Source organism: Artibeus jamaicensis, unplaced genomic scaffold, assembly GCF_021234435.1.
Source record: "Artibeus jamaicensis isolate MK-2021 breed Jamaican fruit bat unplaced genomic scaffold, CSHL_Jam_final contig_332, whole genome shotgun sequence".
NCBI classification, from domain to species: domain Eukaryota; kingdom Metazoa; phylum Chordata; class Mammalia; order Chiroptera; family Phyllostomidae; genus Artibeus; species Artibeus jamaicensis.
This window is the reverse complement of record NW_026521788.1, coordinates 13,173,697-13,317,875: the sequence shown is the minus strand read 5'-3', so window position 1 is coordinate 13,317,875 and position 144,179 is coordinate 13,173,697. Positions and strand designations below refer to the sequence as shown.

Below are 144,179 nucleotides of genomic sequence, written 5' to 3'. Positions count from 1 at the left end.
GATGCCCGCTTGGACCCCTCACAAATTGTGTGACCTCAGGCAAGTACTCAGTCTCTTTGAGCCTCAGTTTCCTTGTTTGTGGAATGTGAGTTGTCACGTGTTTTACAGGGTAGGGGGGGTTACCCATAATGTGTATAAGTGGCCAAGTATAGTAACATTGTTTAAGAAATCCCTCATTTAAACTTTTCCTGAATTTTCTTTTCTAAAACATTTTATTTTAAAATTACAATTGATGTACAATATTGTATTAGTTTCAGATGTATCACCCCATGATTAGACAATTATATAGTTTATCAAGTGATCACTCAATAACTCCAGCACCTGAATCTTCTTAATCATTTCTCATTTGTTTTCAAATTGAAACCTACAGAGTCCAGCATAAGTAATGCTTGCATGAGTGTGGTTGGTAGAATAATAATATGGGTGTGATAATTTACAGTTTTAATGTGATCATTTCACCTAAAATGTCATATGGTGTGTTTGAGTGTGATGTTGTTATGTTACAGAGTTACATGCTTATGATTTTGTAATTAAAAAGGGGCATTTATCTGGCTGGACCCTGCCTAGAGCCTTCAATGTGGTACTTGATGGGAAACATAAATCTAAGTTGTTGAGACAATAACTGGCTTCTGCTGCTTTTAGTAACTGCATCCTCAGGATGCGTAGGCATTGTGAATGCTGAGGATGCGGGCTTGGAAGCGTGGTGTATGGTTAGTAGTTCGGAACGCGAGGCCATGGCTAAGATAAGTGATGGCGGGGAACCTCGCATAACAATTTCAAAGCATAGGCTGTCGTTTACCAAACTTACCTGCTCTGCCATAATCAGCATTCTAAATGTTTTCTTGTGGTTATGGGGACAAAGGACTGGTTTGCCGCCTTGCTAGATTTTGATTCTGTGTCTGCATGGGACAGAAAGGAGGATTGTCTCACACAACACCTGCTTCCCGAAGTGCCAGTCACCCTGTAACTCAGCAGACAGGGTGAGATTTTTGTTTTCCTTTATAAGCTTTCGTTATGCAAACTTATATACAATTCTAAGTGTGTACAAGACACAGTACTACATTAGAAAGGGGTCAGTAAGCTCTAATGTAGAAGACATTTCATGCTATGGGTCGGAGTGGGCTTGTTCCATGAAACATGAGAAGCACGGACAGGAAACTGTACAAGGGTCCAGCAGCAGGTCCACAGGACCTTCATGCACAAACTCAGCAAAAACAACAGTCTTTCCTTTGGAAGGTTGTACGTTTTTGGAGAAATGGCTCCTTGGTTTACGGGCCTCCCCCTTGGGTTCACCTCCTAAGTAATGAGTCTGTGAGGCAGGAGAAGGGCACCATAAAGTCACAGCTCATCTTCCCCCAGCCCACATTTTGTTTTCATTGAGCCCCTATTTTGTTCTAATCCATGTGCTACATGCTGGAAATAATAATTCTTCCTAAACGGAGGGCACAGACTTTTATTTAACTGGAAGTTGTGTTCTCCAACCTACCCACGTATCTTCTCAGCTAACCTTGACTCCAAATAACGTGTAGCTGGTTTCAGATGTCACACCTGTACCTCAGTGGATAACAAACTGCCAGCAATGAGTTTATGCAGAGGGGTGTGCATTGCAGTCCAGGAAGATATTTAAAAGATTTTGGCAAATGCTTTTGAGAACTGAAAGAGGTCCGGAGATTTTTCTATTTCTCCTCCGCTCACCAGCCCCAAACCTGCGATGGCACTTGTTTGGATGCATGAGTTCTGCAGATAAGCACCAAACACCCTCAGTCCCACTCCTCACTGCACAGAAGGATGAGGTTTGGGCCGCACTGCTGTGCTGGGGCTTCCTGTTGAAGCCTGGCAGGCCTGGGGCCCAGCAGTGCTCTGGAAAATTGGTCCGGCTTTGTAAGAGTGCACTGCAGCTGTCGTTCATGGAGCGGGGCGGGGAGCTGGGCGGGGAGCTTGGCGGGGAGAAGGCTGAAAACATTTTGATTATTTGGGTTCTAGAATATTTCTTCAGGTGAAGTGCCCATAACTGAGTAATTTCAGTCCTTCTTAGAGACAATGTCCAATCTCCCATCGGGGGCAGGATTGTGGTAGCGGGGAATCTCAGCCTTCAGGAGACTTAGGAGTGAATGATTAAGAGATGTTTGTTTGTGGGTAGAAAAATAGTTCATTTTAGGCTCAAAATATTTACTTAAAACTTTTGAGGCATGGTTGTAGATGGCTTGGGAAGGCTAAGCCCAGACAGGTGTTGACACACAAAGCGAGCCCAGGAGGTAGAGTCGAAGACAAAAGCAGTGGAGGGGTCCACTCAGGGCTGGGGCGCCCGCCCCTCCGGAGGAGCAGCTTTTCCTCTCATCCTCCGGATCACTCACGTCTCTCACCTGCGCATGGGCTGCAGGGAAGCAGCCATCTTTCTGCTCCTGCTGCTTCATCGTGCCAATCACTGTTTTATCCAGTGTCGGGCAGCTTGCTGGGCTCCTGCTTGACCTTCGTCCAGTCCTGAGACAGTGCAGCGGCTGAGGCTTCGGAGCCGAACAGACCTCCCTTCAAATCTCTGGTCATCCCTGGTGTGTGATCTTGTGTTGTGTTACTTAACCTCTCAGGAAATAGGAGTGTTAATAACTTGCCTCATACGGTTTTATGAGATTAAAATCAAAGCATGTATAGGCCCATCTTTCCAACTAAGAGAATAAAAGTGTAATAACTCACCTCATAAGGTTTTACGAGATTAAAATCAAACCACACATAGGCCTTTCTTAACTGTAGTAATGAATGCAACCCTTTCCACGCCCTGGAAAGCAGGTATTACTGTGGTTTTCCAGGTGAGGTAGCAGGTGGTGGTAAGTGCCTGGGCCAACCTACAGAGTTAATGCCAGCCAGGACTGGGATCTAAAACCAGCCCCATCTGGCCCCCAAATCTCCATTCTCACCCCACTCCACCGACCGTGTGTGACAGAGTGTAAGTGTTTATTTTCAGTCAAAGTCCACTTTGTCAAGTGCTGCGCCTCGTGCGTCTGCCTGGCCAAGTTCTTGGGTTTTCGCTTGCCACCTCCTTTATTCCAGACTCTCTGGTCTTTCCCTGGCTTGAATCAAAGTAGCTGGGAGTGATGACAGGAGAATATCTCCAAATCGCCCTACCTTACGAAACTCAGAATCCAATTCGTCAGAGATTTTGAAACATTGCCGAGGCATTTGTGGTAGTAGCTCTGAAGAAGAGCAAGTGTGTGACCTCAGACGAGTTGCTATACTTCCCTGGGCCTCATTGATCAGTGAGAACTTTACAAAATCACAAATATCTTTTCCGGTGCCCACATATCTGTGATAGTGTGGACCTTTCACTACTGTTGTTTTTCTTACTTGGAAAGAGAAAAAATTCCTTGAAATCCCATTTGAATCAGTGAACAAGGTCCAACAATCATGTCTGGCAATCATTTAAGTATAAAGCCATGTGCTGTTTATTATGATTCTCATTCAAGCTTTCTCTCTTACAAGGCTCATATCGTCAATGAATTAATTTCTCAGATGTGCATTAAATTTCCTTTCTCACATAACTGAGCTTCAGAGCCTTAATTAGTTTGGAACACGCAACTCGAACTCAAATTTTAGAAATGTACGAAACATACAAAATCCGTTTACTATTAAATATGCTCAGCTTTTCTTTAGCTTGTGAATAACTCAGGTTTCAGGAGTTTTCATCTCCTGCCCTGCTAGACCGGCATCCACTTCTGGAGTCTTAAGGGGGCAAATCTCCGTTATGTCATAGAAATGGTGACCCTCCCCACAGGACACTCCTGTCCTGAAACCTCGAGAGCTGGTGCCATATATTTATTGCTGCCTTCTGACAACTTGACTTGGTTTCCTAATCACAAGAAGAAAAAAAAAAACAACAAAACCAGAAGTGAAAACACCAACAAGATATAATTACCATATGATTTCTCAAGTTTCTAAAAGATAAGTCTATTGAATATAACTCTTCAAATGGGCAAGAGACATTTGTCCATGTGCACACAAATTAAAAGCTCCTGACTCTGGGATTTTAGTTTTAAAATATTTGCTTGGAAAAGTATACTTAATATACAGGGGTGAGCAGAGGTAGGTTAAATTACCAGCCATCATTACCTAAAGGATAAATACTAAATAAGGATACAAAATGACAACAATAAGAAGATAAATAATACAAATAAATAATATACAAATAAATGAATAATACAAGAATAAATTCTTTGGCATACTCACAACTGTAAGCCTTTTACCCACTGCTGTATCTGCTGTTCTTGTTGTAACTGTCATTTGAAAAAAAATGAACTTTCAGTCTTCCAAGAAAGCTTCTATTGTACATGCACTTATTGTGAGGCACTAGGATCCAGGATGGGTAAGGCCATCCCACTTTCTAGGGAGACAGCAACTTCCTAGAGGCTGGTACTGCCATAATACAGCGCAGCGAGCTGCAATACATTACAGACAAGTGAGCACTGAATTTTACCAGATAAAGTCAGGATGGCACAGAGGAGGTAACATCGGGTTTCCAAGGATAAGTAGGAATGCAACAGCTTTGCCTGTTTAAGTGCTTAAAAAGAACCTGAAAAGAATGATTCATTCACAGGGTATCATCTAGGATGTAATAGACTAAATGGTAATGCATAATAGTCACCCTCTCTTATTAGATGTTTACTTGCTAGTTGCATGTATGAGCTCATTTAATTCTCACACTACCCTAAGACATAGGTGCTATGGTCATCACCCCATTTTACAGACATGCTGAGGCACAGAGAGTTAGTGTAACTTGTCCCAAGTTCTCGAAGCAAGTGGCAGATCTGAATCAAACCCCATCAGTCTAAATCCAGACCCATCTCTCAACCACCGTGTCCTGACAGCACTCTTGTTATTTTTCTGTCCAGCTAATGTTGAGATCAAGGGGAGAAACTTGTCAGTCATATGGATAGATAATGAACCAATAATAAACAAGAATAAAACTGCTGGTAGTAAAAGCTAATAAAAAATAGATTTAAAAACTGCACTTTCAGCTAATCTGGTTGCTAGAGAATAACCCCCTAGTAGGGGTTTGTGAAGGTTCCGCTGACAAAGAGCAGATTGTTTTGATGTGAATAATTTAACGACTGCTGTTGTAAAGATATTCTGGCAACCTCAGAGTCTTCAGGCGCAGAGAGGAAGTGCAGTACTGTCCATCCCGCTGTTCCACCAGCAGCTCACTTTTGCAGGAAGGAGCCGGGACCAAAGAAAAACAGTGGCCATTGATCATTACATGTGGATATTTTCATTTCAGCACAGTCAGTTTCCATTGTAATGCAGGTCTTTTCACATGTGACTTTCTGTGAGAAAACATTAATAAATCCTTGTAGTTGGGCATTTGGGGACTGGAGTCTCAGGTTAGAATCTAGGCTCCAGCATAGAGTGCTGAGCAGGCTGGGCAGCTGCTCCCTATACTGATTGTGCATAACAGGGCCTGGCATATACTTGACCTTCAACAAAGGGTCATTATGGTAATTTATATAAGTGACCTGTTAAGCAACAGTGGACAGATTTCAATTATATCTCATTTTTTTAATGTGTGTCTCAAGACAACTCTGCCAATATTATCCTGACCATTAGATATTGATGGAAACAAGAAGTAGGATTAGCACATTCTTGTCGAAAAAAGAAAATATTATTTGAAATGTGACTCGTGTTTAAGAATATAAATTTGAATCCAATGAAAAGCATTTTTCTTTTGATTGAAAAAGAGACTTCACAATTTTGTCTTAACCAAGAATCCACGCCTAAAACATAAAATGAAAGAGTAGAAGTTGAGAGAAATTGAGAAAGGGGTGATGTCTTAGTACAAATAATTAGTAGGAGTAATTTTATATAATAGAGGGGTGTGGGTTTTTTGGTGTGTTTGTTTTGCATTGTTTTGTTTTTGCCCAGGCCCCAAACCATTTGGTCAATGCACTAGTGTCAGGGGTCAGAGTTGACTGGAGATACCCTGTTTTTCACAAAAACATGTTTGTAAAGGTTTTAATGAAGAGCCTATAAGCTGCCCTAAATGGTGTTGCTCAGTTGGTTGAGTGTTGTCCCACAAAGTAAAGGTCGCTGGTTCGATTCCAGGTTAGGGCACATGCCTGGGTTGTGGGCTGGGTCCCTGGTTGGGGCATGTGTGAGAGACAACCTACTGATGTCGCTCTCGTACATCAATGTCAATGATGTTTCTCTCTCTATATTTCTCCCTCCTTTTTCTTCTCTCTAAAAATACGTAAATAAAATCTTAAAAAAAAAAAGAGCCTACACACTGATATCAGACTAAAGAACAGAGAATTCAATAAAGTTCAATTCCAGAGAGCAAGGGTTACACCTGCTCTCTAGTTGTCTGACTCACTTGGTGGGGTAACCATTCCATAGACAGTGAACAGGTCAGTTTGAGTTAGATCACTTGGAATCTCGATGGAAACAAAAGAAAATAATAAAGAGAAGTTTTAAAAACTTGGTAAGAGAATATTCATTCTGTTCCTAGTACAGCATTCTATAAAATAATGAATTGATTCTCAGTGTCTTCTGGAAATAGGAGGGGGGGTGGTAAAAGCTAGGTCGAGGCATACACATGGGAGAGGGAAGTATTTGCAATCATCTGAAATTTCAACATGAAATATGTTTGGGCTGAAACAACCTATGATGTGTTATTACAGAAGTTGGAGGTGAAATTATTTTAGCTATGGTTTTTGAATACTGCATTCAAGGTAAGACCATGGTCTTGAGATAGTCACACTATATACGTTCTACTATACTTTCAAAAGTGTCCTAACCCATTGAAATTTATTTACCCATATTCTTTCGGACTATAAGACGCACCTACTCTCCCCTCCCCAAAATTTGGGAGGAATACTGGTTGTTAGTGCTGCTATCGAGTTCTGTTTACATTTACGTTGGTGAAGTATTATGTTATTTATGTTATTGAATATTTTACCACATTTTTTGCTTCAAAAATGTTTTCCCTATTTTCCTCTAAAACCTAGGTGTGTCTTATGGTCTGAAAAATGTGGTATGTTTTTGGTGCACATTTTATCCAATAACAGTTTTTCCCTAAAAAAATTGCTGTTTTTAAATGGTTTTCCCCCAAAAGAATGTCCCAGCAATTCCAAATAAAAAACACTCTTTTAGTGAGCTTCTAGCTAATGTAAATCAAAGTATTGTGATACTCCTAAATGTAAGACACAGTAGAATCTGAGTGTTGGTAATCTTGTGATGACACCAATCTGTGTCCCTCCAGTGATTTACATCCGAAAACATCTAATATCAAGGGGAGGAGCCAAACAGGGATCAACACATTTCTGGTTCTCATGAGCATTTTGAATGAGATAAGAACATGTTCTTTCACAAAAGAATACATTTATTACAAATGACCAGGCTATAATCAGTTGTTAAATGGTTACTTTGACAGATATAAAATCACTATACATTCCTTTTAAATTTATGGGGAGGAAGAGGACTAGTAGTTACAGGACCACTGTCTTTTATTTTCTAAAATTATATAAGCAACATTCTTTTAAATGAAAATGTGAGTGATGGAAAAAGCAAAAGAAAAAAATCACTCAGACTTGACTGTTATGACCACCTTTTACATTTGTAGGTACTTTAGTTTTCTTTTTTAAATATTTCAATTGTGAAGTCTGACATACATATAGAAAAACACATAGAACTTCTATTTACAGTTTAACACATAGTTAAGAAGCGATTGTCAGACTTACGGCCAAGATGGAGGTGTAGGTAGACACACTGTGCCTCCTTGCACAACCGAAAGAAGGACAACAACAATTTGAAAACAAAAACAACAACTAGAATTGGCAGAAAATTGAACTGTATGGAAGTCCAACAACCAAGGAGTTGGACACATTCTCCTCAAAGAAGACACATTCATCCAGACCAGCAGGAGGGGCAGAGATGGGCAGCTGGGCAGAGAGGACTCTTGGCAAAGTGGCGGCTGGCCGACCCAGCGAGGAGGTAGATTGTGGAGCAGGGTGCAATGCACGAAGCAGCTGGAGGACCAGGCGGTCCATACTTTTGTGTGCAGGTAAACCAGGCGAAAATGGGTAGCAGGACAGACTGTGCAACCCAGGGCCCCAGTGCAGGGAAATAAAGCCTCAAACCTCTGACTGCAAATACCTGTGGAGGTTGAGGCAGAAGGAGAAACTCCCAGCCTCAGGAGAGTTTGTTGGAGAGACCCACAGGGTCCTAGAATGTACACAAGCCCACACACCCAGGAATCAGCACCAGAAGGGCCCACTTTGCTTTTTGGAAGCAGGGAAAGTGACTGAAATCTGGCAGAGAGTGGAGCAAGTATTGTTTCCTCTCAGACCCCTTCCCCACATACAGTGTCACAACTGAGCCACTGGGTTGCCCCGCCCTGGTGAACACCTAAGGCTCCACCCCTCATATGTAACAGGTGTACTGAGGCAAAAAAAAAAAGGCCCAAATGAAAAAACAGATCAAAGCTCCAGAAAAATTAAAACTAAGTGACGTAGAGATAGCCAACCTATTAGATGCAAAGTTCAAAACATTGGTAATCAGGATGCTCAGAAAATTGATTGAATTTGGTCTCAAATTACATGAGAAAATGAAGGCTATGCTAAGTGAAATAAAGGAAAATGCACAGGGAACCAATAGGGATGGGAAGGAAACCTGAACTCAAATCAATGGTGTGGACCAGAAGGAAGAAAGAAACATCCAATCAGAAAAAAAATGAAGAAACAAGAATTCAAAAAAATGAGAAGAGGCTTAGGAACCTCCAGGACATCTTTAAATGTTCCAACATCCAAATTGTAGGGGTACAAGAAGGGGAAGAGGGAGAGTAACAAGTGGAAAAGTTATTTGAACAAATAATAAAGGGGAACTTCCCCAGTCTGGCAAAGGTAATAGAATTCCAGGAAGTCCAGGAAGTTTAGAGAGTCCCAAAGAATTTGGACCAAGGAGGAATACACCAAGGCACATCATAATTACATTACTCAAGATAACAATTAAACAGAGAACCCCAGAATCACCAAGAGAAAAGGAGGCAGTTGCCTACAAAGGAGTTCCCATAAGACTGTCAGCTGATTTCTCAAAAGAAACCTTACAGGCAAGAAGGGGCTGGAAAGAATTATTCCAAGTTATGAAAGGCAAGGACCTATATCCAAGATTGCTCTATCCAGCAAAGCTATAATTAAGAATGTAAGGACAGATAAAATGCTTCTCAGGTAAGGTCAAGTTAAAGGAGTTCATTATCACCAAGCTCTTATTATCTGAAATGTTAAAGGGATTTATCTAAAAAGGAGATAAGAAATAAATACTGTAAAATGACAGCAAACTCACAATTATTAACAATATCTAAAACAAACAAACAAAGACACTAAGCACACAACTAGAACAGGAACAGAACTATAGAAATGGAGATCACATGGAGGGTTAGCAACAGGAGAGTGGGATGAGGAGAGAAGGGGAAAAGGTACAGAGAATAAGTAGCATAGATGGTAGGTAGAAAATAGACAGGGGGAGGGTAAGAATAGTACGGGGAATATAGAAGCCAAAAAACTTATATGCATGACCCATGGACATGAACTAAAGCGGAGGAAGGTGTGTGGGAGGGGGTGTGCAAGGTGAAGGGAGTGAAGGGGGGGAAATGGGACAACTGCAACAGCATAATTAATAAAATATATTAAAAAAACAAAACAAAAAAAAGAAGTGATTGTCAGTGTAACCACATCCAGGACAAGAAATGAAATGTTGCCTGAAGCCCCTCAAGTCCACCTCCCCTTCTCTTACTCTCACTAAAGTGACCACTCTCCTGAATTTATGGCAGCCAGGGACCCACTTTTCTTGATATATTTACCACTACACTGTTGCCACCTGTACATCCTCCACTAAACCATGCACTTTTTAAATTAAACTTTTAATCATCATTCACATACAACTGTGTGTTGCAGGTGTGATTCAACCTTCATGTGCCTTCTGAAGCAATCATCAAAATAAATCTAGTAACTGTTCAGTTACTGTGCATAGTTATTACAAAAATGTGACTATATGCCTTCTGCATTATGTCCCTATGACATATTTCATAACTGGAAGTTTGTACTTTTTTCCCATTAATTTTCACTTGAGGATATGTTTATTGATTTGAGAGAGAGAGGGAGAGAAAGAGAGAACAACTGCTTTCTGGACATGCCCCAACTGGGGATCCGCCACATTGTCCTTTTGGCGCGCGCTCCAACCAACTGAGCAACCTGGTCAGGGCGGAAGTTTGTGCTTGTTAATCCCCTTCCCCTTTCCTGCCCATCTCCCCATATTCCTCATCAGTTTGTTCTATGTATCTGTTAGTTTTTTTCTTAGACTACTCACTTTTAACTCTGTCTCTCTACTTTACATGAGTATACTTACACTTTGTGTTTTCTTTTACATGTTGCTTTTGAAAAATTTAATATCATGCTTGTAAAAATCAGCTCTGTTTTTTTGTGGAGCTGTAGCTTAATTTTTATTATTGTAAAAAAATCCATCATATGAATATATCTATTATCTATCTATCATCTCTTTACTAATGAGCATTTGGGTTGAAGATATTATGGATGGCATTTGGATATGTGTCCTGGGTGTGGATATTCATACATTTCCTCAGGGTATATACCCAAGATTGTAATGGGTGGTCAGAGGTATTGGTTTTATTCATCTTTAAATGTTTTAACAATTTTCTAAATAGCCCTTCTATTATTTCACAGTTATAATAATCATCCTTTTATTGGACAAAAAAAATCTTCCTTTTGTGACTGAACTTTATAGCCTGGTCTCTTATAATAAACTCACTCCTCTGTTTTCTAATTTGTTCATGAAAGCAATAAAAATCTTAAAACTTTTGAATTTATAACAGGCATACAATTTCATGAGTTGTAGTCTCTTCTATAGACAGAGAAGTTTTATTTGTTGTCATGGTAGATATTGAAGGAAATATATTTAAAATAATTTTTAGGCAATTTTTTATTGCATTATATTGAACATGCTAAGGTAAGTTTAAGGTGTATGACATTGATTTGATACATTTATATTATATGACTGCCACACAAACATTCCCTAATGCCTCTATCTGATCACGTAATTCTCATTTCTTCTAGAGTTGGGAACAACTAAAATCTAGTTTCTTAGCAAGTTTAATGTTTATATTAGTTTTTTTCTATAATCACTGTACTATATATTAGATCTCCAGCACTTATTTATTACTAGTTATAAGTATGTACATTAAACATCTCTCCCATCTCCCCACCCCTAAGAATAATTGTTTTAAAAAGTGCTGTGAATGTTGACCCTGCTAGGGAAATCCTAGAATCTGGTTTAATTCTTCTGTTAAAGGTACAGATTTTAGCTATGTGGATTTGTGATGAAATGAAAGTGTCATATTTTCCAAAGTCCTCTTCAATATCTCCTTCCTGACTTCTCTGAGAAGTAGTTGTAGAGTTTCTCTATGTAGACTTCCTGCCCTTCAACTGTATACACTACCTCACTATCCAATAAAACCTTTTAATGTGCTTTGACCCAGGAACAAAAGTTGCTAAGAGACCACCTGTGCTGAATATACTTTGTTCTAGCCAAAGCAGACAGACAGAAAAACCCAGAGCAGAGTCATTTGCCACCACCTGGGATTAAGTCAGGTAAGAAATGGGTTTCTATTCTTCAATCCTTACCAATGATCTGGCCTTTCCCTCATTTACTGTTTGAGCCTCTCTCTTACTGTCATTGAAGAAAATTGAAGGTACCCCTCAGAGCACAAAGGAAACACCATTTGGAGGCTGAGGTTATAGGAGAGAGAGAAAGTCATTTTGAAAACCCACGTATTATTCCTACCCCTTGTTTCTGTAACATAGGCAAAAGGAATTGTTGAATGTAAGGGATATTCTAGGTGTTTTCTTTGCTGGTGATTGCTGTGTAATTTGGGACACAAGTCCTTCCTTTGGAATGGGGCTGGTTATTACAGAAATTAATCAAGATTGCTCCAAGTAGGAGAAAATTACACTTGCATAGATCATATATATCTCCCTCTCTCTCTGTCTCTTCTCTTTCAACTCAACCGCCTTTTGGGGTTTTGAGTGACAATAGCACTACCCCAGTCTTTCCACGTTTTTTTAAAAGTACTGGTGCCCTTTATAAATCGAATGTATATAAGGGACTTGGATGTAAGTAAGCACTTGAAAATTGCTTATTTGACCTTGCATTCCTGAAAAAGGAGTTCAAAATGGTTCTAAACTTTCTACCTAACTGACATTTGGTAATTATGTTCTGACAGTATGCTAAACCAACCACAGCTTAGTACTTTTATAAATTCCATTATACTTTTTAATATTCCAGCTATTTTAAAGCTGTTTAATTAACATTGAAATGTGAAAGAAATTGATTGATACCTTATTCAAAGACCAGAATATGAGAGAGGATCTTGAGGAAAAGTCAATAGAATTTTTTTAAAAAAACCTTTTGTTGTTTAATTGTTTTATACTTAAAAAAAATTTTTTCCTGCCTTGTTTCATGTTTTCAAATTTTTGTTTCCTGACAATACTTTATGGGTTGGAACAATGATAATTTCACTGATTCCACTGTAAAATAGTGTCAATGACTTAATATCTAAGACTTCCTAAATACTGATAATACAAAAAGAGACAAGTTATTCTGATAGTTCCTGGAGCTGTTTCTTTTCTTTAAAAACTACTTTTCAATTACAGTTCACATATAATATTATATTAGTTTCGGTGCACAGCAGTGATTAGACATTTCCGTACCTTACAAAGTAATTGAACTATGTCTTTGAGAAAGAAGGCAGGTTTGGCGCACAGAAAAATCTATAACTGTGACATAAAGAGGTCAAAATGAGTGGATGAAAAATATTTTAATTCATTAAAGGATAAAACATGTTAGTTTATTGGTTGATAACACGTGTCAAGCGTTGCCTTAAAGGTGTTTCCTCATCAGTATTTCTTCACAGTGCAAATGTTAGATTGAGTTAAACAACCAGAACTGTGTGTTCATTTGAGGGTACTTCTCTCTTTTTCTCTCTAGGAAGCAGGCGCATTCTGGATATGACGTGTAAAAACTGGATATTAATTTCTACTACTACACCCACAAGTCTGGAAGATGAAATTGTGGGAAGACTTCTAAAAATTTTGTTTGTTATCTTTGTTGACTTATTGTCTATTATATATGTTGTTGTAACTTCTTAGGAAGTTGACTTCCCTTATTTTGCAAGTAAATTTCATATTAAATGCCTGTGGATAAAAATGTGCAGTTTAATGTATTGAGTGATTTCAATTTGATGACATCTCCAGTTGTTCTAGAAACTAACAGAACATTACAATAAAAACAATATTGTGTATTATTTAGTCCTTTATGGTTTATAAAACATTTCCATAAATTGAAGTAGAATTCCCCCCCCAAATCTACACTATTGAGTCGTAAAATTTTATGATATGTTAAAAAGATTTTATTTATTTATTTTAGAGAGATGGGAAGGGAGGGAGGAAAAAAGAGAGAGGAATATCAGTGTGTGAAAGATACACCAATTCATTGCCTCTCGCATGCCCCGACGGGTACCAGGCCTGCAACCCAGGCATGTGTACGGACCAGGAATTAATCCTGTTATGTTTGGCTTCACAGGCCAGCACTCAATCCACTGAGCCACACCAGCCAGGGCAAATTTTCTGATATTTTTTAACATGATTGCTATTTGGTAAATTGACTAAAATTTGTAGGTGTAGTATGAATAAAGTTGATTTTTTTAAGGATCCATACCTATGTGAAATTTTATATGGTTCTGTTTTTAACCCATGTGGGTTAACATACAATAATAATCTTTTCATACAATATACCAGTAATTTATACTTATTTTCTTGTAAACACATTCATCTCTGTGTAGGTAGCAATATGTCATTAATGCAAGGCTCACAGTGATCCTAGGAGAAAGGGGTTTGTTACCTTTATTTTATAGACAAAGGAACTGAATCCTGGAAGAATTGGGCTATTAGGCTTGAGACCATACCTAGGAAGTGACATACTGGGTCTTGGGCCTTCTAATCCACAATGTCATGTTGTCTCCAAAGGTAAATAGTAAGTGTGTGTAAAAACCAGTCTGCAGAGCTCAACTTTTTTTTAACTGTAATGTTTTATTCAAGACCCTGTGGCTGCATTTTAGTACAGCCCCCCTTTAGCCCCCCTTTTCCTGTGGGAGGTTCGTCCCAAGACCCTCCGTGGGTGCTTGAAACCAAAGATAACACTAAACTCAACATACACAGTATTTTGTAATACACGCAAACATACCCGTTATAAAGCGTAACTTAGAAATTAGGCACAGTACGTGATGAACACAATAACTAATAACAACATAGAAAGATTATCATAATATACTGTAATAAAAGTTATGCAAAGGTGGTCTCTCTCTCAAAATAGCTTATTGTACCACACCCCCCTTTTCACTTAAAGGAAACGTTTTAAGTGAAAACTTCTCTTTGGAATATTTGTATCACCAGCATCGTTGTCCTTGTATTTTGGAGCCATTATTAAGTAAAATGAGGGTCACCTGAACCCACGCACTGTGATGCCCCCACAGTCAGTGTGAGTACCGAGACAGCTGCCAGTGACTAATGGGCAGAGAGCACACACGGTGTGGATGTGCTGGGCAAAGGGGTGATTCGCGTCCCAGGCAGGGCCGCCCGCGAGTTCATCCTGCTCTCTGGAGCAGTGTGCAATCTAACCCTGTCGAATTCTTCATTTCTGGAATTGTCACTTTGGTATTTTTGGACCATGGTAAGTAGACCCCTTGTAATTAAAACAGTAGAAAGGGAAACCATGGATAAGGGGAGAATACAGTATTGCTCCTATTTATTTTCTTATTCCACATTTTAAAGTATTTTATAATAAGCAAGATTGTTTACCCTTTTCTCATATCAAATTTTTAAAAAATCATTTGTTTATTTATTTATTTTTAGAGAGAGGGGAAGAGAGGGAGAGAGGAAGAGAAACATTGTTTTTTTTTAAAGATTTTTTTATTTATATTTAGAGAGAGAGGAAGGGAAGGAGAGAAACATCAACGTGTGGTTGCCTCTTGTGTGCCCCCAAGTGGGGATTTGGCCTGCAGCCCAGGCATGTGTCCTGACTGGAAATCGCAGCCTGCACTCCATCCACTGAGGTACGCCAGCCAGGGCTGGAACATTGATTTTTGAGAGAAACATCAGTTGGTTGCCTCTTTCTCATGCCCGGCTGGGGACGGAACCCACAACCCAGGCATGTGCCCTGACAGGGAGATGAACCTGTGACCTTACATTTTGCAGAACACTCAGCCAACTGAGCCACGCTGGTCGGGGCCTCATATCCAATTGGACAATGCATTCTCTTTCCCTGTTTTCTCGATTCCTCATTTTCTGACAGTGTTAAAATATAACAATTGAACTTCTGCTTTTTAAGCTTTTAAAAAACGTTTCTCTCTGTCCTGTAGACTTTCTGACTTTCTACATTGGATACACATGCTTCCCAAAACTCTGGTCTCTTCCATGTGATGACCATCTCAGATTTTGCCCAATCATGAAAACAAGTTTCATAAGATACCCAATGGAGTGTGAAAAGAACCTGGGACCTTTGAGACTGACCACTTAACTGACTCGTACTGAACCTTTCCGGTTTTGCATATTTAACTGTAAGCCAAATAGAATCAAACTACTTGAGCATTTGCTGTAACAGAAAATCCTATTTTTTCTGCACTATGTTTTCAGACCCTTCCTTTTCAATATACGGGCATCTCCTGCTCATGTGATGTATTTCTCCCCAACTACCTCTATCTGGGATTTGTCAGAGCCTGTTATCAGGTTACTGAGAAGGGAGTGAAGCCACTCCCGTCTTCAGGCAATTGCTTCTTTTTCCTGCGTGCTTCCAGACAGTAGGCGACATTGTGAGACGTATCAACTCTGAAGACACACTGCCTGGGTCCAAATCTGGCTTCACCTCCTACAGTTTAATACCGTGATGCTTTTCCTTCCTTACCTACAAATAAGTGCTTATGTTGTAGGTATGGAGAGAGGGTAAAATGAGATGATTTGTGTACAGTGCCTAGCAGAGTTCTTGGCACCTGGAAAACCTGCAGCCCGTGGTGGATTGGTGTTACCAGCATCATCGGGTGGAGGCGGGGGTGTTGTGGTTGTCTTCCAGCAGAGTGTTAGGGAGCCTCAATCACACTGCTTGTTCTACAGCCCCCCATTCCCTTAGAATGACCTCACATGATCCTGTCCAACTGGCCCCAGATGTGGCTCTATTTAACCGGACCCTGGCATCGTTCTGTGAGAGGTGCCTAAACTAGATGACCATGCAAAACGTTTTGTTTTGCTATTTTGAAATGTGTTGATGACAGCTAGATATCATTGCCTACTTGAAACAATAAAGGTTACTTGATAAGCATCCTTTTTCAATAAGTAACAAGAGTCTTAACATTCAAGTATTGTGGCTTTGTCACTGAAAATGGGTCCATTTTCTATGGTACATTTTATAGTGGACTACTACTCAGCTGTAAAAAAGAAAGAAATCTTATACTGTGTGGCAGCATGGATGACCTAGGGAGCATTATGCTAAGTGAAATAAGCCAGTCAGAAAAAGGCTAGTACCATATGATTTCTCTCATGCGTGGAACCTAATGGACAAAATAAACAAAATGGAAACAGACTGACAGCTGTCAGAGGAGAGGGAGGTTGTGGGGCTGGGTACAAAAGGTGAAGGGATTAAGAAAAAGCAAAAGCCCTGGCTCAGTTGGTTGGAGCATCTTCCCATAAACCAGAGGGTCATGGGTTTGATTCCGGTCAGAGCACATGCCAAGGTTGTGGGTTTGGGTTTTGGTTGGGGCACGTGTGAACGTGTGAGAGGTGGCTGTTAGATGTTTCTCTCTCTCTCTCTCTCTCTCTCTCTCTCTCAGTTTCTCCTCTCTATAGAATCAATAAACATGTCCTCAGGTGAGGTCAAAAAATAAAAGTAAAGCAAGAAAGAAAATAGGTGGCTTTTCCTTTATTCTTCTAAAATCTAGGTTCCTTTCCTTTTGCCAGGCTTGGTGCTGGGCAACCCGGTCCGAGTCGTGAACAAAACACAGTCTCTGCTCTTGTCCAGTTCATAGTCTAGTTGGGGAAATGAATGAATACCCAAATGGTTCAACTGCATTTGAGGAAGTTGTTGCAGGGGCATTCCTGGGACATTACAAGGGTACGGAGAAGAATATCCTAAGAGTAGCAGCAGTTCCTGTGAACCTGTTAGACACGCAGAATCCTAGTTCCCCCAAGACACACTGAATTCAGAAACTGCACTGTAATCAGATCCCCAGTGATTCCTATCCATGCCGCAGTCTGAGCAGCACCGTTGTGGACGGGAGCCCACTGGACTAAGTGTTCCTACAGTCTGGCTACTGAACAACTATGTGACCTCGGGGCAAGTTGCTTATTTAACTTCTCTGGGTCTCATACTCCTCCTGCGTTAAAACAAAATAGAACCAAGAAAAAAAAGTACAATGGCATCAATACTACTTGCTTTGTGTCTCACCTTGAAAGAGTGTAAATACTAAATGAACTTACATGAAACTTACATGAAAATGTATAACAGGAAGGAATTGCATAAATCTAAGCCAATGTTATACATGTGAAGAAGACAGAAGTAGCTCTGTGAGGTGAGGGACCTGTGACTACCTTCAGTAGAATTGGGAAAGGATTGTATTCATAAGTGGCAACAACATTCATGGCATGTCTGTATTACACGCAGCCTGGGTCAGGTGACATGTTCCCGGTTGGGTGGTTTTCTGTGGAGTTGTGTAGAACATAATGTCCACATACACTGTTATCATCCAGGATGAAACTGAACTAATGGTGTTTCTCAACTTCCCAACAGTACATATGTATTATCTAGCCATGCCTGAATTCAGGTATCTACAATCTGTTAATTTCATAGTTTCTGGATACCAACTTAGGTGGCCTTGCAGCCTTCCTCGTTCTGTGGTCCCTTGAAGAAATTATTCTGAATTTCAGGAGAGAAGTTGGAAAATGCCTGCTACAATCTTTGTTATTTATAGATGGCAATATCTCATTGGAGTGTACCCTGCTGAGTGTTTTGCATGTATTACATAATTTAATCTATGCTAATAAATCTATGAGTTATTTTCATTTTACAAATGAGGAGGTGTAGGCTCAGAGGAATTCAGTAAAATGCTCAGGTTCACACAGGCCATTCTAACTGCGGTAACCCAGTTAGGAAGTGAGAGAACCAAGACCCTCAACTCAAAACCATCTGCCTCAAGCGTCCTGCTCCTACCCATTCGGTTATTCTGCCTGACCATATCAAGCCTGAGAAGTTCATTACCACTGGCTCCTCATTTGAAAGGCAAGAGATTTACACTACAATGAAGCATCTTAATCCTATACTCCGGCATTCAATGAATAAAATAAAATCTAACTCTGGGGCATGATTGAGAAAAACTGCTTCGGTAGAAACTGGGATCAAGGTTTGAGAGAAGGTCTTAAAGGAGTGGTGTTAATGTGATCTGCAGGTCAGGTTGTTGTTCTGGGTTGCTCTCTATAACTGTTATTTGCTGACCTTATTGGGAGCAGTCCTACTAACTGAGCAAGCTGAGGGCATGTTGCCATGTAGGCTTTTCCGGGATCAGCAATGAGCCCAGACTTATTTATAAACCCACAGGAGAGGCACCTGAGCTCACGCTGCCATATGACTTGGGATCATGGTGACAGAAGATCAGTGCAAGAGCACAGGAAGTCCTTGGTGGCCAACTGGGTTTCCAGTCTGAGCCAGGTGCCCTTTCTGCCAGGAGCTGGCTACGGACTATTCTTTGGAGAGTCAATGTCCCTGGACTCCTATACAAGGTGTGATCTCCAGGTACAGAGACTGACCTTTTAGATGTTATTTATGAACTTGATTATGACTGGTACCATGGAGATCATTTGCTCAATAAATATTTATCATGCACTGACTACCTATCTGGTAATGTGGTAGGCACAGGGAAATACTGCAGTCCCTTGCCCTCATGGAGTTTGCTTTCTGATGGGTAAAACAGACAGCAAACTGATAAACACATAAGACTTTCAGAAAGTACTAGTGCCTTGGCAAAAGTAAAACACAGCGTTGAGAGGAGGGTGTCTATGGGGAAGAATGTTTTAGCTAAGAGGATCTAAGGAAAGTTTCCTGAGAAGATAGCACTGGAACAGAAGCTTCACTGATGAGGATCCAGTGAGGTGGAGACCTGAGAGAAGAGTGAGGACTTCAGGTGCAGGAAATAGCAGGTACCAAGGCCCTGAGGTAGGTAGAGCTCAGCAAAACATTAGGAAGCTCAGTGTGGCTGCAACTTAGTAAACACTGGAGTTAATTTTTCAGGATCGATAAAAGTCAGCTTCTATGTAACTTCTCTGACATTTGTCCCACAACCTGGGTGGTGAGGGAGACTTGGCCATGGCAGCATATGGAAAGAATGTGAGGACTTCTGGTTTTCTGTGTCCTTTGTGCCAGCACGCATCACAGAGTATGTTAAACAATGAACCCTTTCCCTGGGGGTGGCAGTTTTTCCACGGTTGTTCCAGGCTGAGCGTGTTGGGCCCCTTTGTCACAATGTCAGGCAACTCCATTACTCTACAAGTCAAATTAAAAATCTGTGTTTTTAGGACAGCTTTTTAAAAACCATAAGCAAAGCAAAAATGTTATGTGCTATAGCTTTTGTAACAGCTTTATTGAGATAGTTGTATACCATACAATTCATCTTTTTTACAGTGTGAAATTCAATTATTTTTAGTCTGTTGCTCAGACAATCAATTTAAGAACACTTCATCCCAGAAAGAAACCCCATATTCATGAGGGCCCCTGAGCAGTTACGCCCCACTTTCCCCCAACCTACCCTTCTTTAAAACCCTCACCTCTGCTATGCCGAGGCAACTCCTAATCTACTTTCTGCCTCTATGGATTTGCCTATTCTGGGTATTTCATATAAATAGAATTGTACTATATATATAGTTAAACTTCAGTTCTCACATGTCTTAGTTCTCAAACAAACTGGTTCTCGACCACTTTGTTCATAGGAAAAATGTCTTGGTTGTCTAACGAAACTTTGGTTCTCCATTCTCTACCCAGCAGCCGTTTCATGTTGGCATCTGTATGATCAGCCAGGCATCTCTTGGGTGATAAACAAAGGAGGTTCAGTTTTTGAACAACTCACTTCTCGGATAATTTTCCAGAGTGAATTAAGTGCAAGAACCAAGGCTCCACTGTACAACCTTTTGTATTTGGCTTGTTTATGGCCAAATAATATTCTATTGTATGGATGTACCACATTTTATTACCCATTCACCAGGTGGCAGACATTTGGATTGCTTCCACTTTTAATAATTATGAATAATGCTAATATGAACATTCAGGTACATGTTTTGTGTGTGTGTGTGACAGCACACATTTTTAGTTATGCTGTGTATTTACCTGTTAATGGAATTATTGGGTCACCTGGTAACTCTACTTTTAACCTTTTGAGGAACTGCGAATTATGTTACAAACTGGCTGCCTCACGTCTACAGTTTTTGAAAGGTTCTCTCTTTAAAATATTTTATTTATTTATTTTTTAGAGAGAGGGGAAGGGAAGGAGAAAGAGTGGGAGAGAAACATCAATGTGTGGTTGCCTCTCATGTGTCCCCCAATGGGGACTCGACCTGCCAGGCATGTGCCCTGACTGGGAATTGAACTGGTGATCCTTTGCTTCACAGGCCCGTGCTCAATCCACTGAGCTACACCAGCCAGGATGAAAAGTTCTCTCTCAGTCTCTAACAAAAAAGAACCTTTTTAAAAAAATTTTTTAAAGATTTTATTTATTTATTTTTAGAGGGGAAGGGAAGGAGAGAGGGAGAGAAATATCAATGTATGGTTGCCTCTCATGCGTCCCCTGCTGGGAACTGGCCTGCAACCCAGGCATGTGTGCTGACTGGGAATCAAACTGCTGTTGTTTGGTTTGCAGGCCCGCACTCAATCCACTGAGCTACACCAGCCAGAGCGAGAAAACCAAGATTTTTGTCACCATGATAATCTTCAGGATTTCAAATGTCAGTAGGCAGATTAAGAAATGAAGGTTGAAGATAAAATGATTGATTTGATTTGAATTTTCAAACCTTCATGCATTTTCTTTAAGTCTCCATGTTATCTAGCAATCACAGCCGATTATTTGGGTTCCTTGTTACCCCATTTTATGTCAAAAAGATAATTACATAAGAAATTCCTCACATTTCCTTCACCTTTGGGCAGATAAAAGCATCCACGTTGATGTGGGGTGCTTTTCCACGGAGATTGGAGAAGGATCTATTCAATTAGGATTCATTCATTGGATGCCTACTCTAAACCAGGCATATTTGAGGGGCTGGGCATTTCCTTGTTGTCTTCCGCTGCACGAGGTTCACTTTATCAGGTGTGTGGATGGAGGAGGCCTATATAGTACAAGCAATTCTCATAGCTCCTTCCATAAGCAGACCCTTTGCAGACTGAGTTTTTGGCACTTGTTATTCATTAGCTGCATACTTCTCCTTATAAAATATACTATCTGGGCCACACGTAGTGAGTAAAGTTTATTGCAGATTATAGTTTTCAGCATGACAGAACTTCCATTGGGTGTTTCTTGTTCTAGCCCACAGAAAAGTTTATTTCTTTGCTTGATTTATTTTGTGATATAGCATATCACTATTGGCTAAAGAACCCGTTGAAAAATAATCTTGGCCAGCCAAAGAAAAGTTGAACTAATAGCCTATCCAAGAATTACATCTAAGTCAGAATCCAACCCTTCAGTTCACTAAGACTGTTGTTGACAGAAGATAGACCCAAGTTGACACCGAGTAATTAAACTTAAGATTTGGTTAAAAGGCAAATTTTCAGGCTTGGTTGGTTGCTGGACTTTGTTGACTTCCTAGACTGGTTATCGTTCCTGCCTGCCACTGAAGAAACTCTTCTTGAATGAATTTCAAAAACTCAGATGCAGGTTTGGACAAGACGTCCTGAAAGGAAGTTATGTATGACAACCATTCATGATCATTGTGAATTCGTCAATAGATACAATTTTTCTCTCCTAACTATGTACGAGAGAGGGAGGATGGGAGTCCTTATTAGGGTTCTTGGTCTACTTGTGAGAGCAAGCACATGTAGAGTATTGTGTGTTAGCCTATTTCAACTGGTTCAATTCACTGAGTCTTCACAACCACCATATGAGATAGGTATTATTGTCTCCCATTTTTATAGATGAGGAACTAGACACAGAGATGATAAGGCAAATTTACATTTTGCCTCATCAAGTTTACAAAGCTAATTGGTAAATTAAATTTGGCTTCGGGGCTGTGTGCTCCAATCTTCCATTCCTGTTACCTCTTTTTTTTTCATCCTAATCTAAGGATGTTTATTGATTTTAGAGAAAGAGGAAGGGAGATAGATAGATAGATAGACAGATGGATAGATAGATAAACATTATGTGAGAGAGAAACATGGATCAGTTTGCCTCTCATAAGTGCCCTGACTGGGAATCAAACCTGCAACCTTTTGCTATATGGGATAACACTCCAACCAGCTGAGTCACCTGGCCAGGACTCCCTTTGCCTCTTATCATTCAACCTTTGGAATTTCTGTTTCTTCATCTGAAAATTAGAAGTTAAATGCTACATTCAGGGTGAGGTGTCCAATACCTGCTAATCTCCAATGCCTGTCTATTCTGTTTCTAAGACTGATTCAAATGCAACAGTCTCAAAAGAAGCCTTCATGACCATGTGAGGCTAAAGGAAATGATCAAGGCACATACTATCCTGGGAATGTTCAAACACCCAGAAGTAGCCTCTTTGAATTTTCAAGTACTTCTGGATGACCAGGTTCAATGGAAGAAAATGACCATAATTGTCATTGTACATGATGTTGAGAGTTAAATAAGCTTTCATTTGGTGGCTGCCACAATTCAATTGTTTGTATTGTGGGTCATACCACTCTAGATTTAGGAAATAATGATTTTTCTCTAAGCACAGAGTGATGGATTTGGTTGTGGATAATAGAGCTGTTGGCATGGCTCTCTCTGAGCCAGCTGTACAACTGGTATTTGATTGGTATTGGTTTGTTGCTGCAAAAAGACATGGCCTCTTCCTTCTCAGATCTATTTAACAACAATCAACCAAGGTTCCTCAATGCTTAGGTCAGGCCTATTTCCAGTGAGGCTTCAGCATTTACTTTATAGGCACCACTACTCACGATGCTGGTAATGAATAGGTTTCCCAATTTTTCTTCCTGTTGCATGTGCTCAACCATGTAGGATCGTATCCAAATCACAGATCAGAAAAATTGAGGTTGACAAAATAATTTGATACCATTTCTACCTGCAAAACTATCTTGAAGACAACATTTTAGATTTGGGGTGTTTTAAATATTTTTGTGTTTTATTGGAACAATGAGATATAATATGTAAAATTAGGGCTATCCTAGAGGATCCTGCAGTGTGAGACATACTTCCCTAATTTCCAATAATTCTTTATAAGCTCTTATGGAAAGCTGGAAGTCATACCAAAACTTTCTTTTTACTAAGCCCATACCTGTCAGTTTCATGGCACTTCTTAAGCTGTCAGATTGGTCACCTACCTTTTAATAGTTTATAGGTTTTACAGTTTTACAATTTTTTTTTTGCTTTGGCCATGAAATCAACCTTCTGACTCCTATCCCTCCCAGTCCATTCTCCAAAGTGGATTGTAAGAGTGAGCATTTTGAAACAAAATCCAACCGTGTCCCCCACTGTTAGAATCCTTCAGTGATTCCTCTTGGCTTCCTGGCTAAAGCCTTTATATGGAGATGAGAACTTTCATGGTCTAACCCATGGTGGAGGACACTTATTGTGTGTTGTCCAATCTGCATCCCAGTTTGCTTTTGGAGAATTAACTCTTCCCCAGTGAGTGCTCTCCAAGTGTCCCCCTGTCTTTCTCTAACTGAGAAATGGTTATATTGCCCAAATCAGGCCAGTCACACTCTTCCTTCTGGGACTTTGAATCTTGAATAAAATTGTCCTGTTATTTGATCCTACCTACACCAATTTCAGTCTATGTTCAAATTCTTATAGAACATGCTTGACTCTACATTTTCCCCTCAAGGGTACATTTTTTCTTTATAACTTTTAGTTTTCATGAGTTAGCAACCATTTCCTAAATCATACACAACACACCATGGCTGTAGCATGTCGAGGAGATCAAATCTGATTAACGATCATATACAAAAAACATTTTCTTGCTGAACTATGGGACAAAGTATTTGGACTGTCCGCAAATTTTGGACTCTACTGACTCTGTACCTAGAGTACAGGTCACACATTTTCTCCTTCATCATGTAAGGCAACTGAAGAATTGAATGATATGTTGCAGCAAAACTAAATCACTGCCAGTTTGAACATGCATTCATTCATTTGCTCATTCAGCCATTCACCGTGCTTTAGAGAACAGTGATGGACAGGATGGACCTGGCACTTTCTCTCAGGAGTTTATAGTTTCTCTGTGCAAACATACATGAACACATTACAGGTGTCATGAGTCCTGCACAAGAAACATACTGGATGCTCTGGAAATTGGTATACATGAAGGATGTTTTGGGATGTGGCCTTGAAACTGTGTAATGCAAGTTAGAAAGATGTGAACTGGAAAGTTTATGTACATGTATGCACACATACAGGACATGCATATTCTATCAATTCTATGTTTCTGGTTTCCACTTTCATGAGAAGAGAGAGTGGAAGTTCAGAGCATGGTTCTCTATAGCCTGGATGCCTGAATTTGAACTTCAGCCTACTCATTAACTTTATGATTGGGGCAAATTGCTTAACTTCTCTCTAGTGCATTTTCATCATTAGCAAAAGGCCAATAAAAACAGCACCCAATTCTTAGGATTACTATGAGCCTTACATGAGTTAATACGTGTGAAAGGTCAGTCCTCAGTGTTAGCTCTTACCAGTCCGGAATGATTTTTCTAAGGTAAAGTGGGAAGGGTGCAGCCAGACCAGCGACTAAATCCCACTCTGTCACTTAATGACTGACCCGGTAAGCAGTCCAGTGTCTTTGAACTCCAGTTTCCTCATGTGTGGAATGGAGCAATACTAAACCACGTAAGGTGGTTTTGAGGAGTAAACGAAATAGCATAGTTCTTGGAAATTACCAGGTGCTCAAAAAATAGCATTTACCCCTCTCCCCCTTTTCTTAAAATTAAAATCATTTGAGCCAAATATTATGATGAAAGTAAAAGTAAGAAAAGATGAAACAATATTCTGGAGAACTTCAAGTAAAAATATGATATGGCATGTAATGACAACAAAGGTTATTTTTGATATTTGAAAGTTTGTCTTTTCAACAAAAGTTCTACAAAAACACCAGAGGGAAAGATTTAGCCACTTCTATTATTTTCTGATCTGTTAGCTGTTAGAGTGTGAATGAATGAAATGGAATTAATAGAATGACTTTAGACTGCTAATCTAACTACTATAAAAACTCTAAATTCTATTTTCCTTGCTTATTTTTATTTCAAAGTGCAGTGCGTATACAACTATGCTGTCATTCATAAACAGGGGAAGAAAAACGTGGACAAAGAAAAGAAATATACCCTGGTATAGTAAGTCAGGAAGGAAAGTCTGGTCAGCCAGGCAGGTGCTGGACCAGCAACTCAGGTGCTGTGCAAATGTCCCGCCCCCTGCTGACCAACTCATGCCCTCCTCTGCCCTGTTTCTGCTGGGACGAGGACAACAGAACAGTTTCAGGCTTATCTTTCCATCCAATTCCCTAAAAGATTGAGGCAACAGGTTGTCTAAGAAGGGGAGACCCTCGCCTATTTCACAAGTCACAAACTTCTTATTAAATGTTTCGTAATAACGTAAGGTAAAGAAGGAACTCCTTTATTTTCTCTTTAAATGTTTTCCCTCAGGTTAATTTCTTCCCAAGGGAGGTTTATGTAAATCAGGGTCATTTAAATGACCTGCCTTTCCCTCTCACTTCATCCTGTTGAAAGGACATCGAGTTCTGGGCTCAAGAGAGACACAAAGGGCAGGGGCTACAACGGAGCTGAAAAGCCCTTGCCTTGCAAGCAGATCTTGCATCCTCCTGTCACAGGGGTGGGGATAAAAAATCTGGGGGGTAGGGAGATGGTTTCAATCCCGTCTCTGCCAGCCTGCTCCCACCCCCACTCCACCCTGAGGGGTGACCAAGAGCACATCCCTAGCATGTCTGGTTCCAATTCCATTCACAGGCAAAGCATCGGGGGTTAGATTTCTGAGTTCTCCTGCACGTCTAAATGCTCTGCTGAGGTGTAACTGAACGATGAACCTTCATAGGGGGTGGGGGCGATATTCACATTCCAGCCTGGCAGCAGGTCCCTAAGCCCAACGGCCTAGCGCCAGCTTCCACTCGCGTAAGTTCTCCATGCTTCTTCCCCTGCCCACTTCATGAGTTACACTGAATCCGGACTCCCAGACATCTGAGTTTTTGACCTCTGAGATCCAGTCTTACACTAAAGTTGGTCCATGCTGTGTACGGATAAACTCCTTTTCAGTTCTTGGTGGACAGGCATGGACTGGCCTCAGCAGGCGTGGAGGGCTGGTCATACAATCTCTTTAAAAGAAATCTGGGAACACTTGGTGGGGATGAGCACAGGCACATGGCAACTGCAAGAGCCAATTGGTGGACACAAATATTTTCAAGCAGGATTACCTCACCTGCCCTCACCCCCAATATTAACTTCATATATAATATTCATTGCTCTGGTGGTTAGGGGGTATTTGGATCAAAGAAAAACTTCCTAAAATATCTTTTATTGAAACACATAGAGAAAAGGAAAAAATGACCAATGCACAGGTCAATGCATTATTACAGTGAACACACTTGATGGAGTAACCACACCGCTTGAGTAACCATTATGTTCAAAAATAGAATACAATGAGAAGCCCCTATGGTATGCCTTCTCCCAGGAAGGAAAGTTTTGGTGTTGACAGCATCCCTTTTCCATTTTTCTTTCCAGAAACTATTCCTGGAACCACCTCCCTCTTACTATTACTGTTACTTAATCTTTCCCCCTAATCTTTCTCCTTCCTAGGACAAAACAAACTAGTATCAGCTAACACTGGCCATTCTCTTCCTTGTAATCTGAAAGTCAGCAAATTGGGTAGAAAGGAATGGTGTGGGACCAAGTGACAAGCTGCTGTTTTCATACCCGCAGGAATATGGGACATGTGTGGCTGGGAACCCCAGGTTTTTTGTTTGTTTGTGTCTGTTTTTTGAATTCTCATCTCACAGGCGAGAAGAGAAAACGGAGGCTCAGGAAGGTCAGACGGCCTAATCTGGACTTCAGAAACCAACCCTTTGCAAGCTGCAGGATCTTTGTCCAAATCAAAACCAGAGCTTTCAGTGTGTAAAGGAATTCTCCTCCCCGTGATGGATGGCCCCAGCCCCCTTTGAAAAGCTAGCAGAAGGAATGGTGCCTCTTCCCGGACATCCCTACACACACAGGAAACAAAAGGTGCATATTCTGTTAAAGGTTTCCCACACCAGGTGAGCCCCTGTCCTCGGGCTGCTTCAGGGACTCTCTGTGGGGATACAGCACACATCCGCCACAGCGCCCATGCCCGATACCTTTCAGCCAGAGATATGAGTGCACTGTCAGTGCCGTCCACCTGCAGGACAGACAGAACGTTCTCAGATGCAGCCTCTCCCTCTCGGCACGCTGTGTGCGCTGCGGGGGCGCCCTCCTTTCCGCGGAGCTGTCACAAAGGACAGCACTTGGCATCCTCATTCCTCACTGCCCGGGGCACCAACTCCAAAGAGTTCTGGTGCCTGTTTCTCTGGGATCACTGCCAGCGGGGGTATACAGCTCTGGCCAGAAAGACGCCCGGCGGCCCCAGGAGTCTGGGAGACCAGGGGAGACTCGCATTCATCTCTAGACCCTGCCTCCCCCCAAACGGGCATCAGCCCTTGGGGGGACAGCGCGGGCACGCGGTGTGCAGCAGGGGCGCAGCGACGCCAGGGCACTCTCGTGTACCCACGGAGAGGGCGCCCGGCCCGTGGTTCCAGGCTCTGCCGCCTCAGTGGCTCCCGGCCCGCGCCTGGGCCCTGGCAGTGCCCTTCCTCCGCCTGGCCGGCTTGGCCCGGCACGGCTCCGGGCCGCGGGAGCTGGAGCAGCGCCCCTACCGCCCGCTTTTCCGCCTCCATCTCCTCCACCTCCTCCTTCTTTCGCCCAGCAACCCGCGCATTCACAACCGGTTCAGACCGGCCAGGGTGCCCCGCAAAGAAGAGAGGAGTGTGTGAAGGCGGGGAGGGGGGAACACAAGGAATAACTTCCCGGGGAGGAGGAGAAAGAGAAGGTGGAGCCCAGAGGAGGGGTCTGGCTCCCTCCCTCCATGTGGCCGACAGTTCCGAGGACCTCGGCGCGGGCAGAGGGTGGTGGCTACCGCGGCCGCGTGTAGCGGGACCGATTGCCTAATACTCCCCTAGGGGCCAGGGCCGGGGCTGGGGCCGGGATAAATAGCCGCCCCGCAGGCCTGGACCTACGGGGGACGGCGGCGGCCAAGGTCTCCACTGAACTACCTGCCCGGCCCACCCGGCAACGTGTCCTGTGCTGCGCCCCAGAGTCTGGCACACAGGTAAGGAGCTGGAGCGCGCGGGGAGGGTCCCAAGGGTCGGCAGCCGCCCGTGGGGTCTAACCTCCCCAAGGCTGGAAGTAATTCCTCTGACTCTGAGTAGGAGGGGGAGGCGGCAGCGACGCTGTCACCCGCGGCCAAAGAGCTTGGAACCGGTTTCTTGTTCGGGTGTGTGCCGGGGGCCGGAGAGTGTATTCAGTGCGCTCACGCCCACCCCTTGACAGCGCTCTTTTTTTTTTTTTTGGTGGGGTGCGTTTCCGCGGTGGGCAGGTTTCCCCAGCAATCTGAGGACGGCATTTTAAACGGAGTTGGAAGAGAGAGCGAGAGAGAAATGGGGTCCTGGGGGAGGACGGTGTCCTCGGATTGGGTTCACAGTGGAGATCCGTCCCAGGACTCCCAAGGTAGTATCTGGGGGGAGGGGGGCTGCTGAGGCTGCGGAGCGGGGGTGGGGGCGGGTATGACTCAGTAGGCCCCTACTTCCCCGAGGGCATCGAGGTGCCTTGGTTGGGATTGGTGCCCCCAGGTGCCCCATGAAGGGTCGGGGTTGGGACGCCGGGGATTCTTAGGGGCTGTGAGGAAAGCAGCGTGAGGGGCGGGCGCGTACTGCACCGCCGCGCCAAGTTCAGCACCACCGGGTCGGCCCTGGCGAGAGCAGGAGCCCGGCCTCCGTGATGCCGGGGAAGACACTGGCACCTGGGCCAGCCGGACACCGAGTGGGAACCTGGGAGGACTTGGTGCTGATCCGGTCCATCTGTGGCTCGCCCTTGGTACCAACCTACTCTGGCTTCATCAGCGCCCAGAGCTTTGGAAACAACGGAGAATCATTTAAAAGTTGGTCATCAAAAAGCAAATCAACATTTCCTGGGGTTGCCAGGTCTTACCCAGCACAGGTGGGTCCATCTCAGAAACTTAGGCAAGATTCACACTAAATATATTATTTACATAGTAAGTTATGTAATGTAACATTCTTTGACCACTTTCCTGTGTCACAGTTAGTTTGGGTGTGTTTTATTTTTTTAAATCTTGAATTAACCTGGACAGTAACTCCAATTGTAGGTAGGTTTATGTCCCCCACACCAGAGTAGTCAGATGTTCCACCAGATTCTGTTAATTTGGTGTATGTTTTAACAATTTCTTATATTTGGGTTGGCTTCAGCTGCGGGAAAATTTTCTAGATGGTTCAGGCAAAGGACCAAGGAAGCTAGACAAGACTCTAAAGTGAAACCACCACTTATTCATTGTATGGATACATCTCCTTTTAAATAGCACATGAGTGCAAGTAATAGGGTTAAGTCCCCATGTCTTTGCCAAAATGTCTGTTTTTTTTTTTAAGGCCCCAAGAGGTGGAAATTACATAACAAAATAGTTTACCCTGCAATTTTGTGATAGCTCAGACTTTTAGCACCACTGACTGCTGAGCAGCATCTTCCTCTGTTTCTTTTGTGAGTAGGCAAGTGGCATAACAAGGACCCTTCATATCAATCAGATGAACATAGGGAAGGGCAAAAGAAGATCGGGACCCTAGGAAATCTATTCCGACTTCTGACTCCTGACTATGACTTTGGGAAGAGGGTGCCGATGGTGTGCCTTGTTTGGGGTCTGGAACCCTATCACAGCAGATCATGGCGCTTTGGGGGTGGATCTGATCATGAATTCTGAGCTGCGGGATGACAATTAGACAGCTGTGGTCAGATTTGCAAGCATTATTTCCTAACTCCTCAGTCTTTTAAACCCCCAGATTTTGTAGTCTTTTTTTTTAAGTGAAATGTTTCTTGAACTTGATTCACAGAATGACAGTGGGAAAAATGCAAAAGAAAGTGTCTTGCTTATACAACTATAGCTTTACAAGAATCACCTGGTAACTTTAATAAAAAATTAGAAGAATGTATATCTTTTGATCTAGTTGGCCATCTCTTGAGGCGGTTCTTTGTAAACATCAAAGGAGTCGATTATGAGACTGTAGATTATGAGACTGAACTAGAACTTAAAACTAAATTTCTGGGAAAATTATGTGGTCCCTGCCTTCAAGAAGTTTAGCCTGTGGGGGAAAGACAGGCATGTTTACAGATACCTTCAATACCAGACAGTGTGGTTGGCGTCATATGGCAGAGATATCAACAGAGTGATCTTAAATGACAGAGGAAAGGAGAAGTTCACTTAAGGTTAAGAACTGAGAAAAGCTTTGTGGTGGATGTCGCATTTGAGCTGGGACTTGAGGGCGGAAAGGCTTTTCTCAATGGAATGGCCTGCTGGAACAAGGGAATGGTACAGAGGTGTGGCGGTCTGGTGTGTTCACAGGGAGAAGAGCAGGTTGAAATGGCTGGAGCCTGGAATTTAAGGTAGGTGGGCTGAGAAGTAGGATGGGGCTAGATTATGGAGAACATGACGAGCCACGCTAAGAAATTAAAATGTCATTAAACATTGCTGCTATATTTACACCAATAACGTTAGCCTCCTGAACTGTAGTAGTTCAGACCTTGGGGTTTAATTTTGTGAGCTTCCCTCTAAAAGAAGTAAATGAATAAAATGTCAGTGATATATTTGGTTCCTATAAATGTTACTGAAGTATGTTCCGAATAGCCTTCAATGTTTTGCAAGTGCTCAGGCCAAATCTGATTTGTAGAACCAATAGCATGGTGATGTCAATTTTCCAGAAAAAAATAACTTATTTAAATCTAATTTTTATTTAAATCCAGCCCCCCCCAAATCTGTAATTTTATGGTATAATAACTCTTAGTTTGATTAAAACTTTGGATAGGCAAATACCAATATGCAAAGTAAAGCCACCTTCTATTTTCTGTTTCAACTGCTGATAATAATGATAATAATAATTATTATTAATGCTTATTAAACATGATATGTCAAGTGAGCCAACACATCTTATTTTATCGATGGAGGCATAACTTTTGTCTTAGACTGAGAATTTTAATAAAGTTCCTCAGGTAAGTAAATGATGGGACCAGGATTTGAATGCAAGAAGCCAGTCTTGAGAGCCTGTCCTTTGGCTACCACATAACAAGGGTTAAGACAACCATCGTTAACAGAAGCTAGAAACTGGGTCTGCTACCTGCAGGAGGAGTGTTTCTCTAGGTTTTTCTTTGCATCCTCATTCCTGTCATTCTGACTATTTAATTTTTTTAATTGAGATATAATTGCCATATAACATTGTATTACTTTCCGTTGTGTGACACAATAATATATTTATATATTGCACAATGCCTACCACAATAAGTTTAGTTAACATCCACCACTGCACGCAGTTACAATTTATTTTTTGATGAGAACTTTTGAGACCTGTTCTCTTAGCAACTTTCACGTATATGATACAGTATGCTAACTACCGTCATCAAGCTGTACCTTACACAACATTCTGATTATTTTTACTTTCCATAATTTCATATCTAAATGTGCTAACACATCTTTGAACTACTGTATGGTCTTGCATGTTTATGACCCACTGAAAAGAAACTCTTTAATGCTGAGCAAAGATGGGATGTGGGATAAAAAAACAAAACACTAACGAATGTGACAGCGTTAAATCCAAAACCAGATCTGCCAGATTCTCTGGAAGAATATCAACTTTACATATTCTTCTCATCATTCAATAACCACCCCCCAAACTGCACTAGATCTTTTTGTACTTTGTATCCCATGTATGTTGCCATGTGTCCTGATTTTTATTCTGAAAGTGATATAGCAAATATACTAGTTTGTACATCACATACTAAAGTGTGTATTCTCACACTGGTTGGACTCCCCATTATCATGTACTAACTATGACAATCATATAACGCAAAAGATCACACTGGTTCAGAGAGCATTATCATAGACTTCTTCACCAGAACACTACTATGATTTGGGCCTGGCTTTGTGGGGTGTGGCTTGTGCAGAGTGGAGACAAGATGCAGGGGACGGAGCCTGGCGGTGTGGGGAGCGTGGGTGAGAGCGCGGGACAGAGGGAGGCTTCTGCTCTTCCAATCAACCAGGATCTAAATGGCTGGCCCTCATTTTGCCTATCCTTCGCTCTGTTAAATCTCTAGATGTTTTCATCTATTTTCAGACTCTGCGTGATTTACAAATTCTACCATCTTATCTCTGAACCAGAAAGCAGGACACGGGAATAAGTGACTATTCACTGGATTGGTTAGGAAGGGATCTTGATACTGGTCTCCCCTGACATGATGTCTCTGAACCTCAGTTTCCTCACGCAGATAGGAAATTGAGAGGTTGATAAGATCAGGGGCAGCAAGTTCACAAGTTTACCCAGTGGGGACAGGCATCATAAACCAGCAAGGCAGACTGGGGTGGGAGGATGTCAGGAGAGTACAGGGGAGACTCTGAATGCAAGTGAATCTTGGTCCTGCATCAGGGAGCGTCAGGAGCTGGAGAGAATATGCCCATTCTGTGAGGGCCGGGGCTACTCGGTTCTGGATGATTTTACCTAAGACTGAGGGCCCCATGTTACCAGATCTTCTCATTTTTCAAGAGAATCTGGAAATTTACTTTTTATGTAAAATCTTCCAGTTTTAAACCATTGGAAATCCATTCAAACTTGCTAACAATTAAATTAAATTTAAATTAAAATTTGGCAGTCCAAACAAAACACCTCCAGAGGTCTAGAAATCAGACTTGGCCTTAGTACTGCCAAGAGCCACTTCTAGATGACTTCCAAGTTTCCTTTTGGTTTCAGACTTTCATGGTCTTCCACTTGACCCATTTTATCTCTATCCCATGTTTCAGATCTACCTTATCATAACTTCGGAGGAGCTTCTTGCCATGTGCTGGACAATGTACGATACATTTATAAGGCCTTTAAGATCAAAGGATGCCTTTTTTGATGGCTGTATTGTTGACATAATTCAGAACCCCCTGCAGTTAATTGCTTGTGTTAATTATTCTTGTTAGGGACAATTAGTGTGATTTGATTTCAAGACCCAGAGTTGTTTCTCTGAACATTTTCCTTCCTGCTCTTCCTTCTCACCTCGCTGTGTGACAATAACTGACTTGGGGAATTGATCCTGGTTTCCACTTGGACAAGGTGTATTTATAGGCTTGAGTCATGGTGCTAAGACAAAGTAATCTTCATCATCTTAACCCTGGCAAGATTTCACCACCTAGTCTGTCTCTCTTCTTAAACATAGAGCTATCTCAGGATGTCCTTGAATTGCAACTAGGTGAATAAAAAAAATTAAGGATTGTTTTTTATGAGTTATGTTAGTACAGAAGTTTAGTTTTTTATAGCATATTTATATGGTTCCAAAAATAATAATGAAAACAAAGTAATGAATTTTCATATGATTCCAATCTCAAATTATTTTTCATCATTCTAGCTCCTAAGAGAACTATGCAGTCAAATTCTGTAATAATTTTTTAAGCTGGAAGTTTTGTATTTGACAGGCTAAGATATGTTCTTTTCTTTACATCCATGAGCTATTTTACAGACAAGTGGGCCCGACTCTATCTGAAAAGCTCAGGGCATACAGTTACAATAGGAAAGAAGCATTGAGTTAATAAAACAAGAGTGATGTTCAGAGAAACCACACACCCAACTGGGACTGATGGACTGTGAGACAACAAGCAGAAGCTTCTGAATGACCATTCTGAGCTACAGTTGCTCTTGTCCTGGCTCCAGTGATGAATCAACCCTCCCTTGCACTTCGGAGAGTGTGTTAACTATCACTAGATATTTAACATTTAAAACCATTTCGGAAAGAATCAGGTAATTGTTTGACAAAATCATCTGACGTACTATCTAATGTTTTATTGCTAAAAAAGTGAGATTCAAAATATCATCCATGTGTTTTGCTAGCCCTTCAGATTCAATGATGGATGCAGGCTATAGGTTCCAAGGAATCAGGGATGTCAATCAATTTAACTAAACACTGCAAGGAAAACAAAAGCTTTAGTTGGAGGCCTTTCTTGTAGTTACAATTCTGTAAACACAGATTTGGGTAGAAACCTAGCTGTGTTCTGAGGTGGAAAGAAAGGGACAGGGTTTCTAAAGGCAAAAGGTGGGGGCTTTCCTAAGGGATTACAGAAGTGGTTTTGAAAGAGCTGTGATTGGTGCTGGCAAGCTGTCTTACAGTATCTTATATATGATTAATTCCTTGTGTCTATGGCTAGGTGAAAAAATATATATATATTTAGATAGAGAGTTCAGTGATACAGAGCCAGTTCCAGGAACTGTATTGGGATGTAGCCATTTGTTTTTTTCCCAGTTCAAAAGTTCAGTTTCACATGGAAGGAGTGTATTAGCTCATCTTCCTGAGGGCTTTCCCAGATCCATTTTATTTTTTAATTGTATTTTATTCAATTACCATTTATCCCCTTTATACTCCTCTCCCACCTGCAATTACCAGTGTTGTCCATGTCCATGAGTCCTTTTTCTTTTTTGCTCAATCCCTCCAGCCCCTAACACTGCCCACCCCACCCTGCTGAGTTGTCAGCCTGCTCTCTATCTATGAGTTTGTCTCTATTTTGCTTGTTAGTTCCGTTTGTTCATTAGATTCCACGTGTGAGTGAAATCATGTGATATTTGTCTTTCTCCGACTGGCTTATTTCTTTAGCATAATGTTCTCTAGGTCTGTCCATACTGTTGCAAATGGTAACATTTTCTCCTTTTTTACAGCCAAGTGGTATTCCATTGTGTAAATGTCCCATAGTTGTTTTATCCACTCATCTACTAATGGACATTGGCGCTGCTTCCAAATCTTGGTGATTGCAAATAACACTGCAGTTAACACAGGGGCACTTTAGTCTTTTGAATTGGTATTTCAAGTTTCTTCAGATGAATTCCTAGAAGTGGCATTGCTGGGTCATAAGGCAGTTTCCATTTTAAATTTTTTGAGGTTATCTCCATATTGCTTTCCACAGTGGCTGCACCAGTCTGCATTCCCACCAACTTTGCAAATTGTCACCACATATTGATGATGGCCATTCTGAACAGTGTGAGGTGATATCTCATTGTGGTTTTAATTTGCATTTCTCTGATGATTAGTGGCATTGAACATATTTTCACATGTCTGTTGCCCTCTTTGGAGAAGTGTCTATTCAGTGTGTATTTTAAGTTCTTTATAAATTTTGGATATTAACCCCTTATCAGATGTATCAGCGAATGTGTTCTCCCATTTTGTGGGTTGTCTTTTTATTTTGTTGATGGTTGCCTTTTCTGTGCAAAAAAGTTTTAGTTTGATGTAGTCCCATTTGTTTATGTTTTGTTTTGTTTCCCTTGCCTAAGGAGATATATCAGAAAACTATTGCTATGAGCAATGTCCAAGATTTTACTGCTTATGTTTTCTTCTAGAATGTTTATGGTTTTGTACCTAACATTTAAGTCTTTAGTTCATTTTGAATTTATTCTTGTGTGTGGCTTAAGAAGGTGACCTAGTTTCATTTTTCTGCCTGTATCTGTCCGATTTTCCTAACACCATTTATTGAATAAATTGTCTTTAGCCTATTGTATGTGCTTGCTTCCTCTATCAAATATTGACTATAAGGGTGTGGGGTTATTTTTGGCTGTCTATTCTGTTGTATTGATTTATGTGTCTGTTTTTATGCCAACACCATTCTGTTTTGATGACTGTGGCCTTATAGTATAATTTGATACTAGGTAGTGGGATGGCTCCAACTTTGTTCTTTCTCAAGATCATTGTTGCTATTCTTTTGTGGTTCCACAACATTTTTGATATATTTGTTCTAGTTCTGTGAAATATGTTCTTAGTACCTTGATAGGAATTGCATTGACTCTATAGATTGCTTTGGGTAGTATAGACTTTTTAATGGTATTCTTTCTGTCCATGAATATGGTATATGCTTCCACTTATTTGTATCTTCTTCAATTTCATTCTTCAGTGTCTTATAGTTTTCCAAGTAGAGTTTTTTTACATCCTTTGCTAGGTTTATTCCTAGGTATTTTTTTGAAGCAATTGTGAATGGGATTGTTTTCTTAATTTTTCTTTTTGGTAGTTTGTTATGGCATATAAAAATGCAACTGATTTCTGGATATTAATTTTGTATCCTGCTACTTTACTGAATTTATTTATCAGTTCTAGTAGTTACTTGGTGCAACCTTTAGGGTTCTCTATGTGCTATATCATGTCATATACAAATAAAGAGAGTTTACTTCTTCCTTTCCAATTTGGATGCTTTTTATTTCTTGTCTGATTACTGTGGTTAGGACTTCCAGTACTATGTTGAATAAGAGGGATGAAAGCAGACATCTCTTTTTTTTCCCCAGTCTTAAGGGGAACATGTGCAGTTTTTGTTTGTTGACTATGATGCTGGCAGGGGGGGTTACCATATATTGTCCTTATAATGTTTAGATATGTTCCCTCTGTTCCCACCTTCCTGAGAGTTTTTATAAATGGGTGCTGGACTTTATAAAATGCATCTGTTGATATGATCATGTGGTTTTATTCTTCATTTTTTAATGTGGGGTATCACATTTATTGACTTGCCAATATTTGTACCAATCTTGCATTCCTGGAATAAATCCCATTTTATCATGGTGTATGAGCTTTTGATGTATGGTTTTATTTGGTTTGCTAATATTTTCTTAAAGATTTTAGTATCTATGTTCATCAGGGAGATCGGCCTGTAATTTTCTTTTTTGTGTGGTGTCTTTATGTGGTTTTGCAAATGGGGTGATGCTGGCCTTATAAAATGAACCTGGCAGCCTTCCCTCTTCTGGAATTTTTTGAAACAGTTTGAGAAGGAGAGGTGTTAGTTCTTCTCAGAATCTTTGATAAAATTCACCTACGAAGTCATCAGGTCCAGTGCTTTTGTTTGTTGGAAGTTTTTTAAATTCCTGTTTCAATTTCACTAGGTGTAATTTGTCATTCCAATTCTCTGATTCTTCCTGATTTAGTTTTGGAACACTGTATAATTCTAGGAATTTATCCATTTCACCCAGGCTGTCCAGTTTGTGGGCATATAGTTGTTCATCAAATTTTCTTACAATCCTTTGTATTTCTTTGGTGTCAGTTTCTTTATCTCCTCTTTCACTTCCAATTTTATTTATTTGAGTCCTCTCCATTTTTTTTCTTGAAGAGTGTGGTAAGGGTTTGTCAATCTCCTTTATCTTTTCAAACAACCAGTTCTTGAATTCATTGACCTTGTCTATCATTTTTTTTTAGATTCTATTTTATTTATTTATGTTCTGATCTTTATTATTTTCTTTCTTTTACTCACTTTGGGCTTTGTTTGTTGTTATTTTTCAAGTTCCCTTAAGTTTAAAGTCAGATCGTTTATTTGAACTTTTTCTTGTTTCTTGAGATTGGCCTGTAATACTATGAATTTCCCCCTTAGGACTGCTTTTCCAACCTCCCACAGATTTTGGACCCAAAATGCTCACTTTCATTTGTTTCAAGTTATTTTTTTATTTCTTCCTACATCTCATTGTTGACCCATTCATTGTTTAATAACATGTTATTTAGCTTCCATGTCTTTGTGTGTTTTTCAGTTTACTTACTGTGATTGATTTCTAGTTTCATAGCATTGTGGTCAGGGAAGATGCTTCATATGATTTCAATTTTCTTAAATTCAATGAGACTTATTTTGTGTCCTAACCTGTGGTCTGTCCTAGAAAGTTTTCCATGTGCACTTGAAAAGTATGTATGTTCTGGCCCCCACTGGTGTAGCTCAGTGTGTCGGATATCATCCACAGACCAAAAGATCACCAGTTTGATTCCTGGTCAGGGCACATACTTGGGTTGCAACTCCAGGAGGGTTGGGGGCATTCAAGAGGCAACCAATCTATGTTTCTGTAGCACATCAATGTTTCTTTCCCTCTTCAAAAATACTGAATCTAAAAAAAAAACCTAAGCAAACAACTAGAACAGGAACAGAATCACAGAAATGGAGATCACATGGAGGATTATCAGTGGGGAGAGGGAGAAGGGAGAATGCAGGAAAGTGGTAAAGGGAATAAGAAGCATAATTGGTAGGCACAAAACAGACAGGGAGAGATTAAGAATAGTATAGGAAATGGAGATGCCAAAGAACTTATATGTATGACCCATGGACATGAACTAAGGTGGGGAATGCTGGAGGAAAAGGGTACAGGGCAGAGGGGGATAAAGGAGAGGAAAAAATGGGACAACTGTAATAGTATAATTAATAAAAATATACTTAAAATAGATGAAATCTATTTTTTTTAAAAGAATGTATATTCTGCTTTGTGGCAAAATGCTCTGAAGATATAGATTAAATCCACTTGATCTAGTGTGTCATTTAATGCAGCTGTCTCCTTGTCAATTTTCTGTCCGGAAGATCTATCCATTGAAGTCAGTGGGGTGTTAAAATACCCTATTATGACTGTATTTTTGTCGATCTCTTCTTTTATGTCTACCAGTATTTGCTTTACATGTGTAGGTGCTCCTATATTGGGTGTATAAATGTTTACTAAGTTTATATCCTCTTGTTGATTCCTTTATCATTATGTGGTGTCCTTTGTGTAGCCTTGGTTTTAAAGTCTGTTTTGTCAGAAGTTAAGTATTGCTACTCCAGGTTATTTTTCCTTTCCATTTGCATGAAATATATTTTTCCATCCCTTTAGTTTTAGTCTGTGTTTATCTTTTGTTCTGAGGTGGGTCTCTTGGAAGCAGCATATATATATTGGTTTTATTTTCTTATTCATTCAGCTACCCTATGATTTTGATTGGAGCATTTAAGCCATTTATACGTAATGTGATTATTGATAGATACATAGTTATTGCCATTTTATTTTTTAACTATTTTCCTCTGTCTTTTCTTCTCCTCCTCTTCCTCCTTCTTCTTCCTCTTCTTCTCCCTACCCCTCCCTCCTCCTTTTCTCCTCTTTCTTCTCTCCTTCCTTCCTTCCTTCCTTCCTTCCTTCCTTCCTTCCTTCCTTCCTTCCTTCCTTCCTTCCTTCCTTCCTCTTCTTCTTCTCCTCCTCCTCCTCTTCCACCTCCTTCTTCTTCTTCTTCCTTTTCTTCTCCTCTTCCTCTTCCTCCTTCTCCTTCTCTTTATTTTCATTCTTCTTCAAGCAAGCACTTTAGCTTTTGTTGCATTACTGGTTTGGTGGTAACAAAATATTTAGAATGTTCTTGTCTCTTTTTTTCTCCTTCAATTTTTAAATGATAGCCTTTCTGGGTAAAGTAGCCTTGGTGGTAGGTTACCACCTTATTTTTCATTACCTTGGATATTCATGCCAATGCCTTCTGACCTGAAATATTTCTGTTGAGAAATCAAATGACAATCTAATAGGAGTTCCCTTGTAGGCAACTTACTGTTTTTCTCTTGTGGCTTTTAAGATTCTCTCCTTGTCTTTAAGTTTTGGCATTTTAATTATGATGTATCTTGATGTGGGCCTCTTTGGATTTATCTTATTTGGAACTCTCTGTGCTTCCTGGACTTGAGGTGTTTTTTTTTTTTTTTTCCTTCACCAGGTTAGGGAAGTATGCGGTCATTATTTTTTCAAATAGGTTCTCTGTCCCTTGCTCCCTCTCTTCTCTTACTTGTATTCCTATGATATGGATGTTATTACACTTTATGTTGTCCCAAAGGTTTCTTATACTCTCCTCATTTTTAAAACTCTTTTTTCTTTTTGCAGCTCTACTTGGGTGTTTTCTTCTATCTTGTCCTCCAAATCGCTGACTTGATCCTCTGCTTCATCTAATCTACTGTCTATTCCTTCCAGTGAATTATTTATTTCAGGTATTGCATTCTTTATTTCTGACTGATCCTTTTTTATGGTTTATATGTGTTTTTTATGCTGTTGAGTATTCTTATAATCATTACTCTAAATTTTCTATCAGATAAACTGCTTGCCTCTTTTTCTTTAGTTCTTCTTCTGGAAAATTCTCTTGTTCCTTCGTTTGGGGCTTGTTTCTTTGTCTTCCCATTTTGGCTGCCTCTTTGTGTCTGTTTCTATGTATTAGACTCTAGCACAGGCCTCTGTAAGCCTCTCCTGTGACTGGTCTTGGGCAATGTGTTTGGCACTATTAGCGACCCACAGCTTGTGGTTTCCTCTGCTCGGCCTGTTTGTGTGTAGAAAGAACCAATCAGTGCACATAGGCTGGCTTTTACCAGCACTGGGCCTGGAGGAGGGTCAGCTAAAGTGTGAAAGCTCCCAGAGATCTGCCTTTGCCTGCAAGCTTGGTGTTAGGCTTAATCACTGAATAACCTCCAGCTGTGCTCCTTAGCAGCCTGGCTTAAGCTCCACAGGGTGGGGCGAGAGAGATTCCTGTAGGTGAGGCTATTGCTTCTCCCCAGTTTAATGCTTCCTAGAGGGGAGTGCTGTGCTCAACAAAGATGACTTCTGCAGGATGGGGAATGACTCAGCACAGGCATCCAGGTGGCTGATCTTCCAGCTCTCTCCCCAGAGCTACCAACCCCAGACTCTCCTCATGTGTCTCTAGTCTGCTCTGCCCATTCTTTACTGGAGCCCAGGGTAAGTTTCTATAAATGAAACTTTGTGCATTGGACCTTTAAGAGGCTCTCTGCATCTCTAGATGTCTTTCACTGGCGGACAGAAACCCTACTGCTTTTCACTGCTGTATGTTATTTGAGTTCTTCTCCAGCTGTAGGCTGGAGAGCCCAGTGTGGGATATAGACCCCACACTTCTCATGGGGAACCACTAAGACATCTCGCCAGAACTTCAGCTGTCTCCCATGGGAGCATAGCTGACCCTCCCGCATCTCCACACTTCCTAACAATCTCATTGTGGTGGTGTGGTTTCTTCTGTAAGTCCTTGGTTATAAGGCTTTTCTCTAGCTTGTGTTCAGTTGGTTATTCAGGGTGATTTTTCTATAATTTAGTTATAATTCCAGTTTGCTCCTGGGAGGAGGTTAGTGTAGCTTCTACCTACTTCACCTCCATCTTGGATTTCTCCTCAGATCCATGTAGATTGCTCTCTTGACAATATAAACCTCGTTTTGCTTTCACATTTTTCTCTTTTGATCTAGATTTTTTTCTTAAAAAGCATTGATGATCAACCATGAGGAAATATTATTGGTCCATCATTGAAAAGCAACATTGATCCCTGATCAAGGAAGGTTCATTGCTGATATGTCATGCCCCACCTAGGAGGGAGGGCAGTTTCCTGAGTGTACAGTGGTCATGTTCGGGCATCAAAGAGGTTTGTTAAAGCACAGCTAAGTCTCAAGTTCCTCAAATCAAAAGTTCTTTGTAGAGGTGGTCTCAGTTGGATTTATTTGTTGTACCATCTCTAGGTGTTAGTTTACCTCATTCTGCTACTGGCTGTTGTTCAATGCACCTGGTAAGACACCTCAATAGTGTAATCTCAAGACCCAATATGATTAAAGCCTGTAAAATAGAAAAGGCCAGGTCCCTATTTGTGGGGGCAACTTTCCTAGCAAGGCCCCCCGGCCTGCCATGGATGAAAGTAAATACTACCAAGAAATGATCTTCTTGGGGAGGAAAGGTGGCCAATCCCTCAAAGGGGAAGGGCCAAGAGCCCCCTGCTCAAGGGGCTTTTATTGGGTTCATTTGCACAACAATACAGGTAAGAATCAAACAATAAATAGCATTAAAAGAACTGTGAGGGCTTATTCTAAGTCAGGGTCAGGTAGCTAAAGAGCCATAAAACTTTGAGGAACAAATTTCTTGCTTGGACCCTTATCATTTAAATGAGAGCATTCTAAACAAAGCAGGTTTCACAGGATTTTTACATATTCTTTCTTATGCCTGATTTACCCTGGATAGCCGCCCTTTCCAGCACAAGGCTGCACTGCCTTCCCCATCACAGGTTTTTAGGCTTAAGTGGATTAGAGCCAGGCAGCGCTTCTCCAAGACAGAAATGGGGACTTGGGCTATGTCACAATAGCTGGGGGTCCATTGCTCCCCTCTTGTGGCAGCCTCCCGAGTCCTTCCATGATTGCCTCGCAAGTGATCATGTCTAGCCTAGGTTGGCCCTCTCTGAGAGGTTGTACCTGCCACAGACGTCGACCATACTTTGGGGGCAGGGGAAGAAGCAGAAGCAGCACTTGCTGCCAGAGACAAGCTTTGTCTCCTGTGGCCTGCATTCCAGAGGTTGCCCACTTCACTTAGCCATGGGGGGCAGTTACAATTCCTGAAACCACGCAGGGCGGTTCTCAACACCTATGTTTGTGGGCAGCCTGATACATAAGTCTGTCCAATCCCAATTTATAGCATAATGTGTTTTCTGTTCAAAGATTTTAGCTTTTTGTTTTAGAATCTCAAGCTATTGTTTCACTTTACCTGATTTTTTGACATAGAAACAATATTTATCTGCCAATAGGGCACAAGTACCACCTTGTTGGTTGGCTAACACAACTAGAGCCCCATAGTTCTGCTGTACTACTTCACCCAGACTGTCAATTGCTCTTTGTTGTTCTCCAGGATCATTTGGAATAGTGTTCAATGCTGTGCCACACAAATTAAAAGATTTCTGATAAACTTAGTAAATTCAGCTGCTGAATTTAATAAAACCAAGGGAAGAAAGCTCTAGCAGGGACATAAAGGCTCAGTCTATTACGAGGTCTTGGGTGGAGAGAGGACCAAAAAGACCATACCCAAAATCTCAGTTGTATTTGACTCATGTTGATTGAAGTTTATAGACAAAAGAGCATAGGTTAGGAATAATGTAGAGGACAAGTGAGGCTTTCTGGTGACAGCATCAGGTACTAGCATAAAAACACCATATCTGCCTCAGCGTTGGGTTGGTAAGACAACATGTATTTGGGTCCCACATAAGAGGAAACAACTGGTGCTTTCAAGTGAGGATGTGTAATTAGGTCCTTCAATCCAAACCTGAGAAAAGTATTAAGTCCTATTTCTGAGGCAGAGACTTCACCTTCATCATATGTTGGATGATCAAACCCATGCAGAAGTCATTGAAGTCATGTGATTTATCATGAGAGTGATTAAAAGAGCACCTGAGGATTCTATATACTTGGGTCAGGATTGAAAGATTAGCATTTGATTGTTCCTAGTTTTCAGGATGAGATTCCCTAAGTGATAGATTTCATTTGTTTTCTACCAAGCACCAGACTCTTGATCTAGTCCCCAAGTAGTTTTCCAGAGTGGAAGGGTGTCCACTTTCCAGGATTTGGTGGTATTTCTTCTGGAATTTCCCCACATTAGGGAGACATTGCAAGAGGTAACATTGTAGTCACTTAAGGCCCAGTGAGGTATGAACTCACAGTTATTTGAATAATATAGAAGAGTGTAATTACACAGGCTTAAAGGGACAAAACCCAGGATTCTGTCTGAGCCATTTATATCTTCAAAGCAGATAGACAAGTTATCAGAGTCCAGGTTATATTTATGGGTGATCCCTTATGGTTTGGGGGGACCTTATGGATAAAAGGTCATGTGTTTCATCAACATTTTTTTTTGAGACTTGAGAATAAAAAATGACTTTAAATCTAGTGTTATGTCAAGATAGGTTGTGTAAGCTTTCAAGGCTTAAGGGCCAGCCACTAACTCTAATTCATCATAAGTATGATAAGCTCAGGTATGTATATGCAAGAGTCAGTTAAGTTGACACTGTTGGATGACTGTTATAGAGCTAATAGGGTAGTCATGGTAGTAAGCAGACATAAAAATCTGAGTATATCATCTTGAATTAGACTAAAGATCTAGGAAAATGAAGAATGTTTTCTTAAGAGTTCTGTTCATATAAAAATTAAGTTATAATAGCAGTATAATCACTAAGTAAAACAAATGTGGTCAAAAGAAAGATCAAATATAGGGGTTGGTGGTTGGCATCATGACTAACCTGGTCCAGGGTTTTGGGAGAACTGTTTGCATCAGGTGCTGTCTGCCTCAATCCTGGAATGAGAATTCTAGTGGTGGTCTTGTGTCATTTACAGATTTTCAGCCTAAAATCTCCAGTAGGCTGAGATGACCATTCAAGTGCAGGTATCCTTTTTTTTAAAATTTTTTTTATTAATTATGCTGTTACAGTTGTTCTATTCCCCACCTTCATTCCCCTCCACCCTACCCCCGTCCCCACCATTACCCCCCTTTAGTTTATGTCCATGTGTCACAAGTTCTTTAGATTCTATATTTCCCATGCTATTCTTGCCCCCACCCCATCTATTTTCTATCTACTGTCTATGCTACTTATTTTCTGAACCTTCTCCCCTCTTCTCCTCCTCCCACTCCCCTGTTGCTAACCCTCCACATGATCTTCATTTCTATGTTTCCACTCCTGATCTAGCTGTCCTTTTAGTTTGCTTTTGTTTTAGGTGTGGTTGTTAATAACTGTGAGTTTGTTGTCCTTTCACTGTTCATGTTTCTTTAACTTCTTTTTCTTAGATAAGTCCCTTTAACATTTCATATAATAAGGGCTTGGTGATGATGAACTCCTTGAATTTGATCTTATCTGAGAAGCACTTTATCTGTCCTTCCATTCTAAATGAAAGTTTTGCTGGATAGAGCAAGCTTGGTTGTAGGTCTTTGGATTTCATGACTTGGAATACCTTTTTCCAGCCCCTTCTTGCCTGTAAGGTCTCTTTTGAGAAATCTGCTGACAGTCTGATGGGGACTCCTTTGTAGGTGACTGTCCCCTTAGCTCTTGCTGCTTCTAGGATTCTCTCCTTCATTTTAATCTTGGCTAATGTAATTATGATGTGCCTTGGTGTGTTCCTTCTTGGGTCCAACTTCTTTGGTACTCTCTGAGCTTCCTGGATTTCCTGGAAGTCTATTTCCTTTGCCAGATTGGGGAAATTCTCCTTTATTATTTGTTCAAATAAGTTTTCCACTGGTGGCTGTGCCTTTCCCCCCTTCTGGTACCCCTGTAATTCGGATGTTGGAGCGTTTAAAGATGTCCTGGAGGTTCCTAAGACTCTCCTCATTTCTTTGAATTCTTGCTTCTTGACTCTTTTCTGTTTGGCCATTATTTGCTTTCTTCTGGTCCACTCCATTGATTTGAGTCCCAGTTTCCTTTTCATTGCTATTGGTTTCCTGTGCAATTCCATTCATTTCAATTAGTTTCGCCTTCATATATTTGTCTAATTTGTGGCTATAATCAACCAGTTCTGTGAGGATCCTGATCACCAGTGTTTTAAACTGTGTGTCTGAGAGTTTTGCTATTTCTTCATTGCTTAGATTTATAGGCTCTGGGGCTTTGAGATCTTCTTGAGCCATTTTTGGTCTGTTCGTGCCCTTTAAGTGTGAGGAGCGGAGCCTTGGACTTCCGGGTCGCTGGGTTGTGACGCTGTATGTGGGGGTGTGGTCAGAGCGGGGAAATGGCGGCCCCCTCTGCTGTTTCCTGCCGCTGGGTGAGGAGCAAAGGCTTAGGTGGGTCACCAGGGCCGGGCCACTCAGAGTCTCTGGGTTATGACGCTGTATGTGGAGGTGGGGTCAGAGCAGGGAAATGGCGGTGCCCTCCCTGCCGCTTGCTGCGGGGACCCGCCGGGCCCCGGTCCAACCGCCCACTCCCTCGCCTGTCCGCCTGCGCACAAATGCGCGGCCACAGTCAACACGCAGCACCGCTCCCCCGCTGTCTCCCGTGCGGTAGCTTGCCTTGTCACTCGCTTGGTCGCTGTCTTGGTCTCGCGCTAAGTCCAACCCTGCACCTGGATTCCACACCTGAGTCCGTCCGACCGAGTCCTCCTGTGCAATCCCGCTCCACCAGCTGCTGGTTTCGCCCCTTACCGGTCAGGCTGAAGAATTTGTTGTTAACAGACTTCTGAAAAGTTCAATTTTCTGTGTTCTGGCTGTGTTTTCTGTTGCTAATATTTAGTTGTCTCTAAACTTGGTTGTGTGAGAAGGCACGGCTTATCCTCCTAGGTAGTTGTAGGTATCCTTTTTAATTACAAATATTAATTTGTAAGTCAATACGCTTCAGTTTAGCAGCACTAAGGTTGATAGTAAGACCTGAAATGGCCCTTTCCTTCATGGCTGAAGAGGAAAGTGTTTTCAATAGACATAATCTCCCGACTGGGGATCACGATGTGGATCTTTGTCCCCAAAGAGCACACTATGGAAAGATTGCCTTACGAGCTGTGAGTTAGTTTTAAGGGCCCTGATGAGTTCTTTACAGTAAATTGGGAGCCCTCTTTTCAGCACTGTGATTTCTTGAGCAAATCTCATGGGTCTGCCAGTAATAATTTGTAGAGGCGACAGTTTGTGTTTGCCAAGGAGACAGTCTGTGTTTGCCAAGGGGGCTAGATCTTAGGTTGAGCAATACCAAAGGAAGAGCCTTAGGCCAAGGCAGACTGAAAAACTGTAAGTTTTGTTGGTAGAGTTTGATTGCCTTGTTAGTCTATTCTGTAAGACCAGAAGATGGAGGAGGATAGCACAATTTATCAAATCAGCCAGGTTTTACAGATTGTATAATTTGTCCTGTGAAATGAGTTCCTTGGTCACTATGGAGCTCTGAGATGATTCCCCGGTAGGGAAGTTCTTCTCTTGGAGTATTTTATTCACTGCCGATGCTTGGGCTCTGTGGCGTGGGAATGTTTGCACCCATTGGGAAAAAACCCCGACAAATCACTACTAACACAGATGTGTGTCCTTGAGGATATAAGTAAATAAAGTCCATTTGCGAGACCTCAAAGGGCTCTAAAGGCAGGGGAGATGCCCCATGGAGGTATGGGTTTTTCCAGGTTGTGCAGATTTGGCATTTTTACTATACTTGGGAAGCTACCTTTGGAGATAGCTCTCGGTAGTATAGTTTTTATCATAAAACTGTTTTTTGTCAGTGTTTTAGTGAGTTAAACCATCTGCCCTAAGCCCAGAGGATTTCCAGTGTAGTGAAGAAAAAAAGAAGACAAATAAGTGACTAATTAGAATGTATGCCAAAATGAAATTAAAAGAGAGGGTATAAGTAGCATATAGAGGAAGCAGCGATTAATGCTGACTCTATATGTTGACTAGGAATGTTTAGTGTTTTTTGTGTTGCAAGAACATTAAAAGACTTAAAAAATCAATAGAAATGTCTTTTTAAAAGACTTCAAAGAATAGAGGTTAAAGCAGATTTAAAGACCATAATACTCTGTGTGTTATTTTCAATGGAATGCAAAGTAATATTATTGTTATTTCAATATCATTTTGTTCAGTTACAAGCCCCGGAATGATGTGAGCAAGTTCAGTCATATTAAAGAATATCCATTTAAAAAGTTTTAAAGTTAATCAAGGAGTATTCATTAAAAGAAATTTACAGTCAATTTTCCAGAGTAAAAGAATGCGGGTAAAGGGACATTTATGAACCTGCATTAGGTGATAATTCCTAGGATTAACTGGAGGAAGCCTTAAATAGAATCTAGCAAAAAGCCTGTAGACACTGGGGTAGAATGAGGCATATTAATGTTTATCTGGTAGAGTTTGATGTATTTTAAAAAGATACTATTTGATTGTACCATTCTTCAATCCCACCAACAGTGAACTAGGGTCCCCTTTTCCCCACAACCTCTCCAACATTTGCTGTTTGTTGCTTTGTTTATGATGGCCATTCTGACCAGTGTAAAGTGGTATCTCATTGTGGTTTTAATTTGCATCTCTCTGATAGCTAGCGATATTGAGCATCTTTTAATGTGTCTCTGGATCCTCTGTATGTCCTCCTTGGAGAAGTATCTGTTCAAGTCCTTTGCCCACTTTTTAATTGGGTTGCTTGTCTTCTTAGAGTGGAGTTGTATAAGTTCTTTGTCTATTTTGGAGATTAAATTCTTGTCTGAGGTATCATTGGCAAATATGTTTTCCCATACAGTTGGTTCTCTTTTTATTTTAATACTGTTTCCTTTAGCCATGCAGAAGCTTTTTATTTCGATGAGATCCCATTTGTTTATTCATAGCAGCACAATTTACAATAGCCAAGAGTTGGAAGCAACCTAGGTGCCCATCAGTAAATGAATGGATCAAAAAATTGTGGTACATATACACAATGGAATTCTATGTAGCAGAGAGAAAGAAGGAGCTCCTACCCTTTGCAACAACATGGATGGAATTGGAAAACATTATGCTGAGTGAAATAGGCCAGGTGTTGAAAGATAAATACCATATGATCTCACCTTTAACAGGAAGCTAAATAACAAAACAAACAAGCAAGCAGAATAAAAACAAAGACACTGAAATAGAGAATAGGGGGACAGTGACCAGAGAGGAGAGGGGAGGGAATTTAAGGGGGAAAAAAGGAGAGGGGTTTGGAGGAACGAGTATGAAGGATACAGGGATAAGAACTAAGGGAGGTGGAAATGGGAGGGAGGTGGGGAGCATGGAGTGGGGTGGGCTGGGATAGGAGAAGTAGAAAACTGTACTTGAAAAATAACTAAATAAAATTTAATAAAAAAAGGAAAACTGTACTTGAACAATAATTAAATAAGAGAAATACAGAATTCAAAAAAAGATACTATTTGAAAGGTACTATTCTTAATCTCACCATTTAGGGAATTCCTCAGAAAGGATGGAAACATTAATGGGATTTAAGGCCGTTTGAAATATTTGCCATAGCCGTGATTGAAGTGGGTGAAAAGATCGATTTAAATAAGTAAAAACAGTCAAGTCTTTCATTTTATGCTTCAACACTCGGATGTGCAATGATTTAAGATGGTCTCTAGTGCTGTACCCCAGTGCTTTTGCTCAATAACCACACACTGAAGTCACCTTGAGCCCTTTAACTGCTTGGCCTCAACTCCAGAGATCCTGTTTTCAGTGTCGAGGGTGGGCCCAGGCAGAGATCCTTCTAACCTCCAAAGAAGATCGTACAATGCAGCCGGGTGAGAGATCCCTTGCAGGTCTTAGTGTGTGCTTTGATGGCTAGAAACATGCTCATGTGGAGACATAGCCCTAAAATGGGATCCTCTGTTTGCTTTTTCGGTGCACACAGTTACCACCTTTCCCTGAGAACTAGTTTAGAAAGGAAGAGCTTAGGAGTTTTCTGAATAAGGAAGAGCTTATGCCAGGCACTGTGCTAAGTGCTTTACATAAACTAACCTACTTATTCATCACAACAGCCTGATGAGGTAAGTACTATCATTCTTCCCCGGTTCATAGATGAAGAAAGTGAGGCACAGTGATATTTAAGTGACTTGACGAAGGTCACATTCATGGCTACTGTTAGAGCTGGGATGTGTCCTCAGCTTACCTAGGACCCAAGGCCATGCTCCTGTCATTGATGCTAAAATTTCTAGAATATATGTCTTTGCATATTTATAGAAATAAATGTCTATGTGTGTACTTGATGAAACTGAAGCTATTGACACAACAAAAAATGTGGAAATTTTCTAACTATTCTTTGAAACTACATAATACTACACCCAAAAGGTCCCAGCTTCTGCCCTACTGATTTCCCACAAACTGAGAGGTTGTTTTGCTAATTTGAACCAATTAATAGGTGAGTCCATCATCATGTTGAAAGCTTTATTATAATTATCACCATCATCAACATCCTCGTCATCATTAGAATCTTCTCAGAGTTTTACCTGTCTCCCCCATGCCTGCTCTCCTGGGGACTGCAGCAGCTGGCCGGGCATGGGCTGGGACCCCTGGGGGACTAGTTTGGCACTGGCTGCCTGGAGATTCTGGGAGCTGCTTTTCTCCGCATCTTTACCTGGGCTGCTTGCTGTACAGCAGGGGGCGGCACTGTGGTTGGCTGAGTGGCTCTTTACAGTGTGCCCAGGCTTGGCCATTGGGGAAATGGGAAAGAGAACAAGAAAGACATTTCTCTCTTCTGGCTGGCAATGGTGTGTCCTTGTTCCAGGTCCACAAGGAGGAAACTGAGCTCATTCTCTAGCCACATCAGCTAGAAATTTGGGGGATTTGCCACATCAGAGTATGGGTGGGGTTAATAGCATTGCCACCACTGCTGGGCACAGACCCAAGTGTTACACGTGAAGGGGGAGCAGACAACTACCCGTTCCTTTGTCCCCTCTCTGCACTCCTTGTGCTCGGAAAAACAGTCCGTGCCCTCCCGAGAAGGTCCGACTGTTCTGCTCCCTTGTTTTGTAAAAGTTTGATTTTTGGGAAAGAGATACTTATTTTTTATCACCTTCCAATTCACTCAGGTGAGTTAGCATGTTAGAACTTTTTTTCTTTTTCAGTCATTTGATACTTTCTTATGCCTCTTTCTTCTATTTTCATTAAAAAAACAACTTAAAAATCCACAAGCAAGTGGATGTAATCATTTTTAAATTTTGTACCATAGACAATGATCCCTTTCTGTATTTTCCCAAACATTTTCTAGAACATCAAGAAAATAACTTTTGCCATGGTCATCACTCCTAGCAGAATTTTTGCTTTTGTTTCCATTTGAAACCTAGATTTTCGGGGGCAGATAAGCTTTGTCCTTGACAACACAGATGACAGAGTAGAGCTAAAAAAACCCCAGCCAGGTGCTGGCTACTGCATTGGGGGTGGGTGGGCTGAGAGCAGAGCCCCACCCCTTGCCCCTGCTTTACTCCCAGCTGTCTCTCATCCTCTTTCCTCCCTCCCTGTGGCCTTCCTCCATTGGGACAGGAGATTTAACGTTTGGTCAGGGGTTGTTCTTCTATCCCGTAGGGCAGTGATTCTCAGCCCTGGCTGCACATTAGAATGACAGGAAGAGTCAGCCTCCAGCCCAGAGAAGTTTGGGGATAGGACCTGGCAGCAGGGATGTTTAAAAACTACCGGGTGATTCTGCGCTGTCAGGGTTGAGAACCACCGTGGCTGGGCAGTGTTTTTCATTGCACATCTATAGCCGGCGCGGGTCGGAATCACAAGGTGACTTTCTAAAAATGCAAATTCTGAGAATCCTAACACGGTCCAGGGGGGTCCAACCTGTGGTCCAGGGCGGCTGTGTATGTGGCCCAACACAAAATTGTAAGTTTACTTAAACCATTATAAGATTTTTTGTGATTACATGTCACAGTGTGTTTAACATGTGGCCCAAGACAAGTTTTCTTCCAGTGTGGCCCAGAGATGCCAAAAGGTTAGAACCCCAGTAGGCCTTGAGTCCGAAACTTGAAAACAAATCCTACTAATAAACATCTCTTTTGAATTATTCCAAATTTCAATCTGCCAATATTCAGATCTTGGTTTAAATGTTCTAAGTATTAAGAAATAACTAAAGATTTAATAAAAGATTTGTAAATGTTTCAGTAACTGGTTACTGTAGATTTCTGGTGTGACTAACTAGTAACTGCTCCTTAGAAAGTGGCTTTCAAGTTGCCAGAAATCCCATATGGCTATTAAAGTAATTGCTAACGTTTATTGACATTTTTTACTGTTGTAGTTGTAACTGATCTTTACAGTTTAAATTCACTGTTTCCCATTTTATAGATGAGACTTCTGGGGCTCAGAGACATTAAGTAATTATCTCAAAAAACACGTGGTGAGTAGCACAGGCTGGATCGGAACTCAGATATGCATTTAGTGACAAAGCTCATGATCTTACCCATTACTCCATGCCTACCATTCGAGAACCAGGTACTAGAAAAACGTCCGCTCCTCCTCTCTACTCCATCTTTATGGTCAGACTAAGGAGTAAAGGAAAGCTATCAAGCAATCGACAATGTTGTTAACTTTCTCTCTACCATTTTCCTTACATCCTTCTATATGTACACAAGGCAGCCAAAGGTCACTGATGTTTATATTAGAAACCCAGAAATTATGTTCTCTTTTCATTTCTTAGATTCTCCTTTTATTATATGCACCTTAACATATTAACTACCTCCCATCTGCTTGTTTCCCATTAAATGAAATACATAATAATTAATTTATATTTAAAGTCTGAGCTTCAGTATATATTAAGTATATTTGTTTACCTATATTTTATTAGAATTCCCAAAGAAATACTTGTCTTTGTTTTTATGAGATGTTTGTGAGAATTCCCAGAGAATTTTTCCTCAACTCCCAGAATCCCTTCACCCAAACCGCAGTGGCAGGAAACAAATGCTGGATGGTTGGAGGGGCAAAGGTCACATCGGGGAAAGCTCAGTACCAGTGCAGACGGAAACTGCTTCCTGCAGAACAGGTGTGCCGTTACGTTTAGTTTATGAAACTTGTTACCTGTATTGGAGTCAGAACCAAAACAGGATTTTCTGTACCTTTCCAATGTGTTTTATTTTAAGAGCTTCATTGGAGCAATAAAAATTCACATAGGATAAAGTTCACCCACTTAATGTATTATGCTACACTTAAGTGGATTGTATTCAATAGCTGTGTAAACTGCACCACAGTCTACTTTAAAGCATTTAAAATAATTTAAAAACATGTTCATTACCCCCAAAAGAAACTCTGTCTTCTTTAGCAGTCATTCCCTGTTCCAGCCATTCAGGCAGCCCGTTCACTCCCACAGATGCGCACGAGGGTTTCCGCCATCCACGTCCTGGCCCAGGGATTTGAGACTCTCACAACCACACAGTGAGTGTGGCATTAGTGTAACCAAAGGCAGGTCAGGACCCTCAGGGACATAGACCTGTGACACACCTCACACGTGACTAGATTAAACAATATCAACCTGGAATCAACCATTTCTTCTCCCAACGTGTAGTCACAGGATCCTGGGCTCCTGATTAAAATAAACTGCTTCAGCACCAGCTAATTTGGTAGTGATTGAAATTCAAATACAAATTTGCTGTTTTTGACTCCTTCCATAATTCAAGTGAAAGATGTAACTTTTATGAGACATTTATAGAGACCATTCAAAAGAGTGCTTATTGTTGGTGGAACAAAGGCAAGACAGAATTGTCAACTAAAAATAGGATCAAACAATTGTAAACCATCTGAATGTGCCAAAACAGCACCGTGCGTGTGGATGCCTTTCAGCCACAGAAAGCTTCTGTGTCAATACTGAACATTCATAAATGTCAAATATGCAATTCTGACATCCCATATCTGGGAGAAGAGAAATTTGCAGCCAGCGTGGAGCTGAGGAAATAACAAAGGATTGGCATTATTTGAACAGAACTAAATGCAGTCCAAGGCCTTGGAGCTTAAAAGCTTTACACCACAATGGAAGAGCTTTTCATCAGCAGCCCATTTCATTTTCTGAAGGAACTGTCTTAGAAAATGCTTCATTCTCCGTGTGCTTCCCCAGCACATTGTAGCTTTAGGAGTTATGCAATCTTTTATAGTAATGATGATCAAATTTTGTTGAATAATACTATCTTATTATGGTTATTTTTATTTTATGGGAGGCCCTCTTTTCTTTAAGGGAGGCTTATGATATGTGGAATATATTTAATTTGTAAGTTGAAGATAAGAAATACATTTAGATCATAAGTTAACATTTTGTGATAGTCCATCAGACCCCGTAGTGCCCCTACAAGATTGCCCCTAAATCACAGTGGTCTCTTGAAATAGTTTCTGGTTTTGAGTGTTACAAGATAGCTTGTCATACAGAGTCCAGGTTTGTTAATACTCTGGTTAAAAGATTCCAAATTCTCAAAAAGCGTACTAGAACATACTATAATGTATGTGTTTCCTAGAAGCAAATGAATAAGAGCCCCAAATTTTGAATATACTAATGGCCCACTAGTCCAAACAAAACAATACCTTTGGAACTTACATAACTTGTTGCTTTGTGGTTTTTGTTTTTCTGGGGTTATTTTTAGGAAAAAAAATCTGGCACTTAGATAATATAAGTGGATTATTAATGCTGGATTTATTGCATAACTGCAAATTCCATTTGGTGGTTAAAAATAGAGGCTTCTTGAGACACTTTCTTTTCCTTAAGTTTCAACTGAGAGTGCCATCTTTCTCTTCCTGTTTCCCTGTCTGAGCCCTGTAGAACCAGCCCTCTCTAATTTCCACCAACTCCGTCAGCCCTGCCCTCACTCCACACCCTTGTTCATGTTGTACGCCTGCCAGAGCCACCCTGCCCTGAGTCTCTCCATTGTTCTGTAGCGCTAACCTGCTTCATGAGGCCTCCCACTGCTGCTCCTGACTTGATTACTTTCATTTCCTTCTGATCCTAAACCTTTAATATTAATCCATCTCTTTGGTGCTCAACCACATACCCTCTTATGCACATATTGTACCTTCCTAACTGGGTTATTGCCCTATTTACCTCTAGGGCAAATTCTGATTTCCCTTGGTATCTAGTGCAATATAATTTAAATTATAAGTGATCAAAACCTTAAACTTTTTTTTCTTTTAGATTTTATTTATTTATTTTTTGAGAGGGGAAGTGAGGGAGAAAGACAGGAAGAGAAACATCACTGTGTGGTTGCCTTTTATGCCCCTGACCCCAACACTGGGGACCTGGCCTGTAACCCAGGAATGTGCCCCAGACTGGGAGTCAAACCAGCAACCCTTTGGTTCATAGGTCGGCACTCAATCCACTGAGCCACACCAGCCAGGAAAATTTTAAGTTATCGAAAAACTTTTCAAATGAACTTTACTTTCATAATGTTATATTTCTGTAAATATTAGGATAAGTGGGTTAGTAGAAATTTTAGTTAACTTAGAGTTTTTACTTAAAAGAATGCCAGCAAAGATATTTTATACTGGATCATAAGATGAAGAAGGAAGGCTAATAAGATGAAATTTTCAGGAAAAAACTATATGACACATCTATATTTCCCTTATTTTGTGGTCATAGACTGTACTCAGGAGCTTAATCTTTGGCCCAAGTTAACTTTTTGGGACCAAGTGGGGTACAGCTAGGTAAAAATTACCAACTTGAAATGATTGCATATTCACCATTTGTTTATTTTATTGCACATAAAAACGATGAATGCCAGCTCAATTAACAAAATAATTTACTGAGTTCATTGATAGAATGAAATGTAAGGTTGGAGAAACTAGGTTTGTGTGTGCCTGGGGACTTGGGGTAGGACCGGCAGAAGGTCTCTTCAGTGCAAGACTATTGGGATCAATAAACTCCAGATACTTTTCTTTCATTCTATATAGCATTTCACCCAAGATTCCGGGTCCTGGGAGAGAGTTCCTACTGGCCTTGCTTGGGTCAGGTACCACTCTACAGGTCAAGATGAATAGAACTTGATTAATAGTCCCACCAGCTGTTTACCCATAAAGAAGACCCAAACCCCCAAAGGAAATTGGGTACCACTATAAGAGGGAGAAAATAAAAACTAGTCTGTCTGTGAAATCACCTTACAGAATATAGAATAACAGAGAAATAGCAATTGAGAGACATCTAAGAGAAAGATAAAACTACAGGAGAAAGGTCTTACCCTGAGAGAACATGATAAAGCACAGAATGGTATTTTTCCATCATGTTCTATTGATGCTACATTTATCTCAAAGTGTCAATTAAATGTCAGAAGCTGTTAGCCAACACTTTATAAAAACTCATCTTTCTAGTCAGAGTTGATACACATGAGAGCTTTGTATTTTAAAGGTTTGTTCTCACAACTATTTACTGTGAGGAGAATTTCTCTGGCTCCTATCCTGTGTGTTGAAATGTCATCTAAGGCAAGGTAAAAAAGGACTATTTGGTGTATAAAGGCATTTCTGTTTATTTAGGCCTGAAAACTGGGGAGGAAGATATGCCTCTTTACCTTTTGACTCTACCCACTCAAGAAAATACTGCCATTCTCATGATTCTGGTTTTTTGGCCTATCTAAATGAATACAGTTGCAACTTCCAGCCAAGATGGAGGTGTAGGTAGAAACACTATACCTCCTCACACAACCAAGTTTAAAGACAACAAAGTTTTAGTAACAAAAACACAGAAAGTCAAACTCTATGAAAGTCTGACAACAATGAACTATTCAGCCAGACCAGTAAGAGGGGCAGAGTGAGTGGCAGAGCAGGGTCATGCAGGAAAACATGGCCAGACCGACCCAGGCACACAGGAGCGCAGTGGGCAGTTGGTGGATCCCAGGTGTGGGGTGGCAATGGGCGAACCCAGTGAAGGTGCAAGGTGGCTGGCTGATCTCCATCACACATTCTCGCACAGGTAAACCAGGTGAAGGCGCAAGCAGTGAGACGGACCACACAGGCTAGGGCCCCAGTGGTGGGAATTAGAGCCTGAAAGTACTGATTGAAAAGACTTTTGGGGTCAAGGTGCTGGGGAGGCTCCTAGGCTCACAGAGAGTTTGTTGGAGAGACTCACAGGGTCCTGGAGGGTGCACAGGCCCACACACCCAGGAACCGGCACCAAGGGGTCCGGGTTTGCTTTGGGGAAGCAGCAGAGGGTACCAGAATCTGAGAGAGAGCTGAACAAATATGACTGCCCCTCTCTGACCCCGCCCCCACACACAGCCTCACAACCTGGTGACCTGGGTGGCTCCACCCTGGTGAACACCTAGGGCTCTGCCCCTCATATGTAACAGGTGCGAACAGATGAAGACATTATGGCTCAAGAACAGCTCAAAGCCCCAGAGCTAATAATTCTAAGCAACCAAGAGATAGCCAACCTATCAGGTGCATAGTTCAAAACACTGGTGATCAGGATGCTCACAGAATTGGTTGATTTTAGTCACAAATTAGAGGAACAAATGAAGGCTAAAGTAATTGAAATGAAGGGAAATGCACAGGAAACCAATAGTGATGGAAAGGAAACTGGGACTCAAATCAAGGGAGTGGACCAGAAGGAAGAAAAAAATGACCAAACAGAAAAGAATGAAGAAACAAGAATTCAAAAAATGAGGAGAAGCTTAGGAACCTCCAGGACATCTTTAAATGTTCCAACATCCAAATTATAGGGGTACCAGAAGGGGGAAAGGAAGAGCAAGTGGAAAAGTTATTTGAACAAATAATAAGGGAGAAATCCCCCAATCTGGCAAAGGAAATAGACCTCTAGGAAGTTCAGGAAGCTCAGAGAGTCCCAAAGAAGTTGGACCCAAGAAGGAACACACCAAGGCACATCATAATTACATTAGACAAGATTAAAATGAAGGAGAGAATCCTAGAAGCAGCAAGAGAAAAGAGGGCAGTCACCTACAAAGGAGTTCCCATCAGACTGTCAGCTGATTTCTCAAAAGAAACCTTACAGGCAAGAAGGGGCTGGAAAGAAGTATTCCAAGTCATGAAATCCAAAGACCTACAACCAAGATTGCTCTATCCAGCAAAACTTTCATTTAGAATGGAAGGACAGATAAAGTGCTTCTCAGATAAGATCAAATTCAAGGAGTTCATCATCACCAAGCCCTTATTATATGAAATGTTAAAGGGACTTACCTAAGAAAAAGAAGATAAAAAATATGAACACTGAAAGGACAGCAAACCCACAGTTATTGACAACCACACCTAAAACAAGCAAACTAAGAGGACAGCTAGATCAGGAGCAGAACCATAGAAATGAAGATCACATCGAGGGTTAGCAACAGGGGAGTGGGAGAAGGAGAAGAGGGGAGAAGGTACAGAAAATAAGTAGCATAAATGGTAGGTAGAAAATAGATAGGGCGCAGGGCAAGAATAGTATGGGAAATATAGAATCTAAAGAACTCGTGACACATGGACATGAACTAAAGGGGGTGAATGGTGGGGGCGAGGTATGCAGGGTGGAGGGGAATGAATGGGGGGAAATAGGACAACTATAATGGCATAATCAATAAAATATATTAAAAAATAAATGAATACAGTTGCTAATATGCCATAACTTGAAGATTTAAATAAAGAAGAATTTTATATGCATTTTTAAAAATTCTCACCTGAGGATATGTTTATTGATTTTAGAGAGGGAGGAAGAGGGGGAGGAGAGAGAAACGTCCATGTGAGAGAAAAACAGCGATCAGCTGCCTCCCATATTTGCCCTCCTGGACTGGGGTCAAACCTGCAACTTTTTGGTGTATGAAATGACGCTCCAACCAAGCGAACCACCCAGCCAGGGCTCATATGCATATATATATATTTTTTTTTTTAACACAATCTTCAGTCTCATTAGATGTTTGGCTATTGCTATCACATATTATCTAGTTTAAGAAATTAAGACTCTTGTTTTCTTTAAAAAAGTTTCTGAACACATGTACTAAAGTATTTTTAGTATTTACTGTTTATTTTATAAACAGTAAAATTTACTGTTAGTTTATAAACTAATTTGTTTATAAACAAACAATTTAGTACTTTCTGAGCAAAGTACTAAATTGTCATGAGAGGGACTAGAATTATATTGTTTGTTTTATGATGGAGTAAGTACTCAAGGGGGTAAACTAGAGAAGAGACATATTTGATTACTTCCAAGGATTTTACTATTTGGAAGTGTGGAGCATCCTGTCTGTGAACACCATAGTGTGGTCCGAGAGACTGCATGTACACTCCTGAAGTGCTGTGCACAAATGGTAACATCTTTCAGTTTTTAGTTATTTGATATTGAAATATGAAATATTAAAATACCCAATATCCAGTTATTAAATATTTAAGTTATTTCAACAAAGGCCTGTGGAAAGCGGGGACATGATTTTTGCCCAGTGTTCTAAAAGTCAAAGTGAGGATATTTACTGGCGTTTAGGTAAGTTGGTGGGTGTAACTAGGATTCTTTTCAGGTAGCCAAATGTCTTACCATCTAATTAAGGATGTGCATGAATGATATTCCTAATGTCTTTACCTATTGTCTAATGAGACCACAGACAAGGCAATCAATAGCTTGGCAAAATCTTTGGCGAGGATGACTCTGCTGGATGTACTTATAAACCAGGTTAATGTGAAGAGACAACAGGATGTAGATTAAGTGGAGACCCTGTTGGGAGTAGGAAGGTCAGGCCTTAGGCCTCCAAATACATTGCCACATATGTATGCAAAACTTAGGGAAAAGTAAAAAACATTTTCAAATTAAAAAAATATTATTTTGATACCAAAACCTAGTAAAAATTAAAAATAAAAATAAACGAATGTCACTTACGAATTTAAAAATCCTCCCAAGTAGCCCTGGCTGGTGTAGCTCAGTGGATTGAGCGCGGGCCTGCGAACCAGACAATTGCAGTTCGATTCCCAGACAGGGCACATACTGGGGTTGCAGGCAGGTTCCCTGCAGGCCAGTTCCCAGCAGGGGACACACGAAAGGCAACCGTACATTGACGTTTCTCTCCCTCTGTCCTTCCCTTCCCCTCTAAAGATAAATAAATAAAATCTTAAAAAAAAAAAATCCCCCCAAGTAGGTGATATAATCAAAATAGTACATTAACTGAGAAAGACTTAATCCAGTAATTCAAGGATAGTTTAATAGTAGAAAATACAGATTTTATTAGATTAAAAGTTATAAGGAGAAAATCATAATCAGAAATGCATTTGATAAAATGTTGTAAGCATTCTTTATATCAATAAAAAATTTAAAAATATGAATGGTCTCTTAATTTTGTGAGATAAATTTATCTAAGCCTCAGAGGCAGCACCAAGACATCTGAGGGCATTCCCACTGAAGTTAGGAAATAAACAAAGATGTACACTTATTACTTAACTTTAGTCTGAGTGTCCTATTCAATTCAAAGACAAACGAAGGACCTTAGGACTGTAGAAGTTCAAAATGAGGTAAAACTATCAGTTTGTAGGTGAATTATATAATTACACTTTACTGTATGTTGTGTATACCTAACAGAATTATCCAAAGATCTACTGCAAATAAGAGAATTTACTAAGTTAATGGGATACAAAGTTAACATACAGACATCAACAGACAAATCAAAGAAATAACCTTAATTATAATTATAATGTTAGCCAAATGGATAAAATATCTAAAGATAAAAGAAAAAGATCTATTGGGGAAAACTTTAAAAACTAAGAACCCAAAAGTAGACTTGAACAAATGGAAAGGAGCACCATGTTCCTGGATAGACTCAATATCATAAAAGTATTCATTTTCCTTAAATTAACATGTAATTTAATTCAGTCCTTATGAAAACACCATCAGATTTTTTTAGAGCCAAATTGATTTTGAAATTTATATAAGGAAGTAAATGAACAAGAAGAGCTCAGAAAATACCGAAAAGCATTGCAATGATGGAGAGAAGGAAACTTATCCTACTAGAACTTACAATATATTTTAAAGACTTTTAAAAAGACTTTGTTATTAAACTAATGTGGTAATAGTGAGTGAATAGATAGCTACATGGAACAGAATAAAAAATCCAGAAATGTACCCATATATACCCCAAAACTAGATAGGAATTACAAATGGCATTTCAGAGAATGCTAAGAAATGCACATTAAGACTATAATAAAATACACTTTTAAAGCCAATGAATTGACAAAAATCCAAAATTTTCACGACACACCCAAACTTGCTGGGGATAATATAAATTGATTCAATCACTCGAAGCCAATTTGCTAATGCTAATTACAGTTACACATGCACATACCCTTTGACTCAGGGATTCCTTTTTTGAGGTTTTCTCTAACAGATATGCATACACGCAAAGAGTGGCAGGTATAGATAAGGTTATTTACTGCAGCATTGTTTTTCACTGTTAGCCATAGGGGACTGGGTAAAGAGTTCAGAGAAAGCCTATACTGGGACACAATGCAGGAGAAAGAAAAAAAATAAGGGAGGTCACTATGCATTGATGTGAAGGGTCTTCAAGATATTTGTCAAGTGAAAAACTTAAAAGATATTTGTGAAGTAAAAATAAGCAAGGCATACATACATATATATATATATATATATATATATATATATATATATCATGGTACTTTGTGTAAAATAATAGAGGAAATCCATATTTGAGTTACTTGTGTATGCATAATCGCTAGACGGATATAGAAGAAACGAGGCATGGAAGATATGGGAATTAGGCAGGAAATAGATGAATACTCTATACCTTTGTTGTTGTTTTTTTATTTCTGAACCATGTGATTTTTTTCCCTATTCAATAAGTAAGTAAATAAATAAGCGTATCGTCATATGGTGATATACTGTGTGTATTTATGTATATATAAAGAGTATATGCTATATGCACACACAAAGAATAAGGATGCTCTCTAGTTTTGATAGAGAAAAATCTCCAAGGATGTTAAGTGACTAAAAGAAGGTATGGAATGCCATATACAACATTCTGCTTTTTGTCAAAAAAGAAGGAAATTAAGGTGATGTGCTTGATTTTGCTTGTATATGCATAAAGATGCTCAGGAAGGATACTCAAGTTGGTGAGCATTGTGATATGCCCCCAGTTCCCCTCCAGACGCCCTTCAATAAATGACAGATTCCTTGTCTTAGCTGCTGAGAGGGCTGCTGGCAGATGGCCTTCAGCTGACAACCCCTATGGAGCCTGATGGCCTCTTTGGAGGAGGGCCACCTCATCGAAGGCCATGCATGCCCCCTTCCTGGGTGGTCCTTACCGTGGGAATGATGAACATGGGCCAACCCCCAAGCTGGGCAACTCTGAACGGCCATCCTTGTTTTAGAAATTCCCTTCCTTCATGTCACATGGCAGTTTAGCTTCTCTTTCTGCTGTCCATTCCCTTTTATAGGAAGAGAACACACCCAATAAACTTTCTTGCTAAGAGTCTGCTTTCTGGGGAACCCAAAGTGTAACAAGAAACCAAAATCAGTGACTTGAGTGGCTGGATAAGGCTGGGAATATGGTGAATGGGAATAAACTTGGAAAGAAGACTTTTCACTCTATGCCTTTTTCTAACTAAAAAAAAAAATTTTGAGCCATGTGGATATATTCCATATTTAATTCATAAATAAAAAAATTAAATATAACTTAATATGCCAGTAATATTTTATGCCTTTCCACATGTATTTTTCAAAAATGTCCTTTATGTTTTAATTTCGAGGTTTTTTTAAATCCAAAATACTGTGCCCTGCCACACTCTAAACATGCTTTTCTTTTCTGTTTGTTTTTGTTTAAGACCCTCAGAGAAGCGTCTTGATCTCCTCGCCATGGAAATTAAGAAGTCACCTGATGGCGGATGGGGCTGGGTGATTGTGGTTGTCTCCTTCTTCACTCAGTTTCTGTGTTACGGATCCCCGGTAGCAGTTGGGGTCTTGTACATAGAATGGCTGGATGCCTTTGGTGAAGGAAAAGGAAAAACAGCCTGGGTTGGGTCCCTCGCAAGTGGAGTTGGATTGCTTGCAAGTAAGTGGATTAAATTTTTCTCGCTCATTACTCATTTGATTATATTTGTTGCATCCTTACACTGTACAAAGCATAGTAGGCTATTTGTCTTTAAAGCATAATACATATTCTCTTGCCTTTGTTGAGATTATAGAATCACTCTCTCACTGTAATAAATTGAAAATACAGAAATTGCCTAGGATATTCATTCATTCATTCATTCATTCATTTCTTTATCTGTTTATTTGCTACTATGTGCAAGGCAGTGTGCTAGATGCTGAATATGAAAAGAAGGACAGCAAACACATCATTTCTGTCCTTAAGAGGCTCACAGTGTAGTGAGAGACATACTTTCATGAGTGAGAAAGATCCAGGGAAAAGACAGTAGTGACTAGGCTATGTCCAATGAATGCTGTGACCCAAGGACTAAATGATAAGCAGCGGTCCTGAAAGAAATTCATACATGGTTCATAATTATGTCTCTCTACTTCAGATCTAATCACATGTCCTACATTTGTGTCACCTCTACAAGAAAAATTTTACATGGCAAAGGGTAATCCCTTCTCACAATGATGGTGCTGTTCAGGATTTTAATATAGTGTTATTTATAAGATATATGTGATGTGTTTTGTGTGACCTTCATATAATGTCTTGAAAAGTAATACATTTGACAAGTGTTTCCATCTTATATAATGGTAATGCCTATCATCTTTACAGAGAACAGCAGAGAGGATTTCATTTTCATTTTAAGACTTAAAATTGTATGACACTTCAATTTCTGGAGTAATAGTTTCAACTCTGTGGTAATATTTAGTGATTATTACTGTAACTTTGTTGGCACAATTTACAGGTGATCTAGCGGTGCTAAAGCAATGATCTAAGTTCGGTCATTGGCCTAGGAGTCTCTCTCTTCCTCTGCTCTGAACTTGACCTGATTTGTTGTGCAAATCACAATCTCTATTCTTAGGGAGAAAGTAAGGACATCGAATGTGGAGATTTGTAAGGTGCTTTTCAGCTCTAAAATAATTTCATGAAAAAAATGAGTTAGCCATTCCTTTTTTAAAATATTGTTTTTCCTGAATCCTTAGGGGGACTTCTTAAAACAAAACAAAACAAAACAAAACAAAACAAAACAAAACAAAACAAAAGTAGTTACTTCCAGCTGATGCTTTACTACCATGAATGTGCATGATCTCATCTGAAAGGGTTTTTCAAAATGTGAACTGTTTGTAAAACTGCAAGGTACAAACGGATGATCATTGATATGTTAATAAAGGAGGTTGAAAGTATTGCTTTTGAGAAAATGATCTAATGTGAAGGGGAGAGAATGTTTTTAATGTTCTCCAGTTGGTCATCATTTCTGTCAGCAAATAAGTTACATCTAAATGTAAATACACTGATGGTCAGAGCTGATACCGAGACTCTGAAAACTGGATTGCAGTTCTATACTTTCTTTAAGTTCATTTTGTCTCAAGGGCCAGGAACAGTCTCCTTTCTTGTAGGTAAGATTGGCTGCATAAGATTGGCCCCAGTGCAAAAAAGGAAAAGAGAAGCAGGGCCCCTTGTTAAAAAAAAATTGAGAATTCAAGACAGCAACAGAACATGCAGTTCATTGAGTGTGTGGCCCTGTTGCTAAGGGCTCAGCCCTGTGCAACTGCATAGACCACAGCCTTGTGAAGCCAGCCCTGCCTGAGGTTAGACGGAGAGAACATCCCACTGAAGTTTAGGGGAGACAACAAGTACTAGGAGGTGAGAGGCATTGGTCTTAAGTCAAAGACGAAGTCAAGTCCTGGCTGTACTACTATTTAGCTGAGGGAACTTGTGCAAATCACTTAACTTTCATGTCATCAGCTACATGAGGAGGCACTTGGACCAGCTAATGAAAGCTTTCGAAGATAAGCATAGAATAAGGAGACCAAGGGTTCAAGAATGAGGAAATGGTGAGAAATGAAGAGCTAGCACTTATATGTGTGTGCTCTTGGTTAATGTCCACCCAACAGATGTGTTGTTGGCTTCCCTTGTCTCTTCGTAGCATGAATTAAAGGACAAATCCTGAAAATGATGGTCATGTAGTATTAGCAATGACCCTTAGGCATTGTGTGTCAGTCAGTCTATGACAGCGCCCAGATATGGGAATTTTTTTAATCCCCAAAAGTGATTTCAGTTGGGAAATATGACCGGTTTCAGCGCCCTCTATTTAGATTTTAATATTTGCTTTTTGATAATTCCTTGTTGCACGATTTGGTTAGACTTTTTCATAAAGGGAATTACTGTATGTTTCTGCTTGTGTGTGGCACTGTTTGTACCATGTAAATCATAGAAAATAAATGATAGAACAGTCCTTTTCCTGGTGGGGCTCTGCTAAAAAATGCATGTAAATGGACATTTTTGCATCCTTTTTGATAAAATATAATGCATACATGTGTGTATACATGTGTGTCCGTATGTATATATCTTTTTGATAGAAGATGAGCCTTACATATATGTGTAAAATATATACAGTTGCTCTTAAATTCAGATGTGTGTATGCGTTACTCGAGCTTGTCTAAAAGCCAATTTGCTACCCATCCTTGAGTGGTGTGGCAATGCGGATGGGCCCCGGAATCTTTTTTTAACTAGTTCCCCAGGTGATTCTAATGTAGGCAGGCCAAATTGTGTCTGAGAAAAATGAGTTATTTTCTTAACTCAGTTTTGTCCTGGGAAGGCATGATAACTGCCATCTTTGACTAGTTCTATGATGTGACCGATGGAACTTTATAATTGATCAAGGCACAGCAGAATAATTACAATTGATAAGCAACATACAAATTCTGTTTTTTCTGTACTTGCCCCTTATGTTCACGAAGTGCCTGGCTCCATCCAGCCACTTTCACTTTCTTGATCTTAGTTGGTCCTGAAAACAGCGCACTGAGATGGTCATTATTGTCCTCAAAAGTTAGTGACCTACCCAATGGGAAGCCCACTCTCTAAGAGGACATGGCACCTGAGTCCCAGTTTTTCTAACCCGTTAAGCCTGTTCTTCATCTTTAAATTGGAGATCATAAAAGTACCTTATATGATTGTTGCACAGAACAGTTGAGATGCTACTTGGCACATGGTAAGTGCTCAACAAACATTGGTTATTAGAAGACCAGAATCAGTAACAAATAAAATTAGTTTCCTAAGCAGTGCTAAAGAATCTACAAACAAAAGGATCCCTTCAGGATGAAAGAAGAAGGCATTTCTAGGGGGGTGGACAGGAGGGAGAGCTAGAACTTTGTCAAGATTGTGTCTAAATAGATGGAATTTAAAGGCCCAACGCTTGTCTCCGACAAACCTAGATTTGGACAGTAGCTCGGAGTAGCATATTAAAACTCTGAAAAGACATGCAATTCTAAACTTTACATTCTTCATAATCTCAATTCCTTCTCTTTGAAGCTTGAGTAATTAAGGAGAATATACTTCTTCCTCTGGCCTAAATTGTTGGTGCAGATGATCCTTGGGATGCATAAAGCTGAGTATCAAGCAGCCTACCTTCCTGGGTTTTACATTGAGAACAAGCTCGCCATCATTATATCTAACCATACAGTCTCCTCTCCCCTGTGCCAGGGATGCTACAATAGAAGGCATCATCTGCTTTTCAGGGGATTTGTAGTCTCATAGAAGAGACAGAAAAAATAGTTACTGATAATTTGAGATGTCCCAAATACCGAGGAGAATTTCAAGGACGAGGCAATTTTGGCGTTTCGTAGAGATAGGTGGGACATGTGGGAGGATGGGCTGTGTGAGGTGGATGGTTGTGGAGAGGGCAGGTCACCCAGAGTCCTTGTCTGCAAAGGCTTGGACTCTGCACTGCAGACGATGCATTCTGGTGGAGGCAATTTGTCTGGGGAAGCAGAGATTGTGACTGTTGGGAGGTGTGATGGTCAGTGTCAACGTGGCTAGGCAACATTCCCAGTTAGTCAAACACTGATGCAAGTGTTGCTGTGAAGGTATTTTGTAGGTGTGCTCAAACTCCATAATCAGTTGACTTTAAGAAATGCCAGTTATCCTACGTAATCTGGGTGGACCCAGTTCAGTCTGGAGAAAGGACAAAAAAGAAGAGATGAGCTTTTCCAGAAGAACTTATGCCTGTGGGCTGTAACTTCAGCCTGTGTCAGTGAGTTGTGATCTGCCTTTGCCTGCATCTTGCACTGTGGATGTTGTATTTGCCTAGCCAGATCCCACAATCGCATAAGTCAGTTCCTTGTAATAAATCTCTTAATAGATATATGTCTTCTTCTGGTTCTGTTTCTCTGGCTGAAACCTGAATGATACAGAAGGAATGAAAGGTAATTGAAATAGTTAGAGAAGGGTGGGGCTGTCTTCCAGACAACTGAGTTGCTGAAATTTCAGGGAGATCTTTTGTTTCTCCAAAGGCCCTCAAATTACTGAGTCAGTAAATTTATCCCTAGGTTAATCTGGTGAGTCAGTATGGCCAGCAGGCTTGCTGAATGAGCTGTGAATGATGGCAGAACTGGGTATGATCATATCTTTATGATTTTATGCCCAAGCACTGTTACCTCTTTCAAGCAGGACTGGAATTCTGCCTCCTACAAGGATTCTGTTCCAGTGGCCAGTTCACAGTGTGTTAGGCAGTTCAGAATTGGAGAGAAGTATGGCAGGTTTTAGTTAAGCTTTTCTCCATCTCTGTAGAATTCTGCCAAATCAACCAACAAGCAAGGCAGATAATACTACACGTGGAATCAAGGATTTGAATAGATGAGGCTCATTAGTGCTTTTCTCTTCCCCAGGGAGATGATGGATTTAAAATTCCTAGTCTCAGGGAGGAGGGACTGAGGAACCTGCTCTTTTGTTTGGCTCCCTGCACTGTAGGTGAAGGGGTAGGATTCTCATGGGCCCACTCTACTCTGCTGGGACATCCTTGTTCCGTTGGAGTCACACGACCTGGTTACTGCTGTGTTTTATTTTTCGCCCTGCTGTCAGCCTACTTACGGCTTCAGTGCAGCAGGCCTGGCCATCCTAACACTTTTGGGACTCCGAAGCTTTTTGGAAGACAGAAGGGCATAGAAGTTCATTTACTCCACAAAGAGAATCATTAGTTTCCCAAAGCTGTCTAATGATAATTACAAATTGGAAAACCACATTAGGTTTCCGTTATTAGAACATATTTTTACCCCTTTTGTGGACATAATCCTATTTCATGGCCCAGTTCAAGGCTCATTTCCTTAGTGCATGGTGACCTCCCTTTTCTGAAATCCAAAAACACACAATCTGGACCTTTCTTTTGGTATTTATTGCTTGTGTCATTAGGTTTTGATACATGTCTGTTTTGCTTTCTGGTTTGCCTCCTGTATTAGACAAGGGATATCAGGTTTTCCTGTTGTGTTCCAGTATATTAATAACAATCAGAAGGATAAATGAAGAAAATAATCCCATTCACAGTTGTCAAAGAGAATAAAATACCTACAAATAAACTTAACCAAGGATAGAAAAGACCTCTACTCTGAAAACTATAAGACATTGAAGAAAGAAATTAAAAACAAAACAAATAAATGAAAGAATATACCATGTTCATGGTTAGAAAGAATTAATATTGTTAAAAAGACAATACAACTCAAAGCAATTTAAAAATTTAATGCATTTATTATCAAACTATCAATGTCATTCTTCTCAAAACTAGAACAGATCATCCTAAAATTTACATGGAACCATGAAAGATGCAAAATAGCCAAAGCAATCTTGAGAAAGAAGAACAAAGTTGGAGCCATCATGCTCCCTGATCTTGAACTATACTACAAAGTTACAACAGTCAAAATAGTATGACACTGGCATAAAGACAGACACATTGATCAATGGAACAGAATAGAGAGCCAAGAAATAAACCCTTGCTTATATGGTCAACTAACCTATGACAAAGGTGGTAAAAATATAAACTGGAGTAATGACAGTTTCTTCAACAAGTGGTGTTGGGAAACTTGGATAGGTACATGCAAAACAACAACACTAAAAAACAGCACCATTCTCTTACACCATATACAAAAATAGATTCAAAATGGGTTAAAGGCTTAAATGTAAGGCTTGAAAGGATAAAACTCTTAGAAGAAAATAGGAAGTAAACTACCTAACTGTCTGAGTAATATCTTTTTGGAAATGTCACCTCAAGCAAGGGAAACAAAAGAAACAAATAAGCAAATGGGACTATGTCAAACTAAAACACCTATATTCAGTGTAGGAAACCTTACTGATTGGGAGAGTATATTCATAAGTGATAGATATCTGATATGGCATTGGCATGCAAAATATGTAATAAATTCATACAACTCAATAACAAAAAGTAAACAATCTGATCAAAACATGGGTAGAGAATGTGAAAAGAAATTTCTCCAAAGAGGACATACAGGTGGCCAACAGACATATGAAAAGATGCTCAAAATCACTAATCATCAGAGAGATGCTAAACAAAACCACAATGGAATACCACCTTACACAAGTCAGAATGGCTATTATCAAAAAGCCAACAAATAACGTGCGTTAGAGAGGATATGGAGAAAAGGGAACACTTGTGCACTGCTGCTCAGACTGAAAACTGGCGCAGGCTCTGTGGAAAACAGTATGGAGATTCCTCAAAAACTAAAAGTTGATATATCATACTACCCAGAAATTCCACACTAGGGTATTTATCCAAAGAAAATGAGAACAGTAATTTGCAAAGATATATGCACCCCTATGTTGATTGCAACATTATTTATAAGAGCCAAGATATGGAAGCAACCCAGATGTCCACTGATAGATGAATGGAGAAAGAAGATGTGATAGATATATGCCATGGAATATTATGCAGCAATGAAGAAGAAGAAGGAAAATTTTGCCATTTGTGACAACATGGATGGACCTAGAGTATATGCAATAAGAGATAAGTCAAAGACAAATACCATATGGTTTCACTTACATGTGGAATCTAAAAACAAAACAAAATAACTAAACAAAACAGGAAGAGTCTTGTAGAAACAAAGCCCAAAGGGACGGTTACCAGAAGGGATTGAGTTGGGGAATGGGTGAAAAGGGAAAGGGGAATATAGTCAAGAATGTTGCGATAAGTTTACACAGTGGCAGATAATTACTAGGGTTAGTGAGGTAATCATATTTTAAGGTTTCAAAATGTTGCATCACTGTACTATACACTTGAAACTAATATAACCAATATAAGATTGTATACCAACTACACCTAAATAAAAATAAAATTTAAAAATGTTAGTTTTTCTCTAAGTAAGCAGCAGGTGGCAGTGTGAAAATAAAGAATTTTTTAAAAGCAGTTTTCAATTTGCTGTTTTCATCTGTCAGAGAATTTCTACTCACTTTTTTCTTAAACTTAACTTAAGAATCTTTTTTCAAAGATTCATGTAACAGGAAAAAATGCTTTAAGAATTTATTAGATGATTGCTAATAAATTCTGTATTTTATAAAACAGTGAGTTTGGTTGTATATGCTATGAAAATTATTACCCTTCATCCCCACCCCAACTTCCCAAACTCTAGATTTCCTTGTGGGGTTAATAATATGCATGAAGGGGCATAGATGTGAAGTCTTACTTTTAGGATGAAGCTGGAAACTTTTCAACTATGCCAGGAATAATCTCTGTGTTCTGGTTCCATTGTGCTGGTTAAATTTGTAAACACTGACTCTTGATGCCAATGCAATTTGGTAAACAACAGAGAAGGGTCTTGCCTTTATGGTGTCAGACGACCAGTTAGGAGATTTGAATCTTAAAATCATTTCTACCTTTGAAGTATCTAAATTATTTTCCACTGGGTATGCAGACAGCTACACTATTGGAAAAGTTTGGTATTTCAGATATATTTTTCCTTTAAAACACTGGCACAGAATATTCCCACTCGTCATATAAATATATGCTCTTCTGTACTGACTCACACAAGAGAGGACCTGAAATGCAGGCGTCAGTTCATGACCAGGGAGGAATGTGAGAGAGCCACAGGCCCTGAGAGCTATATGCTGTCTCAGTGATCATAACCTGCTCTTAAATGTGCTCCTAGGGGATTCCCCAGTACAGTGGACCCCCCTATCCACAGTGGACACGTTCTGAGTCTCCCACTGGATTCCGGAAACCAACAGACAGCATCAACCGCTATGTACACTGTGTTTTTTTTACAAATTAGGCACATTAAAGGATAACAACAACGAATGATAAAATAGAGCAATTATAACAATATACTGTGAGAATAGTTACATGGACAGCTTTGGGGTCATTATTACAAAATTAGGGTTACTTGAACATGGGAACTACAGCACTGAGCCAGCCATCTGATAACCGAGATGGCTCTAAGTGTCTAATGTGTGTGCTCATGGAGAGCATGCACCGTGGAAGCCCTGGACCGAGGGTCGGTCCAGACCTCGGACGGACAAAGCAGGGTGGCGAGAGATTTCATTACGTTACTCAGAATGGCATAAAATTTAAAGTGTATACATTGTTTGTTTCTGGAAGTTTCCCTGTAATGTTTTCAGACCATGGTTGGCTGAGGGTGGCCGAAACTGTGGGGAGGGAAACCGTGGAGTAGGGTGACTGCTGTGATTGGCAAGAGTGCTGGCCTTGGGGTCATCTCATGCTGGCTCTGCCTCTTACAGTGAGACCATGCGCCAATCATGTCTGTATTTGTTTCTGCATTTGAGGTTTCTTAAAACACTTTTTAAATTGAAGTAAAAAGAAAAATATATACGTAGAAGAGTATATATATCATGAGAGTTTATAACCCAATGAAATGTTCACACACTGAATACACCCATGAAGTGAGCACATCAAGAAGCAGAACGCTCGTAGGACCCTGGAAGGTGGGCTGTCCTCCCTTCCGGTCATGAGGCCTCGCCTCCTACCAAACACAACCGCTATCCTGCCCTTCCGTCGTAGATTGCTATTGTCTTATGGGGGGTGCTTTTTATAATGGTGATTACATGGTGTATGCTTTTTTGTGTTTGGTGTCCTTCACTCCACAATGTTGGTGAGATATGCCTGTGTTGCTCTGTGTGGTTGTAGGTCATTCACTGTCATTGCCATTCAATAACCCAATTTACTTACACATTCCACTGCTGCTAAACACCTGGGTTTCTCAGGTTTGGTTACTGTGAACAGTTCTGCTGTGAGCATCTATGTACGTAACTTTTAAGGTAGGTGTTTCTCTTGGGTGCATCTGTCGGTTTCTATCTGGTGTATACATAGAAGTGGAACTTCTTGGTTATACAGGGTGCTATGTTCAGCGTTAGGAGATAAATGCCAGCAGTTTATAAGAGTTCTTGCTCCACATCCTTGCCAACGCTGTTGTCTGTTGTTAGCCATCTGGTGAGTGTGGTGAGTGTGCTTTTTAAAAATTAGAGATAATAATTTGTACCTTATTATTGGAAGGTTTTTATCAACTCAGTGATGCTATACTTTTCTTTGGTTCCACATCCTGAGCTCTTTCTTTTACACTAGGCTTGGACAACTTCTCTGAGCTTTAGTTTCCTTGTAAATGTAAATGAGACTATTGGACTGAATAACCCTTAATATTCTTTTGCTTCTAATATGCTAAACTCTGTAGTCACAGGTGCTTTCCAGGTACAGTGCTAGTGGGAAAGAATTTTACTAGCACTTAAATGCTGTTTCATGAGAAGTTGCCCACCTGTGCAGGGGACAAGTCCTGGCAGTGGTCACTTCTGCCTGGCAATCAGCAGTGGGCTTCCTTCCCCCAGTTCCAGGTTATATATGGAATGTAGGGCATTGGTGCAGACAGACCTCTGCCTGGATGAGTAGGGAGCTTTTCCATTTAGCCCCACTTGCCAGAATATTCTCTAGGAGGAGAGTAACTACCTCACCCTCACCTCTTCCCTTTACAGGGTTGCTGTTCATATTCAGTCAATCAACATATCTGTTTTCATCATCAACAGTATAATTGGCGTTGTGCTGAAAAGGAGCTCTGCATAGGAAGTGTGCATGGGACAGGCAGGGGACAAAAGTCCTCAGAGTATGAGGGTTCAGACCATGGGCTCAGGAGTCAGACTAACTGGGATTTTACTCTGCGATTGTTCTGGCAGCAGCTGCTGCCGCCACTCACGTCACAGAAGAATGAGCGCTGATGGGGCAGTGACTTGTGCCAGGCCTTGTGACCAGCTTCACATCTGTGCTCTCACTTGTCTTCACAGTAACACTAGGAGGGGCTGCTATTGTTCATTCAGTTTTCAGATGAAGAGATTGAGGCACGTAGATCAAATAAGTTGCCTGAGATCAAAGAGCCAGAAAGGAGTGGAGCCCAAGTTTGAAGAAAGTCTGACTCCAGAACCCCCATTTTTTTAACTATGTGATCTTACCATCTTGAAATCTTAATTTCCTTAACAACAAAAAAGTGAGGATAACAATAGTATCGACCTCTCAGGGTTGCAGTGAGGTTAAAATGAGATGAGGCTGTTTATGCAAAGTACTCACACAGTGTCCAGCTCATAGTAAATACACGGGAGATGTTCATTATTATTTTAGTGTTGTTACTTTAAGATGGAGAGAATCATTTTAAGCTTATGATGAGATGAGTAATATGATTGTGAAAAGGAGATTGCTGTTAAGTAAGTGAAGATTTCCTTTATTTTTTTAGGTCCCATCTGCAGCCTCTGTGTATCGTCTTTCGGAGCCAGAGCCGTGACGATCTTCAGTGGCTTCATGGTGGCTGGAGGCCTCATGTTGAGCAGCTGTGCCCCTAATATCTACTTTCTGTTTTTTTCCTATGGCATCATTGTAGGTAAGAAACCCGATCACTGTAACCTTTCTCAGCTTCAGGAGTTAATCCTACTTTTAGCAATGCGAGCTTCATTATTTAGTTAACAGAAGTTTAGCTAAGATGTTCAGTCACAATTTGCTTCCAGTGGCCACTTCACCAAAAAGTGTTGCTTTGGCAAACTGTCTGCCAGGGCTTCAAAACATTTGAAAGGAGAAACGTGTTTTAACAGCATACGTGGTGTTTTCCTTCCAGGCACAGGTGATTTTTCATTTCAGTGCCTGTCTCTAAGATACCCAAAGGGGCAAAGGGACGGGAAGAGTATTCGACTTGTATGTGACTGACACCTGTCACTTTGCAATGACTTAGAAAGTGGTCCCTCTCATACGGGTCGGTTAGGCAGGGCCTGCTGAGATTTTTGTGTTCTGAATGTCCTGCTGCTTTACACCCTCTGTTGCCAGGACCCTGGTCACGAAGTCCCAGTAGAAGTAAGATGCAGATTGTAAAGCAGGTCATTTTTTTTTAAGATAAGGGAAGATTGAAGAAAACTCAGTGGTGGGATATGGTGATGATTTTGGTAGGAAAAGAGGGCTTAGGGCTTGCAAGTTTTGGGGGGGCAGGGCACTGGGGATATGCTTTCACAGTGCACTGTACTAATTGTATCCAATGTTCAATGTCTCCAGACTTAGTGTTTGCAGGAGCTGCTGGTGGAGGGGGGGTTGAAAAGGACTCCATCCAGCTTTGAAGTTATGTCTTAACATCTGAAAGAACCTAGTTTGTTGACTACTAATATTCCTCTCTTTCACTTGTGACTATTTCCCCAGTAATAAATAATAGGAAATATAGTAGCTAATATTCACTGAGTACTTACTGTGTGCCAGAGTCTGTGCTAAGGGCTTTATCTGATCTCATTTAAACTTCACAAAACCTATTTTACAGAGAGGGAGGGTGCGGCTCAGTGAAATGAAATGACCAACTAAAGCACCTTAGGGGAGATGTGCGGGGTTGGAGCCACTCAGTCTGACCCTGCATTTCTGAGATTGTCTTCAGTGCTTTTAGGGCTCAAAGTTTATTTGAAATGTAACTACCTGCCTCGGTACTACTCAGATAGTAATCTAAATAAGCAGGTCACTCGTTAGTTCTTTGAGAGCATATAGTGTATATTTAATGTTTTATATTCCCTATAGAGCTTATACAGTTTTGAACCTATAGCTACAAATATATTAATTATTTTGTATTTTTATCTAAAATAATAAAAGTAAAAATGTAGATATTTGTATTTATACATGAATGATAGTATTTCTTTCAGGACATAGGACAAAAGGATAAATTATTTCTTTTAGGGCAAAATTCCTTTTAGGATTATTCTTTTTATATGCAAAATAAAATCATTATGCCATTGGTATGATTTGGGTATTTTCATCAAAATCTGGACTAACCATTTAAAATTTCACAGGGATTTACTCCTACTCATGTTTTCTAGAGAAAGCCTTTGTGAGTACCTATCCCAAGTTCTCACTGACCTAGAAACTAAGGAAAAGTGAGTGATAGCATCACATTTGTATTACCTAGAGATAAAAATGAATTCTTAAAAAGAAAAACATTAGCTGATATTGTCTAAGGTTTATATACATTTGATTGTATTGGGAGAGTATCTAAGGATCTATAGAAAGAAAATTAAATACAAAATTAACTAACTCCCAAAATTAAATTTTAAAGTTTCTGTACTAATGGAGAGAGCTTTACAAACTTGTGAAATAGATTTTGATTTCGCTGGTTGTATTGGAAACTTTCAATAGCTAACCCTGTTCTCCCTCTCCTATGAATATGTGGTCTTCAGTTAACTAGATACAGGTCCTGATTTACTCTTTTGGCTGCTGGTGGGAGTGAAAGCCACTTGGTTTTCCCCAGCATGGTAACTCTTTCTCTGCTGTCCAAAGAACAGTATGTAAGGGGTCATACTAACTAACATGCATGTGTGCCCCAATTAAATATCAGCAACTGGGGGAAATGACTGTTGTGTGGGTCTGTGGACTCAGCAGATCCACTGTCAGCCAGACCTGGGCCATGATCCCCCATTAATGATGTGAGCACCTGCTATATGAGCCCACTATAAGGGAAGACAGTGCAAATGCTTCAGGTTCCCAGATAACAATGTCAGCTTGTATCCAGTGTCCAATGATGCTTAAAACATATCCCGCTTACCCCAGTGTACTATTACCTAAATACCACAGTGGTTCCCTTTGGGTAAAGATTCAGGGTACGATTGTCTGCTTGTCATAGTGTTTGTTGCAATGTCCTTCCTCCTGGAATCCCAGCCTTCCCTACAGTCAATGGATTCTGGGTCACAAAACAGGCTCAGGTCTGGAGCATATATATTATTCTCATTTAGTAATAATTTTGAATTCATGCAACTAGAAGGAAATTGTCAGCCCTTGGAGAGACCAATGGACTTTGGGTCAGGACGTGTAGGTTCTGTGAGATTGAGCAAGCACCTTGATTTCCCCAAGTGACAGTCCCCTCACCTATAAGGCAGGCTTAGCATCTTATCCCATATAGGTCCTGTGGGGACTACATGAAGTCAAGAAAAATATAGGTAAACATAAAATAAAGAAAAGATTTGAGCTGTACTTCAAGTAATAAAAAACTCACTCATGTAATTATTGGGGCCTGATGAGCTATTCCTTGCTAGCAGATTATTAATCCTCATTCCATGGTTGACATCTTTGTGGTTTTATTTCAACAGTAGGCTTGCAATCTAGGGCTCATAGAATATTTGTGGGATAAATAAATGGAAGAATAATGAATGAGACTTCCATTCTGTCACCATTTGAAGTACAGTACCCAACTGAAAAGGAAGTGACAGGAAATTATTAGACAGTCTAAACTCATTCTCCTTCCTATATTATGAGTTCTTTAGGGGGGAAAAAAACAAGAAAGATTCAGTCTGATGATAACATTCATTGAGTACCACCTCTGTGTAGAATTGCATTCTAAGCATTTCCCTTTGTCAGGCATGAATTCAATGGGGCTTGTAAGATAGACAGAATGGCATAGGGAAGGAGCCAGCACTAGCAGGCAGACTGCGTGGGTTAACTTGATTAGATCCACTTGCCAGCTCTGTGACTCCAGACCAGTTACTTATCTTGCTATCTCATTTTTAAAACTGAATGAATAATAGCATCCAACCTTTAGGGTTTTATGGATTGATGAGATAATGCAGTAAATATTAGCTAACCTAACCATTTTTATGAGTTCTGTGACTTTGGAAACGTATTTAATTTCTCTGGCTTCTATTTTTATTTTAAAAAAATGAAGCTAATATAAGTTCAGAGATGTTGTGACTATTCCTGAGATAATGGATGTAGGGAAACATGCAGAGACATTGAATGCACACTTGTCCTTATTTCCCTACATTTTTTCTGACCTCTTAGTTCAAGACCACAGCAGCAGCTTTTTCCTACCGAAGAAGCTCTACTGAATCAGAAATATTGATCTAACAGATTAAAGTATATAGAAAAATAAAGTTATATATTATATTTAATTATGTTATAAAAATCAAAAGAATACTGAAGTGTGTTAATTGGCATACTTTGGTTTTGCCATTTAATCGCTATTTTAAGAAATAACATCTTGAACATGGGTTGTTATCTTGTTCAGTTTTTGTAGCTAAAATAAGTGGCAGCTTGCCAGTCTTTTAAGTGACTATAAACCATGGTTCCAAACTTGGTAATTCAGGTTCCTGTTTTCTCAATAACTTTTCTAATCGGAGAAAGAAAGTGTGGAGGGAGACTGGGGTTGGGGTGGGAAGAGGAAGTACAAAAAATGTGGCCTTAATGAATCACTCGAGCTCCTTCCCAATAATTTCTCTTTGCTTTTCTGAAAAGCCCGACTCAAAAATCAATTTCTTTCATTCTCTTCCTTCCTAACATAGTACTATTTTTTAAATATTCTCTTCTTGATTTTTGGAAAAATTTAGTTTTCTTTTCCTCCCTTTTCTTAGTAACAGCAGTATAGGCCATTGAGCTCAGGGAGGGTAAAGCCACACTTGTGATGATTCTCCTACTCTAGTAGAAGAATGAGTAGTTATTCTATGAGTAGAATGAGGGTTATTTCCTATGTATTTACTTAAGCAATTAAAGTTTTATAAGCTTTTTTCCCTGTTTTTTTAATGGTTATATCATTAAAGATAGTCTTTTGTCTCTCACGGATGCTCATTTATGATAAGGAACTATGATTTTCTAATGAGTCTCAAGCTATGTCTATATAATACCATCATACTTGGGTAAAAGTGAAAAGATATACAACTCTAATGGCTATATGTTAGCACTTTATTATATTCCAGGTACACATACTAAATCTTTTACATTTTTATCTCATGTTTTTGACAATTATCTTATTTTAAAGATAAGGAAACTAAGAATTAGAGAGTTTAAGTAAACTAAAATTCCCAAAGTCACACAATAAGTGATAGATTTAGGACTTGAATCTATGCCTGTGCTCTTAACCAGTCAATGTCATGTTCAGGGTGCTGAGGCTAAGTATATGAAGTTTAGAGCCATGTCTATAAAAAAATAGCCAAAAAGTGGCCTTGGACTTTTTACCTTTCCATGCACATGTTTTAGGCCAGTAGCATCATAGAACCCACACTTAGCTACCCTACATTTGGCTACTGTAAACTTATTTATCTTTTTTCAGCATTTTAAGTTGCATTCTTACTATTTTATTTCCAGGAGTAGATATTTCTGGGATACTATTTGCAGTCGCTTATCCTAACCTTTGAACAGGAATATAAACCTAGCTTAGATATTCAAAGAGATTTTTGAAATGCTTGTTTCAGAATATACAGAAAATTCTTCCACATGCCCAAGAGACAGGTCCCCATGCTGTAGCGACCAACTGTCCCAGTTTGCCCAGGACTAAGAGCTTTTCCTGGACGTGAGGCCTCTAGTTGTCAAACTAGGAAATTCCTGGGCACATCCGAATAAGTGGGTCCCCTCCCCCCACATAGCGTCTGTAAGCTGTAGTCCACCCTCATCACTTCTGAAGGTTGCCGTATTACAATGATTGTCCAACCAGTGTGCCACAAGAATTTTTAAAACATGCAATACCTGATTATTTAGTCAGGGGTACTGACCTCTCTTCCCTTAGATTGTAAAAAAAAAATGACAACAACCAATGCAATAATACCTGCCTGGTATAAATGAATCAAAATTATACCTTTTTTTGTTTGTCAGCTCACCAAGAAATAGAAATGTATTTGGTATACTGCAGAATTTTAGTGATTAGTTTATGTGTGCCATGAGATGAAAAACATTGAAAATCACCACCATATTAGAATGCACTGTTATGGAAATGTTTTATTTTCATAAAAATAGTATTGCAGGGAGAAATTTTTATATTATAAATGCAGGGGCTTGATAGATGTCTGTTTAGTTATACATAAAAATGTATGTAATGACAGGATATTTAAAAATAATTCATGACACTTTTCAAAATGTGTACATAATTTCAAATGCTTTATTGCTCTTCCCTCCCAAAAATTTCATTTGCACTATTTTATTTATATGCTAGTTCCTTAGAGGTGCTTGCTTTACATATTCTGATTAAGAAGCATTTTACAATATTACAGAACTTTATTTCAGTTATGTCTTCTTATAACCCTTTTATTTGTTGATTTGATTCAGGCGTTCTTGAGTTTATAGATAAGAATTGAGAAAAATGAGTAAATGAGGCCGTTTGGTGTGATTTGCGCAAAGCCCCATCTTACAATGCATAGCAGGTTTAAATGAGTTATATATTATTTTAAACCATATACTTTTAGTACTGTTTCTAATGATGCTGTCCTGTTATATGAATTACTGTGAAATAAAAAGATATTTAATATTTTAAACTAAGATTTAATTTTTGGTCTAAGTCAAAAAAAGCAGCATAGTTTAATTGGAAAACAGACAAAATATAAAATATATACACACATACATGAATATATATAGTGTGTGCATTTATATATGTTAGAAAAATGTGACATGTAGAAATGAAGAGGAAAATGTAAGGAAGAGTGACAGTGTGAAAATAGATAGAAATGATTGACATTAGCCAGTGTGACTTAATATGGGGGACCCAAATGAGATTTATGAGAAAAGGTGGTATAGTAATTTTTGTGGGGAGGTTCATTGAATAGACATTTTAAAAAATAATTTTCAATTAGAGTTGACATACATTATATTTGTTTCAGGTATACAACATAGTGATTAGATATTCATATAACTTAAGGAGAGATTGCCCCAATAAATCCATTACCCATTTGACACCACACATAGTTATTACAATATTGTTAAGTATATTCTCTATGCTGTGCTTTACATCCTCATGACTGTTTTGTAATCACCAATTTGCACTTCCTAATTACTTCCCCTTTTGAACCATCCCCCACCCCAACTCTCCTGCCATCTGGCAGAGAGAACCATCAAAATGTTCTCTGTATCTATGTTTATTCCGTATGAGTAATAGTCCATTGTATATGAGTGCTATTCCTTTTTAATCCATTCATCTATCAATGGATACTTACATGGGTTCCATATCTTGGCTATTGTAAATAATGCTGCAATGAACACAGGAATGCATATATCTTTTTGAATTATTGTTTTCAGTCTCTTCAGATAAATCCCCAGAAGTTGAATTGCTGAGTCCTTTGCTTTCTTGTTACAGCCTTTGTTTGAAAGTCTGTTTTGTTGGATATCAGTATTGGTACCCCATCTTTTTGTTTTTGTTTTCATTTGCATGGCATCTTTTTTCATTCCTTCACTTTCAGTTTGCATGTATCTTTTGTTCTGAGGTTAGTCTCTTGTATATATTCGGGGCATTTTGTCTTTTGATTGGAGCATCTACCCTATGTCTTTTGATTGGAGCATTTAATCCATTTACAATTAAAGTAATTATTTCTAGGCACATACTTCTTGCTATTTCATTCTTTATAATTATGTTCCTCTTTTTTTTTTTCTTTTTCTTAAAGAAGTCCCTGTAACATGTTTCGTAATACTGCTTTGGTAATGAACTCCTTGAGCTTTTTCTGGCAAACTCTTTATTGCTTCTTCAATTTTAGCCTTGCTGGATAGAGTACTCTGGGCTGTATTTCCTTGCTTTTCATCACTTTGAATACAGTGGTACCTTGATACTCATCGTTAATGTGTTCTGGAACTCACGATGGGAGCCAAACAAAAGAGTACCAAATGATGAAGCATTGTTTCTTTTGGGGTGGCATTGTGACTCAAAGTTCTAGCAAATGCAATGAGTCCCCTGCAAGCTGCTGAGAGCTGAAACACTTTTCTCATCAAAATGCAATGAATATAGGGTTTGATGAGTTCTGAAGCCAACAAGTACCAAGGTATGACTTTATTTTGTGCCAACCCCTTCTGACCTGTAAAGTTGCTGTTGAGAAATCCACGGACAGTATTATGGACAGTATTATGAGGGCTCTCTTGTTGGGAACTAACTGCTTTTCTCTTGTAGCTTTTAAGCTTTTCTCTTTGTCTTTAATCTTTGGCATTTTCATTATGATGTGTCTTTGTGTGGGCCTCTTTGGGCTCATTTTGTTTGAGACTCTCTGGGCCCCCCAGACGTGTACATGTCATTTCCTTGGATAGGTTAGGTAGGGAGCTTTTCCATCATTTTGTCTTCAAATAGGCTTTTAGTGCCTTGGTCTTTCTCTTTTCCTTCTGGTGCCCCTACGATGAGAACGTTGGTGTTGGCTTGATGTTGTCCTAGAGGCCCCTTAAATTATCCTTATTTTTTTGGATTTTCTTTTCTTTTTTGTGTTCTGATTGGGTGTTTTTTGCTACCTTATCCAAATTGCTGATTTGATTCTACTGTTGATTCCTTGTAATATCTTCTTCATTTCAATTATCGTACTTTTCGTTTTTGACTGGTTCTTTTTATGTTTTCCATTATATTGTTTTTGTACTAATGTTTCCTATCTCTGTGTTGATGTTCTCACTAAGATCACTGAGCACCCTTGTCACCAGTGTTCTGAACTCTGCATCTGGTATATTGCTTGCCGCCACTTTGTTTAGTTCTTTTTCTGATGATTTGACCTCATTCTTTATCTAGGCCATGTTTTTTGTCTCCTCATTTTGGCTGCCTCCCTGTGTTTGTTTCTATGAATTAGGTGGTGCTGCTATCTCTGGCCTTGCTAGAGCTGCCTTGTATAGTAGGAGGCCTGTGGGGGCCCTGGGGGTACTGTCTCCCTGGTCACCTGAGCTGGGTACTCCAGGAATGTCCCTTGTGTGGGTCATGTGTGTCCTCCTGTTGTAGTTGAGCTTTGATTGCTGTTGGCATGTTGATGGGATGGATTGACCCTCAAGCTGATTGGTTGTGAGGACTGACTGCAAATACAGTGGAGGACCAGTTGTGTAGGGGCTGAGCCTATGCAGCAGGATTTGTTCTAGTGGGGCTCTGGTGCCTAATGAGTCTGCCCTTTAAGTGTGTCATTTGTGGAGGGGGTTGACACTCAACCCCCTGGTGTGGTCTGGTGTGGTCTGGTGTGGTCTGAAGTCGGCCACTAGATGTGTTGGTTGTAGAGCCTCATGGGAGGTACAGGTCAAATTCAGCCACTACCTATGCCCTGTCTGGGGCAACTTGGTATGAAGCTACGAAGTGATTTGCAGATGGTTGCCACTTGTGCTGGGCTTGGAAGTGCCTGGGAGAAGCTCAGCTGCAAACTGAGGCCAGCTGCTATTAGATCTGGGCTTAGGGCCACTTAATGATAAATATGCAGCACACAGAGGCCAGATGCTGCTTGGTCAGGGATTGTGAACCTGCAAGACATTTTAGGATAGTTCACAGCATGCACTGAGACTGACCATTTGTACGAAAAAGCCATTGGAAATGGCTGTGTGCCCCAAAGTAGGGTGGGACATGGTGTTATGGAACATTAGGGTGGAGCATACAGTGTTAGCCATGTTGATGGAGACTCGGATATGGCTTCTGCACTTGGAAGGCTCAGCCAAAGAACAACGTCTTCTGCCAGCACTCCTGTTTGGGAGAAAGCTTCCTCTCCAGCCCTTGCCTTGAAGACAGACCATTCACTTCGTCCTTATATTTCCCTGGCTCCTTTCTAGATGTTGTTCCAGCACTGGACCTCTGAGCAAGTGATCCACTAGCGAGCAAATCCCTGTATGAGCCCTTTAAGAGAAACGCCAGGGACTCCAGAAGCCCTTCATCTCACTCAGCCAAAGTCCCTGTTGGTTTTCACATCTAGATGTTGTGGGGACACCTCTTCTTGGCACTGGAACCCTGGGATGGAGAGCCAGGTAGTGGGCTGGGACTCCCCACTTGTCGGGGGGACCTCTGTATCCAAGGTATTCCTCCCGATTTTTAACCACCACACACGAGTGTGGGACAGCCTGCTCCTCATCTCCACCCCCTATACCAGTCTTCACATGGCTCCTTCTCTATCCTCTTAGTGATAGGACTTTGGTTCAGCTAGACTTCGGGTGGTTCTCACTGATGGCGGTCTTGTAGTTGTAATCTGGATGTTGTCCTGGGAGGAGATGAGTACAGTGTCTTCCTACTTTGCCATCCTCAACAGACTTTTTTTCCAATTTTAAAAAAATATATGTTTATTTTTCTGTATATAACCATGTAAATACAAAAACCAGAATATATTTTATGTTGTTCTGAGTATTCTGCTTATAAATTTTGAAAACTTGTCATGGGCATCTTTCTATTCAGTGAATATACTTCTACAACATAATTGTTTTGGCAACCGCAATAGACATTTTTTAAAAACCTTCACTCTGTGCCAGGCTCCGCCCTGGAACCAGGATACTCAGGTGAATAAGACACAGCCTGTCCTCTGGTAGCTCTTTGTCTAGTAAGTAGGATAGACTTGTAAATGCATAACTTGGGACACAGTAAAAAAAAATGCAATAATAAAATGAAACCCACATTCAGTGCTGGTGTGGTATGTATGTATGGGGGACAGGGGAGACTGGAAGGGCTTTGTGCAAGAATTTATGCTTGAGTTGAGTCTTGGAAGGGTGGTAGGATGTGGTCAGGTGAACATGGAAGAAAGGGGAATGAGAGTGGTGGGGCAAGGATATCCCAGGGGTTGAAGTGCTCACAGCCGTGGACTAGAATGCCGTCTCTTCATGGATATTTGTTTAAGGGACGCACAAGTCATATGAGAAGCTGCACACGTGTCAAAGCATGATTGTAACAAAGGCTGGTGATAAACGGTTTCACATGGACTCTATTGTGGGAGTGAGATGTGACAAGAATTGTCTGACAGTAGTCTAGGAGGTTGCGTGGTGAGAAAGGTACCACAGGCTGCGACAGAGACCGAGGCGGCGGGGGGGGGGCTATAGTTCAGATCAGAGAAGATGAGGAGGTGAACTGAGGCAGTGCTATGTGGAAAGGCAGGGGCGTGGTGATAATCTGAGCAACGGGTGTCATAAACAGCTTGATGTCTGGGTTGATATGATGGGAGATGAGGGACCAAAGGGCCTTTGAAGTTCTGGTCTCACCCCAGGTGTGTGAAATGGAACATGAGGTGTGGAAAGAGAGTGTTAAAAGATGCAGATATATTTAGTTTTTACTTATTTAAGTGAAGGCAAACAATTATATGTTACCAAGATTGGGCTTTGAAATGTTAGCAGTTCAGATATTTAGTTTTAAAGCTATTATGCTAGTACTGGAGGTTGGTGCTGAGAAACTTTTCCCTGGTAGGAGTGTAATAAAAAATGCCTGGGGACCAGGGAATGCTTTAAGGAAGTGGTTTTCGGATTTTTTAGTTTTGGGTTCCTGTATACTCTTTTATTTAGGACCCCAGGGGCTTTTGATTATGTCGATTGTACTTATTGACATTTATCCTATTAAGATTTATTGTCTTAAAAGCTGGAAAGAGTAAAAATATTTGTTTAATAATTAATTTAAAGATAATAACAAACCTAGTACATGTTAACATGACTAACATACTTATTATGAGAAAAACTCTATTTTCCATAAACAAAATAAAATGAAGTGAGATGAGCAGCATTGTTGCACATTTTTGCAAATATCTTTCATGTCTGGCTTCACAGAAAACACCTAAATTCTTTTCTCTGTTTTATACGCAATCTGCTGCAGTATGTTTTTCTGACTGGAGCATAGGAAGAAAATTTGGTCTCACACAAAAATGTAGTTGGAAAATGGAGGAGTTTTTAACAGCCTTTCTAGGTAATTGTAGATGTTCTTCTCTGTCACTCAATAAATAACACTTTTCGAAAGGTCTGTTGCAGTTTTGAACTTGATACTGCATCAGCAGCCTTTTGTGTTCTGTTCTATTAAATCCACCTGTTTATTCTGTACTTTGAATAGATCTGCATTCAAACCTGATTTTGTCACCTCATGAATTAGTCATTTGGAAATTATTGATTCACTGAGTTATGCAAGAATTTAAAAATTTTGACATATGCCATTATCCAATATAAAAAATCATTTTGGTTTTAGCATCACCAACGGGCTCATCAGAAAGTTTTTATGTGTTGGAAAGCTGTCGCATTCATGGCAATGGCTGCATATGTCCAAAATTCTTATTTTTGCTGGAAAGCTGTCAGTTGACTCCCTCGTTAATTTGTTTTTAAGGAAACAACTGCCAAGTACCCCAGTCTGAGTAACCCCGGTTTGTCAGATATTCTTTCAAATACAAACAGGGTTATATGAAAAAAGGGGCTGTTTTAGCTGATGACTAACACAATTGCGTAAGTACTTTTCCTTGCAACAATTGTGGTAATTCAGGTGAAGCATTTTTTTTTTTTTTTAGTTTGGTTTGTTTTTACTGTGAGCGTGTGGGGGTGAAGCATACAGAGTGTAAAGTTGGGTACCGATCCTGTGATTTGGGCTAAGGCTGTTCTGGGTGTACTCACCATCTCTGATGCACCATCAACATGAGTGTGAACACAGTGGAATAAAAACAACAGAGAACATCTTCGTATTATTATGACAACAGTTTTGACATTAAAGGCTGCAGGACAGATCCTGGGGACTCTGGAGACCTCTGGTTAGTAAGTGCTGATTTAAGGTCCTTCTCATGCCACCTTCTGCTTTTTGAAAAGCTTAAAGAAAAGGCATTTCATGACATTAAAAATTATGCTACATTTTTTTTAAAGTGAGATTATCTTATCTGAAACCCATGGCCTTAAAACAATTTTTAAAAGCTGCTTTCTTTTTAGTCTAAAATTAAACATTGCTGTTTCAACTTTTCTGCACTGGTATTTAGTAAGTGGATATGTCTTTGTGTGTGTGTGTGTGTGTGTGTGTGTGTGTGTGTGTGTGTGTCTCAAAATGCCTAAAATTTGTAAGAACCCTGACAACCAAATCACAGGAAACTAAGTTCATTCATCCTCCAAAGGATTTCTGAAGTAAAGTCTTTGTAAAGAGTGACTCTTTTCTGACTTCACAGAATTGATTTTTCAGAAACAAGCCTTATTTCATGTCTGAAAGTGTTCTATGTGTAGTAACGATAGCTGTATAAATCAATCCAACTCCTGTTTTAGTTAATAGCATAATATTTCCTCCTTTAGCTCATACAAATGGGTGCTTCATTTTAAAAGATTTATTTAAGTGTAATTGTTTTAATCCATCTCATTTCTTTAAGAATTTTTATGCAATCAGAGATGATCAGCTGTGTGCTGGGTTATTTTAAGATCTAATTTCCTAGAGTGTTCATGCAGTATATTTGGTGAGCCCATGTATTCTGTCTAATTATAGTCCAGGTAGCAATTAAAGGTAATGAAAATGATCTTAATAACTCATCTAATGGGCCATGGTTAAAATTCAGTTTTTAAGATGTAGCTTATGTTGTTTATAGAGTGATTCTGAAGAACAGGTAATGTTGCAGAAGAAAAGAGAAAATTATGAATTAGAAGCCAAGGGAAAATTTGATGGCAAACAAACTGTGGTTATCGGGTGCTTAATAGGCATGAAAAAATTCAGCTAACAAATCAAGAGCCTTGGAGCCCTGGCCCTTGTGGCTCAGTTGGTTGGAGTGTCATCCTGTGTGACAAAAGGTTGCAGGTTCGATTCTTGGTCAGGACACACGCCAGTTGGGGCACACAGAGAGACAACCAATGAATATTTCTCTCCCCTTCTCTTTCCCTCCTTTCTCCTCTCCCTAAAATCCATAAGCGTGTCCTCGGGTGAGGTCCTTGGGACTCAAGAAAGGGAACTTTAAATTTACAGAAGAAAATAGCATAGCAACCAACTCTATCGTATTTGTTTCCCCTTTTTTGTGAAGACACTTTAAAAACATCATGACATTTTATCATACTTAGAAATAAGGTAATGTCATTGTAAGAATGACCAATCTGTTAGAAGAGCTGACCTGAGCCACACTGAGGACATGCCTACAAGTAGGGTCACAATAGATTGAGAAAATGCTCCTGAGAATGGCAGTTTCAGGGTTTTTTCTGCTTGTTTGTGTGTTTGTTTGAAAAGCATTTACCATCAAAGGAGGGAACACAAGGAACATTACACGAAGCCCATTTCTGGTAGATTGAGGAAGTGGGAGAAAGAAGTCAGGGAAATTTCTAAGACTGGAAAAAAAATGGAGAGAGAAATACTTTGTTTACATTGGAGGGTACAGGATAGTTAACCTTTAACAGTTACAGTAGATAGGGACGGTACACAGGAGACAATCCTGAGCTCCCTTGAGGGGCCTACGCACCTCTGAGGGGCCTGAAAAAGAGGACCATGCTGGCATTTCAAAGGTGTGTTCATGTAGATGCACAAGAGCAATGGGCAAGGCGTCCTTGAAGGATAAGCCTTTTACTGAGAGAGCTATAGGTCTGGGGTCTGACTACTTACCATGACCTGCCCAAAGAGAAATTGATGATCAGATCACCGTGTGGGGTCACTTCCGGTCACTGAGCATGTCAGATTTATTATACAGGCCCCCCTTTTTTGTTCACAGTAGTTTGCAGTGCTACAAGATAAAGCTTACAAGTATACGTTTCACTGTGGCGTGTTAATGTGAGGGCAACTGAGGACCTGCCCTGGGTCTCTGTTTTGCCAACTGAGGTGTGCAAGCAACGAGCTCTAGTAAAAAAGGTTGGGATGATGAAAGGGATTTTAAACATTGTTTAGAGGACTTGGAGAAGGAAAAACAGAGCTAAGGATGAGAACTTGGAAGAGAGACAGAAATATCAAATGGGTACTTTTGATTAAAGTTTGCTATTTAGTGTGTGCTTTAACTGTTTTCTCTCTCCATAATGTTTTGATTTAAATTTGCATTCTCCATTTATACTTTATAAATTGGATTATTTTTTTCAACTTGACCCTGACCTTTGGGTGTGTGTAGAGTGAAAACTGAGCCTGCACAAGTTTGGAGCTGTGCACTACTGTTGAAGGGAGCCAGGAACCCATGCTCTGAAGAGTGTTAGCTAGTTAGTAATACAACAATGCCAAATAATTGGCATTATTTCTCTTTTTCACTTTTCTTTTTGCATTGAAGTAATACAGTCTGTCTTAATTCATGCAATGTCTCCTTATGTTTAGGTCTCGGATGTGGTTTATTGTACACCGCAACAGTGACCATCACATGCCAGTATTTTGACAGCCGCCGAGGCCTTGCACTTGGCCTCATTTCAACAGGTACACTTTCAAAATAAGTACAGCATTGTTACTATACAGCCTTCTAATCAAAGTTAAAAGTTACCAAACACAAATATGTTTAAACAACCACTCCCCAGCTACCAATCAGGTGGTAAAATGTTTTTACTCTAGCCCTATATGGAAATTTCAGTCTCCACTGTAAATATGGTGTAGCTTTCAGAAAAGCCTAAGATACACATATGAAAAATCTGGGGCATTAGATTTCCCATATGTTGAAGTAAGAAATGTCCAAACCTGTAGAGGATTTTTATAAGACTTTATTTAAGCTGAACTGATGACATATGCTGGGAAGTTCCCTTTTTTTGCAGCTTGTTTTTATGCATTTAAATTAAGGAGAGAATGTAAAGAAGATTACAAGGAGGTGAGGGAAAAGGCAGTGTGGAGATTGGATCACAGGATAGTTCCTCAAATTATGTGCCTTTTGGAGGGCGATTATTTCAAAGGTGTCAACCTGGATGCACAAAAGCAATGGACAAGGGCTTGCTTGAGGCAAAAATAAGCCTTTTACTTAAAAGAAATATTCCTGGGACGTGACTGGCCACTGTAACCGGCCCAGTTAGAAATTTATGATCGGATCACCCGGTGAGGTTACTCTCCATAGAACCCTTTTTCTTCACCCACAAATATAATATAGGAAAAGAAAGCTCATGGGCCCAGTAAATTGAGAGTTACGTGCTGGCGAGAATCATGCTGAAAGAAGCGGAGAGCACGTATGTAAAGGCCTTTATCCCTGAGGAAGAGGGAGAAATGGAAGGGAAGTGGAGACCCCTGAGACCCCTGTCAGAAAGACTGATGCCGATAGCTCCCAGCCTCCATTTATTGTGAAATTTACAATGTCCACAAAAAAGTGGGGAGGACTGATTTATGAATACATGTCCCTGACCTATGTGCTCATCCAAAAGATGGGTCGTTTACTCTTGCTATCCTTTAATCATCAAGAGGCGATCACTGGTTGGGGAGAATGTACATATAAAATTTCTGGACTCTCTCTGATAATTTCAAGTGGTGTTTTACTTTTCAGATGGTGTTTTTCCTAAGCAGTTTAGGGAACTTATCAAAAATTTTGTAGCCAGTATTTTATGTATTTGCTTGGGAAATAAAGCTGCCAAAAAGGTGTGTGTTTACCTGTTTATGGGTGAGTGTGCCTGGGAAGCCAGGCTTTCAGATAAGCCAAATCACTTTAGTAGAATGTCTGACAACAGAATCCAAATTGGTGCTTTGCTCCTGACACCAACCAGTGGCTACACCGTGATTCCAGATCCATTTGCATCTGGCTGGGGATTTACCCATGTGATTCAAAGAAGCATTGTCAGTTAAGAAGTGTAGGTCATGGTCTAGGAAGAGATAGGGCCAGCATCTGAAGACATGGCTAAGGCAGAAGTGGGAGAAGTAGAAAAGACAAGTAGAGAACCCGGAGCAGTTGGAATGTAGTTTCGAGTACCTGGAGTAGGAGAGTAGGTATGGCGACTTAAAGGACAGTAGGTCTTACCTACACGATACCTTTTCTCACAGGCACTGTATTGTAGTAGTAAACACAGACCCTGGAGCCAGGCCTGGTTTCAGTCCTGCCTGTGTCATCCACTGGCTGTCTGGTGATGGCAAGTTAGTTAACTTTTCTGTTCATTGTTAAGCCTCAGTTTTCTGAACTGTAAAATGGGAATGAAATAGTCCTTATTTCACTGGGTTATTGGGAGTATTGAAGGAGTTATTGTGTAAGGCACATGTCAAGGGTTCTGAAAGTATTAGCCAATGTGGTTATGACCTAGATTTCCTGGCATGTCCAGGTTTATTTGTGCTAAAGACTTTGAAAGTTGTATGCTGCTCCCGCTTTTCACTCTGTCTGGGGAAAAGAGTCCATGGGCTTTGGCCGTGGCATGCTGCATCTAAACTGGAGCTACTATGGACAGTCAAGATTTGGCAGAATTAAGGAGTTTTCAGTTTCAACTCACAGGGAGCTAGGCAAAGCAAAATTGGGGAGAAGCAGGAATCCTCTGTGTTAGTCCATTCGGGTTGCTATAACAAAGCACCGAGACTGGGTAGGTGGCTTATAAACAATAGAAATGTATTTCGTAGTTCTGGAGGCTGGCAAGTCCAAGAACAAGGCACCTGCAAGTTCGATGAGGGCCCACTTCCTGGTTCCTAGATGGCCGTCATTTGGCGGTGTCCTCACAAAGCTTCAGAAGGGGAGAGGAAGCTCCCTGGGGTCCATTTTTTAAGGGTATTAATCCCATTCATGAGGGCTCTGCCATCATGACCTCATCACCTCCGAAAGGCCACACCTCCTAAAGTCATCTCCATGGGGGCTCAGTTTCAGCATATAAATTAGGGGGAACATCCATTCTATAGCATCCCACTGCAGTGAAAGAGATGACAAGCAAAATAAAATTACAGTAGAATTTTTTTTAATTGAAAAAAAATAGTGAAAATACTTGAAATATTGTGACCTCGTTGAAAGAAAGGGACATGGGCATGACATGAAGGATCTGGGGACTTGGTCTTGCTCCGTGGTGAACAGGGGTCAGTAGACTAATGTCCATCGGCCACATCTGGTCTGCTGCCTGTTTTTGGGCAGCTCACAAGCTAAGAATGATTTTTTGCATTTCTGTATAGTTTTAAAAAATCAAAAGAAGACTGTTTTATGGCATAAAAAATTATGTGAAATTCAGATTTCAGTGCTCATAAATTAAGCAGCATTGGAACATAACCGTGCTCACTCCTTTACAAACCTTCCCTGACTGCCTTCATGTTTCAGGGGCAGAGTTGAGCATCTGCAGCAGAGTTTGTGTGGCCCACTCTGGCTTAAATATTCACTCTCTGGGCCTTTATAGACAAAGATTATTGATCTCTGGTATGAATAGTTAATCAAAGCATGAGTGTGTCTTTTACTATCTCAGCTTCCCTGAACATCTATTAACATTTCCCCACTTTGAGAATATATAATTTAGATGTACATGGAAGCATAATTCATCCTTTATTTCACTTTACCCTTTACATTGGTGATTTTTAAATTAGAGTTTTCTTTTTGAAAATTATACTTTTCAAAATTATACTTTTCTTCTTGAAAAGTATACTCTTCAGTTTACACCATTCTGCAAGAAAGCTCTGAGTTACTCCTTATTGTCCTGAAAGGATTTCTGCATCTTTCTAAAGCTGTGGCTGCATTTTTGTGGGAGGCTGAGGAAACCAGTGTTTCATGTGTAATTTGATCATGTCGTTAGCACAGCATGTACTTAGCACATCACAGATATTCAATAAACTTCAGGTGAGTGATTTAATATGTCTTCCTGATATTTCATGATGTTGAGAGCTACACTTGGTGGGCAATGGAGAAGTTGCCTATTTTCCTCAATTCGAGGTCAAAATATAGAACTTGCAAAATGCTACTAGTATTTCTAAGTATCTAATCAGATGGCACTTTTTAAGACTGTGTACAAAGGAATTGTGTTAGACAAAAATGTCAGTGCAGTGCAGAAGTACACAACAGTGCTATTTTCCATTCTTTCAGTTTATTTTATGAAGTGCTTTGAATTTCCGAAGTATGTGCCGCTTTTAAAAAGATAAGGGGAGGATTACATTTGTCTAGTTACTATTTTTCAGTGTCGGCCAAGAAGATACTTGCTGTCTTACCAGCCACAAAAAGATATTCTTTTAGCCACCATTACATTAACACGAGCTATTAACATTTCATGCAAATAATTTGGGGGGGGGGTTATTAAACAGTTAATTTTTTAAATGCTAGAAAGGGACAACTGTGGTCCCCCCAAAAATGTGTTCTTCCAAGTCCAAGGCAAAGTCATTTGGTTGTTTGTAGGGATTTTTGATCAGAAGGGTTTTTGCTGCGGGCGTGGCACCCTGCCGGGGTTAGGAAGTAATTTGGCACAGATCATTTTAAAAGTGTGATCCACCTATTTATCTGTTTTTAACAGATGTAATTACTTTTCTCCTGCCTTTTCGTGTGACATTTTCAATGATATTTAAAATTTAAAATGCTCAATTTTTAAAAAGTTGAAATTAGAATTCTATGAACATACTTCAGATTGATTGGGCTGATGTAATACGCCATTCCTGTGTGTTTAGGGTTATTATGAAAACTGAAAAAAAAAAAAAACCGAAGAATTTACAGTGTTTTGAGGATATGCACACCAGGCATATTTTGTGGTTTAAATACCCCATCAAATTCCACTTTGCTCTTACTCTATTCATAGTTTAGTAATGCAAATTATTTGTTCTGGTGATTCAGCAATGGATTTGAACTATCACACCATTACAAATATCCCCTAAAAATTAAAATATATTCTTTATCTCAAAACTAAAATATATTTTTTTTCAAAGGGAATAAACATATTCTGTGCATGGAGCCTGCACATAATAAGTGCAGAAAAGTTAGTTGCATAAGGTGTTTGTTAAGAATATGGGCTCCAGGATTGAGTGTGATTCCTACTTAATGCCATTTACAACTTTATGTCCTCTGGCAAATTCTTCAACCTTTGTAGCCCCAGGTCACTTCATGTGTAGGTTGGGAATAATTATAGGACCTACACAATATGATAATTATAAGGATTAAACAAGATTGTGCAATGCAAAGTGCTTAACACTGTCAGAACTACGAATGCTGATTCTTAAAATAAATATTCTATCAGTGTTACTGTAATTGTTGCTAATGGCATCACCTTTGTTATCCTTTTAATATCTCCATACTTTTGTATGAAGGCACGTGTGAGTGCCAGTGTCAAAAAGAAATTGAGCCGTGATACTGGAAATCCTTGTCCTGGGTGTCCCAGGTTATGAGAGGTTAAGGCTGAACAGTTTCCATTTCCTTTGTAGGTTCAAGCGTTGGACTTTTTATATACGCTGCTCTACAGAGGTTGCTGATTGAGTCCTATGGACTGGATGGGTGCCTGCTGATTGTGGGCGCTTTAGCTTTAAATATATTAGCCTGTGGCTGTCTGATGAGACCCCTCCAGTCCTCTGATTGCCCTTTGCCTGAAAAAACAGCTGTAGAAAATGTACCAGATAGATGCTCCACTTACAGTGAAAAAGAAAAGAACCTAGAAGAGAGCATAAGCATTCTTGAAAAGAGCTGCAGTAGTGAGGAGACAGGCAAGGGCCCTTTAGCCAACGGTAACTGGACACAGGAAAGCCGGCTTCACAAAAACCCAACAACAATGGCACACCGCACGAGAGAGGCTGAGCCGTACAAAAAGAAGGTTGCAGAACAGACATATTTTTGCAAACAGCTTGCCAAGAGGAAGTGGCAGTTATATAAAAACTACTGTGGAGAAACTGTGGCTCTTTTTAAAAACAAAGTATTCTCAGCCCTCTTCATCGCTATCTTTCTTTTTGACATCGGAGGGTTTCCACCTTCGTTACTTATGGAAGATGTAGCAAGAAGTTCAAATGTGAAAGAAGAAGAGTTTATTGTGCCTCTGATTTCCATCATTGGCATCATGACAGCCGTCGGTAAACTCCTTCTGGGGATACTGGCTGACTTCAAGTGGATTAACACCTTGTATCTTTACATAGCCACCTTGATAGTCATGGGCCTGGCCTTGTGTGCTATTCCATTCGCCAAAACTTATGTCACCTTGGCAATACTTTCTGGGATCCTAGGGTTTCTTACTGGTAATTGGTCCATTTTCCCCTATGTGACCACGAAGACTGTGGGAATTGAAAAATTAGCCCATGCCTACGGGATACTAATGTTCTTTGCTGGACTTGGAAATAGCCTTGGACCACCAATTGTTGGTAAGATATTTATCCTAGTCAACCATCTATCTCACTGCTCTTCTTTGTGACTTCTCCAGATAGAGAAATTCGAGTTGTAATAATCGCACAGATTTGCACAAAATAAATCTGCATGGTAATGGTTTACTCAGAATCACTTTGCTGTAGTTAAAAAGCCAATATTCTTGCTCAGGGATTTGTGTTTATTCTTTGCTTGGGAGAAACCTAAAACTCCTGCTTCTTGTGCAAATTTTTGAGAAATTCTCCTTTTCCAATTCCCAGTAGGCCACCCATGTGAGTAGATGGAATATATATTCTAATACTAAGTGCATATAAAATTGATGAGATTAGAGTAAGGGCTTTATATTCATACTATTTTTATGAAACTCACTATTTTCTTACTCTCTTTCCAGGTTGGTTTTATGACTGGACCCAGACCTATGACATTGCGTTTTATTTTAGTGGCTTCTGCGTCCTGCTGGGAGGTTTCATTCTGCTGCTGGCGTCCTTGCCCCCCTGGGAAGCATGCAACAGGCAACTCCCCAAGCCGGCTCCAGCAGCCTTTCTGTACAAAGTTGCCTCGCATGTTTAGAGGAACTTTGGAAGGCAGTGCAAGACTGTTTTTCATAGTGAAATTTCACTGTGGCTGGTTCTGAATGAATTTAAAAAACAAAAGCATATCCTATTCTCTACATAGCCTCTATCTCCTGCATTTTTTTTTCTTTTTTCTTTTCCCAACAAATGGGACTATTTTGTTTTGCTGTTATTCATGAGTTCTTGACATGGTAAAAATTTTGGCCAGCCTCAGAGAACCTCCTCTGTGTAAAGAAATAATTTCTCTGAAGGCTTCATTAGTTTCATTGCAAGGCACCGCAAGGGGACTCCTGTTTCAAAACTGCAGGCGGCGTGATGAGTTACGTGTGTTGGCCATTAGGGATGAGCACTCTCTTCTCTAAGTTAGACCAGCTAGGAAATAGAAGACGTTAAGCCAGTCAAAAAATTGAAGTACTTACTAAAACGGCCCTAAGAATTGCTGTGGAGCAAACTGATCGTTAAAAAAGAAAGAGCTGTTTTAAATTACAGTCACTGGTTTCATCATCCTATTTCACTGACCTTGGTGAAGCAGCTACAGGTTCGTTGCTCGTGGAGCATTATGCATTTGCTGAGATGCAGGCGATCTCCAAACAGAGGGGGAGTCGCTGCTGCCTTTCTTCATGGTTGGCCGCTATAACCTCACTTACTTTTGTCTGTCAGCATCTATTTAAGCTGATGTTCCCCAGGAAGTGCTGATTTTACCTGTTTCCAAATTGGAAATGCATATTTAAACCATTCCATTCTGGCAAATGGGAAACATCCATTTGCTTCGGGCACAGTGGGGACGAATTGCAAGTCTTGCCTCTCTTCTCCATCTATCTGCTACTGTCACATTTTACCACTACCACATTTTAATTCAAGGGCAGAACTACGAAGTGCGTGTGTACATGTGTGTGTGTGTGTGTGTGCATGTGCATGTGTGAAAGAGATGTTCTGAGCCTGTGGGACATAGGAAGGGGAAAGGGCAATAAGAAGTTGATACCCTGACCCAACTTCATTCATTCTTAAGAAAAAATGTTCTAGGAAAAAAAAATCAATGTTTAATAAATTAACATTTTTCTAAAGAAATGTTTTAAAAGCTTTTGTATGCATCAGAATCCTCTAGAGATTCTTTTAAAAACATACCACTCTTAGAAACTTTAACTCTGTAGTTCTAGACTGTGGCCAAAGATCTATATTTTTTAAGGATTCTTAAAGAGATTCTGATAACACAGCCTGCGTTGAGACTGTTACAAAACTGGCACATTTGTTCCCATAATTAAAAAACAAACAGGAAGCCACTGAGGTGATGGGTTTTTATAGATAGGCAGGTGTGGTTTTTTTAAATAAGAGGCACTCTTTCCATTGTGCCCAAATTATTTTTTCATTTTTGAAATATGTAAGATTATTTCATACTTCTACGTTGCCTTTCTTCTAAGGCACCTGAAGCACTTTATGAAAACAAATCCCCTCAACTCCTCGTGGAGGTGGGCAAACAGTGCTTTTCTATGCAGTAAAACCTGGAGTAGGGGCAGTTTCGGAACGGAGTCCATGATACTCGACAAGGAAACAACAGGGCTCCTCAGTGCCTTGGACTTCTGCTCTCTGCTCAGACTTCGGGAAAGTGTTCCGTACCTCATTTTTTAGTCACTGTCAAAGGTGGTAGATAAAGTTAGTGACATTAAACAAGTAAAACTACATGTTTCTTGTGTTGGAAGTTCCTTTTGCCAATATTCTATGCAGAAAGTCCAATAACCTGATAAAGTTTAACTGCTATGAATTCCCCATGTCCACCAATGTTGATAATTGTTCAAATGCATCTGTGTGTATTAAAGTCATTCGATGTGTGCATTATCCATCGTCTGGGGGATGAATTTTAAGGAAAAATAAAATACTTTTGTTTTGCATCAGTTTGGTTGCTTTTTTTTCTTCTTAGCCCATCTCCCTCCCCACCCCCAAATTACATAAAGTGACACTTTGCTTGAACATAAAACATAACTTATTTGTTGTCTACTTTAGTCTCCAGAATTTGATGGTTGGACATCATTATATGCAAAAGTTAATTTGCTAAGTTTTTTTAACTCTTGTCTTCTGAAAAGCTATTATATCAGTCCTGCAGATTTCTTTTGAAGAAGAGGGGACAGATTTCAAGATTCTTAATGATGATCTCATTAGTCAGTAATGCAATATTGTTTATCCCTACTCATAGCCCTGTGAGGTGGGGAGTGTGGTGGTCATTGTATGTTTCAAAGCATAATTGTCATGGTTTGGACAACATATGTAAGTCGATTCCAAAAGCAGAATTAGAAAGGTTTGCTTTCTAACATCGCTAGGACATGGGACCTAGCTGGGAGGGTTTTTGTAGAGATGTCATGTTTACTTAACTATTTATAACTTGCCTGTTTCTTAAAAATTAGTCCTTTAAAAGCACGCTTAATAATGAAATTATATTGATGAGAATACAATCTTTTGTGATGCAAAAGGTATTTCTGGACATTGCAAGTGCATTGGGCTGAGCTGGGGAAAGGTGTAAACTAAGACAGTTTACTAGAGACCCTCCTTCCTGACTTTAATGCTGCCTCTCTTCTCTTTTCAGCCTCTCTCTCTCTCTCTCTTCCCCTAGGATTTAGTTGGTGATCTAATTTTCTGTAGCATGACCGTGCCATCAGGGGATAAGGTTCAGACACCAATTTTTAAAGGCCTCAGGAGGAACAATACCCAAGACCCAGGAGTTCTAGCCCTGGGAGGTCATGACCGAGTGGTATGTCAGTCCTTTTCCTGGCTGGAAAGTCCCGTGACCTCAGAGAGCCTTCAGCTCTGAATATAGGATTATCTTAACTCAGGACACCCCAGGAAATATAGGAAAACTCTAATTTTAAGGAAACAGTGTCTTATTTATTTATTTTTTTTTACTTAGAATGAGTATTATATTAAACGTGTAAAATACACAATACACATTAGCAGTGCCAGACGATTTCTCCTTCATAATAGCAATCGTGGGGCATTTTGCTCTACAGTCAGTTGTGTTTGAAGGATGCCAGTTAATAAGATGCCTCTTTAACTAGTGAGTCCAACCACAAATGGGTAAAATGATCAGAAATCTATGAATGCGAAGCTACTATTCAGAGATGCAGTATGTATACTTGTTCAGGGTGTGATCCCTGCATTCAGTTGTAGCCCACTTGGGTGCTTGTGAGCAAATTATTTAGTCTGTCAAAGCCTCGGGGTCTTCACTTGTCAAGCATGTCTAGGGCCATTGTGGGAATTAAATAAGCTAACCTATGTAAATGTCTGGCACATGTGGAGTAAATATTGGCTGTTATTATCTTTGCTATTCTTCTTTAGTGTGTGTCTCCCCAATACCAGAGTGAGACATTCCTGGGCACAGGTGTGGGGCAAATGTTTACCCTGAAGGGCCTCGTTTAGAAGAGGAATCAGAAGCCTTTTCGTATCCCTACCCGGTATAACTGCCACAGCTCTTGCCTTCTCCCAATCACGTCAACGTCAAAATCTTTTATCCTTAAAGATTCACGACTCAGCACTTTTTTTTTCCTGGAATTGCCATTCAGAAGCTGTGACACAAAACAAAACACAGGCTGTTCTTCCACAAATCAAAAAGAATCTTCTTCGTAAAGTGCATCGCTATGGGAATTTGAACTTTTGTTTTTTTTTTCCCCCGAGCTTTGAGGAAGGCAGACCTGAAGTTGGGCAGAAAACAAAATGCTCCCATTTGTTTACGGAGCACTAATTAGTATCAGCTCAGGGCCCTTACCTCACCGCCTTCCCAGCATGCCTTTGAAGTTTACTCTTGAGGCAGTGTAATTTCTCGCCAGATCTTCTGGGATTCTATTCCTAGCAGGTCTCCGTGACATTAGTTCCTTTTTCCTACATGCATTCCTTGTCCTAAAGAGTCATTTGCTTTTATGCTCTCTTCTTGCAAAGATTTAAAAATATGGATGTATATAAAGTGGAATCAGTTTTTTCCAAGTGATAGACTAAAACCTTTGGTTGACGATGGTCAAGGTGCCGTCCTGCGGTAGGTCATCTAGAAATTACATAGCCACAGAGATATGCCTGCTGTTTTCTTCCAGGCAAAGTTCCTAATGTGATAAGGCAAGTCGTAATTTCTCCAGCTTCGATCTGAAACTCTTGAACATCTACAGTTCTAATGGGGAGTTTCTAAAAGTAGCCCCTTTGCCTCTGGGACCTTAGCAGCAAAGCCGACCAAGTGGAACTGGTTAAGTCAGCCTCTAAGAGACAATGGGCCAGCATCAGCACTCATTTGCATACAGTCTCTAAGGCTGCTGGGAGGGTTCAATTTTGAGAACTGCTGGGCAGGTTCCCCTCCTGAAGGAAAGGCATCTGCCTGAAGGTCAAGTGGGAATGAGGTCTCGGTAGAAGAATCATTTGAGGCTAATGAGAGTGCCACACTACATAATGGAGAGAACCATAACGTCTTGGTTTGTCTGATTAGAATAGGTAATATATGGGACCGTCCTCTGCCCAAGTCTTGAAATGACTATATCTTCAAGGGCATTTTAGCAGTCACCAGCTGAGGGGCATAAGCTGAAATAAGAGCTGCGTCTGTGCCTTGCTCTCAAGGCCCTCGGAAGTAGTATGAACCAAGGAGAGGGGGCAACAGAAGCATCAAGGAACTCTAGAAGCCAGTTTTGGTGAAACCAGGAATAGATGTCCCAAAGACACCTGAGAGAGAGGGGAGAGAGAGATCTTTATGGCAACAGCTATGAAATATCTCAGAAAGACCTTGTTTCAGGACCTGAGGCATCCCAGTCTTTCCAGAAAGACCTGAAAATTATAAATCTCAGGGCTGTTTTAGGCAAGAGGAAGCCTCCATTCATCTGGGCTTCTTCAGGAAGTTCAAGGTAGACTTTCTCTAAGGGTTATTAGCTCTGTCTTAGGGGACATTGCCTATCCCATCGTCCTCTGGGGATCTTTGAGAAGGGTATGGACTTTGTAATAGAGGAGACAGTAGTTCAGTGTCTAGTTAGCTGGGAACAGAGGAAAGATCCCTCCTCTCCAGGACTATACAGTTCAGTGTGGGGTAGATGGTGACAGGAATGCACTAGGGACAGTGCTGTAAATGGGGGTGGACTAGAGAGCCACAGGGACTAGGGAAGAAAGTGGGTCTAAATCTCTCTTAACAAGCCTTCAGCTTATAGGAGAGAGCCAAAGCTGAGGCCAAAATAGTAAGAGTTTCATCTCACTTGACCAGTAGGACTCATAATGGGTAAAGGGAGGATAATGGACAAGCAGTGGCAAGAGATGGAAGAACTTTATATGCTGTGCTCAGGAGTTTAAGTATAGTATTGAGAATCTGTGCAAGAAAGGTTTTGGTGTTACGATTGAAGTAAAATTAAGTGTGAAGTTGAGGACTTTTGGTAAATATATATAACATATAATTACCATCCCAACCAACATTTCTATCACCCTAGAAATTTTCCTTAGGTTTCCCTCTATTCAATCCATACCCTCCCAAGGGTAAATAACTTTTCATTTCTGTCACTAAGTATTAATTGTGCCTGCTCATGAACTTCATATAAATGAAATCATTTAGGATCTACTCTTTTGTGTCTGACTTCATATGTTTAACATAATGTTTTTGAGATTAAGCCATGTTTGCCAAATGAAATATATGATGCCCACTTAAATTTGAATTTCAGATAAACAAATAATAATTACTAGTAAATGTATGTTCCATAAAATATTTTTATTTTTATTTGATAAGTCTGGTGGGCCATTTAATCTATATTGTTGTGTTTTTAGTAGTCCATTTAAAAATGCTAAGTAGTACTTTACAGTATGAATGTACCACAGTTTGATATTTTTTCTCCCATTAATGAATATTTAGGTTGCTTTTGGTTATGAATGAAGCTGCCGTAAAAATTCTGTACAAGTCTTTTTGTGATTAGAATTTTTTATTTCTTTTGGGACAAACACCTAGAAGCAGAATTGCTGGGTCGAGGGGTAGAAATGAATTTTTTTTTGTTGAAACAAACTCCAAGTCTTTCATTTTACACTCCATGGAAGAATTGTGAGCTGAGCAGTGATACAGTCGAATTTGCATTTTAGAAATATCCCTCTGGTAGTAAGATCACAGAAATGTAGGAGGCAGGGTGAGAACGGGGGCAGAGAGACTTTGAAAAAGGCCATTTCAAAGTCCAGTGAAGATATTAGATACTTGAGTTGTGGCAGAGGAGACGATAGAGAAATTTTGGAGGCTAATGCAATAGGCTTCTTACTGCATCATCAGTGAGAGGTCAAGGGCAAGGGGGAGTCTGCACGTACAGCTTTCCTGACAGGTCCTTGCTGAAAATTGGTAGGGATGGTGTCTGCTTCATGACTAAGCTGTGTTTAGTACTGTGTCAGAGCACAGTAGGCTGCAGATCATTTTTCCCCCTGACTCATAGGGCCCATGCCTCTGAGAAAAACCTCATTCCTAGTAGAAGCACCTAGAAGTCTGGGAAATCTCGTGAAGCTCTTTGCACTCAGATGAGCAAGCCATTCCGACCACACGTCCACACTCTGTCCGCTCCACTGTTTTCTCTTCAGTCACTTGAGATCATGGATCTTTGCCTTCCTTTCTTTTCCTCCTCACAGCAGGTGACCCCTGCAGGCTTGGGGAGCATTTTTGGGGCTTTAGCACCACCATGCGGTTTAGGGGGCAAAGTCCCGGAGTAGGCCACATCCATCTTGGAATCACAGAGCATGATTAACGGCCTTGAAAGGCCATCTGGCTTTTGCTGTCTCCTTCAGTCTGAGAGGAAAGAGATTTGTTACTGAATATGAAATCTCTCCTACAGGCTCAACTGCCCATGGAGAGATCAGGGGGCGTAGTGGGTCCAATTTGAACTAAGCAGAGAGTCATGCAGAAACCGACCCAGGCGGCTGCTGTTCTATTGTTTAAATTGAACTGTGTCCACATTTCACAGATGACTTGGCTCAGCCAGTGAGCCTGGCATGTACGTCTGCTGTTACTGTAAAATGTTGAGCTAATGTTTTCAGTCGCTCCAAGTTAGGAATGAGCTCCCGGCCATCAGTGACACACCCTGGAAACGGTGTTCACTGCGTGCATCTGCCACCCAATCGGCAGCTGAAGTTCATCGACAGACGTGTTGGTCTGGCCAGCGTAGGTCGACAATAAACAGCATCAGAAAAATGGGTGGGTCGGGGCAGAGCCTGTACTGATACCCACCACCTCATGTGCTTCCTGTCATCATACACCCAGAAGTCCTTAATCCTGTCGACATTTACCTCTGCTGGGGCAGTGTGTATGTTTGCACTTTCCTTACTGGTCCAGAGAGGCTGGTTGATTAGCTCCTGTCACACCATTAGGCACTGGTGGAACCTCGTTGGCTAACTGGTCATTCGTTAAGGATTGACTGCTTCATCGCAGATGTCCTATTTAAAATGAGTCAGAATTTGGCAGAGGTCTGCTTGTGTTCAGAGTGATGAGGGGTGTTGACATCCTGAGTCTCCCAGTCGCTGGATGTCAGCACTGTAACTTGTTTGTGGTAATCAGGTGACAATGCATATACATGTCAAATCATCACATTTTAGATCTTCAATATACACAATTTCTATTTGTCAGCTACATTTCAATAAAGCTGGGGAGAAAGGACCCAAGGGGACCTGTTTAACTGTTGTCATGAGTTTTTAATCCAAGTTTTACCCTTCTTTAGATGTGTAGCTTGGGCATAACATCTGTTGGTGATATTTCTGTGCCTCAGTTTCCTGTTTTGATTCAATAAATTAATGCATATAAAGGCCTTAAACAGGGTCTGGGACCTGTTCAGGACTCACTGATGATGACAGTCAGGGCTGGGGCTAAGTGAGGGTGCAAATGACCCTGAGCAGGAGCACGCTCCCTGGCCTCATGCCAGCCCTGGCCCCGATGGCCATGACGATGATGAAAGTAACACTTACATGGCACTTGCCTTAGTCAGTTTGGGCTGTGCAAACAAAGCAGCATGGATTGGGTGCCTTATAAGCAATAGCATTTTTTTTCTTGTGCTGCTGGAAGCTGGAAGTCTGAGATCAGGATGCTGAGATGGTTGGTTCCAGTGAGGACCGTCTGGTTTGCGAATGGCTGTCTTCTCATTGTATGTGTTCACGTCAGAGAGCAGAGAGGGAGGTTTACCTGAGAGGAAGTTTCAACGGGGACTCCTGGAGAGAACACAGTGCAAGAGACTCAGACTCATGGAGGTAGACAGGCTTGGAATGGAGAGGAGAGAGGGAGCAAGAAACATGCAGGGCCCTGGGCACGGCCTTCCCTGACTCATGGCTTTTGGCAAAGCACGGCTTTGCTGACCCTCTGTGTCTGACACAAGCGAACTGGGAGCCGCCTGACAATGAGCAGAGATCCTTCCATGGCAGGAAATGCACATCTGCTGACAGGATTCTAACTACACATTCTTTTTTTTCTTTTAATTTTTTTATTGATTATGCTGTTACAGTTGTTCTATTCCCCCCTTCATTCCCCTCCACCCTACCCCCCATCCCCACCATTACCCCCCTTTAGTTTATGAGCATGTGTCTCAAGTTCTTTAGATTCTATATTTCCCATGCTATTCTTGCCCCCCCCATCTATTTTCTATCTACTGTCTATGCTACTTATTTTCTGAACCTTCTCCCCCCTTCTCCTCCTCCCACTCCCCTGTTGCTAACCCTCCTTGAGATCTTCATTTCTATGTTTCCACTCCTGATCTAGCTGTCCTTTTAGTTTGCTTTTGTTTTAGGTGTGGTTGTTAATAACTGTGAGTTTGTTGTCCTTTCACTGTTCATGTTTCTTTAACTTCTTTTTCTTAGATAAGTCCCTTTAACATTTCATATAATAAGGGCTTGGTGATGATGAACTCCTTGAATTTGGTCTTACCTGAGAAGCACTTTCTCTGTCCTTCCATTCTAAATGAAAGTTTTGCTGGATAGAGCAATCTTGGTTGTAGGTCTTTGGATTTGACTTGGAATACTTCTTTCCAGCCCCTTCTTGCCTGTAAGGTCTCTTTTGAGAAATCTGCTGACAGTCTGATGGGGACTCCTTTGTAGGTGACTGTCCCCTTAGCTCTTGCTGCTTCTAGGATTCTCTCCTTCATTTTAATTTTGGCTAATGTAATTATGATGTGCCTTGGTGTGTTCCTTCTTGGGTCCAACTTCTTTGGTACTCTCTGAGCTTCCTGGATTTCCTGGAAGTCTATTTCCTTTGCCAGATTGGGGAAATTCTCCTTTATTATTTGTTCAAATAAGTTTTCCACTGGTGGCTGTGTCTTTCCCCCTTCTGGTACCCCTGTAATTCGGATGTTGGAGCGTTTAAAGATGTCCTGGAGGTTCCTAAGACTCTCCTCATTTCTTTGAATTCTTGCTTCTTGACTCTTTTCTGTTTGGCCATTATTTGCTTTCTTCTGGTCCACTCCATTGATTTGAGTCCCAGTTTCCTTTTCATTGCTATTGGTTTCCTGTGCAATTCCATTCATTTCAATTAGTTTCGCCTTCATATATTTGTCTAATTTGTGGCAATAATCAACCAGTTCTGTGAGGATCCTGATCACCAGTGTTTTAAACTGTGTGTCTGAGAGTTTTGCTATTTCTTCATCGCTTAGATTTATAGGCTCTGGGGCTTTGAGATCTTCTTGAGCCATTTTTGGTCTGTTCTGGCCCTTTAAGTGTGAGAAGCAGCGCCTTGGACTCCCAGGTCGCTGGGTTGTGACGCTGTATGTGGGGGCGTGGTCAGAGCGGGGAAATGGCGGCCCCCTCTGCTGTTTCCTGCCGCTGGGTGAGGAGCAAAGGCTTAGGTGGGTCACCAGGGCCGGGCCACTCAGAGTTGCTGGGTTATGACGCTGTATGTGGAGGTGGGGTCAGAGCAGGGAAATGGCGGTGCCCTCCCTGCTGCTTGCTGCGGGGACCCGCCAGCCCCGGTCCAACCGCCCACTCCCTCGCCTGTCCGCCTGCGCACAAATGCGCGACCACAGTCAACACGCAGCACCGCTCCCCGCTGTCTCCCCCGCGGTAGCTCGCCTGGTCACTCGCTCGGTCGCTCGCTCGGTCGCTTGCTAGGTCCAACCCTGCGCCTGGATTCTGCGCCTGGATTCCGCACCTGAGTCCGTCCGACGAGTCCTCCTGTGCAACCCCGCTCCACCAGCTGCTGGTTTCACCCCTTACCGGTCAGGCTGAAGAATTTGTTGTTAACAGACTTCCGAAAAGTTCAATTTTCTGTGTTCTGGCTATGTTTTCTGTTGCTAATATTTAGTTGTCTCTAAACTTGGTTGTGTGAGAAGGCACAGATATCCACCTATGCCTCCATCTTGGCGGAAGTCTCCTCTAACTACATATTCTAACAAGGGCCAGGGGCCATGATTAACTAGCTGGGTAAAGCGGTTTAAGCCCTCTCCACCCTGCCCCCAAAATTAATCGTGGCCTGTGTTGTTATTTCTCCCCCCTTGGACAGGGTCATAAGGCATGTGCAATTCCAAATTCTAAGTAAAAACAGACACAGCAACTGACTTTGAAGGCTCCTGGATTGGAGGCCGCACCATGGGGTCCTATCAGCTCCTGGCCTCTCTGTTCAAATGTTTGCTAAGGCTCATGGGCTACTACACTAGTGACATCTGTGTCTGTGAAAGGGGCTTCAGTGGCATAGGAAACACTTCAGAACTAAACATTGCTTCCTGCCAGGTGGCCTTGACACACCCACTTCCTGAGTGAATCTTTCCTTTGGGTTAAGGCATTGGAAGTCCTTAAATGTACAGTTCTGCTAAGGGAGCAATTAAAGTTCTTATCTGCCACTTTGACCTTAGCATAAAAGTACACATTGCATGAATTTTGTGGAAGGTGAGTTTTGATGCAGGTAAGTAGTGTACACGAGGAAGGAAAATGTCAAAATGCAACATTGCAGAGGGAAGGAACACTCCTCATGCTTACACCACCCCTGTCATGTTTATATGATAGATATACATATATACATATACATAGGATATATATATAAAACACAGGCACAGAAGAGATGAAGGGTCCACAAGCGAGAAGCACTGCCACACAGGCAGCGCACCCTGAAGACTGAGTGAGTTTGCCCAGCATCTATTTGGCTTGGATGACCAGGCAGCCACCAGGCTCTTCTGTCAGCCCTTGCAGGCGCGAAGGGAATGTTTAATGTTGAAATGCTATTCCCAGAGCTGGATCCTAAAGGCACTACCAAACCTCGATGCGGGGGGAAGACTTGGAGCCAACATGGGCCAGTAAGTCACAGGCCCAATCATTGGAATGCAAGACCCAAGGCAGGCCCAGAGGCGAGCATTGCGGAGCCGCGGGTCCTCAGGGAGCTGGGTGGGACTTGGCGGGGGCGCACGCTCTGAGTCTCTTTGAATTTCAGGGTCTGGAAACAAAAGAGAACCAGAGGATTGAAACTCTTGTCCTCACAGGAGACACAAAGAGTGGGGTTCAAACTCCTGCTCTTTGCTTTCCTAAGTGTATTATTTAGGATGTTTGGATAATATTTACTCCCCCATATAACAGGAGGTTGAGATCCTGGGCAGTTCCAAGGCTGGTAAAGTAATTCCATTAATCCCATCTGGTATTTAGTTCTCGTTATCCTTTTGCTCTGCCATGCTCAGTGCATTGGCTTGTGTGCTCAAAAATATTGTCCTATTATCTTACGGTAGAAGTTGGGTGTCATAATTTCAGGTGTCCCGGTCCCACACAATTACAGCTAAAGACAAAAAGAAGTGGGGAGAGGCAGTTTCTTCTAATGCACACCTTGTTGTAAGGAAGGGGAATCTCAGAAGCCCTCGAGACTTTTCTCTGAGAACCGCTGGCTGGGGTGAGTTGCAAGCCCCTGTCCTACCTGCCACATGTTTAGCCTCTAGAGTGAAATGTGAACTCTGCCAGCAGAGGGTAATGTGGTCAGATAGGCGGCCAAGTGTCTGAAACTCAGGGAGAGAACATTAATTTCTCTGTCCTCAGTGTCTTCATCCACAAATGGGCGTTTCAGAATTCTGGTTTGCTGTAGACCGAATGTTTGTGTTCCTCCCCCAACCCCAATTCGTTTGTTGCAACGTAATATCCAGTGTGATGGGATGAGGAGATGGAGTCTTTGGGCCACTGCTCTGCCCTCATGAGTTAGCCTATAAAGAGGCTCCAGAGAGCTCCTTTACCCCTTCTGCCATGTGAGGACACAATGAAATGATGGCCACCCATGAACCACAAAGTGGGCCTCACTAGACACCTTGCTCTCGAACTTTCCCACCTCCAGAACTGTGAGAAATACACTCTCTGGTACCCACTCTATGGTGTTCTTTTACAGCAGCCTGAGCTAAGACGTGGTCCTAGCGGAATACCTGATACACTAGATGTGCTCAGTGAGGCTGTTCCTCCACCTTCGGTATCGCTCAAGAACTTCAGGAGCCTATCGTCCCAATAGTCATGTGGATTTGGGTCATGAGGACAGATGATGGCGGTAAGTGAATTCAACTTAGGTAGAGGCGACCCCTTCCCAATAGACTTCAGAGAAGAGCATGACAGGGTAGTGATAAGAAAGAAGGAGCAGGAAGGGGTAAATTCCACAAGGAGGAAAGATGGTTTAGAATGCTTCCTACTGATATGAGCAAAGCACTTCAGAGTTGCCTATTCTTAAGACCTAGTTCATGACCCCACTTAGGAAGCTGAGGACCCTATCCCAGCTGCATTCCCATCAGTGCCAGTTCAAACAGTGTTGTGGTAAAACAGAGGCAGCAGACACCAGTCCGGCCAATGTGACCTGGTTGACAGCCCCCTTGCTGAGCAGACGAGGTGTATGTGGATTGCCTGGACATTCGTACGTGGCCATCCTGGCGGGGAGGTTACAGAGACCGTGGATAAGACACCCTGAGAATCCACGGGAGGCCAGGATAGTTGTGATGTTCAAAGGGGGATGGGCAATTCATATTCAAACAAAGAAAAAGTAGGAAAATACGATTTGGGAAGCCATCACGGAAGTACTACTCTTGGCAGGCATGACTAAGTTGTGTTAAAACAAGTAGATGGATGGTTGAAGGACACGTTCTCATAGCACCGAAGTAATACCACGTGGACACAAAGTCAGGTGCGAGGTGAACACTGCAGCACAGAGTGCTGGCAGATCACAGACCCACTGACCCAGGGCTCAGGTTTCACGTATCGATGGTGCTTCTGATGAGGTGCAGCTTGAATCCACCGCGCCTTCAGGTTGAACTGCTGTTGTACAAGAGCAGTGGGTCAATGCTGCAGGAGTGCAACAAAGACAAAGCCAGATGGTGGGGGGTTCTCCCAGACATTTTCAGCCACATGGTTCACAAGTTGGCGGGGGGGCACTGAATTAGTGTAAAAGAGACTGAAGGAAAAGAATTAAAAGATGCAAGGCCATCATTGTCCTGGACCGGCTATTGGTTTCAGCAAACCAGCTAAAGATATTTTGAAGTCAATTGGGAAAATATGGATATTGTCTGGATATTAGTTGAAATACAATACTGTAGAGGTCACCGACTGAAAAAACTAGATGTTCAGCACACACGTATATGTACACACACTTGCAGAAAATGACTGAGAATGACACGCACTGAGGTGTTAACAGTGGTGATCTCTGCACGGTAAGATTTTCACTTGTCTGTATTTTGTTTCATTTTTACCGTACCCGTGCCCTGCTCCTGTAATAATAGCTTATTTTTAAAAGGTTGTTTTAAAAGTTATTAAACCAGTCACACAAACAAGGGAGAGGATGGACAGCACAAGTGTTTAATTCTCGATTTTGCTGAAATCTGGCTTGATCTAGAGAAAATGCCTGTGACGAATAGCTGTATTGTTTGTTTTCACTCTCCATTTCATCTCAGGAGCAATTGTTAAAGCGGCTGGAAGCAGCCGCCTCCAGTACTTCCTGTCTGTCACGCAACTGTAGTCCATCTGGCCACTTCCACCCAGCAAAGGCATTTTCTCAGCAGGGCTCCTGGAACATATTTGAAAGCCTAAGAATTTCCAGTACAAGTATAACCAATGCTTTGGCTTTTTAATTGTTCGAATGAACAGCCTCTCCCCAGCCCTGCCCCTGAAAAGCTGAGACCCCGAGTCAGGAAGTGACTGCTCAAGGGCAGAGCTAGGTAGAGGACAGGAACACAGGTTTCCTGATTTTCTTCCGATAAATTAATTTGCTCATCATGTATTTATTGATCATCTATTCCAGGTGGGTACCGAGGGGAGGGAAGTGATGCAGGCGCTGTCCCTGCCCGTGACCCTGACCCTCTCTCAGAGGGATGCGCTGTTTCCCAGGAATGTCTTCCCCTGGGTTCAAAAGACCCTTGTCTTTTTGGTAATGAACTAAACCTCCAACTGTGCTTATATGAATTCTCACATGATAGATGAGAGATTCTTAGTTCAACATTAACGTTCAATTACAGGAGCAAAGTGTACCTTCTGGGAAAATCACAGGAGCAAAGTGTACCTCCTTACTGGGAAAGTCAATAATCCAAATGCTTACATGTGGGAAAATAAAAGGGAAACTTCTATGCAAAATAAGGGCTTCTGTCTAGACCACAGTGCATCCTGGGGAATGTGTTCTTCACCACATCCTCTGACATGCAAATAGCCCCCTTAAGGGATTCAAGGACTCACTCCTTCATGGATTAATCATTTTGCTAGTGCTTCTTACATGAGTATTACAGGCAAAAGCCACAATTCAGGTGCAGCTGAAAAAAGAAAGGCTGGGCGCAGCCTTTACCTTTTAATCCTTCCTATTTTCCAAGGCAGGAGACTCGCATCCCTCCCACTGCCCCCTTCCTGAGGGACAGTGCAGGACACAGAAAGAAATTGTTCCAATAAACAGTATTGATTGTTTCAGCAGCGCAGGCGGGGCCTGAATCCTTGTTCCTGCTTTCCTCTGGAACTCTGTAGTTTAAAGCACTGTAAAAGTGTGTTCTGTGTTGCCCAAAATATAAGACAAATATCCATGAGCCCATATTAATAAGAGTAAATGACTGGATAAATTAATAAGTGGGGAGAAGAGGCAAATCCCCAATGCAGAAGGATTCCAAATAATTTATGTAGATACTCCACCCTCGGTGAAGTGAAGCTTGACACCCTATTTCTTAACTGTGGGCTGCACGGAGTGACTTCCTCCCTAGGGGCACAGTGTGGAAGGGAGAGGGCAGGAGGGGGACTGTACAATGGAGAATTTGGCAAGCGCTACTGTTTGAGCCAGTTGATCAAGGTCAACATCAATAGCTATATAGCATGTTAATAGTATACACCCTTGCTACAATGTGATGAAAATGTTACTCTGCCCCTGAGATCTTCCTCACCCCCAAAACCTACATACAGCCCTAGTCAAATCATAAGGAAAACATTAGACAAATCCCAGCAGTGAGACCTCCTGCAATATACCTGACCAATGCTCTTTAAACTGTCATGGCATTCGACAACAAGGAAACTCAGAAACTGTCAGAGCCAAGAGGGGCCTAAAGAGATATAAGGGCTAAATGTAATGGGGTATTCTGGATGAGATCCTGGAACAAAGGACATTGAGTGAAAACTAAGTCTAAATACTTTAGTGGCTTTAGTAACTGGTAATAAGATATCAGTATCGGTTTATTAACTGTAACAAATATAGTTGTCCTAATGTCAGGTGTTAATAAAGGAACCTATGTGTGGGATGGGTATACGGGAACTCTCTGTATTATCTCAATTTTTAAAAGACGTTTAAAACTATTCTAAAAAACCAAACTGTAGTTTAAAACATGCATTCTTTGCCAAGGAGTTTGGGGGAGACCTTGCACTGAACCTTGGGGGTGAGCCTTGAGGACAGGTGTTCTGTTAGAGACCCTGAAACGCAGGTGGCCGTGAAACATGGTGTATCACAACTCTGTCACTATGGGGGCTATTTCTTTAGAAGAAGAGCTTTGTCAGATTACATAATCTAAATAGCACATATGAAAACAGTATAATTTATTTTTAATAGCATTTTTATAATGACAAAGACAATATATATTGTCTTAGAAAAAATTTAAAAACATAAAAAAGCTCAAAGAAGAAACACTCAAAGCCATGTCAAATACAGAAGTCTCCATGCACTTGACCCTGGAGATGCCCGAGAGGAAGCTGCGTCTCTTCCACAGGCACTTTCCCTCTGAAGCAACTGGTGCCTGCACCGTCTCTCCAAGGTCGGGGCCCACAGGGTGGCCTGCAGCCCCCAGTCTGTGAGATGGCCACCGTTCCCTCTGTCCTCCAGTCAGGGGCAGAACTGCCAATGACATTATCTGTAGTTAATTTTACTCCAGACCTGAGAAGGTCCGGTGTTAATAACATGATGAGTATTTTCCCTTTCAAGCAAGTAGAATATGTGAAAATTTTAGTAAATACATTATTATCACATATTGTGCTAAAGTCTTGTGCCATATATATATATATATATATATACACACACACACACACAATTTTTTTCCTCATTCAAGGTTATTGTGGGAATGGTGTTACACATGTGAAAGGAGGTTTTAAGAGTTCAGTGCAAAATATGCATTTCTTTTTTTATTTTTTACTATCTATACCAGTTGTCAGCAAAATTTTTCCATAAAGATGAGATAGTAAGTCTTTTTGGCTTTGTGGGTCATGTGGTCCTTTTTACAATTACTCAGCTTTGTAGTGTGAAATCAGTCATAGACAATCCAAATGGACATGGCAGTATTCCAATAAAGTCTATTGATAAAAACAGGTGGTGGGCCAGAGAGATTTGCCTAGGCCTGATGGATACATTTAAGGCCTGTTCTCTGTCTAGCTGGTCATACTATTCTGGACAAATAGGCATCAGTAGCTTTGGTGTATGGAGTGAGGCGGGAGGCCGTGCGTGGGCTCAGAAGTGGTATCGGAAGTGGGGGAGGGTGGGAAACCTCATCACCAAAGTAACTTGCGGATGCGCAGCTCAGAGCCTCCAGAACTGCCCTGGCAGAGGGCGTGCCAACAGTGGGGCCAGGCAGCAGGCGCACGGCTCTCTCCAAAGGCTCACTTTCGTGTTGGGATGTCTTCTAATCCCCTCCACCGTCTCCATGCTCTCAATTTTCTTTCTGGAGCTCCAGTCACTGTGGACCCTTGACCCTCCCCCTTTCCTCACAACCCCTGTGAGGCACACCTGGGAGTCAGAAGAAGACTTTGCCAAAGGCTGGTGGATGACAACAGGAAACAGGGCGCCGTCAATCTGGTCCCGGCCGCACCCTTGATGGGTGGTTAGCTGCTTCGATTTCTGCACAGTTCAGACTGGGGGGGCTCCAGAAAAAAAAGAGAGAAACCCGGAAAACTATTTTCTTTGCCTTGTCACCCAGTTCCTCAGCTGCTTTTATTTGTTTCCATAACCTTGGTTATGTTCATTGTTTTGATGTTTGGGTTCCACATAAGTTAACTGAAAAAAAAAAAAAAACTTGACCATATTTCCTCAGGCGATTCTGCACAAAAACATAATGAAAACCTTCTGTTTTTTCAAAAAATTTTTAAATTGTATTTTTTCCATTATCATTGAATCCTCTTATACCTCCCGTCCTCTGCAACCATGTTCCGGTTTTCAGAGCACATTGTGTTGGGTGACGAAAGTCAGTTCTTTATGATACTGTGGAACTGGAGAGATCCTGGGGCAAGGGAAATGAACTACCGCTACCACACCAAGGTTGGTCTTCCTCCGAAGAAGCTGATGTTATGTGTATGGCGGGATTGGAAGGGAGTCCTCTATTATGAGCTCCTTCAGGAAAGCCAAACAATGAATTGGAACAAGTACTGATCCCAAGTAAACTAACTGAAAGCAGCACTTGATGAAAAGTGTCCAGAATTAGTCAACAGAAGTAACGCAAGACCCCATGTGTCTTTGATGACCAGGCAGAAACTGCCGCCACCTGGCTGAGAAGTTCTGCTCCAACTGCCATGCTCACCAGACATCACACCTTTGGATTTCTGTTTATTTCGGTCTTTACCAAGTTATCTTAATGGGAAAAAATCCAATTCCCTGGAAGACTGTAAAACACACCTGGAACAGTTCTTTGCTCAAAAAGATGAAAAGTTTGGGAGGATGGAACTATGACGTTGCCTAAAAGATGGCAGAAGGTAGTGGAACAAAATGGTGAATACTTTAATGAAGTTATTGGTCAATATAAAAAGTGTCTTTTCACTTTAAAACCAAATGAACTCTTTGGCCAACCCAATATTTACTTACTTACTTACTTACTTGTACTTTTAGAGGCAAATAAAAATAGTGTTAACTATTTCTTATTTACTGTTTGACAACGATCCATTAGCCTCTGAAGTAAGTTTGTTTTCTTTGTCCTGGCTGCTTCATAATTTTAGACTATTCCCAGAGAATGCACACACACAAAAAAGAAAAAAAACCCATGTAGACTCTCTAGACCCTACATGGTGACTTAAAGATCTGGTTCACTTTATGACGGCAGCTTTAAATGGTGCCTACTTGCACAGCCCTGTAAAGTCTTACTTTGTTCTGTTTTGATCTTTAAAATTCGTTTCAAACAACACTTTGTATTTCCTACCTCTTACAGGTTTCAAATGGTATTTGCCCAAATTTAAAGCTTTTCTGACCTTAAAAAATATTTGCTCAAATTATTTTAATCATAAACCTTCTCTTAGAACTATAATCCAAAAAGAGTTCTACCAGACTTTTCTTTATTGCACATATTTTCTTGGAATGGCCATCTCTTTTTCCAAAGTTTCTTTAAAGACTCCCTGATTTAAAAGCATAAATAAGATGTATTGGGATCATAAATCCCCCAACCACCACATACTAATATTGTGACTCAACATTCAAGAGAAGAAATATAGTTTCATTCAGATATGTATTAGAATGGGAACACAGCAACATATTTGTAAGATAAAATCACAGTTTGGCATTTTTAAAGTTCATAACCTTCTGTCCAAATATAAACCAAAGGCAGATCCGACAGTGCGTCAACACGCAGCTCCCCGCTGTTTTAACCATGACTGCCCTCTTGTGGACAGGTGGGGTGAGATCCCTGCACCAAGCTAGCAAACGCTCCTCTGACGACATAGTCATTTGGAATAAATGGGTTTTATTTTGGCTGAAGAGGGGGCGAGTTATTGGGGGAAGTCTGCTCTACTGGAATATCAACCATGTACGTATGTAAGGAAGGCAGTCTGCTAAGAAATTTGAAAGGTTTGGGTTCAGGGATATTTTGCTATTTGAACAGATGTCTAAAGATTTTTTAAATATAGTTGAGGTGTTCCATCTATTTTTTAAAAATAAATGTTGGATTGTGGTATATGAGTTCAGGAAAAGAAATATGAGAAAAAATGTTCTTTCCTATTTTAAGTTAGATATGATACATTAAGAACATTCAGTAAGCAGGGGCACTCCAAATACTGATGTTTTAAAGAGAATTATGTTTGTGATGTATTATTATTAATTACTAGAGATCAAACTTGGGCTAGGCTAGAAAGAGGCAAAACTGGACTTCAAATGTGAGGCTCCTAATTACCATGACGAGATCATTCTACTCTGCTCTGTTGACATGTGAGGCATGAAAACCAGACTTGTGGCTGGAGATCAAATATGCTTTAATTTTATTGCTAGATCTCATTGTTTTACTTATTTTAAAATAGTAACCAACCTTGGCATAAAACTGTAAATTACCTCCTCATTTATTATTTTGTGAAGGTAAAACTGCATTTCAATCAATATAAGCAAACATAAAAATTGCTATATATTTCATGGTCCAATTCTACCATGTGTAAAAAGATCTCAAAATTTATTTTGATACAGCCTGGCCAGTGTGGCTCAGTTGGTTGGAGCATCGTCTTGTAGACGAAAGGTTGTGGGTTCCATCCTTGGTCTAGGCACATGTCGAGGTTGTTTGATCCCCAGTCCAAGTGCATATGGGAGGCAACCAATCAATTTTCTGCCTCTATGTTTCTCTGTCTTCCTTCTTCTCTTTCTAAAGGCAACAAAAAAAATCTCCTTAGATGAGGGGAAAAATACGATGTAACTGTAGATTGACTTCTGCTTGTAAAAACTATTACAGAGAGATTAATACACTTTTCACTCTGCTTCTCCCAGTGGTAACACTCAGACCATTGCAGTACAACGTCACAACTAGGAAATCAACATTGATACAGTCCACTGACCTTACTCAGACTTGAACAGTTTTACGTGTGCTTGTGTGTATATACTGTGTGTGTATTTAGTTCAATGCATTTTTCCCAACGTGTGTGGAATGGTGGGACTGTGACCGCAGTTAAGGTACGGGGCAAGGAACCCCTGTGCCACCTCTCTGTGGTCACCGCCACTTCCCTCCCAGCCCTGCTTCCCGGCTCATGGCACCCGCTCATCTGTTCCTCATTTCTGTAACTGAGTCACTTCAAGCATGCTATCTAAATGGACTCCTACAGTGCACAAACTTTGGAGATTTTCTTCACTCGGTACGATTCCCTTGAGATCCATTCAGATTGTTACATGTCTCAATAGCTTCTTCCTTCTTGCTGAGTATTATTCCACCATATGGATGTACCAGGGCTTGTTTAACCCGTTGGATTGCTTCCAGTTTTTATTTAAACATACATTTTCATTACTCTGGGGTAAATGCTCAAGAGTAATTACGGAATCACACGGGAAAAGCGTATTTATTTTTGTAAGAAACTGCCACACTCCTTTCCAGAGTGGCTGTACCACTTTACATTCCCACTAGTAATGTGTGAGTGATCCAGTTTCTCCACATTCTTCCTAGGTTTTTCGTCTTATGAATCATGTTTTTGGTGTCTTGCTTTATTTTTTCCCCTATCTGTGTTTTGAGGAATGTGTATTTATAGCTGAAAGGAAAGCCTGAGTAGAGCTCTGTTGCAACTTTCCTACGTGTTCAGACCTTCAGATACCTACCTGCTCTTGCTGGGTGAACTTGGAGTGTTTGTTCTACAGGTGGCTGAGCAGTGCAGGGGATATCTGGAGTCCTGGTGAGTACAAACTGCATTTATTAAGACACTTCCTTCTTGTTCTCACAATTCATGTTCTTTCTCAGACTTTTTAGTGGTTCTGGTTTTGGGAATTTCACAAGTTGGTATGTGCTTTAAGCTATGAGCTTAGAAGATATACAAAGTCTGTTTTATTTTATCTCAGCGAGTCTCTACAGCATAGCGGAAAGGACACGTATGAAATTACAAGGCAGCCATGCCCAAACTTGAATCTTCCAAGCGGTCTGAACTCAGCATGCTTCCATTTTCTCACCAGGAAAGTGGGGACAGCAATCCTGACTACTTCATAAAGTTGCCGGGAGAATAGGAAATAACACACACAAAATCCTGTCCAGAGGGTCTGGTATACAGGTGTGCTAAACGAAGATCACTTGTTAAGGTCTTATTCTTTCCTTTCTGTGTGTATTCGCCCTCACACTATCTCCACCTAATGTGAAGAATTTCAGTGTTCCACAGCGGCTCCCACTCTCTTATCCAGGTTTTTAAGAAGAACAGGGTCGTCTGAATGTACTGGATGTTTTTGGACCCCTGGGGGGCTGGAAACATCAGGAGGGGCTCTGAGGCATTCTCTGAGTTCCAGACCCACTCCCCCTTCCCTACTATATAGCCACAACCCTGTCTGCTGTAATGATCGGAGACAATGATTGCTACTAAGGCAGAACTCCTTTCTTCATCTGCCCACGATGAGAGATTTCGGTGGAACCCTTACTGTTTTCTCTAGTTGAAACGTTCCCCTCACGGGAGGCCCACCCACAGTCTTGTTACCTGGATGAAAGCGATGTGGGAGTTTTACCTGGGGTAAGAATATCATCTTCATTATGTATTTGAGAGCTGAGCAAATGACCCACTGAAGGACAGACTCAGGCCAGTTTTCCATTCACCATCTAAGCTCTGCTTCACTCCCTCCGCTCTAACAGGGGGCCGTGTAGCAATTTGCTCAGACGTCTACCAAACAGTCCTCAAGTGATCTGGCCATTCGTGTACCCTCTGTGTGCAAAGACAGGGGCCGATGGCTCTAGGCCCTTTTGCAGTGGGATTTGGGGAACTCTTTTATATATACTTGCTCTGATTTTGCAGGTAAAATGTTTTCAGTGGCTTCAGTGAATTGGCCCTGGATCGGAGAGCTGATTCTGGTCCAGAAATGAGGCCTGAGTTGGGGTATTCATCAGTTCCTTTCAGTTGCTGGTTGAAGGCTGTGCCGGGAGCGTTAATTCGCAGGCATTTCTGGTCTGTCCAGGGTGTCAGAGAAGGTTCCAGTGGTCAGAAAATGCCCCTAGGCAAAGAGCGGCGGCGGCGATGGCCGTGGGGATTTGGGCAGACATGCCCGACATGGTGAACACAGAGGGACCCTGGGTGTGGTGCACCAACCACATTGTTGACAAACTCACTCATCTAGAAAAATTTGGTATCGCCCCTGATATCAGCAAACCCGTGAATTTCTGTTGTCATTTTGTTTTATTTGACAATCTAGGGAAAAAAAGGCCAGGGTGCTTGACTAAATAGTCAGGTACTGCATGTTTTCAAACTTCTCATGGCACACTAGATCAGAGCCATCCCCACAAGATAGGTAATAGTGGAGTATCACCATGACTTTATCAAAAACAAGGATGAATAATAAAAAATTAACATGTTCGAGGTGGCATCGTGGATTTCAGAAGCACAGCCGGGCCTCTCGACTCTGACTAGTATTAGCATTCTTATGCTCGCTAAACTACTCTTTATCTCACTTCATGTGGCATCTCACATTATACTGGTAAGCTCATCCTCCACAGAGCGCTTTCCCCGGGGGACGGAGAGCGACAGCCTATCACCCACTTCGCTCTAGAATGAAATGTGACTTTTATGTAACCACGGTAATATATGGATGCTATAAAAAACGCCTCGCAGTCTGAAAATGCTACAAATAAATTGGGAAATGAAGACTGATGCGCTCCTGAAAGGTTATAATTTTCGACTCTCAGCGGGAGTCAGGCTGCCCGCTGCCCTTGCAACTGGCGCTGACGGTTCTCTAGGATTAAGCAGAAGCACAACAGACCTCATGTTACACATTATACATGCTATAAATATCTCACCCATCACCAGTGGCACACAGCTCGGGACCTTTTGCTGGAGGGGTGAACCTAAAAGCCCTGTAGCTTGACGGAAACATCTCTCTGTTGATTTTGTTCATATACAATTCGTTCTTACTTGAAACGTCCCTTTCAGGAGTATTTTCCATTAAACAACCTGTAACATAATTATACTCCCACGTGGAATGCTGGAAGATTTCTGTAATAGAGATGTCAACCTTTTATTCTCAGTATCCAAAGTAGTTTTAGCAAAAGGTGCCAAATAGGTACACATATCAGGAAGAAATATACGTGTACATAAAACCTTGATTTTTCAGATGCTTTATCTACTCTGTACTTTACAGTATAGTCCCCCCTTATCCATGGGTGCGCTCTTCGCTGTTTCAGTTACCATGCTCCAAAAATATTAAAAGGTAAAGTGCCCAAATAATCTATATGTTTTATATGTTGAGCCATTCTGAGCTGCGTGAGAAACTCTCTAGCGGTTCGGAAGGGGACACCCATGTCACCGTGTGGTCCGGCGTCCCCACCCCGTGGTCCAGTGTCCCCACGCGGAGGCGCGCCCTGCCCATCCTTCTCCTGGAGCCGCCTGCAGCACTTGTGTTCGAGTAAGACTGATTAAAAAACAAAACACTCATATTGATTGATTGATTTTTAGAGAGAGGGGGAGGGAAGGAGGAAGAGAGGGACAAACATTTGCTGTAAGAAGCATCCTCTCTCCCGCCGGCCTGGGCCGGGGCCTGGCCGCCCACCCAGGTGTGTGCCCGGCCTGGGAATCGAACGGGGACCTTTCGCCCCGCGCTGCGGCGCCCAGCCCACCGGGCCCCCCTGCTCCCAGGCGGGTGAGCCTGGTTTTGCTTAGTGTTGGCCCCAAAGCACAAGAGTAGTGACACTGGTGGTTCGGACATGCCAAAGAGAAGCTGTAAAGTGCTTCCTTTTAGTGAAAAGGGCAAGTTAGTTACGTAATAAGGAAAGGGGAAAAAAAATGTATGCCGAGGTTGCGAACATCTACGGCCAGGACGGACCTTCTGTCCGAGAACTTGTGAAGGAGGAAGAAGAAATTTTTGCTCGTTTTGCAGCCGCACCTCAAACTGTAAAAGTTACAGCCATGGGTACAATATGAGGGCTTAGTTAGGATAAAAAAGGCTTTCCAGGCTTTGGGTGGCAGGCGCGACATCACCACAGCTCGATGACCTTTCTGACCTGTTTTCAGAAGGTCAGCAGGAGCCTAAGCCCCCAGCGCAGAGCCTGAGTCCTGCGCCTGCCCCCCCCCCCCCGCCCCCCGCCCCGCCCACCACACAAGCCTCGGCCCCTCTCTCATCAGGGGAAGGGGTAGTGAGGACAAGAACGCGTTTTGAGCAAGAGAGACCATGTTCACATAACTTCTCTTATAGTGCATTGTTATAATTGTTCTATTTTACGATTGTTAATCTTTTTGCGCCAGGTTTATAAGTAAAACTTTATCATAAGTATGGACGTGCAAGGAAAACATAGTATATATAGGGTTTGGTACTGTCTGTGGTTTCAGGCGAGCCCTGGGGGTCTTGGAGGGCTCCCCCTGCTGGTCAGGGCGCATTACTGAACTTACGGATGAAAGATTGGGACTAAATGTTCATTGTCATTAAACTCCCGGAGAGTTTCAGGTGCTCAGCCAAGACCATTTTATGTATTTTTTGCTCCAAATCTTTGCTTTTTGTTCAGACAATGAGTGAATGGTCTTCTTCCTCTTTATTCCCGTGACACACACAGCCGCAGTTACTTGGAGGAAGAAGAATGTGTGTGACTCCTGTCACCTCCCAGCCAGCCACATCCCTTAGCCCCCATGGGAGATTGTATTAGGTTTCCTATTTTTCCTTTTTGTAGAACCCGCTTTCCTCTTTTGTTTTATGAGACTGGAGATTATAATTCTGCTTTCCTTCCCTCTGATTCCTGAAATAGTACCACCAGTGGGTTCTCTGTGGTCCCTGCCCTCATTCTTTGTCTGGCTTGAAATTTGCTTAGCACAACTGGGCCCCAATTTATGCCCTCCTCGTCCATCTGTGGCTTCTATTCCCTCTCAACAATATTAGTTTCACCTCTGCTGGTGTGACAACAATGCTTTTAGACAGAGCAGACAGAAGTAAAGTAGGAGCTGAGTGAACACATTTGTTCTTGTGTTATATTAGTATTAAATCTTTGCCTCTAGAGATGTAGTACAGTACACATCAAACCCAAAAGGAAAGCAAGCAACAAAAAATTAACAATAAAAGTAAAAACACGATTATGAGCATTGTCTCCCCCAGCAAACCCAATACCTCAAAGAAAAAAGTCATCATTAGCTAATTTAAATATTCACTTTATTTGGGGGTCTCATCTTCTGATTTAATAGTTCTAGTTCTTAATAAGCAACCCTTAAATTGTACATTTTTAGACTTCCCATGTTACTGAACAGTACTATACCATCTTTATTTTTAAATGTGTTCAAGTCCTGTCACTGACCCATTTCTTTTGAATAATGATTGGTGAATTGAAATTGTAAAGGATTAGAGCTTTGTAATTTCAGCTGTGGGCTTGGGAATCCAAAAGACTGCATCTTACCCATCCAAACACTTAAATGACCTTCAGCAAGCGGATTGATGTCTTTGAACTTCACCGTATTTTGCCATGTGTAAGATGCACCCACGTTTTGTGCACATTATACAGGGGGTTATCATGCCCATTATTACACCCATGGTATGTGATAACTGTACCCATGTATAATGTGCATCTTTATTTTTTCCCTCAAAAATGTGGGCAAAAGTGCACAGTATACACAGCAAAATACGGGTAGTTTCCTCCTCTGTAAATGAGCTGTTAGGATTAAATGAAACAATGTGTGAAAAGCCTGAAGAGGGCGACAGACAGATGACAGGACATTTTTAAAGTTTCATTTTCCCTCTCCTTTGAATGAATTGTGCCATCAGGATTCATTCAAAGCGATCAATTTTGAAGCATTATGGAAAGCTAATTTTTACAGATCTTTATGAAGTTAAGGCAAATTCACTAATCAGGGTACTGAATACTTAAGTGAAAACATATCAGGGCTTCAAACTCTCAAGATATATTTCACAATTTTTTCCTAACAAGATTAATTTTTCCAAATTTCATGATTTACAATGACTGATAACAATACTGTACAATGAGTCAGAGATCATTTCAATCAGTATGCATTCTTTCTTATAACCCATTCATACATCAAAGACTCAGGTGATTAAAGAATAATTCTAATGGCCAGATCTACACAACTAACATGCTTTGCCTTATGAAATGTTCTCAGATGATAGTGAGTACAGATTAGTTCTCATTTCTATTATTCTGTTAAGTCGGGCTGGAGGGAACATTTTTTCAATTATTTATTGTTTTACTTTCATTATTGAACAAGAAGTGTCCATGTACTTAACACAAAATGAGACTTCTGTAGAGAACTAAGTGGGAAAACTAGATTAAAATGACTAAAACCTATATTTTTAGTTAAAAAGATTATTGTTTATTGATAGAAACCCAATTCAAAATAGGTTAAGTAAAAGGAGGGAAATATTGGAACGATGCTGGAGTAGGCGTGGAAAAAGCAAGTCACGCAAATGACAGCAGTTCCCCTGAGCCTCAAGCAGTAACAGCTGAGAACAAGGGACAAGAACGCAGTCGAATTCCGGCTTCTGCCTCTCGTCTCTGATTTTCTCCAAGTTCTCACCTTTTTCTCTTACCATGGACTGGTGTTCTCCACGTGATAAATATAGGAGCTGGTGGCTTCTCAGTTTCTATCTTACTGCTTCATTCTAAATCAGGTTAGGAACAGTCCTACTTTCATCACCTTGAGATGCAACACTCTTCTGGGAGATGGTCATTGGCCCTGCTCAGGTCAGGTGACCACTCCTGGACCAACCAAAGGCACAGAGGGAATGGGGTCTGGTGAACATATCATCGCTGTTCCTATGAAAGTGATTTGGGTAGAGTGGGAGGCAGGTGGGTGGTCACTGGGTAGAAAAAGCAACAGGTGTCTGTCTGACTGGGCTTTGCTGTTTTCCCCATGTTCTTGCACTTTTACCACTCAATGCTGCACCAACATCTTTCATTCATGGGCTTTTGCTTACATTGATTTTTTTTCTCCCAAAATAGCATTCTTCTTCTCTTCTAGTTACTCCTGCTTCCTCTGTTATTTGCAACTTGAATACCCTGTCCACGAGAAACCCTTCCCTGACTCTCAAGTCTGGGTTTCAATCTAATGCGTGCTAGGGGATCCAATTATAGCCTAAATTTCTCCCACCAAGACAAATATAATATTATAGTGTCTTATATTTATACTATAAATATAAGTAGGCTACACAATCATAAGGGTAGAAAATTCATTTATATTATCTGTGGCTGTGTCTTTAGCATGTGTACTGACATTTGGCTGGTGAGTAGTTGGTTCAATAAGCATGTTTCAATAAACAATTGTTGAATAAGTAAATTGAGTAAGTGAAGGCATAAACCAAAAAACAGAGAAAGAGCACATTTTAAGAGACGTGGCAGCCTGGAGAAGACAGTCGTAATGGTAAGCTACATAGAGAGCTTGAGAGTTTCTTGAATGATCTTTATAGCCAATTAAAAAATCTTGCTATTATATTTGGCACTGTGCCCAAAACTTGACATACATGATCTCACTCAATCTCTATGGGTTTAACATGCAGTGGTTCCACTCTAAACACACAGACTAGCTGGGTTGAAAATTCAATATCTGATGGCAATACCTGTGTTCTTAACCATTACCTTGTGTTGATTCCACTGTCAACAGCTCCCAGATTGAAAAAAGAGTGGACCATCTAGATCATCCAGCCCGTAAAGCCTGTTTACAGCTTATTTCTCAGGAAGGAAGGAAGTCTTCCTCATGTCATTAATAGATTGGCCTTGTAGGTTTTGGGCAACAGAACAAATGGGTAAATTCTTATTCTTCATGGTAATGGATGAAAATGTGAAAACTAAAATGAGCAGTTAGAGTTTAACCAGGAAGGAAAGAAAGAAAAGTTATTAACTGATTAATCATTTGCTGAAGCTTATTGAAATTCCATAAATTTAAATCATGTAGAATAAAAGAAATCTAAATTTGATAATTATTTTCATTCTCTAGTTTTATTACAAGGATAAGTAAAATTTTCCAGAATCTAGTGAATTATCAGAATGGAATGTTTCTTAATTTAGAAACAATGCCATAAATGCCTACGTTTTTTCATCTGTTCTATTCTCAGAGCTCATGTTTACATATTACACTTGCAGGTGACACCCACTTATCAGAAATTCTTCCAATTCTATTTTTGGTTTATTCTGATGGCAAATTTGTCTTTGGTAGCTTCTCTAGAAGGCAAGTTTTTTAATATTTCCTCTGTTCTTTATTTTCATTCTATATTATGGAATTAAAAACACACGTGTGACACATGAAAATTTAGCCTGCCATTCCGAGGGCCTTTTCTTGTTTGGTGCTGGGCGAAGCCAGCTGTAGGATAAAGTAAACGGATGATCCTGTCACTCAGAGTGACATGCCATTGTGTGAAGGTCAAGCCTAAAGACAGGTGTGTGACAGTGACTCCCATTTACACATTAATATTTTTAACAGGGATCATATTTTAATCTTACAATTATGAGTCAAGGAGTTGGATGTAATTTACTAGAACTAGAATTTTTGATGAAATTGCAACAAGCACATTGGCCTCTTTGATTAATCAGAGTCTGTTCATGTCATTGCTGAGCATGTGAAAAAGTCATGTGTATCTTTGTTCTTGTGCTGCCTTGCATATAAATTCGTGAACTTCGAGACAAAAAGACTCATCCCTTCCTCTGCTTTTACCCTGTGTCTTGCAGTGACCCAGCAGGGCTTCGGTGCCCAGAGGGCACTCGATGACCGTGCGTAATCGACACTTCTCCCTTCGGGTGTGGATCTCTTTGGAGAAATAATGCAGGGGTTTCCGTGTCATGATCTAAGTGTAACGCTAATCCACATGTCTTCGGAAGCTGCCGGTGGCTTGGGATAGATTCCATATGACTTGGCAGTCATTCCTTTCATTTCTCTTTTTTCTTTACCTCCCAAGACTGATTCATTAGCAAGTATGGTTACCTCTGCTTTTAACATGAGTCTCAACTCTTTCTACTTCTTTCCACCCTCTGGTATTAAACCAGACTAGGGATCTCTGTAGTTTTATGTACAAGCCTTTTTCATTGTACCCCTTGATCTGGTTTTGCCTCCCTCTATCATGTGCCCCCAAGCTGCCCCTTTCATTTTTCACACAGCACACAGAGAATGTGAATCAGCTTGCATAAGCTCAGTGAGCATAAACCACTTTAAGCTTATTCCGCCTTGGAGCCTTTGCATTTGTTATTCCTTCTGCTTAGAAATTTTTCCGCCTTCTTTGAGTGGCTCATATTGTCACATGGGTCTAGCCCAAAATCACTTTAAAACTTATATTAATTATTTGCTAGTTTTTCTCTTTTTGTGTACAATCATATATATCATACACCATTCTTTCTATTTGGGGTGCCTGCCTTGTGATAATCTTTCATGATAATCTAGTTGGTGTTTATCTTAGGATATAGCATTAGAAATTTGTTTTAAACCCAGCTACTTCTGACTGTGTATTAATGTAAACTTTCTACCAAAATCTAGACATGTTCTTTCCCTTCTGTTTTCCATATTACACACAGTCCTAGTCTGTGACTTTTGCTTACCCTGGGACCATCCCTGCAAATCTTTATCCCCTTTTCCACCAACCTAACTCATTTTTATTCTATATTAATTTATTTATACAAATATATATTTTTAAGACTTTATTTATTTGTTTGAGATAGAGAGGAAGGGAGGGAGAAAGAGAGGGAAAGAAACATCAGTGTGTGGTTGCCTCTCCTGTGCCCCCTACTGGGGACCTGACCTGGCAAGCAACCCAGGCATGTGCCCTGATTGGGAATCAAACCAGCAACGCTGTGGTTCACAGAGCGGTGCTCAATCCACTAAGCCACATGCCACACCAACCAGGGCTATTTATACAAATATTTATTGAGGACCTAATGTGTTCCAGGGACTGTTCTTTGTGCTAGGGACACAGCAGAGAGTATAACAAATCCTACTCTCATGAATTATAGTCTATGGATTGATACATTAGATGTTCAATGGTGAAAGCTGGGCTCATGGGCAGAGAATCGTGTTGGTGAGTGTGTTGTGACCATTCAAGGCCAGGCAGGTTCATGGTATTCATGCAGACAGAAAATATTCATGGGGCCATTGGGATGTCTGGCATGCCTTTACTCACAGGTGGGCAAGCCATGCACACAGCAAGGTAGTCACATGTATCCTTCTGTAGTTTCAACATTGAAGATCAGTGATTATAGAAAACAACACCCATTCTTTCTACAGCCTGATAAAAATCACATTAAAGAATTTCAGAGTAAATTATTTCCAGCCCATATTCCCAGACTCCCTGACACCAGGGGGCAAAATGACCCAGCTTTATCTTCCCTATGTATTCCTTTGGTTTCGTGTAAAACTTCATCATTGAACTATTTGCACCCTAACTGAAACTTGTAACGCAGCAGATGTTTTTCCCTTATGCCTCTGCCCATGCAAGTGCTCCCTTTTCTGAAGTCGGGGAGCACTGTTTCAAGGATTCTTGGAGCTTTGCTTGCAGGCTGTAGTCCTCAGATAGGCCCAGGTAAAAATCTTGCTAATACTCTCAGAGATTCACATTCTTTCCATTGACGTGAAACATAAAGTACACCAAGGGAGGAAAGCGAAATCAAAGAAAATTTATTTGAGAATGTAAGATCAGAGAGAAAATAAAGTGTTTCCACATAATTTCTCCATGATTTTACTGTCATGGGTAGAAAGATCAGTGGGAAGTTGCAGATAATTCTAGAAGCACATAGAAGGGCATTATGGGTTTCTTATTTCTTTTTTGGTGGCATCTATATCTGTCCTTTATTTTATATTCCCACCGGCCACCCCTAGAGTCTGTGTCTGCCTTACTTAATTGGGGACCATCTCATGCCACACAAGCCCGCTGGCAATCTTCCTGAATGCACTCTGTCTAAATCCCACGCCCACTTCAGAATTTTACCTTGAGGGCATCCTCTCTGAACTCTGACCCCTGAGCCCGGGCCCATGTTACCTCCTCTTTCTGGCGTTCCTTTGCTGTCCCAGCCTATCTCCTGTTCCACTGTAACTGACCTGAGCTGGGGTCTGGCCACTTGGGTAGGTGTCGGCCAAAACAATACTCTGAATTGGTTTTGTTAGTAGGAACGTTACTGCAAGCCAGCAAGCAAGGAGTGCACTGGGGATCATTCGGAAAACAGCGCCTCCCTGAAAAAAAAAAAAAAAAGGCCACGTGGTATCATGGGGCTCGTTGCTTGTGACAAAACACACTGAGATATGTTTGGGGTGAGCATGCAGAGGAAGGGAACAGCTATACGTACATTACATGCACAGAAAATGGTGAGTAAGTTCTGCCTTGGGTGGGGATTTTAGCATTATATGAGAGTATAGTGAGAAAAAAATCACACCAAGGCCACTGAAGGATCCTTTGGTCAGTTCTGACAGGTTGAGGGCAGTTTCTAGCAGCTTCCTTATCTTTATATTCTGGTCCTGAAGGAAAACATCTCAAGCAAAAATCGTTAGAGTTCCATACGTCAAGCATGCATAGCAAACATTTCACTAATTCCAGGCTCTCTCCCAGTCCTTAACCCTTCTGTACCAACCAGGTAGGCTGCAACCTGTCTGGTCTTCAGTGAATTCTGCCATGTGTTATTTTTCTCTCTATTGCAGCTCCTTCAGAGCAGAAGGACTCGGCCTCCTTGTATTCCTGGCAGCTAGTGTCCTATATGCTCAACAAACTTTGTTGATGCTGACGGTAATGATGTTGACTGAAAATTGGGTGATTCTCCAGGCTCTCCTTATAATTAGATTCTTAATTAATTTTAGGTCCATTACATCAATGAATAAAGCCTAAATTTCTCTCTACTTCAGAGAGCAGAGCTGTCATCAGGAAGAGTAACTCCCAAAGAAATTCCAGGGTTCTCCCTTTCCCTATGCTAGCTGGGATCGAGGCCAGGACTTTGAGGAAAGGCATGGGCAGTACCAGGAACCTGCTGAGCAGTGACTGTTTACTACCATATGCTACCAGCAGATGATTAAGGATTAGATATATATTTTTAAAGTTTCCCCAAGAATTCCAAATCCTTCCTTTCCCTCAGCTGCAGAAGGACACTAGGTTTAATTTGCCACCTTCCTTCATTGCTCCCCGATTCACAAGGAAAAATGCAAGATGGTAGATGGCAGGGGCTGATTTCTGCAAGTCATCGAAGGCATGTTATTAAAAGTTAATGTGTTTCCCTAGCCAGGTTTGGGACTAATGTAGCAATAAATTGAATGAAGATGGTTCAGACTGCTTCAATAATGAGAAGTCAGCTAATGTGGAACTAGAGAACCTTCTGGTTTTCCAAGGAGAAGGGCAGGAGTTGAGCAGTGTTCAACACTCCCAAAGCACTCGTGGCAGCACAAGAATCCAAGAGATAAAGAAGTGCTGCCTTTTTAGTTAAGCTCTTCCAATTGCATGGCTCCTGGACACGGTCCCGCTGCCATTTCTGGGCGTGGGGCTCACTGTGGTCATGCTAAAGCTGACATTCCTGGGCACCTACGGAAGTTTGTGATGGTGGAGAGAAAGTTCCTGCTTCCTGTTGCTTCAGGATGAAGAAGGCAGGCATTACACAGCATTTGAATCTCAGTCCTATCGCTTACTGACTTTGGCAAGTTGTCAGATCACTAAGGCTCACTTTTCTCCTTTTGGGGCAGATAACAGCACCCCATTAGAGTTGTCAGAATTAGATGAATAGCTGGAGAATGTGTAAGAGTGCCGAAAGCATAGTGTATTCACAATAAATAGTAGCTATTTTTACTATCACTGTTAAAAATGTTAATTAACTTTATTCTGAGTTGGTGAAAACATTCAAGATTCTGTATTTCTTCCTTCTTTTCACCTTTCTGTTCTTCTTCCACTTCATCTTCTCGTTAAGCCTTTATAATTCTACTGGTCTTCCTAGAGAAATAGGACATGTTGCAGGCTTTATGGTTTGTTTGTTTGTTTTTGTGATGGCCAAATATAAATAATAAATAAATGAAGAGTAATAATGTTGTAGGATATAATAGGATGAGCTAAAATTTCATTTCGAAAGACTCAGGGCAACTATTACACAGATCTTCTGACCACGAGAAGAAAGAAAACAGACTTCCCTTTTCTGGACCTCCAACTGTCCCACTATAAGATAAAGCGTTCAGCTAGATGACATGTGACAGGGCTTCAAATGTGTCAGTATCTCCCCCTCACCAGGAATGGCTCAGATGCAGTGATAAAATATACTGAACTGGCTCTGTCTATCTTAATGAGACACTGCCTTATGAATGTCCTTGGATCTAAAAAGGGATGGGAAAGGGTAGGCCCTGTCCCAGGGCGTTTTCAGGTGAGGCTGGGTCTTGACCTATGGAGGAGCAGGTGTAATTAGTAATTGGTGGTGAGCTGGTGGTGGTGAAGCCCTTCAGAGAGCACGTGGCCAGTCAGCAAATCAGAAGACAGCTGGTCTGAGGTCTGAAAGGCCTGGGGCTTCCTCACGGGGTTGGGCAGATGGAACGCACCAAGGCAGGTGAATAGCTGGGCAAGGACAGGAGTTCTTCAGAGCAGACTGGGGGGAGGTCATGGAACACCCACAGCTGGTTAGTATGTCCTTAGAACAAGCAATTGGGTCAAGCCAGTTGTTGGCTAAGCTGCATGATCCCCGAGGTCATCTGAGAGAAGCAACAAGGTGGAGAGGGTAACGTATTACTTTTTTTTTGTCATGCAGGGAGGGTCTGCATCCCGGTTGGACTGCTTACTAACTTTGCAAATGGGGAAGCGGTTTTTACTGCTCTGGTCTGTTTCTGACTTGTACAGTGGGAATCAGAGTATAGCCTTTCAGGGGTGTTGTGCGGGCTGGAATGCGTGCATGGTAATGTGCTCAAAAAGTGGAAGCAATTATTAGTAACTTCCTCATTTTTTCAGTAAGAAACCCAATATTAAGGAAGATAGATGGCTGAGCTATTAGTTTGTGAATTACGTCATATTTCTCCCAGTATAGTGTGCACAGAAGTTGCCCAGACAGCTCATTGTAAGTGCAGGGCTGGGTGAGGCCTAAAACTGCATCTCTGAGGAGCTCCCAGGTGAGACCCATGCTGCTAGTTCATGGATCAAAATTTGAGTAGCAGGAACCTCCTGATAATGTGATATTTATTAAAGTCACGTAGAAAAAGTGCTTAGCAAATAGCCGGACGCATGGTAAACCTCCAATAAGTTGTAGCTGCTAATATTATTGATATATTCCAACTGCAGACCTCTCCGTTTAATCCCTAGAAGCACTCCTGGAAAAAAAGGGCCTTTGACAAAGTGTTTGTGGAGCTGTGCCCTTGTAAGTGTGAGTAGGGTAGGTAGGGAGGGAATGGGGAGACTCACAAGCAGGGTCCCCAGGCTGTTCCCAGGTTTCATTTACCCACTAAGTGGTTGTTTAGTGGCTCTGTCTTTTGCATCTCCAGCTGCTAGGCACAAGCCAAGGGTCGGCTCCCACTGCTGTTAGCGACTCCTTCCTGCAGGTGGCCACGGAGACTCCAAGGAGGAGCACTGCCTGTTCAGGGAAAGCGAGCGCTCCTATTGGCTCTCCACGAGAGCAACTTTGTAGTCCAGAAAAGTGCAGACACTTCTCCGTGGGCCCAATAAGCACAGATTTTTTAAAAGTTTTATGATGGTACTCCAGCATTTACAATGATATTAAATGTTTTTAAATTTTATTTTTCAACTACAGGTTACAGTCAATATCTTTTTTTGGTATCAGATTCAGGGGCACAGCACAGTGGTTAGATAATCCCATACTCTACAAAGTGGTCCCCTGACAGCTGCAGTGCGCGTCTGGCCCAATGCCCAGTCGTTACCGCAGTGACTATATTCCTTAGGCGGCACTTCACATCCCCGCGACTGCTCTGTGACCACCATTTCATACCTCTTAGTCCCTTCACCTTTCCACCCAGCCCCCCAACCTCCTTCCCCTCTGGCAACCGTCAGTCTATGAGTCTTTTGTCAGTTTTGTTTGTTCATTTATTTTTTCTTTACATTCCACATATCATGAAATTAAATGATATTTGTCCTTCTCTGACTGACTTCACTTAGCATAATACCCTCTAGCTCTATCCATAGTGTCACAAATGGTAAGATTTCATTATTTTTTATAGCACAGTAATATTCCATTGTATATATGTATCACCACTTTTTTATCCACTTTTCTACTGATGGACACTTAGTTGCTTCCATATCTTGGCTATTGTATTGGGTTGGCCAAAAAGTCTGTTACACGTTTTTGCCATAAAATAAAAGACACATTTTTCATTTTCACTAATAACTTTATTATTGGATTTGGATATTTGGAGTATGTCAGCTATTATTTGCCCAAAGTGTCAATAGTACCAGGAAACTTTGCAAACCACTTCTGACAATTCCATTAGTCCCAACACCTTTTCCATACACCGCATAAATCTTTTTGTGCATTTTAGTTGTGTTTTTACCTTTCTTTACATAGTAAAGCATAATACACTGAAAATGTTATCTTCTTCAATGTTAAAATGGCTACATAAAAATTCACCAATGTTGATTTTTTTTAAATGCATGCTGACATGACAGCTGTCACAATACAATCTAATAAAATTGTTTCAAGTGAAGTTAAAGACGCCTAAGCACTACTGAAGCCATCTTAATGGAAAAAACGTAACAGACTTTATGGCCAACTCAATAAATAATACTACATGTAGGGGCTAGTAGCGTTCACCAGCTTAAAACAGATTCTGACTCAGTGCCAGTGCTGGGACTGAGGCCTCAGCAAAATTCTCAGGAAATCAAGGCCCACTGCCACCTGCCTGATGCCAGTGGACCTTTGTGGTAGGATGTGATCTCAGGGAGTGATTAGGGTGAGGCCAGCAGAGTTTATCAGACCAAGATTTAGCCATGTGAAGGGGCGGCTCTACCTGGGAACAGTAGCACCATTTAGGCACAAATAGGGAAGATGTCCTCTGTTCTAGAGCCACACAACTCAGTCTCTCCCTCCTTGAGAGGCTTCCAAGAGAGTTTGTACTGAGACTCCAAGCTGCACACAGCCAGCTAACTCCCCTCTAGCGCACAAGCTCAGCAGATCAGGGACACCTGGTGTTGAGAAGGCAGGGCTAGTGGCTCTCCATCAGGTGAGGTCAGGCTTGCGTGGAGGGCATGGGGCAAGCCTCCTCCCCAGAGCCATACAACTTGGTCCTTGACATCTTCTGAGTTTACTCTTATGAGCCCTGCAAGAAAGTCTACACCATGGGCCCAGGCAGCTGACTCTTCTGCAGCGTGTAAGGGAGTCAGGAGGTGGGGCTAGTGCATTCCTTCAGGCTGGTGTTGTATGGAGGGGAGTAGTGACCCAGAAAGTTGGCATCTGTGTACAGAGTGGGAGAGGGATCCAGCACAGGGACCCTGGTTGCTGTCCCTCCAGCTCCCTCCCCACAGCCACACAACCCAGCCTGTTCTAATATAACTCCAATTCCACTCCAATCTGCTCTCCCTCCGCTAGAGCTCGGGGTGAATGGCTATAAATGGGATTTAGTACTGGCCCCTGGAGAGGGTATCTGGGTTTCTAGCAGTCCCTCCCTGGCAGATGGAATCCCTACTGATTTTCACAGCCAGATGTTATGTGGGCTCCTCTTCCCTGCTCTGGTTCTCCAAGCTGGGAGGAATCTGGAGTGGGGTTGAGATCCCTTGCTCTCCAGGGGAACCTTTGCAGCTGAGATATTTCTCCAGATTCTCGGCTGCTGCATGTGGGTGCGGAGCCAGCCCTTTTCATGTCTCTGTCCTTCCTACCAGTCTCCAGGTGGCTTCTTCCGTAAATCCCTGGTTATAAGACATCTGTTCAGTTAGTTATTCAGGTCGATCATTCTATAACTTAGTTGTACTTCCAGTTTGGACCTGGGAGCAGAGGACTGTAACTTCCACCCACTCTACTACCATCTTGGATCTCCCCACATGATTTAAAATTGAATGCTTGTGTTTTGCTCAGCTAAGAGTATTCTTTTGGAAATTGAACTAGAAACCAAGCCACACTTCCTGGACATCGGCTTGTCTGGCACTGAGTTGTCACTGACTGCCCGGGGCATACACTGGTATCTCTGTCATATGATCCAGTATGACCTTACTTGCTGTAATATGTCGGATCACTTGGAAGTTCCTTTTAAGGGCCAGCTTATGAAGTAATTTCCCATCACTAATCTTCTATCTCAAAGTCTTAGTAGAATTTTTATTTGCTGTTCTGGTTTCCTGTTAGACTCACAGCAGGATTAAGGAAGGATTTTTTTTTTATGCATTTCACATTGATAAGACCAGGTACCAAGGAAATCTATCATAAGTAGGAGAGAATTATTGCTTTTCAAGGCAACTGACAAGCTTTTAGTCAAAGACATTGGATGCACAAAAATAGACAAATCTCTGTCCCAAATCCAGGGCAAAATTGTGGAGCCACTGAAACTCACTCTGGTTCATGATGCCTCCTGTTTTGTGCTCCTATCTTCGATTAAATCAGCCTCAAGAAATAAATTATTTTACATTTACTAGAATACCTTATATACGTGTTTCTCAAGTTGTGGTCTAAGGACCCCTGAGTCAGAATCACCTGGATAGCTTGTAAACATTGCACATCAGTTGGCACCGCCCCAAGCCTTCTGAGCCAGGGGTGTGGAAGTAAGGACCCCTGAGCTGCATTTTTAACAAACCCACATGATTGGAAGACCACTGACTTATTCAAGGGCAGTAGCTGGGATGGTTAAGAAGGGACTGAGTTTCTAGCTTTAATTGATCACCTGGGGGCTAAATAAAATTTTATTTGCAAAGTTGTTTCCAGGACTAATAGAAAAATTACAAAATCTCTGGTGCAGTTGATAGAGAAGGTTTCTAGAAGAATGTGTTTCAAGAAGAAATGTGTTCCTTTTTTTGGGTTCAGATCCCGACTGGTAATTGTTTGCTGCGTGATCTTAGGGCAGGGGTTCACAAAAGACTGTAGCCTATTTTTATGAATAAAGTTTTATTGAAACACAGCCCTACCCATTAATTTACTCTGGTCTTGGCTCTTTACAGTTATAATGGCAATACTGAGTGGTTGTTACAGAGACTGTATTGCTTGCCAAGCCCAAACTATTTACTACCAGGCCCTTTAAGAAATATTTATCTACCCCTGACTTAGGTGAATTAAAGTACCCTTCAGTTTTTCTCATTGGTAATATGAAACTAATAACACCTATCTTGTATGGTTGTTGAAAGAATTAAGTGATTTAATTTATAAAATTTTTCTAGTACATCTTCCAATAATAATACTGACTGATATTTATTGCTTGCTTGCTGTGTGTCAGGCACTGACTTAAATACCTTACATGGATTTTCTCATTAATTTTTTTTAATAACAGCCTGTGATGTCTTATTATTATTGCTTGGCCAAAGGTCTGTGTAGTTTTTTCCATAAAATAAAAGACACGTTTTTCATTTTCACCAGTAACTTCATGGATTTGGATATTTTGAGTCTGTCGGCTGTCTCCTGTGTGGTGTAATGTTGATTGTTCTCAGATAATGTCTCAATCTGAGTAGACCAGTCAACTCCAACTAGTCTGCCCGACCGTGGAGCAGCCTCCAGTGAGAAATCTCCAGCACGAAACTTCACAAACTGCTTTTGACACGTTCGATCAGTCACAGCACTTTCTTTGCACACTGCACATGTCTCTCTTTTTTTTTTTTTGGCATTTCAGTTGTATTTATGCTGATTATTCTTGGAATAATCAGCATAATATATTGAAAATGTCACTTATTTTCTTCCATTGTCAATATTAAAATGGTTATACAAAAATTCAGCAATTTTGATGTTTTTTAAAAAACGCATGCTGATAGGACAGCTGTCACAGTAAAATCTAACGACACTGTTTCAGTTGAAGTTAAAGACATCTAAACACTGCTAGTGCCTGCTTACAGAAAAAAACAAACAGACTTTTTGGCCAACACCATATTGCCGTTTTACAGATGAGGCAGAGAGACTGAGTAATTGGTTCAAGGTGGTATAAACTACAATAGGCTGAGGAAGGATTGGACCCCAGAGCTGGTGTTCTTTGTCACTGTGCTGAATTTCCCAAAGTGTGTTTGTCTGCCTTTCCTTCCCCTTCCTAAAGTTGGCACTACACACAGATTTTAAAGTAAGACCCTGAAGGTTAGAAGATTCTGAAGTGGGGAAGGGAATTGCGGGTTTTATTCAATATAAATTCATCGTTTTAGAGTTGAGGAAACTAAGACCTTCTGTCCAAGCCCCAGGGTCTCAGTGTAGACGTTTGCAAAGCCAGGACTGCCCCAGGGGAGCCCGCACTCACGCTGCGCTGTCGGCACTGAACAATAGATTGGTTCCTCGCGGTGTAAGCGAGCATGCGCAGTTGAATGAGAACTAAACACAAGTCCTCACCTCCCTCAAGGTTATAACTCTGTCAAATATATTCATAGGTATTGGGCAGGCTGAGCCTCAAATGCCCATGGAACCCAGACCACCCTCTCAGGTGGTCATATTGTGTGTACCATGTCTGCTGTCCCTCCTTGACCCCAGGGATTTAGGGTTTTCAGCAGTATGCCTCAGTATGACCATAGTAGCTATTACGATTGAAATATTTCTGTATCCATTGGAAGTCATGGTTTCCCTGAGGCTGTCTGGTGCTTTCCTATTGACCTGGCTGTCTGAACCCGTCTCTGCCTTCATCTTTCCACAATCCAGGAACTGAAGAGTTAGCCCCTGGAAGGCTAAGGGGCTCAGAAGATGCGGCTCCAGGCTGCGAATTGTTCAGTGCAAGTGCAGAGCTAATGACTAAATCCAGTGCTTTGAATGTCACCCCCAGCTTGGCATTCACTTTTTTTGGTACAATAGGATGACCTGAACCAATCGTATCCTCTTTCTCAAGAACTTGTACCCAGAAGACAAGAGAGTGAGACCTTTACCTGGAAATTAGAACTTCAAGCAGACTGTGAAGGAAGTTATGACCAAGGTGGGCTCCACGCAAGACTGAGATGTGAGGAAGCTGAAACCCAGTGAGCTGCACAGTCTGGGGCACAGGGGCAGTCAGAGCATATAAGAAGCAATGACACCATGAGCAAAAGCAGATGGCCTGGCAGAGGGGCAGAGGGAGCAGGTGGGCCTCAGATCTGCTTCCATAGTTGAATGTTTTCTAGTTTTATCAGGCTCCCTGCAGATGCCTAAGCCAAACCCATTATTCCTGAATGAATCTGCTCTTGAAAATAAAAGAGCCAGACAAATCAGTATGGTTTCAGCCAATAGTCCTTCATTCCATTTAAATTAATCTACAATAAGAGACTCACTTAAATCATAAAATCTATTGTAAGCAGCATCGTACCACAGATAACTTCAATAGCGTCTGCTTGACTGGCCTGGGTGCTCTGAGAAACTAGACCCTTACTGTGGCGAGGCCTGGAGCCTAAACAATGAATGCTTTGCTCGCTCATCATTGCCCTTGATTCAGGGCTGCAGCCCATGCGCCTGAATTATTACTTTTAATAACCAAATGGATGTTGAAATGGTAACGAGAATATTATGGTTTTCGAAATGAAAAGCCTCAATCTAATATATTTTCCTCTGAGAACACTAATTTGAAAATAAAATCATAGCTAATTGAAGCTCAGTGAAATACATACAGGGAACAATGGCCAACAACCAGCGAATGCCGTTCACACCACAGCTTTTACACACGTACACACGCATACACCTGTACAAGCCTGTCTACAGTTTCTTACTTGGGAAACCGAGGCCAGCTGATGAGAGAGCTGTCACAGCGAAATCTTTTCAGGTGAATCTAAAATGTATTGGAAGTCCCAAAGACTGAAAGGTGTGAGAAGATTTTAAGTAAAAATGTTGAATAAAGGCCAAACTATTCCAAGGGTTAGACCAGAAATGGAGTTTCAAGGTGATGCCACCCTTGGGAGAAGAAAAGATCCCTATGCCTGATATTTGAAGCCCAATATGCTGCTTCTTCCTCTCTGCCCTCTCTCCTCCTCTTCCTCCCTGCCTGTATCTCATGGAGGTGCCCGGGGTCACCGGCCTCTGCTTGGCTTTCCCCTGCTACTCAGAAAGCCTACACCTCTGGTGGAAGTTCTCTGAGTCCTGCAACACCCACACCTCCATGCTTTCCCAAGCCCTACTCGGACTGAATTCTTACTGCATTTTGGATGGCATCTTGCTCCATGAGAAGACATATTTCCTTGGTTTTCAATGTTTAAGGGTATGCATTTGGCGTTTACTATTACACCATAACCTGCCTCGGGCTTTCGTGCATTTTCTCTGTGTACCTGAAAATATATACGCCCTGCCTTCCCCTCCCTACCTCCTGCTATTCCTAATTGAGCTTTATCTTTAGATGACTGCTCAAAAGACACATCTGGGGAGCCTTCCTGGACTCCTCACATTAAGACAGATGCCCACACAATTCCTTGTTCTCTTTTTGTTGTAACACTAGATATTTATATAAGTTTCTACTAAATGTCTATCTCCCACCCCAGACTAGCTTAGGCCATGCAAAACCTACAGATTCCCAGGCCCTGGCGATTCTGATTTGGTAGGTCTCTGACAGGCACTGTGAGGAGCAGAGGGCTGGGAGTATCTACATCTCACAAGCTCCCCAGTGATTCTTATCACCAAGAAAACCTGGCCTGAGACTCAGGCTCAATTGGTTTGGAGCAAGGCCTTGGCAGGGTGTGAGAAGAGACAGTATTTTCCATGTCCAATTTCTGGTTTTGTTCCATATTTTTTGTAGAAAGACTTGCATTTAAAAAAATACTATGTTGCTTTTTTGATGCAGACTAGTGACACTATCTATGGTCTGGGTAAGAAGGAGAGCTGATGGCAGGAACCTTTCCTCCTTGAGAGCCTTGGTCACATCTGCTCTATCTAGCACCCCCTTCCCTGTCTGTGCAAATGATGCTGGCGTATGTCCTCTTCATTCATAGAGTCTGCTAAGGCTGAGATCAGCCCCTTCCTCCCCTCGGCCCATGTTGTGCACTCAGGGAGCCCTGAGGTAACAAATGAAGCAGGACTTTTAATAAAAAATATTGTGGGAGAGTTTATTGACCATAGAGTATTCCCCAAGAAATGGACAGAAAGAAATAGGCTGGCCTAATTTTGATGCAAAAAGACAGCTGCTCAGAGTGATTTTAAAAGCTCACACAGTCCCTTTCTAAGTTTCCCATGATTTGCATTCCCCTCTAAGGACACGTGGGTCACGTGAACATGCCTGAGTGATAGATGAAGGGGGGGAGGGAGGAGTATGCCCAGGTGCCCAGCGGCATCCGGTACTGGCCTTGGGAGGACCCAGGCTCACCTTCCCCTTCAGAGCACTTGTATTTTCTGCTCTTTGGCCTCTACTCCTAAACAGTAAACCCAGAGCTGAGTTTCAACATCTTGAGAAACCACGTGACAAAAATGTCTTTTAAATATTTAGGTAAAAAATTCGTTTATTTCCATTTAGAGCACATTATTGAAAATTTCCTCAGAATTTGATTTCAGTTTTTCAGAAAAAAACTCAGATCATAAACTTAGCATTATTAATCTTACCTATAGACACTGCCAGTTGGAAATTTATGAGCATGCTGACCCTGGGGGACATTTGCCTGAAAGTTAATGTTCTCTCATGAATCACCACTGTCTTTTGTATCAAAACTTATTACAGAGAAATAACACCCTCATCTCCTACAATCCTCTTCAAAGCAGAGCAGCTTTGTCCTGAATGCTGTGTTTCTTTTCCAGAGGCACCAGAGGCTCTCTTGCCTCGGTAGGAACATTAAAGTGCCATTTAGGTTTCATTCCACTTGGGGTCAGTATTGTGTTCCTGATTGCCGCTGTGTTCTGGCTGATTGCCGCTGTGTTCCGGCTTTTGTAACTTAAGAAATGTTAATTTGGTGCTCAGCGGAAGCATCCACACAGTAATAAAAGTGGACCGCCCCCTCGACTGCCAGGTGCAAAGCCACTCTGTAGCAAACTTGGTGGCCAAGGATTTTAACTCCTTTGTGTTGGCATCCTCTTTTAATATTTCCTCTGAATCTTTCTATCCTTATGCTTTAGAGACGGGACATGCTGTGACAGCTTAGCATCACACAGTGGTGACAAAGGCTTAGCATAAACAGGGCCTAGAAAGCAGTATTTTATCTCCCTTTGTTTCTCCTTGTTGCGATTAGCAAAACCCATTGGGTTTTCCTTTAAAGCAGGTAGATTGAAATTACATGTTGGAGGTGGAAGAAAACAATGAAACAAAACAAAGACATTCATTGTCTTCCTTAGCTGCACTTTAAGATTGCCGAAGAAGCTCACTCAGGCCATAACCTAGAACAGAGATGGAAATCTGGGAGGAGAAAAGAACTCGGGCATAAGCCTTTTTAAAAGCTCTTCAGGTAACTTCAGCATGTAACTAGATGGAGAGCCACCGACCTAAAGGAAAACATGGAGTGCTGGAGCTAACTGTAAATTCAGAAGATTTCCAGGGTTAAAAACAGGCTAAAGATGAGCCAGAAATTGAAAAAACTGGTTTCTATATCCCTCCATTTTATTGATTATTGATACGACTTTGGACAGGTAATGAGCTTGGGATTTTCTTTTGCAAATAGTGCTAAGGGCCAAAGGTCATGGGGTCTGACCGTCATCTGAAAGCAGACTGTGCTTCATAGATTTTTATTATTATGGTCATTTTTATAAACGTATCACTCAGTTTTATTGTATTTATGGAGCTTAAACAGTGTCTTCTTCCTTGTTTGTGAATTTTGATGCCTTCAGTGTTCTCAAGCTTCAAGCTGATGGGTGCTGGGCAGGAATTTGCGTTTTTAAAAATAAACCATAGGGCTTCCAGTTTTGAGCAAATGGAATACCGTATTTTACTGTGTATAATGTACACTTTTTGCCTAAGTTTTTTGAGGGAAAAATAAAGAAGCGCATTACACATGGGTGTAATGATTACATACCACGGGCATAATAATCCCATGTGTAATATGCACAGAAGTGTGGGTGCGCATTTTACATGGCAATATGGTAAATTCATTTCTCCCTAGTTATCACTAATATAGCTACAATCATTATGTGTAGGACAAACATTAAATATCTCTGAAAGATGAGGAAATGGAGGTAGACTGGCAAAGGACCCCAGGATTCAAGGAATGGCACGACTCAGTAGTCTGGGTTTTCTTTTTGCTTCCTATTTAACCTTGGAGAAGCCTGCAACCCAGAAACTTCAATGGAAGCCAACAAAGCCCCAAGAAAAGCCTGCCCTTTCTTGTCAAAAGACTGGGAAAAATGCTACCTGGCAAGATGGGAAATTTTTGACAATGCATGTCCTCTCCCAGCAAAACACCAGAGAAGAAACCATGTCACCCCCTACATTGTCCCAAGCTCAGTAAGTCCAGGTCGAGGACCTACACTTCCTCCCTGGACTGGAGGTGGTAATGACATGCTCTTCTTACTCCATGATCAGGCAGTGCTCGAGGAAGCCAATAGGGAGCCTGGTTTTCACCCCATCCTGTGGTGGTGAGGTGCCCCTTCCTGCACCTCACCTCCAGCTCCATCTGGGGTAATGAGTGGCTGCCCTCCTCCCTACTCTGGTGGGGTCAGTGGAGGTTGAGTGGGGAGTCTGGACTTCTATCCCTTCCCAGCTGTAAAAAGGAAGAGAGTTGGGGTGTTCTTTCCACTGCTGGCCCACTTTTAGCATAAGCTAGCTAAAACAAAAATTTAAATGAGATCTGGAGTCTTAAAACACCCTTAAAACATGTCCAGGACACACACTAAATGATCACTCGTCATGCCAAGAACCAGGAAAATCTCAGCTTGAGCAAGAGAGGAAAATCAACAGGTGCCAATATGGAGAAGACATGGATGTTGGAATTATCTGATACTTTAACTGAAACATCTTTAAAATGCTTCAGTAAATATTAATGAACATTTCTGAAATAAATAAAAACAAACTATTCGGGTGACTTTTGTGTACCTTGGTGTTTGAAGATCACTAGTTCAGGGAGTTAAATCTTCTTTGAAGAGATAAGGCAGCTGGCCAAGAAGGTCTGTTCCTTAAACTCTAAACATTTCTGTGAAGGTTTAAGCCTGTTTAAACTTAAGTATTTCTTGAATGCTTCCAACTTATTCCTTGGCGGTATTGCATAAACCCAAGTGGACTGAATTACCCGAATCAAATAATTTTCTACATGCATGTGCTGATCAGTACTCAATGGATACTTGAGGGGAACAGTATTCAAGTTATTTAGTGTTCTTTCTCTATGTATCTGCTCTGTCTGGTACCGTAGCTTGCAAATTGTAGCTGCCTTGGTTTCCCAACCCATAGATATTGCTGGGGCCTACCAGAGTCTTTTCTCCCTGCTCTGTGGACTGAGAATTTTTCTGAGGTAGTAACCTGGGAGATTTGGTATCACTGTATTTTGTTGCCTAATATCGAATGTCTTGAAAACCATCACTTCTTATCTTTTGTACATTTTTTAAAGTCGTTTCATAAAGGAAGGTGAATTCCGTCCCTGTTGTGTCCTAAGTCCCCAAAATGCTGATCCCTTTGAAGAGTTACAGCATATGTGTGTGAGTCTATTATAGTGGCTGTAATAAAATACCACAGACTGGGTAGCTTATAAATAACAGAAATTTATTTCTCACAGCTCTGGAGACTGCAATTCCTAGAACACAGCCCTGGCAGATTCAGTGTCTGGTTTGGGCACTCCTTCTGGTTCATAGACGGCACCTTCTAGCTGTAACTTCACACAACAGAAGGAGTTAGGGAATCTCCGGGGTCTCTTTCACGAAGATGCTAATCTCATTCATGAGGGATCCACCCTCATGACTTAATCACCCAAAAGTCCCACCTCCAATATCATCACATGGGGGGACTGGGATTCAACATATAGATTTTCAGGGGAGTAAGGGGAACACTCTTTAAGTATTCAGTGTTTGAATATTTAGAGGGATCTAAATCATTCAGACAAACATTCAGTGACTCTGAGCCTTTTTCGTCCATGGCACACACAAACTATTTAGTAAAATTCTGCAGCACACCAAAAGAATATATCTTTTGCCAATCTAACAAAAATAGATATAATTTTGAGTCATTCACACCAAACAGCATTGTCGTGTTGGCTGTTGCCATTTTTTCATTTGACAATCAAAGGGAAAAGAGGTCAGCGCCCCTGACTAAATAATCACGCATTGCATGCTTGAAAAATTCTTGCAGCACATTGGTTGAAAATGGCTAATTCAGACCATTGCAGCGCTCAATTAAAATAGATTTTATTCATATGTTCTAAAACCCTTCTTTATCAAAGGAGATTGATTTGTTACTAATACATAAATTGCTCAAAGGCAGGGCATAGAGGCCCTTTTATTATGACCTAAAACAAAGCATAGTAAAACAAAACAAAGTGAACAAAAGGGTTCACTCTGTCCTGCTGTGCAATCGGGTGGCACCAGACTCCACGTTCTCCAAGTCTGATTCTTAGTTCATGGCCCTCTTACAGGCTGGGACGGCATCATCTACCCACCCATCTGGTGTGTGTGCTTTAGTAGTTGAGACGGTCCAAGCACATACCCATGGCCTTAAGCTGGGGGGAAGCTGAGAGATGGTAAAGAGGTCTTTTTCCAACCCAGCATTTTCTAGAGCGTGTTCCTTGAAATCCCAGTATTTTACAAGATGTTAATAGGTATTCAGGGAAAACTCCAACCACAAAATACAATTTCATGGTCAAATAAGATGGGAAAGTTTATAATTAATGTTCTCAGTAAGGATTCACAATGCACTTAAGCTCTGAAAAATCCTGCAGTTAGTTTTATGTCAGATAACCAAAGGTTTTTGATAATTTCTCCTTTTGCCTGAAGTAATTACAGTTTTTTCATTTGCAAACAAGATACCTACTCACTCTAATCAGACCCAAGTCATATAGGTACTAATGGAAATCAAATTTGTATATATCTGTGAAGTCCTCAGACTGCCACAGCTTTTGGTTCCAGTCCTCAACGAGAAAATTATAAATCGAAATGAGAAGAAAATATTATTTACAAACTTACTGAATTCTCAAAAAACACTGTATGTAAAGATGCAAGATTTCAAATTTTCCAGTACCCATCATTATGCCTAGTATGACCTGGGTACATACAAAGCATTTAATAAATACATGTTCATTAATCACTCAACTCAACAAATATTCATTGATTGACTATCCATCATGTCTCAGGATATATGTTAAGCACTGAATATAAGAAACAGAGTTAAAAAATCACCTCTGTGTCACAAGGAGTTTGCATTTCGTGGGGAACTGACAAATAAATAGTCATTGCTCATTAACCTAGAAGCAGCTTCTTACTGTCTCACGTAGAGAGATTATTTGAGGAAAGCCATAAATCTGGAGATACAAGGACAGATACAGAAGATGGAGTCTTTGTCCTACGGAGCCCATGATTTGATGGTGATGACAATTTAGAAAGTGATCGCACACTTTAGTAAGCAGAAGAGAAAACCAAAACCTGAACAGTAAGTAGAGACTGGCTAAGTGCAAGTGCATGGATATGTGCCCATGTAGAGAGAATAGCACAGGCACATCCTGCCGGCGGAAGGAACATGGCCGTTCATGCATCAAAGGACAGCCAGTGTATCTGCAGCAAAAACCAAACAGCAAGTGGCACAAGCTTAAGAAAGAAGCGGTCTAGATCATGCCCATCTTGCATGCCAGGTTCAGGATTTTGGTCTTTATCTTAGGAGCAGAAGGCAGAACGAGCGTGACATGAGCAGATTTGCCTTTTACAATGATTACTCTGTGATTGTACTGCGGTTATGTGAGCGAAGGTCTGTGTCTTATAAAACATACACTGAAGACTTTAGAGGTAATGGGACAGGATATGCAATTTATTTTTAAATGGTTTTGAAAAACAATGTACGTGTGTGTGTGTTTGAGAGAGAGAGAGAGAGACAATGAGACTGAACAAGAGGGGAAAAGTGCAAATAATTGGTGCGTCTGATAAAGGGTATAGGTAAGTTCTTTGTATTATTCTTGCAACTTTGAGTTTGATGCTATATCAAAAGTACAGATGAAATCACACCAATTGTGGCTTGGGGAATAGATTACCAGGGTGTAAGGAGTGCCTGTGGAGAGCTGATCTAGGAGGCTGCTTTGTCACTAACAGGCAAGAGGAGCTGGTGGCCTAGGGTGACGGTGGTGCCAGAGGGATCACTGGAATGATTGGTGCAGGATCTGAGGGGAGGGTCTGTGGAGCTGAACAAGTTAGTCTGGCTTCAAGGAACAGGGCCAGGAGGTAGCGCAGTGGATAAGTCAGCAGCATCTAGGAGAAGTCTTTCGGTGCCCTTAGAATTTGCTGTCGACCCTCAGTCCCTGGCCAGGGCATGGTCAGCACTCACACAAGGCCCAGGTCACACTGCGGGAAGAGCAGTAGCATCATTTACTCCTCTCATTTTGGAACGTATCAGTGCAAGTACTTCTTTTTCTTTATGTGGGAAAAGTGATGCCAGTACTCTCTGATAACCCGCCTTGGTTTTTTATGTTGCTGCCTCAGCACTCCTCCCTCCCTTTAACATCTCCCTCCTCAGCTGCTGCAGGAAATGTGTGTTTCCTCTGAGAATTCTGAGAACTGTGACCGTGCATTGTGAGTGAGGCCTTTGCAGTCATCACTCCTCAGTGGCCTTGATATTTCCGGGGGGATCTATATTTGACACCACATTGTGAGGAATAGTGACCATTCGTAACAAGTGCCAGACAAGAGTGTTTTTCAGTGGTTACAGGGGACTCCAGTGTGCACTTGCAGCCATGCTGAGTCACAGTTGCCTCATTTTTGCACAGGCCTTTTTGGGAACTCTCTCCTTCCATTTTCACCATACTCTCTATTGAACTTAAAGAGAATGAGGTGTAAAAACACCATCTTAGTGCCTTAAAAATCATGTTCCTCCTTCTTGCCAGTTTTCTTATTTTGAGATGATGTGCAGTAGTCAGAAATCTTTTGTTTGTTAGTGAGAGAAAGCAAGTTCAAATTAACTTAAGCAAAGGAGGAAATGTTTTTGGCTCACATAACTGACATAACTAGAAAGTGAGGGTACATTTTGCTTAAGGAAGAGCAGGGTCCTGGGGTTTAACTGATGAAATGAAATCAATTTCTCTTTCCCTTCCTTGCTCCCTCCCTCTCTCTCCACTTCTTGCCATGGTTCTCAGATATTGACATAGACCCTCTCCTAGCAATAGCCAAAATAACTCATTAATATTGTAGTTTAAAAAAATTCCATAGCATCCATTTATTTTGTTCATTTTGAAACGGTAGCTGCACAATAAGGGATCCTAGGTTGTGAGTTCCTCTTTCCTGGTGAAGGAGGAGGTGCCGGTCTACCCAGGGGTCTGACCCTTACCATGGGAGTTAAGATTGGAGGAAGGGCAGTTTTCCAAAGAATTCACGAGCAGTCCCACTCTCTCCCTCCCCCATAAAAACGTGTCCACTGCTTGATGTAATTAATAACCGATGGAAAGAAAGAGCCAAATTAATTATGTGGATTAACAATGGAAACAGAATTGATTTGGTCTAATTTTGTGTGTGTGTGTGTGTGTCTAGAAAATTTACCACTTTTTAAATTTAATTATTGTTCAAGTACAGTTTTCTGTTTTTTACAACCATCCCAGCCCATCCCCCCTCCATGCTCCTTACCTTCCTCCCATTTCCACCCCTGTTAGTTTTTGTCCATGTGTTGGTCTAATTTTTTATAGGGAAAAATGTCAAATGTTCAACAAAGGGTGTTTATGAGCCCAGTGAGACTATCAAGAACTGCTAGAGTGGCTGTAGGAAAAGCAATAC

General features: G+C 41.1%; 2 protein-coding genes across 2 annotated transcripts in view; both read left to right on the top strand.

Moving 5' to 3' along the window:
* The window catches only part of MRLN (myoregulin), a 14,132-nt gene extending 836 nt beyond the window's left edge, over window positions 1-13,296 (top strand). Inside the window, exons 2-3 of the mRNA XM_037139916.2 lie at window positions 11,531-11,642; window positions 13,039-13,296. Coding sequence (XP_036995811.1) covers window positions 13,059-13,199 — 141 coding nt within the window. The 5' untranslated portion in view covers window positions 11,531-11,642; window positions 13,039-13,058 and the 3' untranslated portion in view covers window positions 13,200-13,296. The remainder of the gene's footprint in view (window positions 1-11,530; window positions 11,643-13,038) is intronic.
* Window positions 13,297-28,252: 14,956 nt separating this feature from the next.
* SLC16A9 (solute carrier family 16 member 9) lies at window positions 28,253-96,031 on the top strand. The gene is made up of 6 exons (XM_037139934.2): window positions 28,253-28,651; window positions 62,274-62,500; window positions 73,093-73,236; window positions 87,745-87,840; window positions 92,686-93,606; window positions 93,999-96,031. The coding sequence occupies exons 2-6, from the start codon at window positions 62,305-62,307 to the stop codon at window positions 94,175-94,177; spliced, it is 1,536 nt and encodes a 511-aa protein (XP_036995829.2). The 5' UTR covers window positions 28,253-28,651; window positions 62,274-62,304; the 3' UTR covers window positions 94,178-96,031.
* Window positions 96,032-144,179: the final 48,148 nt, after the last annotated feature.

Excerpts from the sequence above, each read along its gene's own strand:
- SLC16A9 (XM_037139934.2), top strand. The coding sequence starts at position 62,305 with ATGGAAATTAAGAAGTCACCTGATGGCGGATGGGGCTGGGTGATTGTG. Across the intron at positions 73,237-87,744 it reads TTCCTATGGCATCATTGTAG|GTCTCGGATGTGGTTTATTG; the intron begins GTAAGAAACCCG and ends CCTTATGTTTAG. Across the intron at positions 93,607-93,998 it reads CCTTGGACCACCAATTGTTG|GTTGGTTTTATGACTGGACC; the intron begins GTAAGATATTTA and ends CTCTCTTTCCAG.